Source organism: Indicator indicator, chromosome 9 (assembly GCF_027791375.1).
Source record: "Indicator indicator isolate 239-I01 chromosome 9, UM_Iind_1.1, whole genome shotgun sequence".
In the NCBI taxonomy this organism is placed as follows: Eukaryota; Metazoa; Chordata; class Aves; order Piciformes; family Indicatoridae; genus Indicator; species Indicator indicator.
Window position 1 is genome coordinate 12374427 of NC_072018.1, and position 144179 is coordinate 12518605.

Genomic DNA, 144179 nt, shown 5'->3' on the forward strand with positions numbered 1-144179 from the left:
ATCTTAGAAGTCTTTTCCAACCTTAACAATTCTACAGTTCTGTTTCTATTCTTACCTAATTTATTCATACATGAAACTGTTTCTAGCTGAACTTGTTGGTCTCAGGACTCCTAATTTTACAAAGCTTTCTTTTCAAAATGATGAGGAAGCCATGGGGTAGTGTGGGAAACAGCTCTGTAGTTTAGCGTAACTTCAAAACTTTTCTTATTCCACAAGATAAAATCGTAACTTTTTGAGGATGAGAGAGAGGATATGGGATTAGAGTTCTCCAGAAGGAACCTGAACTGCAAGAGAACCAGACCTCTGACCTTTTAAGGGGCATGGATTTCTGTCATGTTATAACCACCAGGCTATTCTCTTTCCTGTCTCTTTCCCTCATTTTGATCAGAAATTCTATCCTGGAGCAAAGAAACCCTTCTCAACGAAAGTTTCATCTGATCAAGTACACTTCTATGAAAAGTTGCATTTTCAGTACACTGGCATTTTTGGCAGTTGACTTCTGTTACCCATGGTAACACATATATAAAACCCAGTATCCAGAGCAGTAAGTAGCTGACTAATCACACAGTTGTTAGCTGAGCCTTTATTTAATTATATTTTGATGTATTACTTCTTAATGAATTGGAACTTACAAGTGATGTGTTGCTTAATAAAACAAAACCCTGAAATTTAACACATTTACAGGAAACAGGCTGTGGGTGATCCTCAAGCTAAAGCTACTTACATGTGTATTATACTGGATTTACCTTATTTTCCCCCAAAAAGTTATTCTCCCTGCCCAAGCTGTGTTTAGGGGTGAGTTAAGAAAAAATTCTATCATCAATGCAACTACCAACACTGTGCTGGCAGTGTAGGTTTTGTTCCCTTTCTATTTATGTTCTCTATGTAGTGGTCCTTTAATGTTCAGTTCCAAAATTGGAGAGTACAAGGGTGGAAGTCAAGAGGACGGGGCTGGGCTTTTCTCAGTGGTGCCCAGTAATAGGACAAGGGGGAATGGGCACAAACTAGGGCACTTGAACTTAAGGAAATACTTCTTTCCTTTGAGGGTGCTGGAGCGCTGGACCAGGTTGCCCAGAGAGTTTGTGGAGTCTCCTTCGCAAGAGAATTTCAAAACTCTCCTGGACATATTCCTGTGCAACTTGGTCTGGGTGAGTTGGACTAGATGATCACCAGAGCTCCTTTCCAACCCCCCATTCTGTGTGATTGCTATGCTTATTAACCTTAATGCTGACCTTAAAAATTAAAGGTGTCCAGCTATTCATTTATAGACAAACTCACAAAGGTATTACAGTGTTTAATTGTGAAAGCTAAATCTCAGTGAGCTAAATATCAGTGAGATACAGTTGGTTCATTATGACACTAAGTGAAGCCTTTGATGGAATCAAAGGGGAGGGTTTTCATCTCATTTGGGTACATACTTCTGTTGAAATTATGATGGAAGAATCAAGATGTATCTTTTGTTCATGAATACTGTTATTTATATAATTTTAATCCTGGAAAATAGCTTTGAAGATAATTTTGATGAGGGATGATACAAAATCTAAGGAGATGCTGTTCTTTCTTTCCATGTTGTACATATCCAAGTTCAGAGGACGCTCAGGCCAATACTGCAGGAGGCTTTTTGAAAAATAGATGTTCAGAGATTCAATCTGGCTGCAGTCATATGCCAAAAAGAATGTAATACACTCAATTCTTATTTTAACCCTTCTCTTTGTCTTTTATTTTCCCTTTATAATATCAGTCCTGCAAAAGAAATGACATCAAGAAATCCTGTAAGGCTATTATCTGCTTAAAGACATACTGCATGCTACTTAAAAAAGTACATGCAAATGGAGACAGCTGTTTTGAAAGGCAAAGCTTATCTCTCATTGCATACTTCTTTCAGCATTACTGTCATTCCTGTGCAAGGACTGAGCCTGGAAGAGAACTGCAACTTTATGTAAATAGATTTTTTTTTTTTTTTTGGTTCATCATCAAGAGGAATGGAGGTCACTGTGACAAGAAGTGAATGCTTAAGTGTGCTCACATTTCTGTGTTCACAACAAGGGCAAGTGTAGGGTCCTGCACCAGTACAGGTGAGGAACTGACCTGCTGGAAAGCAGCTCTGTGGAAAAAGACATCTTTGTGGACAAGAAGGCCAATGGCATCCTGAGGTGCATCAGGAGTGTGGCAAGCAGGTCAAGGGAGGTTCTTCTCCCTGTCTAACTCTGCCCTGGTCAGGCCACATCTAGAGTGTTGTGTCCAGTTCTGAGCTTCCTGATTCAGGAAGGACAGGGAGATGCTTGAGAGGGTACAGCAAAGGGTTGCAAAGATGGTGAGGGGACTAGAACATCTGTCTCATGAAGAAAGGCTGAGGGGCTTTTCAGCCTGAAGAAGAGAAGACTGAGGGGGGAATCTTCTCAATGCTTATAAATAGTTAAAGGGTGAGTGTCACAAGGATAGGCCCAGTCCTTTTTCAGTGGTGCCCAGCGACAGGAGAAGCGGTAACAGGTGCAAACTTCAACACAGCAATTTCCATCTAAACATGAGGATGGTGAAGCACTGAAACAGTCTGCTTCTTTGGAGACTTTCACAACCTGCCTGAACACGTTGATGTGCAGCCTACCCTAGGTGACCCAGCTCTGCTAGAGGGGTTGAACTAGATGATCTCCTGAGGTTCCTTTCAACCCCTACCATTCTGCAATTCTGTCATAGACCCTGAAAGTCATCCCCAGTGCAATGGTCTTTGCCTAGTGATTGTATATATAGCCATACAGTTTGCTTAATCCTTTAAGTGCATTATAGTAAATAGGTGCATATCCTGCAACCACATTCACAGCAAGCACCAACAACACAAACACATTTCTCACAGCTTTCCCAAAGTACTATTCACCTTTTTGCCTCAGCCACCACCTAAAAAAGCACTCATCTATCTCCACTAAATCCCTCCAACACAGAATCTGTCAACTGAAAGCCCTGGCTGTCAACTCTGCTAAAAGTTGCCTGGTGCCCCAGTTGCAATGGGTGATGGCTTTCAAGGGAAATGTGATCATTTCTTGCCTGTCCTTGTGTTCTCAGCACCATCCAATTAACTGTGGACCCCAACCAGCAAGGCTATCCAGCAGTGAATATTATTGCTAACCCAACCGAGCACCTGCTGGTAAGACTTCTCTGTTTCCCTCTGCGGTCTAAATGCTCTCATTGTTTATTCATGGAGTCAAAGATTAAAGCCAGAAAGGACAACTGTGATCATCTAACCTCTAATCAGAAACTTTTCCAAATATTCAGCCTTCCCATTCTCTTGCCTACATTTGATGTGGCTGCAAACCACTATTCACAGAGACCCACTCAATTTTTCATCATACTTCATCCTTCTGAGTTTGTTCAGGTAACCTAATTAAGTTCAGATGGGTCTGGAGCAGAATATGCAGGACTGGTATCTGCTGTCCAGAGTTTTGAGTTGTGTCTGAGTGCTAACTGAACTGTGTCTTAAAGGTCCCAACACAACAACTCATCTGTTTAAGAGACAGAAATTCTGGTAGCAGAACCCAGAATCAACCAACTCTACTGCCATTTGTCTAAACATTCTCAGGCTTACATCTGAAAACTTACAAAAGCAAGCATCTTGAGTTTTTCAGAGAGCTTTTGGCCTTTCTTTCTCTTCCTCTCCTTTTTGGCTATGGGTTTTTCCAATAGAACAATGTCATAATCAAAAGTGAAATGTATTTCAGAGGAGTCTAGGCTTTCCTAGTGGTAGTGTTTAGAGTAGCTCAAGAGACAGTCTGGGGAGGTGTTAAGGGTTAGGGCTGAACTGACCACAACCCCAACTCTCTCAGCCTGTCTTCACAGGAGAGGTGCTCCAGCACTCTGATAATTTTAGAGGCCCTCCTCTGGACCCTCTTCATCAGATCCATGTCCTTCTGGTTTAGAGGGCTCCAGAGCTGGACACAGTACTCCAGGTGAGGTCTCACCAATGGCAGGATCACCTCTCTCGACCTGCTGTCCACACTTCTTTTCATGCAGCCTGGGGTGCAATTTGCATTTGAGTCAAGTACTCTCTCAGAATACTCAACTAGAATTTTCATTTCAGCAACTATCTAATAAGGTATGTTTTTTCTTTCGCTTTGTATCCCAGTGTATGGATATTTCATTTTGTGCTTTGATAGTTTCACCAAGACTATGTTTTATGCTTTCAAAACTGTTAAAAATGAAGTCTTACTGGGAAGCAGGTAAAGGGCCTAATAAGATCCCATTTTGATACCAAGACATCTTTAAATCTTTTCTCACACTCATATATGTTTTGCTCTTCATGAGCAGGTACTTGAGGTATAAACTGAAGTTGCTACCCTTCTGCCATCTGAGAGTCAGAGGCTGAATAGATCTGAGCCTGGAGCTGCATCTTTCCTTCAGTAAGTCCTGAAGAATGACTTGTCTGCAAAATTGTTTCTCCCTGCCATCGTTTATTCTAGTTACAATGCTATTTCTTTTCTCTCTACAGATCTCACCTTGCTTGTTATGGTAGTGGATCTTTTCATCATGAGCGGATGGATGGCAAAGGAGCTGAGAAAGATAGCTGCTGCAGATAGTATTTGCAGGATTAAGTAGATGTGTATCAAATACCTTTGACTAGCCTCAAAGAGAACTTAAAAGCAGTAAAGGGGTAAATCAAGACATTTATTTTCTACCTCTTGTTGCTTGTTCCTGGAACAATTAATAAAACAAATTAATGTATCAGCACTTGAACTATTTTGTAAGTCAGACACATCAAAAAGCTTCTTATGTACTGGTAGATAACCTGTGTGCAGTGTGCAGTGTGCAGTGGCATTACTGTGGAGAACTCAAGAGGAGTGGTAGGACCTGAGACAAATGTTAGGAGTTTCTTTTGTATAAGGTGGAAATTCACATGTTTTATTTAAAATTGTTGTAGTAAACTATGCAGGTACACATCAATCCATTAGACAAACCCCTCTGACTACCAGCAGCATGGATACATGATTTTAAGCTGTCATTATAACACTGATAAAAGAAGTCTGTAAAAAACAGTTTCAAGACAAGCCTTCAGTGAGCATAGTGCCTTTCAGTGTGTGCTTTTTCAGGCTGATTTCTTGTGGTGCATTTAGATTCATATGCCTATCACATTCTTAATGAGTTTCCTTCTATAAATTGACCCTGACTGCTTCTCTAAAATATGGCTTCAATGTTGTGTGGCTTTGAGACCAGACAGATCACTAAAACTTTAAAGTATATACATTGAAACATACAAAGATGTTTCTTGTTGATATTTCAAGACAAAATACTTTGACAAAATACTTTTTTTTTTTTTTTTTTTTTAAGCTGACCTTTAATGAACAAATCTGTGGTCCATGATGTCCTCATAGGAAGCTCCCTCTGGATCTTACTTTTTCACTGTCTGGCATCTCTTAATCTTTTACACATCTGCAAAATGGATTTAAAATCACACCACTTAACCTTTGGCACTCACTTCACTTAAATACAGGTGAGTGCTTAAGGTGCAAAACAGAGGAAAACTGCATCCATTGTCTACTTTGTGAAACAGAAATATGAGGTGGTGCCAGAAATTAATATATTCTGATTCTTGGTGGGAAAATATTCTGAAAGTGAAATAGGCTTGCTGTATAATCACAAAAAAAAAAAAAAAAAAAGAATGCATCTGGCTAAAGCTTTATGTATGCCAAAGAAACACACACATATAGAGCTGTAGGTTCTTGCAAAGAATATCAGTATCATAGAATCACAGAACAGTTTGAGTTGGAAGGGAACTTAAAGATCCCCTAGTTCCAACCCACCCACTACAGACAGGGACACCTTCCACTAGACCAGGTTGCTCAAGGCTCTGTCCAACATGTCCTTGAACAACTTCAGGGAGGGGGCATCCACAACCTCCCTAGGCAACCTGTTCCAGTGTCTCACCACCTTACTTGTCCAGTCTAAATCTATCCTCCTCCATCTTAAATCCATGCCCTCTTGTCCTGTCATTGCAAACCCTTGTAAAAAGTCCCTCTCCAGCTTTCTTGTAGGACCCCCTCAGGTACTGGAAGGCTGCTATAAGGTCTTCCTGGAGCCTTCTCTTCTCCAGGCTCAACAGCCTCAACTCTCACAGACTGTCCTTGTAGGAGAGGGGCTCCATCCTTCTGATCATCTTTGTGCCCCTCCTCTGGACCTTGTCCAATAGCGCAATGTCCTTGTGTTGGGTGTACCAGAACTGGATGTGGTACTCCAGGTGGGGTTTTACAAGGGCAGAGTAGAGGGGAAGAATCACCTCACCATGCCTGACTGTAGCTGGTCACAGTGCTGCTTGGATTTTACCCTAGGTCTTTTTATTTTTCTCTTACTGATTGTCACTTCAGTACAAGAACAGTAAATGAATTCTTTAATTGCACACTAGTCTAAGTGAACAGCAAGTCAGTTATAAGTATTTCTGTTGATGAGGGAAAATTCTTAATTACTTTTAAATGCATACATGCAGACACACACATTCTGTTTTTTCACACCACAACTCTTGGTAAAGTACTCAGCTACTAAGTACTCTATAAGTTGCTTGAGATATTGTGACCAGATGGTTCACAGGGCTAGTAATGGATTATAGTGCTTTCTAGCTCCAGATTGCCAGTTCAAATCTGGGTCAGGTTGACACTGTCTGAAAATTATTACTGTTTGGTGGCTTATGTGAAATGAGTTGGAGACCTCAATATAGTTCCTAAAGGCTGGGTTAATATAACACAAATGTCACCAGATGATTGTCGGTTTCAAGGCTCAGGCTGAAGCACACAGAAGTCAGTGGAAAAACTTCCATTGATTTTAAAGGGTATTGAATTAGGTCTTAATTATGGAGAATGAATCCTTCTTGCTCTCGGAAATGGTAATTTACAAGGGGTGAAGGACACCAATGAACAGCTCCTGGGAGATGTGTACTGCTGCCTGTAAAGATAAAGCAAAAGGAGATGCTTATCTGTCCTTCACGGAGTATGAGGCTATCAGGATGGGCTGAAATGCACAAACCTTCCTGCATTTAGGTAAGAGTGAGCTCATCTGGCAAAAAGGGGTAGAGGGTCTAAATGCCTCTGCATACAATAACATCTTCTTATAGAATCATAGAACAGTTAAGGTTGGGAAAAACCTTTAAGATCATCAAGTTCAACCATCAACCCACCACCACCACAGCCATTAAGCCCTGTCCTGAAGTGCCATATCTACATGTTTTTTTGAACACCTTCAGGGGCAGTGACTCTACCACCTCTCTCAACAGTTTGTTCCAATGCCTGACCACTCTTTCAGTAAAGAACTTTTTCCTAATAGCCAATCTAAACCTCCCCTGGTGCAACTTGAGGCAGTTTCTTCTTGTTCTATCACTAATTACTTGGGAGAAGAGACCATCCCCCACTTCCCTATGACCTCCTTTCAGGCGGTTGTAGAAAGCAATAAGGTCTACCCTCAGCCTCCTTTTCTCTAGGTGAAACAATCCCAGTTCCTTCAGCTGCTCCTCACAAGACCTCTTTGTCAAACCTGCTGTTAGGCTCATTGCTGGTCAACAGGTCAGATAAATGGCTCCTAAATTTATCACAGATCACCTGTTCTCACCTAAGAATATTTTTTATTTTCTTTGAACAATAGACCTCCTTTGAACTCCAGAGATGATGACCTGGCTTCAGTCTGAGCAGCGTTTTGACACCATTCCAGGCTCCATTAGTGTAGCAATGAATGAGAAGTGACTTGATCCTTGGGGACAAGTGCCATAATAGGGGAGAAATATTAGATATTAAAGAGCCTTTAGTTTAACTGAGTGGAAATTTAAACCAGACAAGTTAAAGTGGGAAATGAGGCACAGTATGATCACAGTAACTGATTAACCAGTGGATCCAACTGGTAGGAAAAATGGAGGAATCACCACTTCTATCTTCACATCAAGTTCATAGACGTGTCTTGAAGATATGCATTAATCAGATGTGCCACTGGACTATGTCCAATAACACTGTTTGCATTGTGATAGTGCTGCAGTTTTACTGCCAAGGGAGCCAAAAAAGGGATAAAACTGAGCTGCTGGTCTAGTGAACTCACATGTGTTTATATGTGCGTTCTGCTTGCTTCTGAGCCAGGTTTCTAGTCCTACCCCAGCAGCACTCCACTACAACAGTGACTGCACACATCTGTACCTCTTAAATGAAATTAGTTCAAATCTGCATGTCTCAGAACTCAATGTTGACTAACCTGATGCCCTTCTATGATAAAGTCACCCATACAGTGAAGGAAAAGAAAGCAGTGGGTGGAGTTTCTTTGGATTTTGTGGCAAGCAGGTCGAAGGAGGTTCTCCTACTCCTCTGTGCAGTCCTGGTCAGACCTCATCTGGAGTACTGTGTCCAGTTCTGAGTTCCCTAGTTGAAGAAAGATAGGGAACTGCTTGAGAGGGTACAGTAAAATCCTACAGGAGAATTAGGAGACTAGAACATCTGTTTTATGAAGAAAGCCTGAGGGCCTCTTTTTTATTTTTTTTTCTTTTTAATCAATGCAAACTTGAACATAGGAAGAAACATGAGGAGAAACTTCTTTAAACTGAGGGTGGTGGAGCACTGAAACAGATTGCCCAGAGAGGAGGTGGAGTCTCCATCTCTGCAGTAATTCAAAGCACACCTGGACATGATCCTGTGCAGCATGCTCTAGGTGACCATGCTCTGGCAGGGGCTTGGACTACATGATCTCCTGAGGTCCCCTCCAATCCATACCATTCTCTGATTCTGTCCCTTCCAACTGTAACTAACTGTAACTGTAACTGTAACTGTAACTGTATCTGTCCTATCCTATCCTATCCTATCCTATCCTATCCTATCCTATCCTATCCTATCCTATCTCCTATCCTATCCTATCTCCTATCCTATTCTTTTGTTTCATCTTTATCAAAACACTTCTGGCACTATATTTGGTCGGATGCTGGTGACTTGGGGTTTTCCATTCTAGGCCCATACTCTAAACAAAGTTGCAGGTTTACTATTGAATTGCTGTATTTTGTTTACCTGTGCACCATTTAGCTTAAAGGAAAAATAACTATCCAGTTTTTGTTGATAAACAGTAATAACTGATACTCCAGTAATACTCATATTGATACTCAGTAATAACTGATACTCCTCTCCAGTAGGAGAACAGAGAAACCAGGTTTTGTCATTGGGAAGTGAACAGAGACAAAGAGGAGAGAGGCAGTATGGGTGTTCAATTTTGTCTTGAGATCAAGAGCAAGATAATCCACAAAGACAGTTGGTATGGAGGAAAAAACCTGAAGGAAAGAAATTAATGACAATTTATGGGCTTTGTCTTTACTTTCTTAAATAGGAAAGTAAAAATATTTAAGATGCAGAGCTCATTGTTACACTGTGCTGCAGGTACACGAAGAGATAAAATCACAAAACAGAAAAGCCACATCTTCATTGGGATGCTGTCAAGCAGATGAAGTGGTGTGAGAGGCAGTTCCAATTTCATTGCCTAACATTTGGATGAAGGATGGTGTTCCTGTTACCAGAAGCCACATCAACCATCAGCTCTGCACTTGAGCTGTGATATAAACTTAGATACACTTTAAAACCTGCTTGCCTTTTTAATTTTATTTGTATTTATTTTGCAATGGTGTTGAATGATAAGATTGCTATGCCTTTTCTGTTAAACATAACGAGGCTTCAATGAAAACATAATTTAGATCACTTCAACTGCCTTTTTTGGGATTTTTTTTTGCATGTTTATAAATATAGTAATGGCCATCAAAAAGTTTAGAATGGCTGAAATGTGTATAAAAGGAATCTGTAAAACAAGTTCAGATTCCCACATGAGCTTAGGGAAGTATATCATTCAGATTCCCCAAATGTTTCAGTGTCATGTATTTAGCTTCAGATGTATTATGTTTGTGGGTGTATATATATATATATATATATATATATATATATATATAAAATGTTCAGTATGAAGTGTTACTGTTTTTGGGAAGCAATTACCTTCTCATTTAGGCATACAATTTAGACTGAATTTACATAAGAAAATAATTTAAATGTGATGTTGTTTTCTGAAATCTCACAGAAATCCTTCCCCTTTTCATTAATTACTATGCTATTTCCCCTCTTCCACTGTCTCAGTATCTCTGAAGTCCATTCAATTGACAGATGTCCTCGGTGAGAACACAGAACCTGTATCGAGTGACCACAAACCCTGGATATTTCACTCAAAGATATGCTTTGTGTTATATGCCTGCTTCATTTGTGTTTACATGGCCAAGACAATGGGTTTGCACTAGAGCAGGGTAGATTGAGATTGGATAATAGGAAAAAGTTCTTTATTAGAAGGGTGGTGAGACATTGGCATGGGTTACTCAGAGAAGTTGTGGGTGCCTCATCCCTGGAAGTGTTGAAGACCAGGCTGGATGAGGTGTTCATTGCCATGGCAGGAAGGCTGGAACTATATGATCTCTAACATCTCCTTCAACTCAAGCCATTCTGTGGTTCTATGATCAGAAGTTGTTTACTGAGAGACACTAAAATAGAATATGCCTGACTTGAAAAGAAGCAGGAGAAGAGATTTCATAATGTTGTCTTCTCAAAGGTGAACTAGTATATTGACCAGAAATGATTTCTAATAAAAAGCTATGTAAGAGAAGTTTAACTGGCTAGTAAGGATAATCTTACATTGCTGTAGGAGTTTTTGCTTATATTATGAGGCCTACAGAACAGCTCAATAATTTACAGACATACATGTTGTGTGTGTGGGAGTAGTAATTATTTTTTACTATTATTATTTACTGAGGCTTGTGTCTAATTATTGATCCACCTTATCTGGCCATCTGTCTTCTTTGCTATCTATCTGTCCATTTATTTTTGTCTGCATTTTCCCCATTGCTTTTTTGTACAATTTCTTTAAATATAGAATTATGGTTAGGTCTATGCAAAATAAGCATATGTGTGGGTAATTTAAAACAGGAAGCTCCTGTGAATCAAAGAATAACCTCTTTTGAATATTATTTTAACTATACTCATGTTTATTCATGCAGACAGTTAAAATCTGATCATATAAAAACTCCCATCAGAGTCAACGTGAAACCTCTTTGAGCAGCAAGTAAGATCAAGCAAAAAGAGAAGATGACTTGAGACAGTATCAGCATGATGTGGGACCAATATTCTGGATAATAATGAAGTGAGACCTTGCTGTCCATTCTGTGTGGTAGATATCTATTGTTCTGGTGCAAAGTGTGTGCAGGAAAAAAGAGCAGCAGCTCAGAATTCTTTTTTTATCCTCATAGAAGGACAAATAGAAAGGCAGTGTCTCATAGACATCTCACACAGAATGTCAGAATGGTGGGAGTTGGAAGGGACCTCTGAAGTTCATCTAGTCCAACACCCTGCTAGAGCAGGATCACCTACAGTAAATCACACAGGAATGTATCACAGGCAGGTTTTGAATTCCTTCAGAGATGGAGGCTCCACAACCTCTCTGGGCAGCCTGGTCCAGTGCTCTGACACCCTCAAAGTGAAGAAGATTTTCCTTATCTCCATGATGATATTGAAACTCCTGCAAACATTATTTTATTATTGTTACACTCTGTCTGGGCTTTCTGTTTCTGTTGAGACATCAGCCTGTGTTACAAGTGAATTACGTTTCAGGTGTTTCATTAAGGCAACACAATTTGGTATGAAAAATTGCCTGTAGGTGGATGTTCATGTTTCCTAACAATCCAAACATATTCAAAATTTTATGTGTTCTGAATTCAGGTAAAGAAAAATTGCTGGCAGGTGTTACTTGGCAGAAAAGTCCCTCATCTAATATAGCCTTCTGCTTATGCAGAAAAACAGGTCCCATCAGTGAACGGCAAAAGATCCTTCTGGTTTTGGTTCCTGATTAAGGAAGATGAGAATTAGAAGAGAAATAGTCACTTGAAGAGTGAAAACAGGAATGAGTAAATGGCCTTGCTGCTACCTAAATGGTCATAGGAAAATCACATGAACATATAATCATATAATGCTAGTGGTTGGAAGGAATCTCCAAATCTCATGTATCCCACTCCCTCTGACAAAGCAGGATCACTTATGGCAGGCCACATGGAAACAGGTCCAGACAGGTCTTGAGAGGCTCTAGAGAAGGAAACTCCACAATCTCTCTGGGCAGTGTGGTCCTGTGCTTCATTACCCTTACACTATAGAAGTTTTAACTCATATTAGGCAGAACTCCCTGTGTTCTAGTTTGTGTCCACTGCCCCTCATTCCGTCACAGGACACCATTACATGATACAGCTATACACAAATTTGCAGGTAAATATTTGGGTTTTCTCCCTGATGCTTGAAAACCATGTAAGTGCAGTTGGCACCATGCTGAGGGCGAGTTGACTGTCTTCATCCTGTTGCTGGTTGTCCGAATCTGGGCAGTGCCATGTTGTGGCGTGCAGACATATACTCAGGCGCTCTCAAGGTCTACCTCTTGGAGAGGCATTTTGGTCACAGCCTCAGATTGCTCACTGAAATCACCTATGTGTGCTTTCAACATCCAGTTTCTGCATTTGATGGTGGAAGAGTCTTGGGTAAACTGACCTTGAAATGAGAACAAGAGAATAGGTTTTATGCGGAGTGGTTGAGGGAACTGGGATTGTTTAATCTGGACAAGGGGAGGCTGAAGGGAGACCTTCTCACTCTCTACAACTACCTACAAGGAGGTTGGAGTGAGGTGGATGTTGATCTCTTCTCCCAGGTAACTGGAGATAGAACAAGAGGAAATTGTCTCAATTCCTCTCCAACCAGTGGAGGTTTAGGTTAGATATTAGGAAAAATTTCTATACTGAAAGAGTGGTCCAGGCATTGGAACAGGCTGCCCAGGGAGGTGGTGGAGTCACTGTCCTTAGAGCTATTTGGAAAATGTGTAGACATGGCACTGTGGGACATGTTTTAGTGGGAATGGTAGTGTTAGGTTGATGGTTGGGCTTGATGACCTTAGAGGTCTTTTCCAATCTTCATGATTCTATGATTCTCTTTTCCATACTAAGCCACCCCAGTTCTCTCAGCCGCTCCTCACCAAACCTGTTCTCCAGACCCTTCGCCAGCTTCGTTGTTCTTCTTTGGACCTGCTTTAGCACCTCAATGTCTTGTAGTGAGGTCCCCAAAACTACAACCAGTATTTGAAGTGTGGCCTCACCAGGCCTCACCAGTGCTGATTAAAGGGATGATAAGACATTTGAAAGGCTGTGTAAAAACCAGGTACATGTCTAACTACAGACTACTCCCCAGATGTTTGGACAGGTCATGAAAGTTTACATTGCTTCACTTGATAACATGAGAAAATATTTGAACTAACCTAAACAAGGTAAGTACCAGAAAAACACAAGGAACCAGATAAAATGTTTTTAGCACAGGAGCATTTTGGTGCTCCCTGAGTTCCATTATGTATTTCCTAAAGTATGGGATCTACATTTCTTGCCCTCATTCAGTGCCTTCAGGAAGCTCTTGGTGATACTTGAGGGATTTCTATGCTTAGTTAACATGAACACTGAACGGAGAATAGAGCCCTTTAGTTCCCTTCTGTCTTCATAAATCTGCAGGTGTTCTGAGCTGCCTCTTGATGCTCTTCAGAAGCATAGCTGAAGCATAGTTGAGAATCTGAATGTGATAATCTCATGTTACTAGTAATATTGTAAATAATGTTGTGTCAAAAGAGAACAAAATAATGACTATTTTTTGCAGTTTTTTTCATTTGGGTCTAGGATTTTTGTTGTTTTGTTTTCATCTTCCATTTTCAGCCAAAGAAATAGAGATTTACAGAGTCATAGAATTGTTTCAGTTGGAAAAGACCTCTCAGACCAAGTCCAACTGTCAACCCAACACCACAATGCCCACTAAACCATGTCCTGAAGTGCCATGTCTACATATTTTTTGAGCTCCTCCATGGATGATGACTCTGCCATCTCCCTAGGCAGCCTAATCAAGTTATTATTCAAAACAGTAGAGTATTTCACCAGCTGTGGTACAAATCTAACTATCATCCATGCTTTGCTTTATGTTTTTTTTTTTTTTTTTTAATGCAGTCAGAATTAGATGATTTGTGCATATTTTATACATACTTCTGGGCAACCAAAGGAAGTAAGTGGTAATCAATCTCATAACATGTGCCTTGACAGAAAATATTATAGGTCACAGCATCCAAATCTCCTGACCACCCACTGTGTTGTATTTATTATTAGGAAAACTCATAGGGAAGCTGCCACTCTCACCAAGTCTGTGCACAGAGACCCAGTAGTAGCTGTCACTCTGGGGAAAAGTTGATTTGTATCGAAATTACTGAAAATACAAATAACAAATAAGTTTCTGGACTGTGAAATAATGGCCTATTTAGGGCACTTTATAAACTATTCTTATCCATACTGAGTTTGAATGAAATTCTGTGATGTGACAAAATGTTGATGAGCCATGTGGGGCTTTTATCTTTCTCTTTTTTTTTTCCCTAATGAATGCAGTCAGGTTTGCACTGGTAGTGGGTGAGACGTTGGAACAAGAGCTAATGCTAGCCAAAAAATTGTCAGCAAGGAGGCCAAGCAATGAGCCAGCAATATGCCCTTGTGGCAAATGAGGCCAACGGCATTCTGGGGTGCGTTAAGAGCCTGGCCAGCAGGTTGAGGGAGGTTCTTCTCCCCTCCTGCTCTGCTCTGGTGTGTCCACATATGGAGTATTGTGTTCAGTTCTGGGGTCTCCAGTTCAGCGAGACAGGTAACTACTGGAGAGAGTCCAACAGAAGGCTGTGAAGATGCTGAGAGGCCTGGAGCATCTCTCTGAGGAGGAGAGGCTGAGAGACATGTGGATCTCAGGAGCCTGGAAAAGAGCAGACTGAGAGGGGATCTTCTCAGTGCTGATCAATATCTAAAGGGTGGAGGTCATGAGGATGGGGCTGGGCTCTTTATTGGTGGCTAGTAATAGGACAAGGGACAATGGGCATAAATGAGAACACAGGAGGTTTCACTTGAAATGAAGGAGAAATTTCTTTCCTGTGAGTGTGTTGGAACCCTGGACTGTTCTGCCCAGTGAGGTCTCCTCTGGAGACTTTCAAAACCTGCCTGGACATGTTCCTGTTCAACCTGCTCCAGGTGACCCTGCTTTAGCTGAGGGGATAGACTAGATGATCTCTGGAATTCCCTTCCAATCCCCACTGTTCTGTTAGGGCTGGATTGAGCTTTGTTCTTTTGGGAAGCATTCGATCTCCTTCTGAATTAAAAATCTATCAAAACCTAGCCAGAGAATAGACAAGGAGCTGGTTAAGAGAGGAAGCTGATGAAATAAAGATCAGACCTTATTTATGTTGTGTCTAGTAGTGAGATCTCAGTTCAGTGTTTTCTTATTTTCTGGTCTACTTTGATATGTAATAAAACCCACGTCTTTTCAGAGCATTGCTAAAAGCATCCTGGCATGGCTTCCTGGTGGATGTTTTTCAGGGCTCTGCAGCCTTCAGTTTGGATACAAATGCAGTAGTAAGATGTAAACTAGAACCAAGCTTCCCTCTTCTATCAAATAGCTTATTGACCAGAAAGTTATTTCAGGATGACCAAAAATCTTTATGAATTCTGTTGGATTTTGCAAACTGCTTTGAATAAACAAACCAAAATAAAACAAAAACTGAAAACAAACAACTCCCCCCAACCAACCAACCAACCAAAAAAAAACAAAACAAAACAAAAAGAGGGAAAAATTTATCTTCAGAAATATCTGCTTCATTTCAGTCTTTTAAAAGGAAAACAGTTTTGCCAAATGACAGCTTTGAAAATTGTCCTTAAAAACAGATTTTTAGAAAGAATTTTGTAAAACCTCACACAAAACACAATATTTTGGCTGACCCATAGTGATTCCTCCCCCTTTCTCCCTCTGGTCTTTTGAGCAGATTGACAGTATTTATTTCAAGCAGACATGAATTTCTTCTTCTTTTTTTTTTTTTTCTTTAAATTTTATTTTTCCCTTTCCCTGTCTTTTTCCTTTTTCCTTTTTTTTCCTTTTTTCATTTTTTTTTTTTTTTTCTCTTTTTCTGGGGGGGGGGGGGGGGAGGGGAGCAGAAATCAACTTTTCAGCTTTGTGTAGTGTTTAGATATATGTAGCCCTGCACTAAGCCATCTCAAAACCACTTTCTGCTCTCTGTGTTTTATAATGGCTTTCTTGTTTTAGTTCTGACATTCTGACCCCTTACAGCTTGCAGTAACAGGGTTAATTTTTTAGTTCAGGGCAAGAGGGAATTGTGTGACACAGCTCAAGCTGTAATCACACCTATAGATGAGGCTTTCAAGCCTGAACATCACATTGTCTAGCACTGAACGGGTGTGAGCTGCAAATATCTAGAGCACAGACATACTGTTACTATGAAGACCCTAACCCAACTCCCAAAGCAGGGCCCTGTTCTTCACTAACACACCACTTTTTGCTATTTAACCCCAATACTCTCTAGATGCTTATCTCCTGTTTTCAGCTGCTGTATCCAGTCACCTCAAGTGGCTGCAGAGATTCATTTAGCCATTTCATACTGGTATTGTCAACAAATTTAATATGTGCTTTCAGGGTTAATGAAGTGTGGCAGCACTGTTGGCTTTGCTTGCTGAGCATGTGGGTGTCAGGACTGTGGAAAGAGGCTGGCTAGCAGGAGCTTCGGGACTGGAAGCTACAGGGAGGCTGGTGGAGGTATTCATGCTTGGGGCTGCTGTCAATAAATGGTCAGAGCTGCACAGAGGTTGGAAGGGTAAAAATGAGATCAAAGTAATGAATGAGCAGCAATATAAATCACTCCAGAATCTGACAGCCTAGCCCACCCAAGCCAGAGAAAATCTTACCTGGTGTTTGACCATATTTCTTTATTATATTAAGAGGGGTTTGAACTTCCTAGTAACTTTACATGAAGTTTTCCTTATGTTACTGGACTATCTGGCAAATCCTGTCTGGGAAACTGAGGCACAATAACTGCAGCATTGTATTCTGCTAATGGAGGTTACCCTGACAGGTATCACTTTAAAATGGTTAAGCTGGTGTATACTATGGCTTGCTTTTTGCTAGAGATTTCCAGTACTGCAACAGATATGTTTAATTCTGTATACACTCTATACATTCACTTGGTAAGGACAAAAGTGTCTCTCCATATATTGAAAAATGCTTCTTACATAAGGAAGATGATAGAATCGTAGCATCATGAAGGTTGGAAAAGGCTTCTAATATCAGGTCCAGCTATCAACCCAACACCACCATGCCCACTAAACCATTTCCCAAAGTACTATGTCTACACGTTCTGTAACACCTGCAGGGATGGTGATTCCATCACCTCCCTGGGCAGCCTGTTCCAATGCCTGACCTTCAGTAAAGATTTTTTTTCCTAATATCCAACCTAAACATCCTTTGGTGCAACTTGAGGCCATTTCCTGTTGTCCTGTTGCTAGTTACTTGGGAGAAGAGACCTAAATCTCCCTACAGCCTCATTTCAGATAGTTGTAGAGGGTGAGAAGCTCTGTCCTCATCCTTCTCTATTCCATTTGAGATATCTGTACGTGGACAGTCTTCCAATACAGAGCTGGCTTTGGTGTCTCTTCACGCTGGTGACCATTGCTAGGTACAACTATGAATGGGGAATCAATGTTTTAGCAATCCTACCACATTGTCTGCCGGGACTGAATTTGAGTGCCTGAGGATATTTACCTCTTTTGGTATGGTCACAGATGCAGGCAGGGTGTTTACTAAGAATGTAAAATACATAGTGAAAGTAACTCAGCAGAGATGATTTGTGCAATAACTCTCTCCTCAATTAATGTTGCACATCTTGTATAATGAATCTCCTCCTCTCCTTTTCTCTGCAACTAAGTGATGGATTTCTTGAATTTCTAGAAAGAAAAATAAAAATCCCTGGTCAACCCTACAGAGTTCTTTGTTTCCTAAGAAAAGCTTTCTTTATACTTTAAGCTATCAAATTCCAGCTGTTCTCAGAGTTCACTGTTGTGTCAGGAAGGAATTACTTTAGCACTTCCACAAAAGAATATTTGGTATTTAATATTTGGACTGTTTAGGTTTGGCTGTTGTTCAGGGGATGTTGTCTCTTTGCCACCACTGGCTGTTTCTCTCCTCTTCAGTAGCTGAGTTTCGTGCCCATCATCCTCTCCCAGCCAACATGACCATGTGTGATTTTCACATTCAGTACCCTGTCAGTGTTAGATCATAACCTCATGACCCATATAATGTCTGTTATTAATTTTCTCTTGCTATGAAATATAAATTATTAACAGACCTTAAGCCTCTCTTACACTATTTAATGATTTTTTTTCTTTAAACAGAGGAAGCAAAGACATTACAGCAATTATTTTTTTGTTCTGCAACATAAGTGGATTAGATTTATCACTGTTGGCTCAGGTCTCACAGTAAAGTAGGTTTATTTATGGTTAGCTTGGGTAACGAATGGAAGGAGGTGTCCAAAATCCCTCCACATATGTCTGTTAGATTTGAACACAGGAGCTCTTGTGCTTGCTTTTACTCATTTGCCTGCTTCATTGCTCTCAGTCTGGAGAGTCAGAGTAGTGCTGGTGGGAGAGGACAGCCACACGGAGTGAGTCATGTCAGGCAAGCACATGACTGAATGTTCATTTGTGTCTTAACATAAAAATGAATGTGGGTATAGATGTTACAGAGACATTTGCCTTTTTTTTTTTTTTTTTACCTGTTTCTCAACAGTTTAACTAAAATGTACCTTTTTCTACTTTTAGTTTGGCTCAGATGTCAGCTGCCATGAGCAAATGAGAGGTAAGGGGATGTGACTGATCTGGGATGCTCAAAGTTACTGGAGGATAAAACTTGCCATCCCCTGTGGCTGTCAGACAGTTCAGGGCAAAAACTAGTGGAGTTTCTGGTCTTCTCCTTGTAGCAAGCTCATACCCTGAGTCTTCCCCAGGAACATCAGTGTAATCTGTCTTGCTGCTCTGGGGTCTGGCCCAGGCAACAGAAAGAATCATAGAATCATTAAAGTTGGAAAAGGCATCTAAATCCATCAAGTCCAGCTGTCAACCCAAAACCACCATGGCCATTAGACCATGTCCCAAAGAGCCATGTCTACACATTTTCCAAACACTTTCAGATACAGTGACTCCACCACCTCTGTGGGCAGCCATTTCCAATGCCTGACCACTCTTTCAGTAAAGACATTTTTCCTAATATCCACCTGAAATCTCCCCTGGTGCAACTTGAGGCAAGAGAGTCCTGGGCTCCTCTGCTGCCCCAGTAATTCCCTATGCCTTGAGCTGCTAAATGGCAAACTGTTCAGAAAGCTTCAGGGGTGTCTGATGGGTACACCCAGGTTCAGAAAGGCTGGGGAGGCTGTGACTAGGAGCAGTCAGATGAGGTGTTTCTACCTCTTTGCTACTCTGCTACAAATTGATGCAGGTCTTGGAGACACTTAGCTGTGGATCCTGCAGGAGCTGAGTAGCTTACCTATAATTGGGTGTCTGCATTTTACTTTGTTAATTCAACACTTTGGGTTTTTTTTTAATTCAAAAGAAATGGGGTGGTTTTTTCCCCCCCGAAAGCCAGACCAAAGCCTGTTTGAGTAGTGTTTGTATTACGTTTAACGAGTTATCCTTAGCAGCCTCATAGAGTGTATTTTTAATTTCCTATCCAAACTGTGTGATGTTGTGGCATGTTTTTAAGCAGAAGATATTTTCACAGAAAATGCATTGCTGCTTCTACATCTGATTTGCCAAATACCTTGAGATCTTCCATATTCCTCATGGGAAGTACTGCCTCTGACTTGTATTTCTCTAAGGTTGGTGGAGTCATTAAAAATCCTGGCAAGTTCTACATAATGATTTTGTAGCAATGACTGCTGGTTTTCATAACTTCTTAGTATGTCAGTTAATTCTTGCCTCATGACAGGCCAGGTCTTTCACAACAGAGTTCTCCATCATTGTCTTGACGTCCAAGCATCAATAGTCTGCAATTGAAAAGCAACCGGTGTCTACGACACCATACATAGTTATTTTCAAAGTCATACGGTCATTTTTTTCCTGCAGTCAAGAGACCCTACAAATTTCACTTATCACAGGCACAAGAAATAATGCTCAGGATAAAATTTCTGGGGTTTTGTATAATGAAGTGCTTTTTTTTTTTTTTTTTTTTTTTGTGGCTGCAGGAGAACTCCGCAGATTGAGTGATCAGGCCAACATCAGCTAATAAAAAAATCCACTTTCAGCTATGAATTATAATTCATGGATCAACAGTAACATAATGTTATGGTGAGGTATTTAAAAGTGTTATTGTGTATTTAGCTGTGTATTTAACTGTATTTAACTCTAATTCGATTTAACACTACAGCTAATTTTTTTAACACCATAGATGATCTTTTTTTTAACACTATAGATGATTTTTTTTTTTAATTCGAAAGAAAAACCTTCACGTTTTTCAACTTCTGTGTGAAGCACTTTAATCTGAAGTGCAGCAAACACTTTATAAACCATCTAAGGTCCACAGCAATTTTACTGGGTAAGTTTGCACAGAGACAGTGACACACACCCAAATTGAAACCTGGATATGAGAGTCTCTGATGGAGCTCATAACAAAGTCCCCAAAACCTCATTCACCACAGACAATACGAAATATTGGACTAAAATCAGTTTTGCTGTCTTTAGTATGCATTCCTCGTTCTCAGGATGGCATGGCATCTCTGATGCAAGAGCTTAAATCTTCCAAGCAAATATTTATGTAAGAAACATCAGCAATTTAACTGTGATCCTGCAAGGAAGAGTAGTTTGGGTTTCTATTTCCTGAGGAAAAAAAGACCAAGGACCAAACTCTTACCAGATTAAATAAAACCCCCCACTTCTTTGGTTTTATGTTGCTGTCTGGGAAGAATTCATAGAGGGATTTGGCCGTTTTCTGAATCATGAACCTCTTTGAGGTTTACATATTGCTCCCATTCCACCCTCCTTTCAGCTACTTGGAGGCTGGATTTCCATGATACCTTTCATCTTCATGAACAAATAGCAGTCTCTTCTGTTGTCTATAGTTTTCCCACCTGATTTGTCTCTGTCTTGAGCAGCTGAGAAAACTAGATATGCTATTTCTGATTCAGCAAGGGTCTCATCTATAATGTGTTCACCCCTTTCCCTTGGTTGTCTTCCTTCGTTCCTGGATATCTCTATTAAAGACTTTAATTTTTCTTTCATATGCAATAGCACAAACTTATCTTTCACAGGACAATATTGTCTGTTAATCTGAAAGAGCTCATACACTTCATGTTGGTGGTGAATTCAGAGTTTCCACAATACCTAGGGGACATCTTCAATGCAAGCTTTGAGGCTGGCACATCCCTTTGCTGTGCTGTGTTTTAAGTTTTTGTTGTTGGCTGGGACATGCAGAGGCCTCTTCCTGCCATCTCCCCATTTTCACACCCTTCTTTTTGTGACTTTGCAGAAAGAATCCCCATTTATTCTACTAGGAGACCACAATGAAGATTGTGGTCCACCACCCTTTCAGCCCCAAACTCCAGCCAGACACATGAGAAAAGTGGTTTGATAGATCCATAGAATTGTGTTGGTTGGAAAAAAACTCTAAGATCATCAAGTCCAACAATCAACCCAACACCAGCATGCCCACTAGACCATGCCCCAAAGTGCCATGCCTGCATATCTTTTGAACACCTCTGGGGATGGTGACCCCACTACCTCCCTGGGAAGCCTGTTCCAATGCCTGACCAAAGCATTTGACTTATGTCTATGCCCAACAAGTACCACACTTGAAGATGCAAATAATGAAAAGTAGTGTCGAAGTGCCTAAGGCTTTTCAGAGATGGATGTTTACTAGTGCTGGAGCTCCCCAACCCAGGCTGCAGACCTGCTGCCTGCTGTGTTTCCTTCCTTGTCTACCATGTTCTCTGCAATGAAGCTAGATGCACTCCAAGGGCCAGTGCTAGTGTATATGGCATTATCTATCTTGCTTTGGGGCTACTGAGACTGTGCAATTAGTTTAGCCTCTCTTGACTAAGCTTAACCTCCAAACTCACAAACCAATTCTGTCAGAAAACTAACAGGGTGTTTGCTCCATTTATGATGGTCATTCTGGCCTGTGGGTTCTGTTCTCTCTTCCACCTTCTGATTTAGAAAGCAAGCTCCCCAGGGGAAAACTTCCAGGTATCCAGAAGAGTAGCAAGGGGAGAGGAAAAGAGTCCTAATTCCATCTGGTCCTTTGACAGCACCAAAACAACCATGTAATCATAGTTTTTGTATCACTCCTTGACCATGAAAGAGTCCAAAGCTTTTCAAGGTAATTGTTCTGCAAGAGTCCCTTGTTTTCTGCTTAAAGATCTGATCATCCTCAAAATCATTACAACTTCTAATTTCCCTGTTACATTCTTGGGGTTGTTAATAGAATAAAATTTAAACATAGTGTAACTTCCTTCACCTTCTAGGGGTGCCACAAGCTCTACAAACAACATACAGGAATTGCTTTGGTCTGGGCAGAGTTGCAGCCACCTCCAGACTGAAAGCCAAGAATGATTTAGCATTACTGTGTGCATTTTTAGAGTGAATATGACAAGAAATGTCACTGGCAGTAGAACTAAAAGGGGGATTGTGGTCTGCAAGGTGTAAATTTCTGGTTGGAGTCTGACAAGGATAACAGAGCAGTGTCATAAAGCAGGAGTGTGGAATTGTTCCTTGACATAATGCTACATGCCCTTGTGAACAGTCCCTGCCCAGCTCTCTTGTAGGCATCCTCCTTCAGGTACTGGAAGGCCAGGTCTCCCTGGAGCCTTCATAGGACATGTGCTCCAGCCCTCTGATCATTTTTATGGCTTCTAGTCACAATGTCCTCCAGCATTTTGAGTGCTATATCTGCTCAGCTCTGACTCAGAATGGAGAATGTCATCAAATGAGTCACCAGTGTCCTTGGTCATCTTGGGTTTTACCAGAACTTTTTAATGCACATGGAGATATTGGAGTCAGTCACAATTGCTTTGTGAATGAGTCTAATGAGACATTTCCTAGGCAGAAGCAGGACTTGATCATAGAATCATAGAATGGTCTGGGTTGGAAGCGACCTCTGAAAGCCACCAGAGCTAAGTGTCAGAATTATCTCTCTGGATCATGTCTGCAAAGCTCCCCTTCTGAAGCAGACCTCTTCATCCTGAACCAGTCTCCTCTCGCCCTTCAGACAATTTTTCTTTTATGAATCTCACCTGAGCTACTCTCTTTAGTTTAGTTGGTGTGGAACATGTCTTGCTCAGCAGCCTGCTGAAGGCTGTGATCTACTATCATTATTTTGTTTCAGTGCCTCATCAGCTCCTGATGTGCTGGTTGAAACATAAGTAATGTTTTTTTCACATACATCTATCACCCCCCAGGTGTCACACAAATGTGATGGGCACTGCAGCTGGTTTTCAAACCAGGCAGCAGGGCTGAGACTAAACTTCTCAAGTGGACATCATTGCAAAGTAGGATCTAATCTTAGCAAGAGGCTGCAGCCACAGCTCTTAGGTTAGATGTCAGAAAGGTCAATGCTTTTGAGATTGAGGCTGTGGCCAAAAGAATAGTGGAGCAGGGAACTACTGGAGAGAGTCCAGTGGAAGGCCATGAGGATCATGAGGTGTCTGGAGTATCTCTCTTATGAGGAGAAGATGAGAGACGTGGGGCTTTTTAGCCTGGAAAAGAGCAGACTGAGAAGGGATCTCATCAATGCACATAAGTAAAAGGTAGAGGTCATGAGGATTCTGTGATTCTATGTTTTTATGAAGGATCCTAGCAAAATTAGGGACTTGTATATCTTGGGTGCTTAAATCCAAGGTCACTATTGATCATGTAAATTCACTTATAATATAGCTTTGCAGAGAAAGTCTTGTTTTCTAGATTCCTAAATTCTAGTCATTTGGCCTAACATCTCTCTCACTCTCAATGAATGCTAGATTCAGTGGATAATTGCACTAATTTATTTCCAATAAATTTCAAATTAAAATGATACACTGTGGAGAGTCCTGATTGAAAATCGTGCTGCTCTCTTCCTCATTTGAAAACTCGTTTGCAATCAGTCAAGCTGTCAGATACCCAGGGCATGTGCTTATTTATTTATTTTTACTGAGGGGGTGGGGAAAGGGGCAAAAAGAAAAGCTAGCTCTGCAACCATGTAGGGAGGTCCCTGGTAATCCTTTTTGTGCAGGAAATATTTCAGAATACAGGCATAACAGAATCATTTAGGTGAGAAAAGATGGAGTCTAACCATTAAACCGAACACTTAGGTTACTATGGAACAGCTCTTATATTTTGCTTTAGTACATTGCTTTCCAGTAGGTACTGGTGTTAATCACAGGCTATTTGGTAGGTGCAAGACCTACCAAAAAAACAAACAAACAAACAAACAAACAAAAAATCAGATGCCTGAAATTAGATATAGGATGTAATCTTTAAAGCCTTTCTCTCCTCCTTACCTGCCCATTGCCGTGAACATGGATTTTACTTCTTCAGCTCTGGCTGACACAGAGCAAATGGTTTGTGTTGTACCAGCAGAGCAGCAGAGGAAGCTGATATGCTGCATTCCTTGCCTATAACCTGTTGGCCACAACATTTATTCAGAAAGTTAAAAACTAAGGTTCACTTTTCTTTCTTTTTTTTTTTTCTTTTTTCCCCCCCAAGAAAGTATTCCAGCTGCCTGGTGAGTGTTTCCTGCAGGAAGGAAGCACTCTCCTTGCTCATCAGGGCTGCAGTGACTACAGGGGGATATTCTAAGCGTGAACAAGAATTTTTTACCTTGTGAGCAAGAAACCTGGTCAGCAGGCAGAAGGAGCCACTCTTCATTTCATTGCCAGTTGATACATAACTTCAAATGAAGGAAAAACTTTTCTGTGAGAATGATGGAGCACTGGACCAGGCTACCCAGAGAGGTTGTGGAGTTTCCTTCTCTGGAGACTTTCAAAACCCACCTGGAAAAATTCCTGTGTAACCTTTCCTAAGTGGTCCTGCTTTGGCAGGGGGTTGGACTCAATGATCTCCAAAGGTCCCTTCCAACACCCACTATTCTGTGATTCTGTGATTCTTTAATTCTTTCATGCAAAAATACAGGGGCAGTTCTGGGAACTGGGACAGAATTCTGCCACAGAATTCCCTCCCCCCAACAAGTGCCTTAACCACAGAGGTACTGAACTGGTTTTCTCTCCCCCATCCCTTTCCTTGTACTGAATATTTTTTGCCTCCCCTTTATCCCTGTTCCTTCTCAAACTGTATTTTTGTACCTGGTGTTGTTAAGGGATCATTTAATAGAACACCTTTACATAGCAGCCTTGTGTAAAATTCAAGCTTTTCAAGTACAAGAAGCAGAGGGATATCTTAGACCATAGCTAAAATGTAATTGCCCTGTGATATCTACTGCTGCCCCTAAAAGTTAGAAAAGGCAGGGTATAGGCTTCCCAGTTCATTTGGAGCCAGCATGATTAACTGAAACCAGTAACACAAACCGTTGTAGCATGTAGAAGCTTCGTCAGGTCAGGATTGCTTTCTAGAGCACCAGATCTTGTAAGAAGTTAGGGAAAGGGAGATAATATAATACAAAAAGCTTCTTTTCTGGAAATGAAATTAAAGCATATAAATAAGTAGATGTAGCAATTCAAGACATGGTTTAATGGCTATGGTGGTGTTAGGCTGATACCTGGGCTTGATGATCTTTTCCAACTGAGACAATTCTATGATTCTATAAACCAACATAAAAATTAAAAAGAAAAGAGGAGAGAAGACGGACTGACAAGCTGCAGAATTCTCATTGTACAACAGACTAGAAAGCAGCAAATGGCAGAGAAGTTGTGGGATTTCACTGTCCTGATAGCATTAATGAGGAAATGCTGATAACAGTTGCAATTATTTTAAATTTGTGCCAATGTGGCCAAATATTTTTTGGTATTTAAGAAGTGACCTATGTAAGCTTGCTTAGTCTTAGGAAATTACCTTTCCCTGCTCCCTACGAACAGAAAAAGAGCTATGGATATATTCCCTGGCAAAATCCCCCCTCAGAAGATAAGATGTCTTTCTGAATTGCAGAATGATCGCCTTAAAGTAAATGGGCCATAAGTGATTGAATTCAATCACCCAGGTGATAACTCTGGCTGGCTTTGGGGCCAAGTGTAGGATGACAGATTTTACTCTGTGTCCTGGGCAGTCATCAAGAGCTCTCCAGAGACAGAGTTAAAAAAGAAGGTACTTGATGGGTCAACCTGAGAGATGGCTGTGTCTGGCATAGGCGAGTGTTAGACAGCCTGCCTCTCTGCACATCACAGCTGCTACGTGGGACCTGCACACAAAAGGCTGGTGGGGAGAAGAGGGAGAAGCACTCACCCTTATTGTTGTGTTTTTGCTCTTATCTCAGCTTTCTCAGAACCAGCCACCTCCTCATGGGAAAGTAACTGCACTACTGGTGCTGGGGTCACCATGACCTGAGCTCTTCCTTCATGTCCTTGGTGTTTGGTCAATGTGCTTACAGCGTTGCCTAGAGCAGAAACACCTGTCTAGCTTAGTGACCTCTCTCAGAGACAGCTGCCCTCTTATTTGTCTCTGTCTGCACAGTTTTGATTTCATTGACTCAGGTGAAAACCCCTCAAAACTCACCTTTTCAAAGTATGTATATTAGACTGGGTGACCTTTAAAGGTCCCTTCCACCCAATGCACTCTGTGATTGTCAGAGAATCATAGAACTGTTTCAGCTGGTAAAGGCCTATAAAATAATCGAGTCCAATCATCAACCTAAGAACACCATGGCCACTAAACTGTGCCCTGAAATGCCATGTCCACACGTTTCTTGAACACCTTCGGGGACAGTGACCCCACCACCTCTCTGGACAACTTATTCCAACACCTGTCCAATTCCATGTTTGTTTTTGTTTTATGCCAGAGCACCTTCCACAGCTTCTTAGCCCGTGCAGACAGGCAGCCTTGGAAGGACAGGAGGTTCTGAGAGGGGAGCAGCAATCAGGTGGGCCGGTGGGGAAACAAAGCAGCTGCAGGCAGCATCTGACAGGTTATTTCATCTACCCAGAGACATGGATTGATGTGTCTAGGGGGATGTGCTGAAGGAGGGGAGAAGTTTGAGCTTATTTACCTCTTGGGCTGTTTGTGTGATAATGTGCTGCAGAATCAGGGTGGTGCCTGATTAAAAAACATGATAATGCCAGAGATCTGCTTGGACAGCTGCAAAATTTCTGTGTCTGAAGAGGGGCAGCTAACTTGACAAGGAGAGAATCAAATTAAAAACTGCTGGGAACCAACCCCACCTGCTACCTACACAGCAGACACACAGACACGTGCAGACACTTGTTCTGCCTAAAGGGTAAACACAAGGCTCTCAGCTCTCAAAGGTGAGAATCTTAAAAGGAGTAAGTTAGTGGAGGAGGCATTGGAAAACCAACATGAAACTAGTGCTGGCAGCATCCTAAATGTACAGTTTAAAGCCATTGACATAGGTAGGCTACAAACATTCAGAGCCTAAATTGTCCTGTTAACGGTTTGATGTTTTGTTTTCTTTTGTTTGAACACACAGGGCAACTGACCTTTCCAGTCCACTTCCCTGTCTTTTATAATTTGACTGGAAAATGGTTCAATTAATAAAAAAATATGATTCCATGTAAACCATATTGGTTTACCTCAATTGCTTGACAGCCTCCACTTAGATATCCAGAGGCAATTGAGTCCAGCAGATTTGCATAAGAAGCTTGTGTAGGGAAAAGAATGAGGTGACCATAAAAAGCTACAATTCCACTACAAAAAACGTCAGGTTTTCTTCACAAGCAACAAATTTACCTGTGTGGACAATAACTGCTCCACAGATGTAGCTCTGCATTGTCCCCCATACACAGCCTCCCTTCACAGGCTTTGTGACTGTGGGATAACATCCTGCAATAAAGTCTGGTTTGGACTCCCAGGTCTTTGATTATTGCAGAGTCATAGAACTATTGAGGATGGAAGAAACCTTTGAGATCATCAAGTCCAACTGCTCTCCTAGAGTTCCCAATGCTGCCACTACTGCTAAAGCACTACCACTAAACCATGTCCCACATCCATGATGTACCTGTAGGGATGGTGACTCCACCACTTCCTGGGCAGCCTGTTAAAATACTTGATTACCCTACCTGTGAAGAAATTTTTCATAATGTGCACCTGAACCTCCCTTGCACACCTTGAGGCCATTTTTTGTTCTCTCACTTGCTGTATGTGAGAAGAGACCAACCCCCACCTTGCTCCTACCTCCTTTCAGGGAGTTGTAGAGCATGATGATGTCTCCCCTCATTGTTCTCTTCTGTGGAATAAACAACCTCAGTTCACTCAGCTGCTCCTCATAAGACTTGTGTTCAATTCTTCAACAGTTTTGTTGCTCTTCTTTGAACATGCTCCAGCACCTCAATATCCCTCTTGTAGTGAGGAACCCAAGAGGAACTTAGAAGGATTGATCTGGATTAGCAGAATCATTTTTAATTAGGATGTAATAGTCCATGTCAAAAGCAGCCAGACTCTGACTCAAGCAGAAGAAGAAAGGATCAGGAGCCAACCCTAAAGGTGCGTGAAAGAGCGAGGCTATAGAAGAGCGGGATTTTGAGAACATCACTGGTAAGATTTAGAAAAAAACAAACAGCGGGAAAGTAGGCAGCATAAGAATTGGGATCTTGGTACAAAAATGGCAATAAGTGTTTTTCCTAGAGTTGTTCTGTGATATGGTACTGCCAATGCAATCAGTTGCACCTCAGCCTGGATCCTTTTCTTGCTGCAGAGTGACTGCCTTCACGTTATATTCATCTAAGAAGACAGAAACATTAGAGGGTGCTAAAACATGAACTGCATTTTGATAAGCATTTGCTTCTAAAAGGTTGTACAGAATTTGATTGCAATCAGCAGCTCAGGGTATGTTAGTCATTTCCAGACACCTTCCATATGCTTTGATATTTGGCTGTAGGTACATTCACAGTCAGAATTTTCCTAAGTAATTTAGATGTTCGTATACAACTTTCCAGAGCCTGATTTCAGTCCATCCTCTTGATTAGAGCCTGTGTATTTCACTGTTCATTAACTCAGTTCTATAGTAATGCCAAAGCTTTGCCTTTTGGCATATTTCTCTCCTTATCATGTGGTTTTTCTGACAGAAAATTCATGCAGCACTTTTAGGAAAATATATGTTGAAATATTAACTCATGTTTCAGTTTTGTCCTGTCAGATCAGAATATGTCACATATCTATGCAAAATATTATTTCTTCTAACAAATAGGTTTTGGTTCTTCTAAACGATAAAGCTAGTATTCTACATAGCAGTATAGGGACATTATGTACTTAATGTTCTGTATCTTTTAAACTTCTGCTGGAACAAAGCTACAGCTTTATTTGTTATTATAAGTAAATATTTAACAAAATAGATCAGAATTTGGGTGCTTACCCATGATAAGAAAATAAATAAGTGATTATTATAATTAAGCAAAAAGCAAATGCCTTGAAAAAGCTGGGAATTCTGTTATCTTTCTTTACAAAACAGAAAGAGAAATCAAGCAGCCTGATGGGCTCCCAGCCAAATGGTTATCATATTATAACCACATGGGTCAAATTGTTTGCCTAATCACTTTATATTCAAACATACACAGAGAGATAAAAATGTTCCAGTTTAGAGGAAAATGTAGTATCTTAAATGTCTCAGAATAGTCCATATTTATTCCTTTCGACGTGCTAGATGTTTAATGATATATTTTGATACTTGGCTGTGGACATACATCTTCCCATAGTAGCAGCTATGTCTTCTTGAAGTTCTTGCCCTTTAGTTTATTCTCAAGTACTTATCACTGCCACCCTTTTGGAGAAGGCAACTTCCAACCTGCTTGTGGAGCTACTTGTGAACCTCTACCCATTTCAGTCAAGATAAGGTTAACAAAGACAAAATTTTAACTGAGACAAGTCTAATGAGTTAAATTAGCTGGAAGGAAAGAAGCAAGGGATTTGTGTTGCAAATATCCATATGTCTGTGTCTCGCCAACAATTTTTGAATTCTTCAAGCAGACCTGACAAAGAGCCTGAAGAGTCATGGTTTGTGTAATTTTTTTGCTAGATATAAATTGGTGCATAGTCTCTCTTTTTTTTCTCTGCTGTTTTGCAAGAAAAATAAAAGTTTGAGAGTTTAAGTGAAATAGGAAGAACCTTTTAAGAGCAATTTTTTTTACATCTAGGCAAAGCCGAGGAAAGGTGGTGGAGTGAATAGCAGAAACACAGCAAACGCAAAAGGCTCAACGTAAGTTTAATTCGGTCACGTTGTTGTCTGGTGCTGACACTAAGAGACAGCAGTAAAATAGGTATAAGGTCAAAATGATCACAAGAATGATGGAATCTGACTAACAGAAGGAGAAGGGGAATTATTGTCCCTTCTTGCACAAGGTGATAGGTTTTCTTCCCAGGAAAGGGAGAAAAAAGAAAAAAAGCAAAGGAAAAGTCTATAGAAGGAAAAGTAGCATCACTGTGAAAGCCTGAAGCTTTAAAATCAGGCAGTTAAGAAGGTGCAATGCTTGGTACCACACGCTTAAACTTTACAGAGAGCCTCCAGAAGCCTGCCTATGGGAGCTCACCACTGCATGAGGCCCTGGGGTCCTTTCCAGGGATAATATCTTTCTGAGTTCTTCCTCTCATTTTTCAAACAATAAACATAGAGGACAAAAAGGCAGCAAACAGCTGGTGCAGCATGGCAGATGATATTTATGTGTTTTTGATTCTGAATGATAATGGCAAAGGGCTAAATCCTGACCTTTTTCACACCAGGGTCTAGATCCCATCAGAGTTGTCTCAGCATTAGGAATAAAACTTAATTATTGCCTTCCAAGTTAGCAGAATTTGTTTTGGGGTGTTAGCAAAACAAAGCAGAATTTTAGGAGAGGAAGGGAAGAGGAAGATGGGAAAACACAGGGCATGGACTGGCTGAGTTTCAGAGAGAAAGCTAAGAAGAAAGAATTGAAGTTTGGCGTCTTTATCCTTTCTTACTTTCTCCTCATCACACAGACCTAGAAATATGTTTATATGGTTCAAGCATGCCAGAAGCAGTGCCTTGGCTTGGGGCATTTAAAGCAACCAAAGCAGTTGGACTTGATCTCAAAGATTTCTTCCAACTTCAGGGTTTATATGATTCTATGAAAGGAGCAACAGTAACTTCAATAGTATTCAAACTGGGGACTAAGAAGATGGGCAAAGCAGAAGAAATCCAGTGCTCTTTTACAGGCTACTTAACTCATTAATTACAATGCACTTTAGGCTAGTTCCTTGCAATTATAATATCACTATATGGAACTATAACTTTGATACTGCATTAAGTGTTTTATATGATATTATATCATTATTGCAATGTGTGTGTGTGTTTTATAAAGATTATTACCTTCAGCAAGCCCTCACATGCATGAGAGGCTAGGAGGGAGGTGTGGGCCAGATAGCTCAGGATTTGGAGCCAGGTTGGGAGTTCTGAAGCCTGTCAGTAAGGAAGGAACAATGGTAAGGTGAAATCTGGGCTTGTCCAGCGAAGGTGATTGTGGAACTGAAGAACTGTAAGCACAGAGAGACTAAAAAGAACAGGAGGTTGTGGAGTCTCCTCTGCAGACTTTTGAAGCCTGCCTGCATGTGTTCCTGTGCAACCTGCTCTAAGTGACCCTGCTCTAGCAGGGGGCTTGGAGTAGCTGATCTCCATAGGTCCCTTCCAACCCCCACCATTCCCTGATGCTCTGAAATTTATGTACAAACAGCTGTGGTGGAGCACACCACCGCAGGACTCTATGGATGAAATTGTGGTCCTTTTGAAATCAGCATGAAATATGCCCTTGAATCCAGTGTAGCAAAAATATCCTACTTTCTTATCAATCTTACTTTGTTTGCCTGCCAAAGAAGAAAAAATGCCTTTAGGTTTTCCTAAGCTTTATATTTTTTAGTTTTCAAATCTTCAGTACGCTATAAAACCAAACAACAAAAATGTTAATTGAAAGCCCATGAAGCTGCTGAGTGACTGGCTATGCATCTATCACACCCTTTACAAAACCTAAGACCTGGAAAACAAAGAAATGAGTAGACCATATGATAAATCCTTACACTTTGCCCATCATAAATAAATGCATTACTTCTATCAAGTGCAAAGCCATTAATTCTCCACCACAAAACAACTATTTGGTCTCATGAACAGCAAGTTTCTAAGATACAATTTTCATTTTACCATCTGATATTTTTAAGTGACAGCATTGATAAGGGCACCTCCATTAATAACTTTTGTTTAAATAATTTCATTATTTCAAAATTATTTTGAGTTCATAATTGATAGGAAGACCTTGATAACTGGATGGCAAGGAGAGGGAGAAACCAGATGTTTCAACCAAGAAACATTTTTTGTCACTTGCACTTTCCTCTTTTAACTAGAAGTTTTGCAGGAATAAAATAAGATAATTTTGAATATTTGATGCTTTATTTTAAGAGATTATTGAAATTTGCTCTGTTTTTCCTTTTGTCTGAGCTAAGAATTTCAAAACCCAAGGTTGTATCAAAACATAGCTGTTTTAACTACAAGTATATGTCTGTAGTGCTGTGATTACCTGTAAGACCCCCCACATTTTTGTCGTAGTTGACTGACAAATTTCTCTCCCAACACAGGAGAAAGAAAATTATGCAAAATCTTAACTGTCACTTAAATCTAAATTTCTCATTTTTGTGGTTACTTACGGGAACAGAATGTTGTGTTGTTTGAACAAGTCCCTAGAGACCGAGATAAAATAATTCCAAAAGGATATGAATTGTTCCTATTAATCTCAATGGCGTGTTAACTGTGATATAAAGTAAATTGTGTATTGCTATTTAGCCTTTCTTACATAAGAACAAAGTTAAAAAAGTGTCCATCAACTAAACTGATAGACATAAAATGAAAAATGAACAAACAAAGGACACAATTATGCCACTACATGTGGAATTCATCTACACAGGGTTTCAGCATAAAAAAGGAGACTAAAGAATAAAAGAGGATTAAAAAAAAAGAGGTGTATTTATATAAAAATAAAGAGGAAAGTCACCATTGACATAAATGTGAGACAGGAAAAAAAAAAAAAAAGAAAAAAAGATCACATCATTACCCAGCAGGAGGAAACTGGAATTATTTGGCCTGGAGAGGAGGGAACTGGGGGGAGACCTTCTCACTCTCTACAACTAGCTGAAAGGAGACAGGTAGATGTTGGTCTCTTCTCCTTAGTAACAAGGATGAAAGGATGAGAAGAAATGGCCTGAAGGTGCACCAGGGGAAGTTTAGGTTGGATATTGGAGAAGAATTCCTCCTTGGAGGCATTGTTGACGTTGAGGCAGGCTTCCCAGGGATGTGCTCGGGTACCAGTCCCTGGAGGTGTTCCAGGGACATGGAGTTGTGGCACTAGGGAACATGGGTTGGCATTGGATCAGATGGTCAATGGACTTGATGATCTGAAAGGTATTTTCCAACTGAAACGATTCTATGGTTCCATGATTCTAAAGGTTTGAGATTAAGTTTTCAAGTTGTTCTGATTCTTGAAGTATTGACAGAATCAATACCAGCTGCATAGTTGTGAACACCTATATAGAAAAATCCAAGATATGTTTTTTAAAAGTAAGAGACCTAAAGGAAATGGAGGTTAACCTGTCCACAAGACTCTGATGACAGCCTGTAACTACCAAAATTGTTCAAATGAAGGATCAACAACTGTTGTCACAGAACCAAAGAAACTACTCTGGTTTTAAGGCATAGTTTGCCCTGTTGGCTTGGCTACATCAATGTTGTCCAGAAAAATTTCTAATTTTTAATGCTTGTCAAGAGGTGTTGGGGTTTTCATGTTTGGTTTGTTTTTTTTTTTTTTAATTGAAAGCTTGTTGGCCTTATCAGCAAGAGAATATTATATCAGCTTTTGCAGTATAGGAACATTATCAAACTTTTGTGGAAACTAATGGAAAAACTTTCCAGGTTAAAAAGAAAGTCTTCATCTGCATAAATGATTCATTCAAATCTGATGACAATACAAGCACATCAAGGCAATGATGGTTTTCTGCAACTGAGAACTCAAGATCTGAAGCTGGATGCTTAGGTAACAATCTATTAAACCATGCTTTAGAAAAATTAAAGTTAACAATGTAATGAAGTAATTCAGTGAAATATTCTCACACACTCCACTCCCCTCCATAATGCTACAGTCACAAATAAGTCTTTTTAGATGATAGACCTATGTGTGTCACATAAAAAGATATAACAAGGTGAATAAAGCCATTCAAGAGACTAGAGAAAGCCTGTGATATCTCCTGCTTTCTAGAGCATATGGAAGTTGTAAATCTTTGTCCTTTACCTCCACCCTTGTGACTGATATTTCATTAATGCAACAGGACTTGTATAGTGGTGTATTTTATCTTACAGAGGTATAATTTTGTGTAATTTTAAATGACAGCATAGCATTACATCTTTGCACTGAAATTTAAAGGACTTCATCTTGTGAAGACTTCAGAGATAATGCTGAAGAAGAGAGATGGATGACAACACTGAGCTTCCTCACAGATAAGTCTTGAGCACTTCTAACCATGAAATGCAACAGGCTGAATTAAGCGTCCACTTCCCCAAGATTGAGACAACTTTGATTCCTGGGAGGTGATAGACCACAGCTGAACACCTCTCACTACAAGAATGACGTTGATGTGCTGGAGTGGATCTACAGCAGGGCAAAGAAGCTGCTGAAGGCTTTGGAGACCAAGTCTTGTGAGGAGTCACTGAGGGAACTCTTTAGTCTGGCGAAAAATAAGCTGAGAGGAGACCTTCTTGTTTTCTACATCTCCCTCAATGAACATTGGAGCAGGGTGGAGGTTGGTCTCCTCCATACTAACAAGTAACAGAATGAGAGGAAATGGCCTGAAGTTACACCAGGGAGGTTTAGGTTGGATATTAGGAAAAATGCCTTTACTGAAAGAGTGGCCAGGCATTGGAACAGGCTGCCCAGGGAAGTGGTGGAGTCACCATCCCTGGAGGTGTTCAAAAAACATGTAGACATGGCACTTCAAGACATTGTTTATTGGGCATGGTGGTGTTGGGTTGATGAGTCTTAAAGTAGTTTTTGAATGTGAGCATCCATAATGCACCATAGACCTCGTTTGTCCCATCTTCTCGTTACCACAAGTCGAAAAGCAGAAACTCCAGTTACATTGTATTATTGCATATGAGTTGAGAAGCAGTCTCAGAACCTGCAGTATTCAAGGTGACTATGTAAGCCTGAAACTATTTATAAAGGAAGAAACAATTGGTTTTGGTGGTGTGCTACAGAAGCAAAACATTTCACTCCACAGGTCTATATCCTGCATACAGTGCCTTGTATTTCAAGTTGGTAATTTTCCCAGATGCTTTAACAACCCCCAGAATGTTAATAATTCCACCCTATGCTTCAAAGCATTGGGATGAGTTTTAATACTCCACTTTGAAATTGTTATTCTGCTATTTCCAAGATTTGGTTGCATTTTCTTTTCCTCATTACCTCTCGGTCTGTGCTGAAGTCTATTACTGGCATTGGCAATTCAGTGCCAAAGGATTCCCCACTGGCAAAACTACTCATCTAAAGTAAATTCTCCTCACGCAGGATGTCTTTAAAAGTAGAGAGATTGATTATTGTGCTTTCAAGATCAATAGAATAAGACAAAAGAACAGGGAGTCACAGAAAATACAGGGAAAATAAGCACTTAGTGCTCTATATTTGTTTTCAAAATATTCTGAGAGCCCCAGATATATCAGGGGATAGGATGTTAGAAGGAACTTCTTCATTTAAAGGGTTCTCAAAGTCTGGAACAGGCTCCCCAGGTAGGTGGTTGAATCCCCATCTGTGGAAGTGTTTCAAAGAGGCAGAGATGTGGTGCTGAGTGACATGGTTTAACCTCAGACTTGGTAGAGTTAGAGAATGGTTGGACCTGATGATCTTATAGGTCATATGCAACCAAAAGTAGAGAGAAGGGGATGGAGGAGAAGAGAAGGGGAGGGAAGGGAAGGAGAAGAGAAAAAAAAAAAAGACAATAAAAATAAAAATAAAAAATAAAGAGAAAAATAAAAAAAAAGAAAAATAAAAATGAAAAAGAAAAATAATATATTTGCCTTTTTTCACGCCTGTGGCTCTCAGCCAGACAGGCAGTGTGGCAGTGCAGGCACCACCGGGTGCGGGTGCTGGGGCGGGTGAGGATGTGCTGGAGCATGCTCTGGGGCATGCAGGCAGCAGGATGGGGCTCTGCCCTCTAGCTTCGGGCTACCTGTCACTTCTAATGACTTCTTCCTCAGCTCTTTCTGTGTCTGAGCAGGATGGCCTGCAGGTGGCCCAGTAGCTAGCTGTCTCCCAAGCTGCCGGGGAGCTGCCTGTGTGTGTGACCTGAATCGCAGCGCTCGGGCTGTGGGTCCTGCTTGACATGCAGTGTGCGTAAGCAAGAGGCACAGAGCAGTCCTGCTGATGTGGCTGTTGTATAGCAGTTATTGCTTCAACACATTTAGACACAGCACCTCTGTAATTTGTCTCGACGTGATATCATCTTTTGTCTCAGCAAACTGACCCTTTTATCTGTCTTCGTTCTGCTTTCTCTAGCACTTGCTGTTTGGTGCCAGTGGTGACAACGGGCAATGGCACAGGAGAGAGAAATAGAATATTCAGATGCAATAGCAGCAATCATCAGTGACTTCAAAGTTAGGCACTGTTCTGAGGTGTTTGTGGATTTCTTGTTGTGTTTTGTTTTTGTTTTTGTTTTTGTTTTTTTTTTTAAACACATTGAAGCATGTGCCTGTGTGAGAGAAAATGCTGACAGCACAGCACAATCCTTCTCCTTCACTAGAGTGAACCTCACAGATGGAATTGCATTAAGGGCTGGGTTACAGCTCCTTATTCAAAGCAGCACTTTGCATAATAGGTGCACTTTAAAATATTTGGGTTTATTCTCACAAGTACGTATTTCTCCATGTAGAGGCATGTAAAATGGGGCACTGGAGTAGATATCAGTTTTAATGGTCCTAATTGTCAGCTAATTGTTCTTTTATACTTGTAGCTAAAATACTGGGGCTGATGTAGGCGATGTTTTCCTGAAGGGGGTTTTCTATCCCTTGCTGCTCTTTTCTATCCCATCCTACTCTTTGCCAGTAGAGGAGTCACTGGAGAGCAGCTGAGGAATTTCACTTTTGCAGCACAGACAGTTTGTTGTGGCCATGACAATGCAAACATTGCAAAATGAGAGAACTTTGGTCGTCTCTGCTTCCCTCTCCTGTTGAACCTGAGACATTAGGTATGAAATGAGAGGACTCCAGGAAACCAGGAGTAAGGCTTTCACAACAATCCAAGAGAGTTTTATTTCACAACTAAATCACTAACATGGTGGTGCAATATAGATTTAATATGGGAAATTAATATACAATGGTGATACAAAATCTATACCAATAATGAAAATGTGCATATAGAAGAGAGGAAAAAAAAAAAGAAAAAGAAAAAGAAAAAGAAAAAGAACAAGAAAATGAAAAAGAAAAAGAAAAAGAAAAAGAAAAAGAAAAAGAAAAAGAAAAAGGAAAAGGAAAAGGAAAAGAAAAAGAAAAAGAAAAAGAAAAAGAAAAAGAAAAAGAAAAAGAAAAAGAAAAAGAAAAAGAAAAAGAAAAAGGAAAAGGAAAAGGAAAAGAAAAAGAAAAAGAAAAAGGAAAAGAAAAAGAAAAAGAAAAAGAAAAAGAAAAAGAAAAAGAAAAAGAAAAAGAAAAAGAAAAAGAAAAAGAAAAAGAAAAAGAAAAAAAAGAAGAAAAAGAAAAAGGAAAAGGAAAAGGAAAAGGAAAAGGAAAAGGAAAAGGAAAAGGAAAAGGAAAAGGAAAAGAAAACAACAAACTGAAACCCAAAACAAAACCTGTGATGAAGATACCGAAGACTAAAATTCAGGTTATTTCAAAGAAACTAAGGAATTGATCAGCTGAATTTTCACCTAGTGTGTTCAGCCACTAAATTTCAATGAAAGGTTGAGAAAGAAAAGCTGAACTCCTTTATGGATCTTGATCAATAAAGAGAACTTTTCAGTTCCATTTAAATTAATTGGATATCATCAATCCACTTTATCTCAGCCAAGAAAAAAATATCTTTGTTGGGTATTTGCCAGCCAAGCTGCTTCTTTTTACCTTAAAAAGTCCCACCTCATCCTTGTCTTGCACCTCTGATGTTTCCTAATCCTATAACTTTCACTTAGCCTAATGCTAAATTGACATACACTGTCTTTAATTGTAACTCACAGATGTTAAATTATTATTTGTATTCTTACCTTGTTATATTTCATGTTTATCAGGGGTGGCATCCTATATTATCATAAATTAAATACTATGCCTAGATCAACTAGAAGAGTTAGGATGAAATGATAAGTCTATATTGTTCCACAAAGAAGATTTTGGGATTTAGATTGGTAGGCATATAATAATAACAATAATAATGATAATATGAATATCATCACAGATTTTGCCATCTTTTTTGATTTTGATTTTTTTCCTCCTCATTGTAAATTAGTAGTTGGCAGGTAGCATTTTTAAAGTGACACCATGGGGTTCCATGGTACATTCTTGCTCCTTTTTTATTGAGGGTTTATGAGACGTATCAGCAGGTTACAATACTGTTAAGGGGACTGCCTTGAATAGTTTCTATGGACCTTTTTTTTCCCTTTCCAACCATTCTCCAATAAGGTAGGGGCTGAAAAGAATATGGAAGTGGCTCAAATAAACAAAATGACTGTGATAAAAAGGGTTATGGCTTTTATATTGCATATGACACTGTTAAGGACTAATCATTCCAAATATTCATTTTAGGAGATTAGAGGGGGAGCTGTTTCCCCATCACCTCCCACACCTCTGTCTCTATCTGTTGCTTTCTGTTGTATCAGAAGAATTTGAATTTCCATAGTTAAGGTTAAGTAGTGTTTTTTTCAGCCTGTTTTCTGATGAGGGAATGAAATTCTGATTGTCTCTAAGCAATGCTGTGCTGGGTCATATGACTACTAGAGTCTAAAGCCAAACTGTTGTGCAAATCATGGAACAATATTACAAACTGGATTAAAAAAAACCCCAACAACAATAAACAAAGAACCTTAATTCCTATCCCCAAAGTTCTGCATAGTCACTGGAAAAAAAAATTAACATTTGCAGATTAAAACATCACAATTTTATGTATTAATGATGTTAAAAGATTTTAAATATTGCATGTGGAAAACTGATGGACGAAAATCTCATGCCTGTGTTTTGAGCTGAGAAAGCCTGTCTGAGAGGCAGAAGCAAGTGGGTCACAGGCAGAGAGAGTTCAATAAACAGAAGCATATGTGCCCTGCAGTGCCTCTTGCCTTTCCCTCCAGCAGAGTCTGGCTGGCAAATCTTAGTAGCACAGCCCCAGAGTCAGCTCTTCTGACCTTTATCAGAGCAAAATGCTGCTGACACCGGGGACCTGGGAGGCTGTGAGGTGCCCTCTTGCACCTACTCCTGGCAGTGCTGGAAGGGGAAGGTTATGGGGACCAAGCATGCCATCACAGCTCGTGCTCTGCAGGATGATGTGGAGGGAATTGCAGTTTTCCCCTTTCTCCAGGTCTGCTTCTGTTTTTTGGCGCCTATAGAAAGGATTTGGTGGAAATTGTTTCAACAGTGGCTCTCCTGAGGGAACCCCATCTGGAGAGGGTGAGGGTACCAGCATCAGCTGTCTTCAGGCTCCTGTCCTAGCTGCGACAGGCATTTCTATGCATCTCCCATGGCTACACTACTTAAAGTTTTAAGACTGTGCTTCTCCACCCTGCATGTGTACAGACACAGATTTGTAATGTGCACAGTATCGTGGTGGAGATGATTTAATGAACAAACAGCATGGGTAAAGTACATGATAAAAGCAGTTCCTTCTGGAACTGCAATTTTTCACACAACTGTGTGAGCATATCCATGCCTATACATTTAGTTAAACCAGCATTGACGCTTTAAGGGCATATTTAAATGAGTTTGTGACTACTTCATTTAAAAAAAAAATATTTTTAGTTCAATTATGAGTCAACATGAATTTTTGAAGGCAGAAAAATCACTGGATCATCCAGTTTTCTGTACAGTGTAAGTACACACATACATTATACACACACACACACACACACACACATTTACATACATATGCACATACACACACATATATACACACATACAGGTTTCTGTGTATATGTTTTGTGGACTTCAGCAAAAAAAATCCCATATCCTGGCTGAAACTTGAACTTACCTTTGAGGAAGACAGCTTATTCCAAATCTTCAGGTGATGTAGATCACAACATCACACGATCACAGAATGGTAGGGTTTGGAAGGGACCTCTGAAGATTGTCTAGTCCCATCCTCTGCCAGAGCAGGGTTACCTAGATTAAATCACACAGGGACCTGGCCAGGTGGGTTTTGAATGTCTCCAGAGAAGGAGACTCCACAACTTCTCAGGGCAGCCTGTTCCAGCTCTCTGCCACCTTCAGAGCAAAGAATTTTTTCCTTATGTTTATGTGGAACCTTCTGTGTTCCAGTTTGTGTCCACTACCCCTTGTCCATTCTGTCCCTTGCTTACTTTTACTGGTACTGGAGGAGCTGTGCTTCCATTCTGGAATGACGCAGTTTGACGCTCTCATTATGGCAAGCAAGGTAGAAAAATCTCCTTTGCCTCAGTCTCTCATAGGTTTCAATTAAATCTCTGTAAACTGTGTACAAACCAGTTTAATTTAATTTGGCACCAGTGTTTCAGTGAAATTGCACTAATGGGTCTAGCTGATGGGTGTAGCTGAGTCCAAGCAGCCTAAATTTCCAGGTTTGCTGTGGTGATGTTTTTTTGGTGGTTAGCAATACCTATGCCCTCCTGGGCTGCCTACCTTAATGTGGCCCAGCTGCATAGGGGTTTCACCAAGGGTTAAGGAAAGGCTTTTGTCTTCCCCTGGGAGCAGGTAGAGAATGGGCAAAGGAAGACTTACTAGAGCTGAATCCCTGTAACTCATTACTGCCATAATTCAATTTACTGTCTGAATTCTATTGAAGTCTCCCCTGGGAAAAGGTGTGTTTTTAACCCTGGTACCATCCTTTTGTAATTTAATACCCATCAATTGCCTGCTGTTTGGTTCCTCACAATTACTTAGGCTGGATGAAGTGTGTCCAAATGAATAGTGCCCCTGTCTGTATTGAGATTGTAATACATGAAAAATAAGTCTCATCTTGGCAAGGCAAAGGTTAACTTTAATATATGAAATATTTTTTGTCAGCAAAATGCATGTATAGCAAAGACCTGTGCAGAGAAGCTCCTTGCTGATGCAGACAGAGTGTTTTTGTCAGACCTGCAGACAGCAAGAGTGGAATGTTATTGCTGGAATGGTAACCTGGACAGGCTGGAGAGCTAGACAGAGAGTAACCTTATAAAGTTCAACAAGGGAAAGTGTAGAGTCCTGCATCTAGGGAGGAATAACCTCCTGCAACCAGTACAGGTGAGAGGTTGACCTACTGGAAAGCAGCTCGGTAGAAAAAGACCTGGGAGCGCTGGTGGACAACAGGATGACCATGAGCCAGAAATGGGCCCTCATGGACAAAAAGGCAAGTGGCCTTCTGGGGCTCATCAAGAAGAGTGTGACAAGCAGGTTGAGGGAGCTTCTCTTTCCCCTCTACTCTAGATGCAATACTCTCATTTGGAGTATTGTGGTCATTTCTGGGCTCCCCAGTTCAAGAAGAACACAGAACTGTTTGAGAAGGCACAGAAAAGGGCTATGAAGATGATTAGGGAGCTAGAAACCTCTCTTATAATGAAAGGCTGAGGGACTTGGGGGTTTTTTAGCTTGGAGAAGATGGGGAGGGAATCTTATCAATGCTTTGAGGGTGGCGCCAGACTTCTTTCAGTGGTGCTCAGCAACAGGACAAGAGGTAATGGGCACAGACTTGAGCACAGGAAGTTCAGTCTAAACATTAGGAGGAAATTCTTTATGTTGAGGGTAGCAGAGCACTGGAACAGGTTGCCCAGAGAGGTTGTGGATTCTCCTTCTCTGAAGTAATTTAGAATCTGCTTGGACACCATCCTGTGCAACCTGCTCTAGGTGGCCCTGCTCTGGCAGAGGGGTTGGACTAGATGATCTCCAGACATCACTCCCAGCTCACCATTCCATGATTCTGGGTGAATATTTTTTTTATTCATATGAAAATAATGATACCCAAAATGAAATGAAACCTACAAATGAACGAGCGAGCAATTGCTAAGAACAAATCCCCATGAACTGGAGAGTCTTTTACAGCTTGTACTAGATGATATCCAGAGGTTCCATCCAACCCTACCATTCTATGCTTCTATGATTCTGTGATTCCGTCCCCAACTATTTTTAATTTTCTTCCTCCTGGAGATGACATCCCTGTAACAGAGCTGGCAGAAGGGATTGTGTATCAACATTTTGGCTGCTGCAGGTGGGGTCTGATATGGGAGCTGAGATACCTCTCCTCTCCCCATTGCAAGCCAGGCTGTTTGCACTGGGCTGGCTGAGGAGCTGACGTGTTCATCTTTACTGCTTGTTCTGTTGCAGGAGAGGTAACATCTGCAAAAGGTGGGACATCTGGGGTAGCAACTGCAGGAGCCACCAGAGTTCATCTATGGAAACCTTTCTTCCCTATGTGCTGAAAAGGGTTTTCAGCATGGAAAGGGTATTTTTTTCCACTGTGTATTCGCATTTGATATTTTCCCAACATATAAAGCTAGCAAAATTACTAAATTGATTAACAAAATTTGGACTATTAGCAAGGGGATCTACTTTCTGAACTCAAAACACTTCAAAAATATTGTCAGTATTTTAGGTGATGTTTTGGTGACAGCAATCTTCCTTAAAGGTTCACCTAAGGCAAAGCTTTAAAAATAGAGCTCAGAGATCAGGTAAGTCCTCCGTGCCTCTATCATCATTCAAATAAATCTGCTTTTTGCAATTTGGACTCAATTAAACACCATCATCTTACATGTAATGATTAATGGTCAGATATTCATCCTCTTCATTCTTTGAAGGAGGAGATGGATATCTTTTAATTCCTGGCTGTTTCTGGTATTTTTCTTCAAACTTTATCAACTGCTTCATTTTAACCCTCTATAGAAAACTCCAGTCTCACCTCAGAGCTCACCTCAGATCATTCAGACCATGATATCTGGACTACAACAGAAACTTGTTTTTATCCTCCCATATTCCCTCTGATACTTCCTTCCTCCCTCCTCCACCTTAGCCCTGAACCACTTCATCCCCCTGTCCTGCTCCAGATCCCTGAGCTTTTCTGGTCTTGGTGCTAGTATTTCTCTCATACTTTTGAATCCTCTTGATGCGTGGTCCTTAAAATTCAACTCATCCCATGGTCAGTGTCTTCCATATTATACCAAACCCTGGTCTTCTTCTCCCCTGGGGAGAACAGCATGATCCAAGAAGGCTTTAAGGATATGTGGTGGGGAGGGAGGAGGGCAGTTTGCTCTCTGATAGATGTGATATGCTTTCAGAATATCGATAAGCTTTTCTCGAGATTTTCTGCTATTATTTTGATAATAACTGGACATCTGTATATTTTTGGTCTTCCAGTTCATATGCAGATGTATGTATAGGTAAGAGGTTGAATGCTGATAAAATCTTCAAAACTAGAGTACTTTTGGTTTGATTGTTTCGTTCATTGTCAAATGTTTGTTAATCATCAAGATATTTGTTAATGGTGTCAGCACTTCGACAATTTTCTCTTTACAGGGTGTTGATTCCCATTTTAATATATAAGTAGGGATGTGGCAGGTCATGGAGGGATGGTGAATGTATCCCATCTCAGGGTTTTCAGGCTGCATTCTGTGGGGCTGGATTTTTCAAATGTGCTGAGCACTCTTGTGAAAATTGTAACCCTCTTCAGATGTTTCAAAGTGAAAGGGCCACTGAAGGAACTATAGGCTATTAATTTACCTAGCTTTTTAATTAGGTGAAATTACACTCTAGCCTTTTCCAGCCTGTGAGACTTCTGACTGCTTCCTTTGTATGTCTCTCAGTCTAAATGGCAAGTGTCTGGTGTCGCTGCTACCAACTGGAATGAGAACGACTTCTGGCAGTAATTTGCCAGTCCCTGAGGACTCGCGACATTTCCATGTCATCCTCCTCATCAGAGGAGAATGGCAGTAATGGCATGCATCTTCCTTCTGAACCAGTCAGTGGCTGCCACTTGTTAATACAGGGGAAGCTATCAAAGTCACCTGCTGGAATAATTTATTCAAAAAGAAAATGTCTTCTTCACTCCTGTCAGTACGCCTGAAGTGGTGGCACCTGTATCCCTTTGTGACTGAGGGACACTGAGTGGTGGCCTGTGTGCCTGCTCTGCAGCAGGGGAGGTCCCCCTTTTCCCTCCACAGTTGTCCTTGTCTTCTGTGGGAAGCCTGGATGCTTCTGGGGATAGGGTGGCCTCCAGGCCTCCATACAGACTCAAACTGAATCACAGTGAGGACCGCTGTGACTCCTCTCCTCGAGACAACTGTAAATAATGTTGGATGCAGTGAATCCCTTCAGTCTGATGATGATTGCCTGAGGCCAATTGTATGAGATTCAAGGAGGTCAAATGCTGGGTCACATCACAGCATGCTTGGGTCACAACAACCCCATGAATGATGCAGGCTTGGGGAACAGTGGCTGGAAAGTTGCCCAGCAGAGAAAGACCTGGGGTTGTTGGTGAACAACTAGCTGAAGATGAGCCAGCATTGTGTCCAGGTGACCAAGAAGGCGAACAGCATCCTGGCCTGGATCAGGAATAGTGTGAGCAGCAGGATCAGGGAAATGATTGTCCCCCTGTACTCAGCAGAGGTGAGGCCACCCCTTGAGTCCTGGGTTTGGTTTTGGAGCCCTAAATACAAGAAATTCATTGAAATGCTTGAGTGAGTCCAGAGAAGGGCAGCAAAGCTGGTGAAGAGTCTGGAGAACAGGTCTTGGAGAAGTGGCTGAGGTAACTGGAGTGGTTTAGTCTGGAGAAAGGGATGCTGAGAGGAGACCTTCTTGCTCTGTACAACTCCCTAACAGGAGGTTGTAGTGAGGTGAGTGTTCGTCTCTTCCCCTTAGTAACAAGTGATAGGATGAGAGGAAATGGTCTGAAGCTGCACCACTGGAAGTTTAGGTTGGATATTAGAAGAAACTTAGTGACTGAAAGGGTTCTCAAAAGACTGGAAGAGGCTCCCCAGGGAGATGGTTGAATACCCAACCCTGGAGGTGATTAAAATACACAGAGATATGGTGCCGAAGCACATGGTTTGGCACCAAACTTGGTAGAGCTAGGTAACATTTGGACTTGATCAACTTAAATGTCTGTTCCAACTGAAAAAAAATCTATGATTCTATGATTTTGGGATAGTGAGTTCCACAAATTCATCTGTGATGCATGAGAGCAGGGAGAGTAAATGTTGTTTGTAACCAATTTTAACTTAGTTTTCAGGTTAGGTGGTCTGTATCCATGCTCTTCACCATCATCTGGGCAATGTAGACTGCTGGTTTGCCACTCGTCTTCAGATGCTTTTCTTTTTTTTAATGTTTTCCTAGCTGTACTTAGTACCCACTTTTTCACACAGATAATTTTTAACATCTTTCAACACTATTTTCCTAACTGCAAAGAAAGCCTGTGCTACTCTGTGCTTTGGCTTAACCACTGCAGTCCTATTTTCACCCAGTTGTTGGTGGACCTTTTGTATCCAGTGTGTTACTGGGCTCTTGATCAATTCCTTGTGACCAGTGTACTACCCAGTTTGTAGTGCCATACTTCTGTCAGTGCCAGATTTTATCTGCTGTTTGTCTGCTGCTGGGGGCTTTTTTACAGGCACTTCCAGCCTCTATTATCCTCAGAGCTTTGTGTCATACGCAAATATTGTCGTTAATTGCTATTTGCATTACAAGAGCGATTACATCTTGCTGTTCTTTAATTCCTGATTTATTTATGAATATTTCCAACACTGACTTAGCACAGAGGCTTTGCCAAGGTGAAAACTGACTATTTGTTTTGTTACTTTCCCGGTGTCTAATCTGCAGCAGTTTCTCACTTACCCAGTGACTACAGTTTTCTTATTAGTTTCTCCAAGGGATTTGTTAAGGGCTTGAAATTCCCAGTAGAAGGGAAGAAACTACATCATTCAGTCTCCTGTTGATGTGAACAGGAATTTGATCTGTGGAGGGCACAAAGGCTCTGCAGAGAGATCTGGACTGTATTGATGGGCGTGAGCCAAGGATATGAGATTCCACAAGTGCTGCAATAACCCCATGGACTTTGCAGGCTTGGGGAGTAGTGGCTGGAAACTGCCCGGAAGAGAAAGACCTGTGGCTGTTGATGGACAGCTGGCTGAACATGAGCCACTGTGTGCCCAGGTGGCCAAGAAGTCCAATGGCATCCTGGTCTGGATCACTAATGGTGTGACCAGCAGGACCAGGGGTGGAACTGTCCCCCTGGACTCAGCACAGGTGGCAACACCTGGGTTCAGTTCTGGGACCCTCAATACAAGAAAGATATTGAGGTGCTGGTGCATGTCCAAAGAAGAGCAACTTAACTGGCGAAGGACCTTGAACACAAGTATTATGAGGAATGGCTGAGAGAACTAGAGGTGTTTGGTCCTCAGAAGAGGAGGCTGAGGAGAGACCTACAACTACCTGAAAGAAGTTTGGAGCAAGGTAGATGTTGGCTTCTTCTCACATGAAACAAGTGACAGGACAAGAAGAAATGGCCTCAAGCTGTGCAAGGGGAGGTTCAAGTTGAACATTAGGAAAAATTCCTTTACTCTAAGAGTGGTTATCACGCATTGAAACAGGCTGCCTAGGGAAGTGGTGGAGTCACCATCCTTGGAGGTATTTAGGTGATGTGTGGATGTGGTACTTAGGGACATGGTTTAGTGGCAGTAGTGGTGAAATTGTGAGCTCTAGATGAGCAGTTTGGATTAATGATCTCAAAGGTCTCTTCCAACCTCAACAGTTCTATGGCTTATTTTAGCTAGCCTAATTCCTACACTTTGGCCACAATAACCCCATGTAGCACTATGGACTGAGGGATGAGTGGCTGGAGAGCAGCCTGGCAGAGAGGGACCTGGGACTACTGGTTGACAGCCAGCTGAACATGCCAGCAGTGTGCCCAGGTGGCACGGGAGGCCAATGGCATCTTGGCTTGTATCAGGAATAGTGTGGCCAGCAGGACTGGGGATGTAATTCTGCCTCTGTATGCAGCACTGGTGAGGCCTCACCTTGAGTACTGTATGCAGTTCTGGGCCCCCCACTTCAAGAAAGGCATTGAAGTGCTGGAGTTGGTCCAGAGGAGGGTGATGAAACTGATGAAGGGACTGAAGAGAAAGTCTTATGAGGAGAGGCTGAGGAAGCTGGAGTTGTTTAGCCTGGAGAAAAGGAGACTCAGGGAAGACCTTATCACACTCTTATCACTTCCCTGGAGGGAAGTTGTAGTAAGGTGGGGGTCAGGCTCTTCTCCCAGGCAACTTGTGACAAGATGAGAGGGCATGGCCTGACGCTGTGCCAGGGGAGGTTTAGGTTGGATGTTAGGAAGCACTTCCTCACAGAAAGGGCACTGAAATGGACTGCCCAGAGAGGTGGTGGAGTTGCCATCCCTGGAGGTGCTCAAGGAAAGATTGGATTTTGCACTCAGTGACATGGTCTCGTCCGTGTGTGGGTGTTAGGTCATAGGCCGGACTGGACGATCTCGGAGGTCTATTCCAGCCTCAATAATTCTGTGGATCTGGGATTTCATCATATGCTGGTCACTGGGGTGAACAATGCACACTTATGTTTGCTATTATCTCTTCCTTGGAACCACAGTCCATAACACGTTACTGCTTACATTAACTGTGAAAGGGTAAAGTATTTACAAGTGTCTGTATATATCTACACTTGTGTATCAAGTAAAATTTCTATTCTGGTCTAAATACTCAAGTGGACACTTTTAGCATTTAAGAATAATTGCACTCAAGTAAGTATTATGGAATAGACTTTAAAGTGTTTGTCCCAGGAGCTTTTCTGTATGAGAAAATCATATAGGTAGGATACGACTTTAAAATTAGTTTATTCTATGGGCACAGGGCTACCTCCAATCACTTCAGTTTGCCACTTGGGAAGCAATTTTCAAGTTATCTGAAAAGGTTTAAAACACTCATATTCCAGGTTACTGTGCCTGTGCAGGAGAGTTGGAGTAAGAAGAGCTAATGGTTAACTGCATTGGTATAATTAACTATCCTGGCACTGAAAAAACCCTTCCTGTAAGAACAAATCTTAAATTTCATGCCACTAAAAGAAAATAGTCATGACATACATGTGTCAAGGATAGTATTGTTAACTGGTATTTAAGATCACAGAAACATAGAATCGAGAATTGTTTTAGTTGGAAAAAACCTCTATGATCATCAAGTCCAACTGTCAAGCCCACAGCATCCTGGCCATCATGCCCAACCATGTCCCAAACAACCATGTCTAGATGGTTTTTGGACACCTCAAGGGATGGGGACTCCATAACTTCCCTGGGCAGCCTGTTCCAATGCCTGACCACTCTTTCAGTAAAGAATGTTTTCTAATATCCAACCTAAACCTCCCTTGGTGCAGCTTGAGGCAATTTCCTCTCATTCTATTGCTATCTACTTGTGAAAAGAGACCAACAGCCACCTCACTACAACCTCCTTTCAGGTAGATGGAAGCAATAAGGTAGTTGGAAGCAATAAGGTAGTCTGATAAGGTAAAAGACATGTTGAGACTAAGACCTCCAGGTATTTTAAAGGAAGCATTCTGTCAAAACAAGCTTGTCTTTGTGTTTGGTTGAAGGCTGACACCCACTTTTGGCTCCTGTACCTATGATTTCCTCAAGCTGGTGAAGGCTACTAAAATGGGAATGTTGTGCACCCATTTCTTTTCCAGGATTAAACAACACTTCTGACATTTGTAGTTTATTGACCTGTTGCTTTATGGCTTTTCTACATTGCTATTGTCAGGTTCTAAAAGCTGGGTGCATACAGGGTGAGAGAACAAAAAGTCTGCGTTATGCGTTTGCCTGTGCTGGATTAGATCTTGGGTATCCAGAAACAGGCAGAAATTCTAGCTGTTGCATGTCTGGGTTGATACTGTGTGGTTTATTCAAAACCCACTGACAGAAATAGTAATGATGTGCTTTGAGTTTGTTAGGGGTGTTTCCAAGTTTTCTATGGTATTTCCAGCCAGGGTGTCATGGCAAAGCCACTTTACCAGCTTCTTCTGTAGAGTTGCAACAGCAACTGCGAGTGCTCTGCACTTCATCAAACAGAAGCCAACAGCAGAACACAGAGATTCACTTTGCAATGGCTTTCATGGTTGTGAAACTGAAGGAATTTGTATTTGAATATTCTGTGAATAATTTTCCCAGAGGTACTGTATTCCAGTAAAATCCACTGCTCTGTTTTTTTTCATAAGATATGCAATCAAATATTATGGGATTGATGATAACCTAAAAGTTCTGATGTGCTCAAAAAGGCAGAGGAAACATGTTGGAACTTCTCAACATGTCAGTGAACGACTTCACCACCAACCCTGGAGAAGCCATGTTCTCCATGTGCTCCAATAGTAGTTTAATCCCACTCTGGTGAAGATGTGTGATATCCCACCTACTCCCACTATTTTAATCCTTATATTAGATCCCATATGCACTTGTTCATGTAATCCTAAATATGAGGGAGAAGACAGACCACACATCACCCTCCGGCCTAATGATCTTCCTTATTGTCAGTTTCCTTCCATTCTTACTTCTCCCTCAAGGGTTTAGTGATATTACACATTTTTCTTGTACTCTGAGCCCTTTCTGAGCACCACCCTCCCTGTTGTGAAATTTACTTTTGTCATTGCTCTCTAAGACCAACAAGGGACTTGGCCTATCTTGTCTCAAACAACTCGAGCTGAAACTGTTGTAAGAGGGGAATTAAGGAGAGAGGTGGATCAATCCCTGTGGAGGCAGAGTAGCAGCTGCTTTTCTCTACACCCCGCATAGGCCTGGACCCCCTCATACGCACAGGCTGACAGGTCAAACTTTGGTCTGCTGTCACTCCCCCCAAATTTTCTTGCCCAATTTTGATTCCCAGAGACAGAGGACCCAGTTCCAGTTCCCAGCTATTGCACTATTGCTCCCCTAAACTCTCTAGAACACTACAATGTTGTTCCTAGACCAACTAAGATATAGTTGCACCAGGGGAGGTTTAGATGGGATATTAGGAAAAAAATTCTTTACTGAAAGAGTGGGCAAGCATTGGAACAGGCTGCCCAGGGAAGTAGTGGAGCCACTTTCCCTGGAGGTGTTCAAAAACTGTGTAGACATGGCACTTCGAGACATGGTTTAGTGGGCATGGTGGTGTTGGGTTGAGTTAGACTTGATGATCTTAAGAAGTCTTTTCCAACCTTAATGATTCTATGATTCTATACAAGGGTGAGAACATGCTTTCACCTTTGTCAAGCCATGAACTACTGATCAAGACAGACACCAACATGCTCCCCTGGCCTTTTCTTAATTTTCCTCTACTTATTTTATTTCTTGATAGACATCACCTAGTTTGTACTAACAGAGTTGATAAGGGAAGATTGCCTGTGTCAAAGTGCCTTTATCCATAACACTTGTTGATAGTTGTTAGAAAAAAACAATAAACTGCTTTGTGTTTTCCTTTAAGGTCATTGTCATTCTAGTGCTGCTGTGCCCTTGCTGTGCAGGGATAGCCCTCATTCTCCACTGGGTGAGACAAGGTATTTAATTTTTTATTGCTCCTCAGAGTCATTGTCGTGACTCTTACTGCCACTGAGCAGAGATAGCCCTCTTCAGGGGATTACAAAGATTCACCTCCCTTGCTGTACACCAAATGGGCCAAAACAATTGCATAGGCTTTCAGCTGTCTAATATTGCTGGGAACAACAGCTTCTGCTACTGTATAAAAGAAAAAAAACGTGGTACTCTGGCAGCTCACCTGTCATTATGACTTTGACCAAGAAAACCACAAATCAAAGAGTTTTAGTGTTTGGATTGGCCGTGTTAGGGATTAAGTAGTTGTTGAGGCTCCAAGGATGATGAAAAGAACATCTGTCTTATGAATAAAGGCTGAGAGACCTGGGGCTGTTCAACCTAGAGAAAAGAAGGTAGGAAGGAGATCTGATCAATATATACAAATACCTTAAAGTGGGTGTCAGGAAGATGGGGCCAGTCTCTTTTCACTGGTGCCTAGTGATCATAGAATCATAGAATCATAGAATTGTTAGGGTTGGAAGGGACCTCAAGGATCATCTAGTTCCAACCCCCCTGCCATGGGCAGAGACACCTCACACTAGATCAGGTTGCTCAGAGCCACATCCAGCCTGGCCTTAAAAACCTCGAGAGATGGGAATTCTACCACCTCCCTGGGCAACCTGTTCCACTGTCTCACCACCCTCATGGTGTAAAACTTCTTCCTAACATCCAATCTGAATCTACCCACTTCTAGTTTTGTTCCATTCCCCCTAGTCCTATCACTACCTGACATCCTAAAAAGTCCCTCCCCAGCTTTCTTGTAGGCCCCCTTAAGATACTGGAAGGCCACAATAAAGTCACCTCAGAGCCTTCTCTTCTCGACTGAGTAGCCCCAACTCTTTCAGTCTGTCCTCACAGGAGAGGTGCTCCAGCCCTCTGATCATCCTTGTGGCCCTCGGCCCTTCTCTGGACACATTCCAGCACCTCCAGATCCTTCTTGTAACAGGGGCTCCAGAACTGGACGCAGTACTCCAGGTGTGGTCTCACCAGAGTGGAGTAGAGGGGGAGAATCACCTCCCTTGACCTGATGGCTATGCTTCTCTTGATGCAGCCCAGGATATGATTTGCTTTCTGGGCTGCAAGTGCACACTGGTGGCTCAGGTTGAGCTTCTCATCCACCAGCACCCCGAAGTCCCTTTCTTCAGGGCTGTTCTCATTGCCCAGCCTATATTGGTGCTTGGGATTGCCTCGACCCAGATGTAGGACCTTGCATTTGGTCTTGTTGAACCTCATGAGGTTGTCATGGGCCCACCTCTCCAGCCTGTCAAGGTCTCTCTGGATGGCATCTTTTCCCTCCAGCATGCCTGCTGCACCACACAGCCTTGTGTTGTCAGCAGACTTGCTGAGGGTGCACTCAATGCCACTGTCCATGTTGCCAACAAAGATATTGAACAAGAATGATCCCAGCACTGATCCCTGAGTTACTCCACTTGTCACTGGCCTCCACTTGGACATGGAGCCATTGACAGCCACTCTTTGGGTGCAGCCACCAAGCCAGTTCTTTATCCACTGAATGGTCCATCCATCAAACCCAGACTGCACCAGCTTGGAGACCAGGATGTGGTGCTGCTCTCTAGGACAAGGGGCAATGAACACAAACTGGAACACAGGAAATTCTGCCTCAACATGGTGAAAAACTTCTGTCCTGTGAGGGTGCTGGAGCACTGGACCAGGCTGCCCAAGAGAGGGTACAGCATCTCCTCTGCAGACTTTCAAACTGCCCTAGATGGTCCTGCTTTGGCAAGAGGGTTGGATTAGATCTCCAGAGGTCCCTTCCAACCTCCACCATTCTGTGATTCTATTGTATTGGGGGAGAAATTTGGACTTCCTGCTTTTTGTTACAAATATAGTGAAGGAAAAGCATGAAACTATGCATGTTTGTTCACCTGCTTGTCTACCTGCACAGCACACATTTGCCAAAACAGGGAAAAATGGTACCATTCCATTTCTTAAGATGTGGGTGACTGTGGAACTACAGCTACTGAAGAACTTCTTGCAGAGCAGATAGTGCTTATTCCACAAAGCTGTAAGGTTTCACAAGGACCAAGCCAGTCTCACAGGATGTTAATAAAAAAATGTTTGGGTTTAAAAGGTCAGTGCATTCTGCATTTGACATAATTTATAATATAAAATCATAAAGCTGAAGCAAATATTCTTATCTTTTTACAGAATCACAGAATGTTAGGAGTTGGAAGGGACCTCGAGAGATCATCCAGTCCAACGTCCCTGCCAGGCAGGATCACCTATACCAGATCACACAGGAACGGATCCAGGTGGATTTTGAACATTTCCAGAGAGGGAGACTCCATAACCACAGTGAAAAAAGTTTTCCTCATGTTTACATGGAACTTCCTATGCCTCAACTTCTACCCATTGCCCCTTGTCCTGTCCTTGGGCATCACCGAGAAGAGCCTGACTCCATCCTCTTGGTACTCACCCTTTAGATATCTATAAACATTAATGAGGTCACCCCTTTGTGCAAAAGTGTTTTTAAGTTTATTTATGTATTATTTTTTTGTCCACGCCCAGACAGGTTATTTTCAGCAAGCTCTTTTGGTGGCACTATCCAGCCATCCAACTTCTGTACAAGTTTCTCTGTCTTTCTGAGAGTAAGGGAAAGATAATAGCAAGAAAATATGCATATACATATGTACACTTGTGTACACTAAGACATTTTGTGTGTCATTAACTCTACTTTTGGAAAGATTACTCTAATTCAATTTATAAAACTTGTTCTTTTACAATTTTCTTTACCTCCATGAGTACATACCTTCATTGTAAGTGGTGTCTTTCTTATCCACAAGCTCTTCCCATTCTTTATTTTTAAAAACCTTTTCAAGATGTTAAGTCTGATACTAATATTTGTCACAAAAAGTTGCAAACCAAACTGTTCTGATATATTAAAATGCACTAAAACCTGACAAGATTTCCATCACAGCTTGCAAGATTGAGTAACTATGGAGAAAATTCTCAAGTGATATCATTTTATTTGAACCAAATTGTGTTTTACTAGACCAAAAAAAAAAAAAAAAGTCTTGTAAACATGCAGCTAAAAGAAAAAAGAGATAGATTGCATTAATTGTCTTAGACAAAAGCACTCAAGTAAATGGAATTTATTGAAATTGTTGACACTAAAGAAAGAACTTTTACAGTGATAATTTCTTTAATGCTTCCTTTGAGCCACTTGCAGAATATAGTGGCTGCAGACACATGTTTCTGCCTGGTTTCATCCAAGTTGTTGTTATTAATGAAGTGGGAGCTATTTTCTAAATAAAGTCCATATTATCTGTGTATCACAGGTCCTTCTAGAGGTTCTGAGCTGTTATCCTTGTCCTGCAATGTGACAGATTAACTTCCACAGCTGTGTGATATGCCCATACTGCTCATCTGCTGTCCTGAGCAGCTCCATTACTTCCTTCCACTAAAAGGACTTCAGATGCAAATTGGGAATGACATTGGGCTGTGTTACTAATTTTGTAGTCTTATTTCCAAGCAGTCTTCTCCCAAGAGTGCATGGCCTGTTCTCCCATGCCATGGGGAGACCTGTATCAGTCACTTGAGCAGGGGCATGGACTGGTGGGTATGGGCAGTGTGTGACCAGTGTCTGCCTGTGTACTGGGTCATGTGGCTGGAGCTGATATCTGTGTCTGTTCTATAGAATCACAGAGTCATGGAACAGTTTCAGTTGGAAAAGACCTCTATGATCCAACCACAGACTTAACACCACCATGCCCAATAAACCATGTCCCAAAGTGCCATGTCTGCGTGTTTTTTGAACACCTCCAGAAACAGTGTCTACACTACCTCCCCAAGCAGCCTGTTCCAATGCCTGATCACTCTTTCAGTCAGAAAAAGTTTCCTAATATCCACCCTAAAACTCCCCTGGAGCAACCTGAGGCCATTGCTTCTCATTCGATCACTTGATACTAGGGAGAAAGAGACCAACACCCACCTTGCTCCAACCTCCTCCCAGGGAGCTGTAAAGAGTAAGAAGATCCCTTCAGTCTCCTTTTCCTCCAGACTAAAGAATCACAGTTCCTTCAACCACTCCTCACAACACCTGTTCTTCAGACCCTTCACCAGCTTTGTTGCCCTTTTCTGGACACATTCCAGCACCTCAATGTCTTTCTTGTAGTGAGGAGCCCAACTGACTTGATAAACAGGCAGTTAAAAAGGAAGTTTGTGAATCTTAGCATTGGTAAATCATCCAGATTTGGCCATTCATCTTTTACCAGACTTTATCATTCTGTAGAAAAACTCTGTCAGACAATAGAAACTTTCACCCAAGAAAAGCAGCCTGATGTAAATTTTCTTTATCCTTGTAATTCAGTTGGTATTCAATAGCAATGTACTTTTATTTCTCTACTTTTATTTCTTTGTTTCCAGTTCTTGAAAGCGTCTTTACATAGCAAACTACTTGAGAAAAGGCCTCTTCCAACCGTTTATTAGGACAAAGATGCTGGTGGATGTGGATTTGGATGTATGTACCTTGTACAATTAGCAAAATCACATCCTAGAAAGAAATCAGTTACACCAGTGGAAAGGAGGGATAATGATGTCAATACCAGGAGCAACTGCCAGAATAGCTGTTCCAGTCAAATGCTCCAACTCTGCCAGCACAGATGTCTCAGTGGAGATTTGCAGCAGACTCTTCTCACTGACTGCCATCAGTCATGAAAGGCACGTTGTGAAAGGCCTTCCCTCTTTCCCAGTAGAAATGGCTTTAAGAATACGTACAGTGCTTTTCTGAATGGTGGTCTCTGCTTTTAAATACCTATAAATGAGCAGTTTAACAAGGGAATTTGCATCCCACAGCCCTCAACTGGAGCCCTGCCTTTAAATTCAAGATGCTTTCCCTAGAACAACAACATTTTTCCTCCTTGATTGTGTCTACCTGATGTTCCTGCAGGCAGGTTTCTGAAAGCTAGACATGGTGATTTGCATATCTATTTTAACTCTTTGAAAATGTGACTTTAAAACAATACAGTGACAGAATTTGTCATCCCAAGTGGCATTCTGCTTCTGGGGAATAGGGGAATTGGTTCTTTGTGGGGGTTTATTTGAAGTAGCACAAGAGTTACAGTCAAGGGTGGGAGATGAAAAATGACTGGGTGTTTTACAATCAGCATCAGGAGCCTCCACAATGGAACAACAGCAACGACAGCAAAGATGTTCATCTGTGAACTTCATAGGATATCATTAAACAGTCCTTTCTGTGTCTTTAAATAAATAGTTTTCACTTGGGCAAACCCAGGATTTAGGAATCACTCTGCTACGCTGGATCGTTATAAGTTTGTCTAATAGATTATTCTGTCCCTGACAGCAGCCAATACTGGCTGTTTCAGAAGAAGGTACAAGAAAACACATTAATGATCAATTATGGAAGAATCTGCCTTTTAGGCAGCAATTGACAATTTTTATATGCCAGTCTCTTTTAGCAAAAATTATACTGGGTGTACTATAGCACCATGTGCAGCTATGAATAATGGGATTGCTGCCTTCCTTTGTGAGTGTACACAGAGCAGCCTAATGGCTTAGAAGTCAAGGTGGCTCATAATTAGACAAATGACTATCAATTGTTTGTTTCTTGTGATTTTTAGGGGTGTGGTAAGGTGAAAGGGGCTTCATGGCTATGAAGTAAATGATCCTTCAGAGTTCCCTTCCTCTAAATGTCCACAGAAGGGGAACAAAGCTGGCGAAGGGTCTGAAGAGCAGAAGCAGCTAAGAAAACCGAGGATGTTTAGTCCAGAGAAAAAGAGGCTGCGGAGAGACTTTCTTGCTCTCTACAACTACCTAAAGAGAGGTTGTAGTCAGGTGGGTGTTGGTCTCTTCTCCCTAGTAAAAAAGTGATGCATCTTCACCAGCCTCTGTTCATTTGCATGGCTTTTGCAGCAAAAGGCTGCACTCTTCACTTTCAAATGCCTTGCAGGATGAGATGCTCCATCCAGACCCTAAGTTCCATGTTTTGTGGCTTTCAATCCCTGCCTTTTATGTCACTACACACAGATCTTGTAAATGCTAAAGTAGGAGATCATGTTCCTTGATGATTTCTGTTTGGAACAGTGGTATTTGTCTGAGCCTCTGCAAACACTTGTATCATCCTTAACTTCTGACCATCCTAAGATCAGGGCACTTTTATTATGTACTGAATAAGAGCCCATGCCTAGTTTTCTTTTGCAAGGTTTTTAAAATTTTATATTTTTAGATATTTTGAGTTGACTCAGATTGATTTTGTGGGAATGGTAAAGAGATCATGTAGTAAATTTTTCAGATTTAAAGAAATTTTAAAATGGGAAGGATGCAGACAAAATAGTGTTTTTAAATGGTTTTCATGTGTCCCTTGCTGGAGTATCTTGCTGAAAGATAAGTTGGAGCTCAGTTGCTCTGAGAGGTTTTCACATCTGAAAAACCTTGAGCTCTGACAGGGAAGGGAGAGAAGAAGAATAGAGGTTGGCATTACAGCTTAGTGACTTTCCATCCTCTAGGGATAGTGTCTGACATGAGTTAGATCTACTTAAGTTTTATATCAAATAACCTTTACTCATTTGCTTCTGGTTTTGGAACATTTTTTATTGTTATATGCTCTAAGTACTGCACTTTTATCTTAAAAAAGCTCTTCTGAGTCATTGCATCCCCTACTGGAAGCTAAACTAACAAAAAAGTTCCTTTCAAGCACTAAATTCAGTGGGATTTCTGTGGAGACACAATTGTCCAGGTAGTCCGCTGCAGCTGGGGATGTGTCCGGGAGTTTGGGATCTGCAGGATTTAACCTCAGTGGGGATGGAACAGCTCACCTGCTATTCAGGAAAGCAGATGTGAGATGGGGAGGTACTAAGGAGGGACCTGATGTGCACCCAGTAATGGTGACAGAATTTAAAAAGAAAATATGATTATTATAATCTTTGTGTCTCTTCTGAACCCTACCTAAGTTGCTAGTCTACATCTAAAGAAGTGAAATGCCAAGCAAGTCCCCTGTGTATTGTTCTTTTCCCTATTGTGCTTAATGACTGATCAGTTATATAAAATAGGTACAACTCTTTGATAATGCTTATGTAAGTGTCTGTTTAGTAATCGTTCTCTGAACATTGTATTTTAACTGGTGGAATTTATTAACATTTATATTACTGTGGAGCTGAGAGGCATCAGCTGGTTTATAGCTATAGCTAGGTTGTGCTAGGTATTGTAAAAAGAGAGACTATGAGCCTGACACATGAATCCTTGCTCCTTATATTTATTTTATGAAATATATCTTCTATATTTGCATTATTGGGAGGTGACAAAAAATTTCAAAATTGACCTCAATTTACAGCCTCTTTGTGGTTTTTTTTTTTTTTTAATTAAAAACATAAATATGCTTCTATGGAGGAAAAGAGAAGTTTGCTAAAATGAATTCAGAGTTACTTCAGAACATGCTTCTTCTTTCCACCCACAGCTGTAAAGGATTTTCCCATGAAAATAACAAATAATTTGGCTTTTAAAAAAATGAAATCAAGGAATGAATCACAGAATCACATAATGTTAGGTGTTGGAAAGGACCTCCAGAGATCATTGAGTCCAATTTCCTTGCCAAAACATGATCCTAGGGCAGGCTGCACAGGAATGCCTCCAGATGGGTTTTGAAAGTCTCTAAAGGGAGACTCCACAACCCCTCTGGGCAGCCTATTCCAGTGCACCATCACCCTCACCATAAAGAAGTGTCTCCTTGTTTTCACAGAATCATAGAATGGTCTGGGTTGGATGGGAGCTGTGAAGGTCATCTAGTCCAACCCCCTCTGCTGTCATTATAGCATATTAGTACTTGGCATTTCCAGGTGGTGTGTTTAAGTACTTCTGTTTTAACCTATCCTTAACCCAAGGATGGGCACATAAATAACCAAGAGTGGGTGGAAAGGCTACAGAGGAAATAAAGTAAAAATTTCTAATAATTACACTTATTTCTTTATGGTAAACCAGTTTTCTAGGAGGTCTTGGAAACACATACTTTAAACCTATAAAGAGTTAAGTATTAGACAGTTTGATATAGATTTCACATGAAAAAGAGACATTTTCTCACCAACTAAAATGTTTTATAAAATTTAGCATTTCTTCTTTTAATTTAATATGATAATGACCCTAATGCTTGATCAGATGTATATGCAAGACAGAAATCTTCAATTTTTGTCTTAAGTTAGAAAACTTTTATAAAACTAACCCTTTGAGACATCCCAGGTTATAATTCTAGGAATGATAAACTTCAGCCTTTACAAGTTTGCCACTTCAGTGTTAGTATTAATGAAACACAAATAGTTCTTCTGTAATCTTAAAAAACACCAGCTTGTAATGATAGAAGAGATTCTTGGTGACAGTAGTCAAAACTGGATTCTGAATTTACAAAAAAAAAAAAAAAATCCAACCCCCCAAAAAAAACCAAAAAACAAAACCCCAAATCCCAAACAACTAAATCACAGACTCATAGAATCCTTAAGGTTGGAAAAGACCTCTATGATTATCAAGTACAACTCAACTCAACATCACCATGGCCATTAAACCGTGTCCCAAAGTACCACGTCTACACAGTTTTTAACACCTCCAGGAATGGTGTCTCCACCAACCCCCTGAGCAGCCTGTCTCAATGCTTAACTACTCTTACAGTCAAGATTTTTTTCCTGATATTAAATCTAGACCTCCCCAGGTGCAGCCATTTCCTCTTATCACTGCCTACAACCTCCTATAAGGTGGTTGTAGAGTTCAACAAGGTCTCCCCTCAGTGGGAGAATGTTGCAGTCTCTAGGTTCTGTGCTTCACTCCAGATGTCCATGAGACAGCTTTTGAACCCATCATCCAATTTCAGCCACAGAGTAAAACTGGCAAAGATAATAGATGACTGAATAAAATTAAACAGCCCTACTGTGTCTCCCAATCTGGAATATAAGTCCAGCACCTATTAAACATCAGAAAATGAGGTGTTTAAAAGATGCATAGACATGCTGCTAAGGGACTTGGTTTAGCATCAGACTTTATGGTTGAGTTAGTTAACAGCTGGTCTCAATGATCTTAAAGATCTTTTCCTACCAAAACAATTCTAGTATTCTACAGTTCTGTGATCATTGGATCTTAACATTGGGCCCTGCAAAGTGATAGGAGACCAGGATTCAGTATTCTGCTTCTGTTCAAACTAGTTATCAATAAATCATATAATCTTAAAATAATTTTGCTTGGAAAAGACCTATAAGATCATCAAGTCCAAGGTTAATATATATGTGGTGGGAGTAAAATTCATCAGGCTCAATTTCTTCTGTTTCCTGAAAGAGCTGATGCAGTCAGGAGTGGGATTGTCAGCCTGTAAAAGATTTTAAAGCAGTGTATGATTGTGTGAGGGATCTGAAGAATAGTCAATATAGCCCTTACATTTAGGCAGGCACAAAAAGTGATCTACCAAAGACAGGCACTTTTGTCTGAGTGCAAGAAAGGAGAAACTGAAGAGATGGAGGTAAGTGGAAGGTAACGAGGCAAAAAGATTTACTAAAGATAAATTTGTCCATACCAGTCTGCTATCTGCCCCTGGCAAAGCACTTTATTTTTAAACACAAAACCCACAGTTGATCTAATCTACCATACTTCATCTGAAGGACTCCATCATACAGGATGTTGTTGATGCTTATTCATAAAATAATCAGAAAAATTCATTGAAGTTCCCCCAAGGCTATTACATATATTAATACCTATTCCAATTAGTATGTCTCTGAGCCATTTTAAACTCATGACTTTATTAAGGTAAGGAGACACTTTGGGGGAAGTAAAGTCATATATTCACTCCAGATGCAGAGTCCAGCTCAAAAGCCAAGGAGTGAATTCAGAGGAAAGGGATGGAGATCCACCTTCTTCCAATTGGATTCTTTCACATGCTTATTTTCAAATGCAGGAATTATGCAAAATAAATGCATAGCCTGTCCCTTAGGGCTTCTTTTGAAGCACTGTGGGGATGGTGTATACTGGAAATCGTAGCCTATAACCAGGTGAGAAGTGGTATATTTGTTTCTCAGAACCCCTGAGAAGGGTGCAGATATGCTGCCACCAGGGTATGTCACCACTAGCCCAGTGGCAATGCTTCTGGGGATGCTTCTCTCTGGGAGAAGGTAATCCCAAGCAGAAGAGACCAGCACAGACCCTTATCTCAGTATTCAAGCAGCCTTTTGGGTGGGTTTGAACTTTGACAGTACCTAAATGGAGTTGCTATTTTGATTGACATGTTGGTTGTATGTCCTTAGGCTGGCTGCCTCTGAAATTGATAGTCCAACAAATGATTCCCTGGAGAGCAGAGTATTTATTACCTTTCCTCAGTGTGAAAATAGTTACATGTGAATTGTTCTTTAAGTGGGAAAGTTGGGAAGAATTCAACTATTTCAAGTAGTCTACTTGTTGAGAATGTACACTGAATGTATTGTGGCTAAATTTTGCTCTTTGGTGAATAGTGAAACATGGCTTTGCATGGGTGAATTGTGACTGAACAATTCTGAGGAAAATGTTTAGTAGAAATATATTTTTCTGATCCATTTCTGAACTAATTCACAATAGTAGACACCAGTATTTTCATAGGAATCAGAATCTTGGCTCTGTTCCACAGGGGTAGAAAAGAGGTTTTAGTTGATGGAAAATATGTTACTTAGCATGCACAGATAAGCTGCCCTCTAGTTGTTTAAGATCTTATCACATTAATAATCATTTTTGTCAAAGAAGACACGTGGGCAGTTGAAGTCTATATTTACAGAGACCAGCATTGAATTCTCATATTTAATCTAGGGAAAGGTGATAGCCATAAATTGTCCCAAGAGACAAATCCTGGCACTGAAGCAAATACAAATGGATTTTAAAAGGAGACTGTCAACCCAGAGGCTGATCTTGATGACTAGTGGCCTCAGTGTTATTATACTGAGGTTTCTTTGTGGGGCATTACTCAGCACAAGGCCCAGAGACTCCTCCAAGAGAAGAAAGATATGGGAAGAGGCTGGTTTGACTTGGCTTAGCAGGATGTAAGGATCAATGTGAAGCAGTTTCAGCAGCTTGAATGTTCTTAGGAATAAAAAGAGGAAGGAGCTGGAGAAAAAGCCAGTGGAGATCTTGAGAGTGGCTGTGGGAACAGCAGGGTACAGCCAGACTGGGACTCGGTCATTGTTGCCCTGCTTCCAACTGTAGATGGTATCAAGTGATAGAACCAGAGGAAATGGCCTTAAGTTGCACCACAGGAGGTTTAGGTTGGATATTAGGAAAAATTTATTGACTGAAAGAGCATTCAAGCATTCAAGCATTCAAAAGGCTGCTCAGAGAAGTGGTGGAGCTACCATATCTGGAGATGTTAAAAAAAACATTCAGACATGACACTCTGGGACATGGTTTTGTAGCCATGCTGGTATTGGGTTGATGGTTGGACTCAATGGACTCAGAGTTCTTTTGTAACTGAAATGATTCTATAATTCTACAGTTGTTGGGGTGCTGAACTCCAAGGTGTCAGTGGAAGTGGGTGAATGAGTTTAAAACTTGCACTGCTGATCCATGTGGAACTTGCAACCTTTTTGAACTGGGGGGTTGGAGTAGAAGCTGGCAGTACAGTCCTTCACATGGCACTTTAAGCAATTGTGCCCATGACAGTATGACTGCCTGAGCATGGAAAGCATCATGTGTATCTGTCAAGATATGGCTGTTTCTAGGAGCCCACAGAGGGCTCAAACTGAGAGAGGTTGGTGTTCAGGGATACATTTTGCACATGCCTCTGACTTTGTGTTATCTCTGCACATGTCTGCACATCAGTGTGCCACAGGTTCATGCTGACAGCCCGAAGAGGGATCAGTTGCATTATTATCTAAATCCCAACAGTGTGCTTGGATCTGATGATGACACTAATATACCCTATTTCTGTACAGAGAAAACTGCACTGAGAAAAGGAAGAAGGATGGCAGATGGGAACTGTGGCTTACCAGGTGTGGGGGTTTATAGGGACTGCTTGTCAAGAGTTTTTACTCATTATCTTTTCATATGGTACTGGCTCAGAAAAAGCCAATGTAGTTCTGGTCTCTCAATTATCTGTTTGTGAGCTTGTACACAAGTACATAACTATCTGTAATCTTTCTCTGTAATACTGCCAGCATGATGTTGGTTTTTTTCTTTTTTTTTTTTTTTTTATAATCAGAAGAGTTGCCAGTAGCTCTGCCTCTGCCTGTTCCCTATTTCGATAAAGATGCGATTACACAGAGTGCATCTAACTGTGCTTATTTCCCAGAACCTCCCAAAGTTTGATCTTTTTAAAAGGAAAGATAGGAAAGGCACCTTGAGTCTTATTGCTACTGCTGCTTCCCTTTAATGGTTATATGGTGACACTGCTTCGCACAGGATTACTGTCACCGGCGTGGAGGGGATAGGAGATTGGCTGCCTCGAGGAATGAGATGAGACGATAAAGGAAAGAGGATGTTACCTCTGCAGCATCTGGCTCTCTTGATTTTCATTCCATGTGTTCTGTGTTGAGCCAAGGTGGAGTCTGAAGCAGTTTTCTTGCCGTTGCACACCTGCCGTTGTGCAGCAACAGCAAAGAGAGGGAGAGAATGGTGACAAATCTGTTTTACTTAAAATAACTCAACTGTGTAATTGTTTGAGAAGGCTTAGCAGCCAAATATGATCAACCCAGAAGTTATGCAGATCACCAAAAGTCCAGGGTACAGTGACAGAGTGATGCAGAAAACTGGCTTGTGTTATATTATTCTTTGGTAGACATTGACATAATTGTTTTAATTAAGTGCTCACATTGCAGTGAACATGGTGCTGCACTTCTGCTTAACTGGAATGAAACCTCCTAAGTTTCTTCACTATGTTTTGCTTTGTGCAGCACAGGCTGAAGATTTCTCAGCAGAAATAATTTTCTAGCATATTCCATTTGGACTACAACAGTTAGAGGAAATAAGGGCCATTTTAGAATCGATAATAGAATCACAGAACCATAGAACTGTTGAGGTTGGAAGAAGCCTTTGACATCATCATACCCAACCACTCTCCTAGAGCTTGCAATCCTACCACTACCACTATAACACTACCATTAACCATGTCCCTAAGCACCACATCCATGCATCTTTTAAATACTTCCAGGGACAATGACTCCACCACCTCCTTGGACAGCTTGTTCCAACACTTGATAACCCTTTCTGTGAAGAAATTTTTTCTAATATTCATCCTGAACCTCCCTTGCCACAACTTAACACCATTTCCTCTTGTCCTGTCATTTGTTGCATGTGAGAAGAGACTGACCCTCACCTTGCTCCAGTCTCCTTTGTGTTAGTTGTAGAGGGCAATGAGATCATAGAATCATAGAATCAACCAGGTTGGAAGAGACCTCCAAGATCATCCAGTCCAACCGATCTTCCCTCAGCCTCCTCTTCTGAAGACTAAACAACCCCATTTGCCTAAGCTGCTCCTTATAAGACTTGTGTTCAAGGCCCTTCACCAGCCTTGTTGCTCTTCTTTGGACATGCTTCAGCACCTTGATGTCCTTCTTGTATTGAGGGGCCCAAAACTGCATTCAAGGTGTGGCCTCACCAGTGCTGAGTAAAGAGGGACAATCACATCCCTAGCTGGCAACACCGTTTGCTTCATATGTATCAAAAGTGTCATAATTAAGACTGTTTGTCATGAATAGAAAAATTGTGAAAGGAGTGAAGGAACCAACACTGGGTTAAGAAGAGAAAACATTTTAATTGACCTCAACTTGTTAGAATTAATTTTCTTTTGAGGGCAGGGGCATGGGTGTGACTCTCAAGATTGTGCTCATCATCAGACATGCAGCTGCCTTGCCAGTGGTTTTACCTTTGCACTCTCCAAAGCTGTGCTTATCCCAGATAATTTAAGTAAAAATGCTTTTTCCTTAAAAATCTCAGTAATGAGAGATTTCAGGTTTCTGTTGAAAGTTTCCTGTGATAGTCTTTCTATTATTTGATGTCTGTTCCTTTCAGGGAGGGGTAATTAAGAGCCAGAAGAGCAAGGAAGGAAAAAAATGTGTCTCACTTTTCTGGCATACTTTCAAAGGATTCAATTAGGGACCACAACACAAAATTCTTTCTAAACACATGATTGATGTGGGAGCTTAAACTAGGTGCTGTCATTTGATATGGAGGCTTTTTATTAATGCATATTGCAGGATAGAAATGTGTGGGACAGGATGCCAGGCTGTTGACAGTGTTGGTGTGTGGTGTACATGTTACATGAATAGATGGGCTGTGTAGAGGTGCAATTTGCTTCTTCTTTCACTCATTCTTTTCTTTAATCTGATCTGAAACTGAAAGATCTTACTGTGAGAGAAGGAGTTTTGAGTGAAAAGGCCTGTTAAGAAAATCTAGCTTGAAGGGGAATATTTTATGTACAGAATGCTATTTTCTCAAGACTGGAGGTACTTAAAAGCTGGTGGTTGTACCCTATATTATACATAATGCAGAGTGCTGGGAAACCATTCATGACCATTTTTTGTTCCTGATTTTCCTCATATATATGCTCACATGTATACATACATGTTTTGTGTCCATATATTCATCTAGAATCAGAGAATCAGAGAACTGTTTTGGTTGGAAAAGATCTTTAAGATCATTGAGTCCAACCATTATCTCACTCTACCATGTCTGGTGTTAAACCACGTCCCTCAGCACCACATCTCTGTGTCTTTGAAGCACCTCCAGGTATGCGGATTTGACCAGCTCCCTGGGGAGCCTGTTCTAGTCTTTGTAGAAAGGAAAGTAGGTCTCTTGTACTAATGTTTCTAATGTGTAGCCATTATATCCTATTCTGAATATTTATGATAACTAATCTACTAATCATTCCTTGGACATGGTCAGGTCTTTCAGTCAAGAAGTTTCTTCTAATATCTACAACCTAAACCTCTCCTGGCATAACTTGAGGCCATTTCTTCTCATCTTATCACTTGTTACTATGGAGTAGAGACCAATATCTACCTCACTACAAACTCCTTTCAGGTAGTTGCATACATTTAGGTGATATGTCAATATGTATATATGGTCTATATGGTATATATATGGGAGCTCATTCACTGAGAATTGTAAAAGGCTGTTAGCACTGCCTATCAACAGCCTTTAGAGTTAGGAGTTGCTTCTGCTGGAAGGCAGGCTCTTTGCCTCCTCTAGTGAAGGACAATAATATGTGAAACATTTATAGAATTATTTCGGTAGAAAAAGACCTTTAAGATCCTCAGATCGAACCACTAAATTGCTATTATTATTGAAAAAGATCAGAAAGTGAGTAGTCTTTTTGTTTTGTTTTGTTGTGGATATTTGATTTGTCTATAAATAAGCTATTCTTCTCTCTCTGGGGAAACCTAAGGTGGTCTTCTATCACCTTGGAAGAAATTAAAATGTACACACTATTCAAACATATTCTGGAAGTTAGTTTAAAAAAGGTGTAAAAACATATTCTGGAAATATATACAATGATGTCATTCACCAGCTTTCTAAGGAAGGTTCAGATGGTAGTTTAAGGGTTACAAAACCAATGAGAAATGTTGCTCATGAAACAGGTAAGAAAATAGTTTAATAAATTATTTAATGATTATTTGTTTTTAAGACACAGATAAGTTTGTGTATTTTTTTTTTTCTTAAGATCTTTGAGATATTTCCCCAGAACTGCAGATCACCATGGTAAACGCAGTCACTAAGAATGGGACTCAAAACTGCAAACACTTACATTCATGAATAACTTTACTGAGATTTGTGCTTGACCAAGTAGGTACATGTGACTGCTCATGATGCACCACCACTTAACCTTTTGCTTGGGTCAGAGAGTTGAGAGCTGGAACTCCAGCATTATTTGCAGTGGTTTCTTGCAGGCCTTAACTCAGAAACCTTTCTTTGGGATGCTTTTGCAAACAGCATTGAGCAGAGTCTGAGCAACAAGTCCATTCACAGAAGAATTGCACCAAGGCAATAAACCTTTCAAAAATGCTTGCGAGATTGCTCTGCTACAGCATTGGCTACTTAAAGCACTGAAGGATTTTCTAGTAAATAAAAGGCACTGTTAGAAACTGCTAATAAAGTTTAGAGAACCACCTGGTGACAAATTTCAAAAGAGCAGTCTTTTGATGGAAATGACAGTACTTTAGCACAAGTAGGAAATATATCCAACGGGTAGAAGATGAAAGGCTCAGAAAATCTAACTTTTTATATAGTGCCACACTAGGATCCATTTCCTGTGTGTCTAAAATGAAAATTGCCATTTAGGAATAGAGATTTTGTACAAATGGCAGAGTTGGCAGAAGGAGCTGCAGGACCTTGGGTTTTGGAGAAAATATGTTAACATGAATAGAGTGTGTAGATATTGCCAGGAGTAAGGAGAAAAGGGCAATAAGGTAAAGCATTTTTCTGAATATGTGTCTCAAGACTTGGTTCAGACAATGGATTTTTTCATCCATTTTATCAGAGCCACTAGATGAGTTCAGTAAATTCACTGTTTGAAGACACCTGGGTAAAATGCAACAGTTTTTTTTCAATGGAGTAGCTATTCAGATTAGAACCATTGTAGGGCAGGAAAAATCAACTGTTGAGGACAAAACAACCAAAACTGAAGAGAGTGGGTAACATTGTTAGGAAACAACACATTTTCTGTTGAAGAATATCCTTAAATTGGACAAATGCCTTTGCAGCAGATAATGAGCTATATTTCCTGAATACTGAGACTGAGAAACTCTTAATTGCTCATAAATACATGTACTGGAAAGTTTGGATCATTTAATGAGTTGGCAACAGACTTCAAAGAAAAGGATTTCATACAGACTGAATTAGTAGAAACGAATGGACAATGGATACGTAAGAAGGACTGCAGCTGAAAGCGGGGACTTAGAACAAATCAACCCATATGTTTTTGAGATGAAATCTTTCCTTCGTGGTCATGGATATTTGTCTTATTCTATAATGATGATGGTTTCTATATAGAGTTTAAGGCATAAGGTTCAAGCAATAATACATATCTAAGAATCACAGAATTATTTTGGTTGGGAAAGACCTTTCGGCTCATTGAGTCCAATCATTCTCTAAGTCTACCGAGTCTGGTGCTAAACCATGTCCCTCAGCACCAGATTATGTGTCTTTGAAACACCTCCAGGGACAGGGATTCAACCACCTCCCTGGGGAGCCTCTTCCAGTCTTTGAGAAGTAACAATTCTGCCAAAAGAACTGGATAGTATATTTGAGACCGTAGCAGTAGAGAGATGTCAGGTCATGGCTCAGCATTTCTGTTTGATTTCCCAGTGCTTAAAGGACACCCTACACCAGACCTGCTTTTAGTATAGTCTTTTTCCTCTTTTATAGAACTGTAGAATCATTAAGGTTGGAAAAGACCTCTAAGATCATCGAGTATGACTGTCAACACCACACCACTCAACCATGTCCCAAAGTGCCATGTCTACACATTTTTTGAACACCTCAGGGACGGTGACTCCGCCACCTCCCTGGGCAGCTCATTTTGTGGAGGTACAGGCCTGCCTAACAGGAGAAGGAACTAGACCTAAAGCTCTCCCAGTTCCTCATTATTGTTCTCTCCTCTTCTTTGCCATGGAGCAAGGGTGTTTAGGGTGTTGCTCCTTGGCACAAAAGGGCTTGCTTGTTAGGCAATATCTTTGCAGAAACTTTACTCTTTTTAACACATTGATCACAAATGAAAAAATCATGAAAAAGTAAAGCTTCTTCCAAACTGTCTTCCCACAACCCTATCCAATGCGCTCCATCAGTCTCAAATTTTTGTCTCCCTTCTTGGAGGACTCTGACAAGACACATTTACAAAGCAAAAGGTGACACCTGCTGTGAAAACAATGAAGATTATTAGTGTGTCCAACCTCAAATACTTTTCAATCTTGCGGTGATTATGGATACTTCCTATCAAAACTGTCCAAGATGTTGTAACTTCTATACGGATTTCTGCAAAAAGATAAACCTTGAAAGTTGCTGGACTGTAAAATAGCAGTACACTATGACACTGGAAAACCTTTAAGAGATAAATCTTGGCAGCTACTGGCCTGTACAGTATTAGAACACTCTGACACCATTGGATCTCTGAAACTCCAGAGAAGGATCCTAGATGTGATTTTTCTCATGTAACAGAATGAAGAAGACTGTCTAACCTTAGAAATCCATCTGGCTTAATTTAATTTACAGCTATCTTGTGTAAGGACATATATCTTTAGCGAGCTCCTTCTAGAAAAGGAACCGTGGCAATTACTTACTTCGTTTATATTGGCTTGTACACTGTAATGAAGGCTGTGAAACAAAGCCTGGCAATTCCAGTTCTCAGGAAAATGGCTTATTTGTAAGAAATAAGCTTCTAAAATGATAAAAAAAACTTAACAACAATGTCATTCTGTTACATCCAAGCTTATGAAAACAATGAGCTTGAGCCTCCATATTTGTGGCTGACTAAAATCATTAGAGGTTTCTTATTTAATGTCTATTTCAAACTTCCTTTGTCCCTTTTCCCTCTTGTTTTTAGCACTAGTGAGAACCTCCTGTTTCCTTCTTTCACCCATTGTCCCTTCCTTGTCTGTGGAATTTTTTCTGGTTTTAAGCTTATCCTGAAAGCTCTCAGGTCACTGATCCAAGAGACTCTTACTAGGAACACCCAAGATTCAGAATTTTCTGCCCCTGCTGAGGGAGCAGCTACTTGCTTGAATTTTCTTTGCATGTTTTTCTATAGCCCCTATGCCATAGCATGGCATACTTTCTCCTACTCTCACAGTTTCCAGCTTGGTGTTTTCCTCCACTCTGTTACAGCATGTTCACCTGCACTCTGACACCACATCTTCATCTTCATGCTTGTCTGTCCCTCCTCTGCATCCCTCCTGGTCCCTACATTAGTCTCACTCAATTTATTGTCCTGTTTCCAAATGCATTTTCCTTCCCTGCTGCTCCCACCACCTCTAACATGTCCATACTCTCCTGTCTCCTGCCTAGCCCTCACAGAGTATCTTCCCTGATGTCATCCCGTCTTCTGCTCAACAACAAATAACAAGGACTGGCATCCATCTCCACCAATTTACCCTCACTTTCACCCAGAAACTTTAAAAGGATCTGGCAACAAACCATCTGAGATAACACTTGGCCTGGTCCTGATGTTAGTAATGGAAGTTGAAAACATTTTACTTACAGATCAAATTTCTAAATTTTGTAAAAAAAAAGTTACTAATAATTGATCATTGATAAGGGTATTAAAGAGATCTGATCCCAATACTGAGGACGTTCTGTGATTTATGTGACAGCTGTCTGTGAAAAAATGGAAATGATGGCACTTCATTTATCTCTTACTGCACACTACACAAAAGTGATCATGACCAAAAACTAACCATGAACTAAAACTAACCATGACCTAAAACTCATGACTGGACCTAATAAACTACCTTGCCTTCTATGACTTCAGAAGCTATATTTTATTTCTAAACTTAAACTACCCTTAATGTATGGGAAGGGAGGACGATAGACCAAGTATGTCTTTTCAGCACAGGCTGGGATTCTCAGACACAGTGTGGTTTTGACAGCTTTGAATAGCAATCCTTCACTTAACAGACCAATAGAGGCTATGGTCTCTTTGCAGCAGCTCTTTTTCAGCACTAGAATGACATCTGTGCCTTCTGGATTCTACGGTGTTGTCCTCAGAGAGGGATAAGTTTCAAATAGAGGTGGTCTTGAATAGGCTAGCTATATAATTATGTCACAGGCAAAGTAGTTCCATAGGCATATACCAAACTCCATCTGAAAGCAGGGCTGATGCAGTGTGTGCAACAGAGGATTACGTAACGATGTCTTCTGATGTTGGTTTCTCTGATGAAAGTTTTGAAAATAGGAATAAATATTTGCAAAGACTTGCCTAGGGCAAATTGCGTGAATTATATAAAATATAAAGTGAATTTGCCCAGAGTCAATACAGCAAGAATAATTTCAAGCTGGTTGTTCAGTTCAACATTTTGTCCCAATGTAGTCCTTCAAACTAGAAGAGTAGAAGACTTTATTGTAAAATGTAGTGTATGTTTAATCATCAATACCATCTTCTCATAAAGAATCATCAGAAGTAAACTAGCTAATCTATATTTTCTGAACTATTTCATTCTTTTGCTATGCAGTGTTTTTCTGAATCATTGAATCATTTTGGTTGGAAAAGACTTTTAAGACCATCAAGACCAACCATCAACCCAACACCATCATGGCAAACAAACTACATCCCAAAGTGTCATGTCAACATAGTTTTTTACAAACACCTCCAGGGATGGTGATCCACTACCTCCCTGGGCAGCTTGTTCCAATGCCTGACCACTCTTTCAGGAAAGAAATTTTTTCTAATATGCAGTCCAAATCTCCCCTGGTGTAACTTCATGCCGTTTCCACTCACTTGTTATGACAGAGAAGAGACCAAAACCCACCTGACTCCAGTCTCCTTTCTGTCTGTTTCTGGGTCAGAACGAGGTGGTCTCCTCTCACCCTCCTCTTCTCCAGACTCTAAACAATCCCAGTTCTGACCCTTTCAGAAGTCTGGCACTGTCCAAGTGATTAGGTGTCATACTTTCCTGTAAAATTATTTAAGGTGTTTTACTTGTAGAGAGGACTACAGAACTTTTATTTTATTTATATGGGCTAATAAAGAGTAGGATTATGCATCCAGGTATATACTTCACTTTTTTTTTACAATGGATGTGTTTGTTGAGTGAAGTTGACATGGATTTAATCTAGCATGGAGTAGATTTAACACATTTTTAATACTAACATTTAACAAGCAGACTTATTTATTAAGAACAATGACCCCCAGAATAGTGTGTTGTAATAAGAAAGTAGTGTAATGATCCAAGGACTCTTTCCTGCTTTGTAAATATTTTCCTGATGCATTTTTGGTATGTACACTGATGGAGGAGAACACAGTAATTGCATAAATGATTCCTATTGATATGTACAGTTCAGTGCCTTCGGTCACTCACCCTGTGGCCTTGCAGAAGTCATTTGGCAGCTCCATAGATTTTTCAGCCATCAGGGACCATTAGATCATCTGGCCTAATCTTTCTGCATAGAACAGGTCAGAGAATTTTATCTAGTTGATCTTGTACTGAGTGGTGCGGTTGATATTTGACCAAAGTTTGTCTTTATAGAATCACAGAATTGTTTTGGTTGGAAAACACCTCTAAGATCATAGAGTCCAACAGTCAACCTAGGACCACCAATAACATTAAACCGTGCCCCAGAGTGCCATGGTTCTTGAACACCTCCAGGGACAGTAGTTGTGTTGTTTTATTTGTATTTAGTACCTAAGCAGTGAAGATTCATTAATATTTCAGAATAGTGTGAGATACTGGGATTTAATGTGCTCTAAAAGTGAACACCAGAAATGTTTCCAGTGATGGTCTAAACAGGATTTTTTAATCAATGTGATGAATTAGACACTGGAAAAAAATTAATCAGCGGTGTCTCCAGCAGCAAGGCGTTTTGCCAATTCAGTCCAAGATTTCTTTTTATTATAATAGTTGCTAATAATTGAAGAAGGAAAGATATACAGTACAAAAATGACATCTTTTGAAAATGTTAAAAATACAATGTTAAACAGAAAATATAAATATTTCATGTCATTACATCTAATTAATTAAATTTTCTCTAGGTTTCAGATTAAACATTCAAAGAGATTCTCATTTCTTTTATCTTCATTAATCCATGCATATGTTATTAATTATTTGTTAGGTATTTCCATAAACATTTGATGATATTAGTGGTGTGAATATCAAACCAAAATTCTTTCACTGTAACATCCCTAGGACAATAGATTGATGCTGACCCTTCACCATGTGCATGTCTAAGAGTCTCCCTTTGAAGGTGTTCAGTTATGTAACAGCTATTACCCAGCCTCTCTCAAGATGTGAACTGCTTCCCACCTCCATGCCTGCTCCATCACCTTTACCTTTGCATCGGGCAAAAATAATTTACACACAAAGTGTGGAAACCCTCTCTGATCTTCTACAATGAGAGAACATGTTCAGTGTTTGGGTTCACTGATCTTGACATGTCTCCCATCTTCAGTGAAAGTGACTTGAGCATCACTTAACCAGACTCTACCAATTGCTTTCAGGATACCTCCAGCAATAGCAAAGCTTTGGAAAAACACTTTCTTTCACAGTATGACAGAATCACAAAATGATAGGGGTTGCAAGGCACCTCTGGGGATTATCCAGTCCAACCCCCCTGCCAGAGCATGTTCACGTAGAGCAAGTTGTACAGGACAACGTCCAGCTGGGTTTTGAATGACTCTGGGGATGGAGACTCCATCGCCTCTCTGGGTATCCCAGTCCAGTTCTCTACCACCCAAAAAGTAAAGCTCCTTCTCATGTTTAGATGGAACCTCCTATGTACAAGTTTGTGTCCATTTCCTTTTGTCCTGTCACTGGGCATCACTGAGAAAAGACTGGCCTCATCCTCCTGTCCCCCACCCTTTAAGTATTTGTAAGCATTGATAAGATCCCGCCTCACTGTGCCTCTTGTGTTTGTGTTTGCCCTTTTAGTAGCACCATCTCTCAATCTGCCACTCTGAGCAGTATTGCCTTTGCTGCTATCTGTCTTCTCTGGGTCCTTCTGGTTGTTTAAGAAGTTCTTTTTCAAGCGATTTTGTGAAGTTTCTTGATGGTCAGAATTTCAATTTACAGCAAATCTCCTTCAGAAGAATGTGTAGTCAAGACCATTCTGATCTACTATGTATACTGTTTATCTATATTTGCCCTCAATCTATGGATATTTAATCTGTGTGAAAAATGCACAGAGATGTATTTGCTGATAAAATAGCAGCTGCTATTTTGCTATCCCAAAGATACATTTAGAGCAGACAAAGTAGAACTTCTAAGACACATAAGGGGAAATACTACACAGGAGACACTAAAACCAGCAATAATGATTTTAAATTTCTCTGTCCCATCCAAACCTTCTTCTAAAAAATAAATGTAAGTACTTTTGTTCAGAGATATTAAAACTTCAGTGTGGTTGTTTTCCCTCTGAATAGTTAATATGGCAATAAATACTAACAAAATTTTAAGAATTAAGAGGAAGTTCATTCAATCCATAGATGATTTACAGATGTTGTAATTTCAGAGTGTAGGGACCAGTAAAACAGCTGTCACTGCTGCAAGATCCTGCAGATTCTTGTAGGACCAGTTTGACTCTGATTACCAGCAGTAGGCAACAACTTCCTGTCCTCCAGTTATTGCTTCATTTCTTCCTTAATATTTGAGAAGCCACATCCTTTCTTCATGGTTTATTTAAAAGTGGAAAAGAAGATGTGTCCAGCAGGGCTGTTGGGGCCCAGAGAGACAATCCCATGGAAAGAGAGTCTCAGGAAGGAGACAGAACAGGAAAGAAGAGGGCTCGACATGTGAGGCAGGGAGCTGCATAGTGCCAAGCTAACGTTGCTGGTCAAGTCCTTTTCCACACAAACTAGTTGAAACTGTGGGAAGACAGACCTTCTAGTCCACTTAACTACTACTACTACTTCTAGTCTACTTATCTACTTCTACTTTTGGTATACTTAACTACTAACTTAGAGTTGGGATTGTTCAGCCTGGAGAAGAGAAGGCACCAGAGCGACCTTATAGCAGCCTTCCAGTACCTGAAGAGAGCCTGCAAGAAAGGTGAGGAGGGACTATTTACAAAGGCAGGTAGCACTAGGACAAAGGGCAATGGTTTTAAATTACAGCAGGGTAGATTTAGATTGGACATTAGGAAGAAGTTCTTTACTATGAGGGTGGTGGAAGACTGGAAGAGGTGGCCCAGGGAGGTGGTGGAGGCCTCATCTCTGGAGACATTCAAAGTCAGGCTTGATGAAGCCCTGAGCACCCTGATCTAGGTGTGGGTGTCCCTGCTTACTGCAGGGGGGGTTGGACTAGATGGCCTCTAGATGTCCCTTCCAACCCAGTGCATTCTATGATTCAATCACTCAGTAATTATACCAGAAGAATAATAACTTCTTAAAAAATTACTGCTTTGAAAGGAAACGTGGATAGCACAATCACTACCATCCCTTCAAAGATGCAACTACATTTGGCATAACTGGCAGCTAATCCAAGGGTTGCTGTTATTATTCCTTCAGGACTTGTAACTCCTCCTATGCACATAGCAAGCACTTGATCCTTTAAAAAAAAAAACACCTACGTGAAAAGACCTTGAAAAGACTTCAGTGATAAACAGAAGAATAGAATTAGAAGAATGGAAAGGAAGTGCGTTGGGTTTGTGCCTGGGGTTTTGGTAGTGGAGGAGGGGGCTACTAGCATGGATTCTGTAAGGAGATTTGAGAAGCTCCCTCAAGCTCCAAGCTGGACCTGCTTCTGGCTAAGGCTACCCATAATAACTAGAGAGATTCATGGAGGGCTGTCTCCTGTGTCAGGGATGCCATGATGCTGCAGAGAACTGTGAGAAGGTTTACCCCTGAGGAGGAATGAGCTGCAGAAAAAATGTGACAGACTAGGACTGACCACAAACCCCATTGCCTGCTCCCTGTGCTGCTGTGGGGGAGGAGGCAGCAGAGTTGGGCCTGAGAACAAGGGAGGAGTCAGGGGAAGGTTTGTATTTAAGATTTGGTTGTATTCCTCACTGTCCTACCCTGAGTCAAGTGATCAGTTGGTGATGGTTTTGTTTAAATTAAATAGATTTTTTTTCCAAGTCAAGTCTGTCTTTTGCTCATGACCATAACTGGTGTGAGCCCTCACTGTTCTTTGTCCTGACCCTCAAGCCTTTTGATGCATTTTCTCCTCCCCATCCCACCAAAGGTGAGTAGGTTTGTGGTGCTTTGTCACTGGCTGGATAGGTTCAAACTGCCACACTAAGGACATTACTTAGAGTTCTTTCAAATATTGAAGCTTCTTGGCACAAAAACTTCCATGTTCTTCTTACCAAGAGAAAGAAAATACATACTTCATCATAACAGCTTTAACTTTGACCTGTGCATTGTGGCCTTTATGTATTATTTGTAATATATTGATTCAGAGTAGAATTCATCTTTACCACATTTAGCCATCTGAAGTTAGGGGTTTCATTTAAGCTGTTTTTCCAGGATCCGTTTATAGTAAATGGCGAAGGAGAGGTTCCTCCAAATGGCAATTCATCCCATTTCAAGATAGGTGTCTGAGACAGAGTGGATGAATTGCTCTCTATCACAGTCTCTCTCCATCGCTTGTAGAGGAACTTAAGTGACTAGCTAAGACTAAGCACCCAACTTGTAGATGGCTAAAATTTAGGTGAAATGAATCCCTCCCAGTAATTATTTTTAAGGGCTATGTTTAACTGAGAAATAAAACTGGTAGTCAATTTGCCATGTGTTGCTTCACTAAAATTTGTTAAGTGATATTTCTTTGGAACCACATATGTGATAGTTAATGAATAACCATGATAACAAATAATAGTAAAATTACTCATGTCTAGGTGGTTGATCAACTCATGACATCAATGTGCACATAAATTATTCTCACATTCGCTTTCAAAGATGTGCATTCATTTAGGCTGTTGTTTGTTTCTTTGTTTTTACCTTCTTTTATTTTGTAATGCACCAATCATGAAGAATTCCTTGTAAAATAGCTTCAGGAACTAAGTTCTTCTGAAAAATGAGGCTGATAATTTTGATTTAGGGTGGGAGAAGGGGAGTTGTAGTGTGTTTATTTCTATTTGTTAGGAGTTGTCTCTTCAGATTTTATTATGTGGGAGTATGAGAACTTAAAAACTCTCATCTATTGATTTTCTTGAGTTTAAGTGTCTGATTTTGGATATGATGCAATAGATAACAACACTATTGTTATATGTCTCTTAGCAACATCAATTAGTAGTTGAAACAAAGGAGGGTTTGCAAGCTTGGACTTCTACCCACATTTTTTTCATAATCTAAAGACATTTATGAAAAAATCAGTTATTAGCAGCTCATGAAATGGGGGAGACAATCCACCAGATTATTAAATTATAGAAATGAATGGTGCAGGGCAGAGAAAGAATGCCCTTTTGGAGTCTTGCCTTTGTCACTGAGCACTTGAAATGATATACAACATCCCACAGGTGTTTAAGTTAGACATGCATGTATGCACATCACAGCATGCCTTCCTTCTCAATGCTGGTAGAAAGGGATAAAAAATCATTGCAAATCACGTATCATACCCAATGGTAGCGTAGGCAGCAAGTTGCTACCAGAACTCCTATTCCTTTTGTGTCAATGAATTGCCCTCTGACCTGGAAGAATATGTCTAGAGTGAGAAATTATAGCCCTAGATCCAAACTGGTTCTATGTCCTGTTCAATTTAAATCAGGTTTGAATGGATTTAAGTACTTTCAGCTCAGTGCCAAACCAGGTCCTTTAGCATCACATCTACATAGCTTTTAAACACCTCCAGGGATATGGTCCTATCATTTATTACTAGGGAGAAGAGACAACACCCACCTGGCTCCAACCTTCTCTTAGGGAGTTGCAGAGAGTGAGAAGGTCTTCCCTCAAGCCTCCTCTGCTCCTAGTTCCCTCAGCTGATCCTCAGAAGTTTCTCCAGACCTTTGCAAAATTTTCAGTTCTTAGGCCTATGCTTGCAGCTTGTGGAAGTCCAAGTTTCCTTCTGACTGATTGGAGGATTTCGCCAACATAAAATCCATTTTAGTTTCCTTTCTTTTCCCTCAGCAATTATAGCTATATTCTCTGACCATATTTTGTGCAATATCTTTTCCATCTCTAAAGTTTGGCACTTGCATATTCAAAAATAAATCACATTCTTCCTTCACAAGAACTTGGTATGAATAAATTTGCATTTAGAATGAGGTGGTAAGGACAGAAGAGTGAGCCTGGCATTGTAATGACAGAACTGTTTTACTTAAATTCATTTCATGGCACTTCATGTTGTTATAACCACATCGATCCTCAATACCTCTCAGTTTACTACAGTCATGGAAGATTATGCAGATTCTCTCTCACACCTTGCCTTGCTTTTCCCCTCCTGAACCTTCTGCTGAGCCAACACTTTTTGAGAAAAATGTAGAGGAAACCTGTGTTCATGTCACCATGGCTGATCTCTGACATCTGGCTCTTTTTACAGGACTCTCCTCTTTTTGCTGCAGCATACTTAGCAGACCAAGAAGCAGAAGCTGCTTTCGAAGTGCACATCTCAAAACACTCATGTATAATACCATAGTTTCATAGGACTGGGGTAAAAGGTCACCTGCAGGTCTTTTGCTGCATTTATGATGTTCCCTTCTGCCATTTAAATCTTTCCAGTTCAAAAGGCAGAAGTAACAGTTTCCATCTAATAAGAATAAATGAACACAGGATTTCTTAAGGAAAACTTAAGGAGAACCTCCTTTACTTTGAGGGTGCTGGAGCACTGGAACAGACTGCCCAGAGTGCTTGTGGAGCCTCCTCTGAGACTTTGAAAACCCACCTGAACACATTCCTGTGGAACCTCATCTAGCTAAACTTGTGTTAGCAAGGGAGTCGGACTAGATGATCTCCAGAGGTCCCTTCAAACCCCTATGATTCTATGATTCTGTGATGATGATTCTTTTTTCCTATAAAACAGGGAGAAAACTCCTTCAAAAGCAAAAATCAAAAGCTGATCATGACTTTCTCTGAAGCCCTGGTAAAGAAGTGTATGGTTCTAATAAATGAAGATCCACAAATCCTTAAATTGATTATTTATTCAAATATTTTCACACAGTTTAATTTCTGTAGGAAAGAAGAACTTAAAAAAAATCTCTAAAAATAAATTATTTAATCCTCAAATTGGCACATATTTATCACTCCTGTATTGAAAACAGTAAAATAATGAAAAATTACCAGAGGAATATGTACTTCTGTGTTAATATTTATGCTGTTTTTTTTTTCCTTTGAAGTGAATTCAGCAATTGTCTGGTTATAACATCTGAATGGAAATATACAATAGCTGTAGATAGATAGGTTGATATTCACAAACTGAATGTTGGAAAGACCAAGCACAGAAGTAGCAACAATTCCCAAAGAGAAGAACTAAAAAGTCTGCCAAGAGTGCTACAGCCATGACAAGAAGAAACTTCAAGATCTGGATCTGTTGTAACAGAAATATGATTTCTTCTTAGTCTGATCCATGTGAAAGTATCTGGTGTGCACTTCATTTTGCCTTCTCAAAGGGATGACCTTTAAGCATGGTCTAGCTAGAGGCATCCCTAGAGATCATGGGTGAGGGTCTACTTCATGGTGGTGGGACAGCTTCCTGCTGGTGGAACTGAAAGGCTGGCCATGACAATGACAATCCAAATTGCACCTTAGTGCAGCCTAATTCCCCTCTGATTTTGCAGACTCCAGCTATGCTGAGGTTGTCAAAGCCAACACTTCGGATTTGAGGTTGTGAGGCTTTTGAGCCTTGGCTTTGAGGTTTGCTGAAGCCAAGACAGGCCATCTAGAAGAGCTACAGGGTTGCTTGCCCATGACTTCTGTCCCTATAGCCTCAATTCAGCAGGAACAAGAAGCGTTTAGTCACTTAGAAGGAGGTGACAAACCTCAAGCCTCATATGAGCCACAGCTGCAAACAGCACACTTACTGCTGTGACAGATGACTGGGAACAGAAGAACTTGCCAGAAGAACCTGCCCTATCCAACAACCCACATCTGATGTCAGTGCATGCCCAATTCAGTTCTCTAGAAACTCCGTCTGCTTGCATAGAGTTCCCAGGAGCTCATTGTCTGGAAATCTGGGACAGTATCACCCAAAGCAATAAGATGGTAGAACTGGAAGTTCCCATATTAAAAAAAAAAAAAAACCAAACAAAAACCAACAAAGCAACAGCAGAGAAATGTATGAGAGGGCAGATCCCAATGCATTATGATAAGAGACACAACTTTGCACGTGGTCACAGAATCACAGTCACAGAATGGTGGGGGTTGGAAGGGACCTCTGACGATCATCTAGTCCAACGTTGCTGCTAGAACAGGATCAACCAGGGTAAATCACACAGGAACATGTCCAGATAGGTTTTGAATGCTTCTATAGAAGGAGACTCCAAGACCTCTCTGGGCAACCTCTTCCAGTGCTCCGCCACCCTCAAAGTGAAAAAGTTTTTCCTTATGTTCACGTGAAATCTCCTGGGTTCCATTTTGTGTCCATTGCCCCTTGTCCTATCAATGGGCATCACTGAGAAGAGTCTGGCTCCATCCTCCTGGCACTCACCCTTTAGATATTGATCAGCATTAATAAGGTCCCCCCTCAGTTTCCTCTTTTCCAGGCTAAACAGTCCCAGATTTCTCAGACTTTCCTCATAAGATAGAAGTCCCCTCATCATTTTAGTGGTGCTCTGCTGAACTCTGCAGCAGTTCCCTGTCTCTTTTGAACTGGGGAGCCAGAACTGGATGCAATACTTCAGATGAAGCTTGGGGCAGAGTAGAGTGAGAGGACAACCTCCTTCAACCTGCTGGTTGCAGTGTTTTTAATGCACCCCAGGAGACTAGTGGCCTTCTTGGCCATGAGTGCACATTGCTGGCTCGTGGTCATCCTTTTGTCCACCAGGATTTCCAGGTTGTTTTCCCCAAAGCTGCTCTCCAGCAGATCATCAACATGGAAACCTCTGCATACAAACTGTCACATCCAATCTTCAGGTCTGATGACAAATGGGAAGAGGAAGGACAAGGGGACATTAGCAGGAAGGACTTTACTCAGTAGGCCCTGACTGGATATGCTTCGTAACTCTGAAATCAGCAGCAGCTGGGCAAGAACTTTCCCATTTGGGTCTGAAGTTTTAAGTGCTCTGAAGCTTTAAGTTGTTTGTAGTTCCTTCGGTGATTTCCTTGTTTCTTTCCTTTGGCAAATATGGATGTCATTAGAGGGCTAAAAAGTTTCCCTATGGATCTGATGTAATCTTTATTTACTGGAGCTCTTTAAACCTCAACAAAAGCTTTTAAACGAACTGAAGGAAAGAATTCAACAATTGAAGGCCTGTGATGACCTAATGGACTTATATATATTTTTTCTTTTTGCCTTTTTGTTTTCATCACTAACTTCTGTGACTGTTAATGTTTCAAGTGAGATTTCCAAGTGCCAGTGAAACAGCTTCATGTTAGGGGGTTATTTTTGTGATTCAGTGCATCCAAAATTCACGAAAAATATGCAAATCATCTTCATTATAACCATATCTTGTCGCAACATGCAGCATACGTAGTGCCAAAAATGAATGCATTCATGGCATCTTTTGGGTCCTAAGATCCAATTATGTCTTTTGTTGTTCCTTTTTGGCTTTCTGTGTCAGCTGCATGCTCTGTAAAGTTACTGATTACTGACCTGTTGGCAACTTTACAAACCAGCTTTGAAATGCAAGCTGTCAATAGCTCTTGAGTACCCCAGTCCCAGGTTACCAAGGCCATGAAATGCTGTGTTGAATTTTTAATCACTTTTCCCTCTGCTGCTGCCTAGCTTTTTCCAGGTTAAGGTCAATTTTGAAACCAACTGAATTCTTTAATAATCACTGCCTTTGCAGTCCTCACCGGGTTCAAAAGGAAGAACAATTTTTTATCAATGCATTAATATTAATTTTTTTTTTTTTTTTTTACTGTGGAGGCTTATTACAGTGCTGTATTTTCTACTTAAGTATTCATTGTTAGATCACAAAGTGCACTGCAGCCTAGTCAAAATATTGTCTCATGAAGATAGGAGTGAACAGACGCTAACCTGAAATTTTACTGCCCCCACTTTTAAAATGATGCAAGGCTGCTGCTGGAACCCATTCTACATTTTTTCCCTTCAGCCATGCTATTCAGAGGACAAAGCTTGCCACCTCAGATACATGTCATTTGGCTCACCTTTCTGAATGTAACAAGTGCAGTTTATTTAGTAATTCTTTCACCAAGTTTTGATCTTTGCTTTGAAAAGTTTGCAGCTTTTTCTAGGCAGGACTAGAATAAGTCTTAATTAGAATGCTGGAAATTCAGACCTAATGCTGAAAATAGTAATCTTTATTTCCTCTTCATTTTACTCTCAGAAGCATTTCTCATTTAGGGTTTTGCTTTGATTTAGTGAGGAGGTGCTTTTTTGATGACAGTGGTGAAGAACCCAGAAATGCTTCATTTTCCAAGTACCTAGGGATTCTTTATGGCACTATGAATCTGCGAGATTTGTAAAGCTCAAGTGTCAAGTGCTGTACGTGGGCCACAACAACCCCATGCAACATTACAGGCTTAGGGAGGAGTTGCTGGAGAACTACTCAGCAGAAAAAGACCTGGGAGTTTTGATTGATAGCTGACTGTATGTGGGCAAGCAGTGTGCTCAGGTGGCCAAGAGGATCCTGGCCTCTATCAAGAATGGTGTGGCCAGCAGGTCTAGTGATGTGATTGTCCCCCTCTACTCAGCACTGCTGAGACCACACCTCAAATACTGTGTTCAGTTTTTGGTCCCTCACTACAAGGATATTGAGGTGATGGAGTGTGTCAAAAGAAGAGCAACAAAGCTGTGAATCACCTTGAACACAAGTCTTATGAGGAATAGTTTGTGGAACTGGGGTTTTTCAATCTTCAGAAGAGGAGGCCGGGGGGAGGTCTCATCACCCTCTACAACTCCCTGACAGTAGGTTGGAATGGGGTTGGGGTTGGTCTCTTCTCACATGCAACAAGTGAGAGGACATAACGAAATGCCCTCAAGTTGTGCCAGGGGAGGTTCAGACTGGATATTAGGAAAAATTTCTGCACAGAAAGGCTTATCAAGCATTGGAACAGGCTTCCCAGGGAGGTGGTGGAGTCACAATCTCTGCAGAGGATATTGTAATTACCCTTTACTACCAAGGAAATCAGGTCAGTAAGAGGTATTGTTATAGCATTACTGGTTCAACAATCAATAACTTGTCATAAAAGAAGATGCTGATATTTGATCATCTCTTCACAGAATCATAGGATGGTGGGGTTGGGAAGGGACCACTGAAAATCATGTAGTCCAAACCCTCTGCAGAGTAAATCACACAGGAACATGTACAGGTGAGTTTGGAATGCCTCCAGAGACGAAGACTCTACAACCTGTCTGGGCAGCCTATTCCAGTGCTCTGCCACCCTCAAAGTGAAGATTTTTTTTCTCTATGTTTATGTGGAATCTCCAGTGTTCCATTTTGTGTCCATTGCCCCTTGTCCTGTTGCTGGACACCACTGGGAAGGGAATGGCTGAGCCAGTTTCTCTACAGCCTTCTCTGAAAGAAAAGGTCCTACCACAGTCTCCAGTTCAAGCAGTATAGGCAGGGGATGAGTTTAGAGCAGAAAACATGCATCAGGAAGTCATAGAATCGTAGAATCACAGAATCAACCAGGTTGGAAAGGACCTCCAAGAACATCCAGTCCAACCTATCACCCAGTCCTAAGCAATCAACTAGACCATGGCACTAAGTGCCCCATCCAGTCTTCTCTTGAATGTCTCCAGTGATGGTGACTCCACCACCTCCCTGGGCAGTCCATTCCAGTGGGCAATCACTCTCTCTGTGAAGAACTTCCTCCTAACATCCAGCCTATACCTCCCCCGGCACAACTTGGGTAACAAGTCTTGGGAGTATGTTAAGCTTCTTATTTTATTTTCTGATACTACATGACACAATTGGGAACATATCTTCCTGACGTGAGTGTGATCAGGTATATAAAGCAGAATTTTAAGCCCTAACACTACATACTACTTTGGGACACGGTTTAACGGCCATGGTGGTCTTAGGCTGATGGTTGGGCTCAATGATCTTACATGTCTTTTCCAACTGAAACAATTCTGGGATTCTATGATATTATACCCTGCACTCTGGATAACCAGAAATTTAGCCTTAGTTTTTTTTTTCCCCTTCAGCTGTGTATGAGGCAACAAAAGAGATCACAGGAAACCCCATCTCTTTGCTCATTATGCTTCCTGCTGTTTGGTGTGCAGCTACTCACATGGGGTATGTATTTGCAAGCAGCTTTCTCCTTGCTTTGCTGTGACTAACCAGAGAGAGAGGAACTCCGAAGAGACTCATTAAACCTATGAAAGCTGTCACAGTCTGTCACATGTGGCTCTGCACACGTAAGCAGAGCATTGCTTTTATAGTATACTGCAGGTCTCTCCTGCAACAATAGTAGCTCATGTCACTGCTTTAGTCTCAGGAGAAGCTGCTATTAAATGGTAGATGTTAGTTTAATATTAATAATTGTCTTAACTTCATACATCTATAGGTTTTCATCTGGTAAAAGGGAGCTATTCATTTTTCCTCATAAAAACAACATTCCTCTGAAGGGAATTTAACAGCTGTAACAGGGTTGATGGCAGGTGCAGCATAATGAAAGCAAGACACTTTGAACTGTCAGTGGTTCTCTAACTGCTCTTTGTATTACCCTGGCAGAGGTGTGCCTGCTCCAGTTCAAAACAGCTGCTCTCTCACAAGTGTTCTCCTGGCTCCCATTCATCCCCCTGTAAGGAAAATCAGGGCTGCAGAAGGAGAAAAGAAAATGTAGGAAAAAAATATCTGGACCGGCAGAAAAACAACTGCCTGCACATCAGTACAGTTTAGAGCAGTCAAGAGAGCCCATAATGTTTTATAGAACTTGCATATTGTCATTTTTAAGGGGGAAGACTCAGAAAATGAAGATTCATTAAAGCCGTAGCACTGACTGTCAGGCGAACACTTCTTTCATCATCCAGCACACCACCGTGGGGAGCGCTGCTCTTCTGCAGAACGTTCTCCCTTTTCCTCCAGTTAGTTTTAAATTGATGCTAGGGCTTCTGCCACTTCCCTAGGAAAAGATATTAATAGGTCTTCACAATAAGAGATGCCTCTTGGTAGTTAAACTACAGATAGCCTTTCTCCCATTTTCTCTCATTATGATTATTTTGCTAGCTTGTAATGCCTTAAGATTTCCTCTTTGTTCTTGTTCTTTACATTCTTCACCTTCTTGTCATTTGAATGGCATACAGTTGACTATTTTCATCTTTCTCCACATATTAGTCTTTTGACCATTTAAGCAAAAAAAATTTTTTTCCTAATAATTCCCTCATCTCTGGCCATAGCTTTCTGGCTGAGACTCTCAGAACTGTCTGCAGTGTTAATAAAGAATGCATGATGCTATAGTAAAAAGGTTTCTTGGCATGGCTTTGGGATGACCTGTGAAACCCTTGTGGTAAAGTCATAAAGTAAGCTGTGCAGCTCACCTGAAATTGCTATTAAAACTTCATACAAAGGTTGCAAGATATATGATTTTAAGACTGGTGCAGAGCTGGTTTTCTGAAGCTATTGGTTCAGGCTTATTTTCCTATTTTTAGTTCCTCTAAGTCACTCAGCATAGTTGTTTGTTGGTGGGTTTTTTTTATTGTTTGTTTGTTTTTTCCTGGAGGGATTGATATCTTTTGACTCTGTGTATAGAAGTCTGTTCTGCCATACTCTTCTTTAGGTGTCTGAATACACACTGAATGGGACTCTCTTTCCCAAGCAGTCACTGGGGATTCTGGACCATAGTCAGGACAAACAGGAACTGTTGAAGACAAAACTATAATCACTTTGTGCCATTTTGTGTATGGAATAGTCTAACTTTGTCTCCTTCTAGGTGCAATGGGAATATCTGGGATGATGAAATTGCATTTTACTATAGGTTGAGACTTAAAAGCATAACAAAATCTTGGAGGTTGGAGATTAGAAGAAATTTCTTCAATGAAAGGGTTCTCAAATACAGGAACAGGCTCCCCAAGGAAGGTGGTTGAATCCCCATGTCTGGAGGTGTTTAAAAGAGGCAGATGTAGTGCTGACAGACATGGTTTAGTCCCAGACTTGAGAGAGTTAAACAATGGTTGGACTGGATGATCTTAGAGGTCTTTTCCAACCAAAAAAGTTCTATGATTCTATAATTTTGGGATACACACTGTGTCTTTAATAATTAATTAAAAAAAAACATTGCCAACACATATTATTCTCAAATTATTAGCATGTAATTAGAGATCTGTTCCTCAACTACCTGTTTTACAGTTGCAGATGTAGTGAATTTCTGAGATCTTAATTGAGAAAGGGGCATCTGCCATCAAGCATGCTGATTTAAAGCAATTGCCAATTTCTAATATCTTGCAAAACAGTGTTTTGCTCTGTTTTGCATTGTGAGTAGTTGGAAATATGTATTCCACTATGATTTGTATGAAGTCATAGACTGTATTACATTCTTATTGATTTCCTTCATTCAGACATGGTGGCCCAAACACAATAAAGCACTTAAGCATGTGTTTAAAATTAAATGTGCTTTAGTATATTACTAACAATCAGCCTGTGGAAGGGTTTTTCTGAAAAAAAAAAAAAAAAAAAAAAAGCTGGCTTTAGGCATATGTCTGAGTACTCTGCTGAATTGCAGCTCGTGAGTCCTATTATATTGAGAACTGAGTGGAATCACTCAAAGTGTATAAAATTAAGCACATTTGTGACATGTTTATGATTTTGCAGGATTAGTGCTTAATTCATATCTTGGACCACATATTCACAGGAGGAGATCTTTATTAATGAAGGGATTCAGAAGTGGTCTTTTTCAAGTGCCAGTTTTAATAAGAAAACCTTAATAAAAGGTGTAAACTAGAGAGTAATGATGTTAACTCAGTTCCCTAAGGCAAGCCTTACATCATCATATTTGCACGCAGTAAATAAGCTTACAAAGAAAAAAAAACCCAGACCAATAAATGGATTATAGAAATTAGTTTGGCAATGAAACTTTATACATTGACAGGTTTGCCAGTGGAGACAAAACACGTGTGGCTGAAACACTGTTAACAATAAAGGTTTTTCCAGCTGCCAAATATTTCCTTGGCTTTTGAAATGTTAATTTACATAAATATATGTTTTCTTACGACTCTCTTGAAGGAGGGTTCTATTATTTGTATGCTGAAGATGCATGTTGGCACTCTTCTTACAAAAGTCTTTTCCATGAGTTGGGAAGCAACTCAGGAAATCAAGTCATGAGCAAAATAATAAGACAAGTCAGAGTGAGCTGAATAGTCACACTTTGTCTTAAGGCATGAAAAGGCTGACAGCTCTACCTTGAAGTTTCTGTGTTTAGAATCTTGAGGTTCCAATCATACAATGACTTCCACTCATATGAAGCTTGCTCCAAGATCAGGGCTTGAACTAATACAATGCACTGTCAAATTAATCATCTGCTTTTATCAATCTTACCCTTATCTTTTTCTAACTGTAAAGTGAATTTAATTTTATGAAACAAAATTCAGTGCATATAGCAGAGCAGAAGACATGTAGATAAAATTTCTTTTTACCAACAACTTACATATCAAATAAAAATGCTCCTATTACCAGCCACATGCTTTGACTCACATATCTGTACTACCCTGGGTTGTTTTCTAAGCAGTCAGTGCTCTGCTGTGAAGAACAAGCAGCACACAGTGGCAAAGGTGAAGTCTCAAGCAGCTGCTGTACTAGCCAACAAACTACTCAGCCAGGCATTTAGGAAACATCCACACAGACAAGGAAACTGTGCTGCAGTTTTCAGGCCTGAGGTCAAAGAGGCATCATTAGAGACATCATTTCCTGATATTAGAGGCTCCAAATCATTAGTCTTTTAATACATAATATCAATAACTGTGATGAAAAATGTGAAGAGGATGTAGAGAATCCCCTGAATCTTAATGTACTCTCTGCCATTGGAAGTATAATGCAGCATCTATGTCAGCTGAGCTGAAGAAAAACAATGGGTCAAATGGAGAAAATGAAGAGGAAGGCATCAGCTAAACCTCTGCTTGCCTGTAATCCTGGGGTCAGCACAAGCTGAGCCTCTGGAAATGAACCGCAATGGAGCGAGAGTGGGATTTCTGCAGAGCACATCACTGCTCTGGCTCCTGCACAACGAGACGGTTCACACTGTGCACAGCAGATGGGAGCTGGGAAGTTCAGCCCAAGCACTGAAGTTTGCATACATATGCATATATATAGATATGTGTGTGTGATAGACCCTGGCATTGCCGTTGCTGGTAGCTTCTCATTGGGTCCATGTGCACTTAAGAATCCTTGCATGCTCCTGGCACACTGGCCTACCTGACTGGCTCATGGCCAAGTGACGTCAGGGCTGGAGAGGTGGGCAGGGGGAAATTTAATGAAATTCAACAAGGGCAAGTGTAGAGTCCTGCACCAGTATAGGCTGGGGACTGACCTGCTGAAAAGCAGTGAAGGGGAAAAGGACCTGGGGCTCCTAGTGGATGGAAGGTTGACCATGAGCCAGCAACGTGCTCTTGTGGCCAAGAAGGCCAATGGTATCCTGGGTTGTATTAGAAGGGGTGTGGTCAGTAGGTCAAGAGAGGTTCTCCTCCCTCTCTAATCTGCCCTGGTGAGGCCCCATCTGGAATATTGTGTCCATTTCTGGGCCCCTCAGTTCAGGAAGGACAGGGAACTGCTTGAGAGAGTTCAGTGCAGAGCCATAAAAATGATTGAGTGGAACATCTACCTTATGAGGAAATGCTGAGGGAGCTGGAGCTAAATAGCTTGGAGAAGAGGAGACTGAGGGGTGACCTCATTAATATTTATAAATATGCAAAGGGTGAGTGCCTAGAGGATGGAGCCAGGTTTTTGTCAGCAATGCCCAATGAGAGGACAAGGGGCAATGGGTGGAAGTTGAGGCACAGGAAGTTCCATGGAAACAGGAGGAAGAATTATTTCACTGTGAGGGTGACAGAACACTGGAACAGACACCCAGGGGGGTTGTGGATTCTCCCTCTCTGGAGATATTCAAGACCCACCTGGACGAGTTCCTGTGTGATCTGGTATAGATGATCCTGCTCTGGCAGGGGGGTTGGACTAGATGATCTCTCAAGGTCCCTTCCAACCCCTGACATTCTGTGATTCTGTGATCAAGTCTTCAGGAATATTTCTGCATCCTTTCTTTGCAGATTACCTGTCAGTGTAACCTATCCATTTCCCAGAGCATAGATATGGTGGGCACACCAAATCGAAAAGTAATTTGCTAAGGAGCCCCAGTCATTAAAAAGAATCATAAACTTTATCTGAGTGCAAAAAACAGTTACCTCTTAAAATTTTAGCACCTGAGGTAGCTGTGAGTAACAACAGCATAATAAAACCCCATACCCCTTTTTCTGCTTCAGCTTCTTGTCTGCTTTTAGAAGTTCTCAACAGAGTATGTGTTGAACATACCCTATTCACAAAGGTAAGTGTAGAGCTGATGTACCAGTAAAGATTAGGGGCTGACCTGCTGGACAACATCTCCATGGCAAAGGGCCTTGCAGTCTTGGTGGACATTAAGTTATCCATCAGCCAGCAATATGCCCTTGTGGCCAAGAAGGCCAGAGGTATCCTGTGGTGCATTGAGTGTGGCCAGCAGGTTGAGAGGGGGTTTTTCCCCACCTCTACTCTGCCCTGGTGAGATCTCATTTTGGAGTACTGTGTCCACTTCTGGGCTCTCCAGCTCAAGAGAGACAGGGAACTATTGGAGAGAGTCCAAAGGAGAGCTACGAGGATAATTAAGGAAATGGAGCATCTGCCTTCTGAGGAAAGTCTGAGAGAACTGGGGTTGTTTAGTCTGGAGGAGAGCAGCCTGAGAGGGGATCTTATTAATGTCTACAAATATCTGAAGAGTGGGTGTCAAGAAGAAGAGGTCAGACTCTTTCAAGTGGTGACCTGTGATAGGGTGAAGGGCAACAGACACAAACTGGCACACAGGACGTTCCACCACAATATGAGGAAAAACTTCACTGTGAAGGTGGCAGAACACTGGACCAGACTGCCCAGAAAGGTTGTGGAGTCTCTTTCTCTAGAGACTTGTAAAAGCTGCCTGGACTACTTCCTCTGCAATCTGATCTAGGTGAGCCTGCCATAGCAAGGGTGTTGGTCTGGATGATCTCCAGAGGTCCCTTCCAACCCCTACCATTCTATGATTCTATGTAGATGAGTCTTCAAGCAAGAATGGGAGTGTCTTCCTCTCTTGGGTTTTCTGAATCACAAATCCATGACTTTCAAAGACACATCAATAACACCATCTTAGCTTCTGCACCCATTTGAGCTTACATATTACCCAATCCAGAGGCCTGGAAAAGCTGGTTATGCAGAGGATAAGGCAGCCTCAGTTAAACCTAGCAAAGCTTAACCACCTCTCCATTATCCACGATCAAGAATAATGTTTCCTCAACATGTTTCAACTGCAAGGTGCACCGCACCTTTTCTGAACAAAAATCTACTGATTACATTGCACAGCATCTCTGCAATGATTTCCATCAAAATAAAATAAAAGGCTCAATCAAATTTCATTTAGTATTTTTATTTCCTTCTCTCTTTTCTCCATTGCAGTTTATTTGCTCAAGTGTTGAATATGTGTAATTTTTTTACTGTAAATCAGTAAAAGTCAGAATCTCTAAATTATAAACAAAGAAAAGCCCCAATTACGTACATGCAGACAAGAAATAAATATTAATTTTCATTGAGAGGGCAGTTTCTGGAAAGTTAGCCATGAAGACACAGATAAAAAGTGCTTTTTGAACAGATCTCTTTAAAAGTTATTTCTACCCAGATGCCCATGAGCATATGTGTTTTCTTCAGCTCTTGCCTTTCTATGAAGCTAGTGCTAGGAATGTTGGAGTTCCAGGGAAGGCTTTAAATATTGCTATTTTTCACTGCAAGAAGCATCGCTACAGATCCATTGCATGAGCTGAGATTTCTCAACTCTTTTCTAGCCCACTTTAGCTTGCAGATGATGTTTGGGTAACTGGGACACATTCTGGACTGTTTTCTCAATTAAACATTAATCACCCAAGCCATGAGTGGTAGAATCATAGAACCATAGAATCATGCTTGTTGGAAAAGACTTCTAAGATCATTGAGTCCAACTGTCAACCCAATACCATCATGTGTATTAAACCATGTCCTGAAGTGCCGTGTCTACATGTTCTTTGAACACTTCCAGGGATGGTGACTCTACCACCTCCCTGGGTAGCTTGTTCCAATGCCTGACTACTCCTTCAGTAAAGAAATTTTTCCTAACACCCAATCTAAACCTCCCCTGGTGAAACTTGAGGCCATTTCTTCCCATCCTATCACTTGTTGCTAGGGAGAAGAGAGCAATCTTCATCACACTCCAATCTCCTTTCAGGAAGTTGTAGAAAGCAATAAGTTCTCCCCTTAGGTGTCTCCATCATGACAGTGATTATCTCAGCTTCAACCCTGGTCAGGGAACTGCATCCCAGCATTTAGGTGTTGCTCTCAGGTGTTTGAAGCATAATTTAGCATTAGGCCTTTGAAGTGAGGATAAGGAAGGTTTGGAGGAGAAGGTAAGAGATTCCGAAATTAAGGCTTTTCATTTACTTCCTGAGAAATGAAGAGGGGGACCACTACCACTAGAAGGCAATTCAGACTCAAGAGGCTAGAAGCATCCCCTGGAAGTGTTACCCCTACTTCCCATTCACTGCAGAAAATCCCAAGGTGATGAAGATCCTATTTGGGTGTCTGAGACATGTGCTTAAAATTAGGTAGGCTGATCCTTATCCTTTCAGTATGTTTTGTTTTGGCCTTTGGTCCATCTAACAAAGGGCTGTGCATTAATGCAACACTGATGTTCTGTGACAAGTTAAAAGCCCAGTAAGAGTGATGCTCAGTGTGAGTTGGAATGGGCTGCCCGAGAAGGTTGTGGAGTCAACATCCCTGGAGATGTTAAAAAATAAAAGGGTAGACATGGCATTTGGGACATGGTTTAGTGTTAGCCATGGTGGTGTTGGCTTGATGTTTGAACTCAATGATCTTAGAGGTCTTTTCCAACCTTAATGATTGTATGATTCTATCTAGTAATTATTTCACCTCTTTGATACCTGCTTTCTCCTTCACTCTCTTACTGGTGCAGTGTGTTTTCCTACTCCAGTGACATTCATGTGCCTGTATGATTAATTTTTGCTTTGTAGCTTGTATCCATATTATGGTTTGCACGTCTCCAAAGTGGTATCAGCTGCCTGAAATCTTGATTCCTCAGCGTTGTGAGGCTTGCATAAATGTCAGCTGGTCCAAGGGAGAGGTTTTAAAAGAACCAGAGCTGATCTGACACTCTTCAAAGGGAAGCCTAGGAGACTCAGCTCTGCACCTGGGTTCGTTATATGCACTGAGCAACGGGAACAGTGCTATGAATGCTGTCACTCGAGCAGTGAAGAGGGACAGGCAGCCATGTCAAAAATGACAACGTTTCTTTTACTAGTCTTGCAAAAGATGTCTGCAGTGATGTGACTGCAGATGACATCAAACAACATAAGTGGCTGGTTTCTGCAGTAGATTGAAATTCATCCAGTTCCCTGTGTTCACTGTGATGACTTTCAATGCTAATTCTCAGTGAGTGAGGCATGAAATATATTCACAGGCTATACAGAGTTCCTATACTTTTAAGTGGTTTGAGGTACCTGTGATGTAAACATCTGTGCCTCTTGCTTTTCTGCATTTTTTCCTGCATTTCAATTACACAGTCAAAGAAACACTGGAAAAGGGGAGAATAAGTTTGCTGATCTAGTTGTTTGTTTGTTTAGTTTTTTTGAAAGGAATGAGTGCCTCATTGTCTGAGTAGAGGGAAATATAAGAGAGAAGCACACTTTCATCTTCTCCAGCAAGGAAGAGATCAGCTGAATTGATGCAAATGAGGTGTTTCTGAAAGCTATCCCCAAAGCTCACTGTATTCACTGAGCAAAACTGTGGGTCGCTTAAACTTTCATGTGGAAATCTAAAAAATAGGAGATGGTATAAAAGATGAAAAAGTTTTAGCATCAGTTTTACTGCATAGCTGTAATGCTCGTTGAATCTGAAGCTAAATCCAGCATTCAGCATGCAGCTGCAGCAGCAGCATGTGTGCTTCACTGGATTCTGAGAGAATGCTCCTCAGTACTGACTTCAGATGACAGCCTCTGCTTTTTTTTTTTTTTTTTTTTTTTAGGATTATATGGAAGAATGCAGAAGGAAAGAAGGTACAGTCCTCCTGTGCATGCACAGAAGGTCATGGGAATCTGGTGACAGTAACTGCTTCCTGAAATCTGCAGAATAGGAGATCTGGGTGAACAGTCTAATTGTCAGTGCATGAGATCTAACTAATCCAAGGTAAGTGGGGTTATGGTGGCACAAGTAAGAGATTTCTTGTTCAGTATAAACTGATACTAAACCTTCTTTTTTATTTACTTTTTTTTAAGAAGAGATAACTTGTTCCTTTTTTTGTACGTGACACTCATTTTGTGTTAACTCCTTCTCTATATACTCTGTGCTTTTACAGCCAGCCAGGAAGACACATATTGCTGTCATGATTTTTGGATTTCAGTCTCTGTTCTAATGGTTTTTTCACATAAAAGACATAAATAGCCATGGGAGCATGGGGCTGGCACTCTCCCTTTTTCCCAAGGAGGAGGCCAGAGAGTAACGCACAGCCTCTCTTCCTGACCTTGAATTCTGGGTTTTGTACAATGAATAGCTTTTATGGCATAGGGTGAGAATGTCTTCACCCTGAAATAGATTACTGGATGGCTGTAAAGATGAGAAAAACTAATTGAAATAAAGGAGAAGTAAACCCAAGACTCTCAAGCTGTCCGTCTGTGCCTCCTAGCCTCAGGAGCTTTGTAGTGCCCATTGGAAGTTACCATAGCCAGCAGTTTACCCTATCCTGTCAACAGAGACTGCAGATAGGGTGACAGTCAGCTTCTTCCCAAAGTATTTTGTTAGACTGGTGACAGTTTGTCTTTGCATCCTGGGCTGCAACCTGTGGCACCCAAGCAGCACACACCCAGCTAGATACCTCCAGGGTGTGAGCAGGGAGGTTTGGTGGGGAGGACCCAAGGAACCTGTCACGGCTGATGAAGCAGTGTTGGACTGCTGAACCTTCTGATGTCTTGAGCTTCTCTATTGTAACAGTGTAGCATGGTGATGCAGGTTGAGATTCTGCAAAGATGCTGGTTTGCTGGGAGGGCTTCAGCAAACCCTGACAGATGGAGCATCTTATGGAATAGTGATGGGTTAATAGTTTCTGGATCCTGCTTGGGTGCAAACACACAAGAGATGTTTTCCTTCATCAAGGCCAAGACACCTCAGGGTATAGAAGGTACAGAAAGAAGCAGAATTGCAGACACTGAGTTGAGATTTATCTCATCTTTAGACGTTTCTTCTGTGAGCTGTTTATACCAGGCTCCCACTGATGAAAAAAGGCCCTGTTGGGATGTGATTCATCAGACTGATGAGTTCAGCATCTTATCAGCTCTTCAAAATTTTACTGAGGCTTCTCTATGTTGGCGTGCTTATTGGTGATACCTAATTATTGTTATCTTCAGATAAAGCTGCAGTAGAACGTTGTCCCCCTTTTTAAGCAATGAATTTCTCCAGGCATCTGTTCCATAGAAGAATCATAAGGAGAAAAAAGATTCTCATAAGTGCCAGGAAATACGGAAGGGAAATAGAGAAATGTATTTGTGACCTGACACAGTAGCCATTTGCTGATTATACTATACCTCTTCAGCATTTAATAAAGCAGAATAAAGACTTTTATTTTATTAAATATTAATCATCTTTTCATATTTTAGGGGAAGGTTGTAGGAATAAAGCATTGATGGAGGAAGATAACTGAGGGATTATTGTAAATGAGGCACAATTTCCCTGATTTCTAGCGAAAGCTCTCCTGGCTTTCTGTTACTGCTTTATCTAATTATATCTGATTTTTAAAACAACAAAAAAGAGAGAGAAGAAGAGAAGAAGAAGAGAAGAAAGCATAAACAGCTTGGCTCTTTGGAAAGAAAAAAAATTGTCACTGAAAGCAATTTTTTCCCCTTCTTTGTTTATTGGTGAAGGTGTAGCACTAACTCAACATGCAGGTACAGACGTGATAATTTACTTGTCAGTTATGTGGTGGAAAAATCACTTTTAATGATAATTGTTGTATTAAGTTATGGTGTGGTTGTTTTTTTTTTTTTTTTAAATCATGAATGCAGCTGACTATTCTTTTTCAACACTGCACTCTACTGTTTTTTATTCTTGTCCTCTATCATCCTACATGCATTTTTTTCATCCATCAGAGAAGAATCTATTGTGTTTTATCATTCAGGACAAAGGCTGGTTTAATATCCATGGTTGAAGGTTGCACTTGATGACCTTAGAGGTCTTTTCCAATCAAAACAATTGGATGATTCTATAGTCTTAAGTGGTAACTTTATGTGTATTTTTTAGCACATCTGTTGAACTAGTGTATATAGTGCCTTTAGATGATTTTAAAATGGGGTTTTAGTGTTCATAATGGCAGCAAATGAGATGGTGATTCTTTATCCTTAGAGTGCAAGACCTATCAATCCCCATGTGTAAGAAATCAGGAAAGGAAGGGAAGAGACTGGCATGGCTGAATAGAGACCTGCTGGTCAAAATAAAGAGCAGATGATCAAGCAAAAATGATATGAGGTCTAACATAGCCATCCCAAGTGGGAATAAAAAGAAATGGAATGGACTAGCATGCAGGCAATGACTGTATCTGTCATAGCTAGTAGCTGCATGTAATAAAATTATACTTTCTTCAAAAGAAGCACCCAGTTATGAGGATGAATTTTTCTTTACTTCTAATTAACCAAACAAACTAAATGAGAGAGGGGAATCCTATCACATGCTGGTGCATGCAGGAGGCAAGGTGAAAAAGATGCTGGCCTCATGCCTTGCCTTATTCTCAGAACCTTGACCAATAAAGCATATGTCCATGAAGAGTTCAAGTCCCAAACAAACTTTCTCTTGTCAAATTTTAATGGTGCACATTTAATAAAGTTGGATTTTCCTGTTTAGTCCTGTCTTCCTTCTGATGCAACAGAGCCCTTTGGAATGTTGGCCTGCTATGAGGGCTACCTCACAGCAAGACCCTCACAGCAAGAAAGGAAAAAAAAAATGGTTGTCAAAAATTGGCAGTACTTGAAATAATTTCTGTATTAAATATACCGTTAGAATTCCTTTTCCTCTTTACAGGTTCTATTTATCATCTCTGCTTCTCCCCAAATGCATTTTATATAAAGATTTGTTGCAAAAAGAAGTACAGATAAAGTGGATTAAGACGCTTTTAATATAATTTGTCCTTTTCCACCAACAGAGGGAGTGAAGTTACTCTTCTCCTCCAGAGCTTTGGGACATAAGGCTTAGTTACGTGAGACAACTAACGTAACAGTGGGTTTTGCACGTGTTAGGGCAGCAGGTCAACTAGGTCTCAGTTTGCAATCTTTAGAAAACGATGGTGCAGTCTAAACCAGCACAGGCTGTGTGAGACTAAATCAGAATAGCTGATGGCTTGTGGACTGCATAGACGTTGCACCAATTATGAGAGGCGTGTGGCAGTTCTGCAGTGTGGTGCACTCCCTTAAGGACCGGTGATGAGACCTGTTAATTGCATTATATTATCCACTGCTAAGTGCACCATTAATGCATGTCAGCACCACTCCTGACAGGGCTGGCTTCAGGGCTTTTTACTGCCGTAGGCAAACTGGAAAGTGTGTGCCACTCTTAGCCACAGTTACTTCCACAGTAAACAGTCAAAACAGTCAGTTGTATCCAAATCTCAATTTTAAATTATACACCAGTGACTTACTTAAGCAATTAGGACCATATTAACCACCCCAATAAAAAAACAAACCAAACCAAAACCCAATCAAATGAAAAGTTTTATCATGAGGGGATCTTCATAAGAGTAATTACATTTCCATCCTGATTCCTCCTGAACCATGAAGAGCTTGTGAGTTTGCTCATTCAGGACTTGGCAAAGGCAAAAAAAGCAAGGCTGGGAACGACAGATATTTGTTGCCCAAGGCCATGCACTCTCTGTGGCCACAAACCCTGTCTGACCTGCAGGGAAATTCCTGAAAATATTAACGCTGGTTATATCAGTGCTGCCTATCCCACATTCTTCTCTGTGTCATTTTGTGTCTTGTCTCACTCCCAATTGCTATTAGATCTCTCCAAATTCTAATCAAAATTATGCTTCTATTGTAGCTTTCATCACAAATTTACAGTCTTTTTGATTTGAAACCATAATGTCCCCTAAAGAACCAGCCTCTCCTTTCCTGCACAAAGCTATCTTGTGATGCTAACTCACCAATGGACATGAGGTCAGCACTCATATTGGCTGGGCAGTTTTGGTCTTGCTGTTACACTTATGGCTCTAGCCTTAGAATCATAGAATCATTTTCATTGGAAAAGACCTCTAAGATCATCAAGTCCAACCATTATCTAACTCTACCAAAAGTGGGGCTAACTCATGTCCCTCAGCACCACATCTCTGCAGCTTTGAAACACCTCCAGGGATGGGGATTCAACCACCTCCCTGGGGGGCCTGTTCCAGGCTTTGAGAACCCTTTCAGTCAAGAAGTTTTTTCTAATCTTCAACCTAACCCTCCCCTGGAGCAACTTGAGACCATTTGCTCTTGTCCTATCCCTTTTTATTAGCTAGAAGAGACCAACACTGCCACCTGACTCCAACCTCCTCTCAGGGAGTTGTAGAGAGGAAGAACCTCTTCCCTCATCCTCTTTTTCTCCCAACTAAACAACTCCAGTTCCCTCAGCTTCTCCTCACAAGACCTGTTCTCCAGGCCCTTCTGACTGCATAGGATGTGTTTTCTGAATTCCTATGAGCTGAAGTTCACTGTAAAGTTCTTTTGGTTACTATGTGTAAATAAACAGAGATTTCTTGTCTCTGTGCAGGTAAGATTAACATCCTGCCAAATTCCCCTCTGCATGCCAAGCTGTGTGTGAGAGGAGGTGGGCATTCCTTTGTCTTCTGTCCTGTCCTCAGTCCTATTGCTTGATACATCAGTGGGGTGAGGGAGTATAGGAGGAGAAAATGTCTTATGGTAGATTAAAAATCAGAATATATGCGCTCGTAGTGATAATGATCTTCTAATCAGGATCATTCTTTGTCATATCTGAGTAAAAATTAGATTATTTAATACAGGTAAAAAATCCCATGAATGTCTAGCCTATTTTTCCTCATCAAAATATCTGAATTTATTGTGAATCAGAAAGCTTAAACTATCAATTTGCAAATAATGTAATACATTCTGTAGCATTTTAATTGATATTAATTATTTCTGCAATCCCAGGTTGCAATATTTCATCTCAGCACACTGAATCAGGTTGAAATATTTGATGCTCAGCTGATGCATAATAACTCTTCCATTTACAAAGAAGAGCTTTTTGGCACTGTACTTTGTTTGCATTGTTTTGACCTGCCTTACAAGAAGGGCTAATTAGCAGTAGTATATTTGCCATTAACCTTGCAAGCCATGTGACTCAGAGTACCCAACATGATTGAGTCAAAGGGGAAGATACAGAGCATCACTGAATATATTGCCAGCCCAGGAAGTCCATGAGAAATCATGGATTTATGTAGTATCTGCAATCACAGTTCCAGTGGGACTCCCATGAGGTGCTGAGCAGCTGTAACTTGATATTAGTGTGATTCAAATGAAACATTTCTGATCAGTAAACCAGAGCATTTTGATTTGGTGGGACCACCCTGGAACATACAACTCTGCCTTTTGTTGTTTTTTGTTTGTTTGTTTGTTGCTGTTATGCTTTGTTTTGTGGTTTTTTTTTTATTTATTTGTTTTGTTTTGTTTTGGCAGAATGATTTTTTCCTAGGCACTTAGTGTAAATCATTTAACAAATCTTTCCCTGAAAATTCTAATATTTGCATTGCAAAAGTGTGTGCACTTACGCGTGTGTGCATATACAAGTACATATGCATGTGTACAAAGGTTCTCCTTCCCCTCTACTCTGCCCTGGTGTGGCCACACCTGGAGTATTGTGTCTAGTGTTGGGGTCTCCAGTTCAAGACAGACAGGGAACTACTGGAGAGAGTTCAATAGAGAGCTACAAGAATGATGAAGGGACTGGAGCACCTCCCTTACCACGAGAGGCTGAGAGACCTGAGGTCATTTAGTCTGGAGAAAAGCAGACTGAAGAGGCATGTCATTAATGCTGATCAATATCTAGAAGGTAGAGGTTGAGAGGATGGGGCTGGTCTCTTTTCAGTGGGGGACAGTTATAGGCTAAGGGGCAAGATGTACAAATGAGAGCAAAAGATGTTTCACTTAAATATAAGGAAACAATTTGTCACTCTGAGGGTGACAACAGTGGACCAGGGTGCCCAGAGAGTCTCCTTCTCTGGAGACTTTTGACTAACCTGCACACATTCCTGTGCCATCTGATCTAGGTGAACCTTCTTTAGCAGGGGTTTGGACTAGATGATCTCTGAAGGTCCCTTCCAACCTCCACCATTCTGTGATTTTGTGTTATACATGTATATAATCCGAACAAAGCCTGTATATATTCCTCCTTGTTTTTGTTTACCTGTAAAGGTTAGCTTCATTTTAGAAATGAGGGACAGACATGATGAGAAATGAGACAAAAGGGTTACTGTAGCTATAAGTATTGACTTTTTTTTTATTTTTTTATTTTTGATATTGCAACTATGTCACCTTGAAAAGTGAGTTGATTATGTGGTGCAACATATGCATTAGAAAGTGCTTGGACAGAGGACTGGCTGGCCCAAGGGGTCAGTAATCTGATGTGGAACCTTCACCCCTTCACGAAGATGATTCCAGGATAGGTGAGTAATAAAATACAAACATCTCTGCATCTGCCAGCCACTTGGATGAATAAATAAACTGAGATGATAATATCAAAAAATTTGGTGGGGAAAAAAAAATCCCACAGTGCAATAATTAGCATCCTTTTTGGGTCTCTTGGCAAAGAGAGCAAAACCTGGAAGGGCGTGGGGTTTGAAAACATCAGTGGTTTGTGTTTCTACAATACTTCCCATCCTGAATTGCCATAAAGCTTTCTATACCTTATTAATTTAAGTCATATTCCAGTGTGTATCTCCCTGCAAATACCAGAAACCAGCATCTGCTTAAATCCAGTCAACTGCTCTACTTACTAAGGGCATCATGACGACTAAAAAGGTTTGTATTTAAAATTTCCTAAAGAGGGAGTTCTGGGGCTCTGCTTAAAAAACAGGTATGCAGGAAAACAAGGCACTGACCTGCCTCCAGGACTCTCTTCCCACAGGTACTTGGCAACTTGGCCCTGACTCTCCCTCCTCGCTTCAGTCCCCAGAACCTGCTTTTGGTTGGGGTTAATTAGATGTTGCTTAGTGCAGTCCCTGGCCAACCTTAAAGTCTTCTGGGAGCTTTCTTGTGGCCTAAGGCTGAACTCACAATGCTATGCTAATGAATTAATGGGAACAAGCAGAAAAAGGGTAGGTTACAGAAAACGATCTATGTTTTTAACCCCTGAGTGAGCTGGTGTTAATGCAGGGTTGACAAAGTCCAAGGGCTTGCTGGACATGAGCTGGCTTCCTGTGGAGCCACTTGGATGTATCTGCACTGCACTCCCTGGAATGCTGGTTCCAGCAACAGGATGCGGAGGCTCTGGAAGCAGTACAGAGCTATTTATGCAGAGCTTAAGCTAATAAGCTCTGCCAGACCTGGGCTAGCCTGCACAGAGCCAGTATGGATGTCTCTACATTTGTGGCACCATTTATCAGCAAACTGGATAATCTGCCAAGGGGATAATGGAGAGCTGATTGTGTATTGGATGTTTGTTTGCAATGAAAATTACGTGTTAGGGTTTTGACTCTAAAGCATCAGTGGATTAGAGTCAGACAGCTGAAAAGATTTCTGCTCCTATCTGTCTGCTGGCCTCCGTCTCAGAGGTTGCTGCCTCTCTGACAGGGGTGGCTTAAAAGCTCATGAAACAGCTTCTGAGTAGTTTATAACATGTTGTGGTGGGTGGATTTTTTTCTGAAATGATGGAATTGATAAATAGTACTTTTGGTAGAAGTTTCAATAATCCAAGAGACTGATCTGGCACCTTGGATCCTTTCCATTCTGTTTTCTGCAGGCATGTCAGGTTTTTTGATTGAATTGCTGGAAAGGGAAACATTGTCTTGCTTCTGGCTGCATTCAGTCATTAAATGACTAACGTGGTTGCAGAAAGGAAGATGAAGATCCTCCTACAACCACCTCAAACTCTGGCTGTTTCAGAGCTCTCTGAATGAATGTGTTGTAGGCTTGACATTCGTGATCCAGCATGCCAAGTAGAGCAACCATCCAAATATGATACAAGGACAGAGCTTTGGGAGTCATAATCCAGCCACAACAAAGATATAATAGCTGCAAAGATAAGAGAGGAAAGTAGGGAGATAAGCTTCCAATGTTCTGTCTTGGATGTCTTAAAATGTGACATGACAGAGCAAGTGCACATGTTCATATATATGTGGTTGCATAAGCATCTATAGAAAAGTTGGAAAAAAGTAATATTTCAATTTAGTAACAAAATAAACATGGTGGAATTACAATCTATCCTGAAATTCCGTGTTAGTATAGGGTGGCAATCAGAGAAGAACAGATATTTGAATACAGGAAGACAAATTAGTGGACAGCAAGTACAAAAATTAATCAATTATAATTTTATTCCATTTGATGTTATACACATATATGGAGTTAGTTTCTCACAACAGAAAGAGCAAAACCAAAACAAGAGCATCCAAAGTTTATCACATCAGTTGTCAGGCCCTTCATGCTTTTAAGAAGAAGGTGGAATAGTTGTTGCACAGTCTTTGCTGGGTGATACCTCTTTGTCTGAGACTGCCAGTCATGAGAAAAATATTAGGTCGAGAATTTTATTGCGGATTTTTTTTGTGCCGCAATCTGTCTCCATGCTATATGAATGCAAGGTTTTACACCTATTTTTCAGCAGAGATGCATATTAAGCTGTAATGTTTTATTCCTTCATATATTGAGAGAAATGCAGACTTTAGCTTTAAGGTGGCAAATACTGATGCTTGTAGTAGGGTCCCAGATGATACTGCTGTCTGTTTGTCCTCTTCAGTCTTCCTGAGGTAAGCAGGAATCGCTGCACCCCTCTGGCATGCAGATGTTCCTTACTGCGAAAGTCATGGTGTCTTTCTCTCTACCTCTGCATGAATTACACTGCACAATTAACTTTGTAGGTATTTGCCATTTCCCTTTCAGGTAATCCAGTCTGTGAAAGGAGGCATCAGGATGGAAATTGCCTTTAGAAAATGTTTTAGTATGTATGCCGTGTGTATCACGTGACTGCAGGTTTTGTCTGCAGTTTTCACACTCCTGAGAAATTTCAACATGATGGAATCACAGAATCATTGCAGATGGAAAATACCTTCAAGATTATTGAGTCCAACCACTATCAAACTCTACCAAGTCTGGTACTAAACTGTGTCCGTCAGCACCACATCTAATCATGGACCCAATTCTTGCATACGTGAATGTCCTTTTGGAATTCCCTGATGCTCACCCATTTTACAATCCCTTCACAATGAGGAAAGTAGCCTCATAATAAATAAAATATGGCTCATGTATAGGTATCTGAGTCATCAAAGAGGAGACAAAGAACTTGTTCAATAGCCACATTCTCTTCCAGGCAGCAACACAGGACATATTGAGATCTGGTTTTGAGGACCTGTTGAGATCTGAGGTACAGCACAGTTCATATATTTCCCTTTAACTGACGTTTTAAGCCTGGTAGGTGTTTGACAGGCTATCACAGACAAGGTTTCCTTAATACTTGCTTTAACTGCAGACTCTGAAGCTATGGATGCTCTCACAGCAGTGAAGTACACATCAGACTCAAACCCTCCTCATGTCATGCTATATGCAAACATTGGGTTGTCCTCAAGGGTGTGTTTCCTTGAACTAATGATTGAGATGCTGGAGCTTAAACATTTATCTTTGGCAGATGTGAGTTTTCACAGTTATGAGCCTGTTAAGATCCTTACAGCCAAAATATTAAGGAAGATGATCTCCACATGAAAAACTATGTTAATAATTACATTTATATTGCACCTGATGTCAACATTTTCAGGATGCAGAAGAACCACCTCTAAAAACCTTAATTAATTATGAACATCAAATTCTCAAGAAAATTACTTGAAGGTGTATAAAACGAGATCTCATCTAGAGTACTGGGTCCAGTTCTGGGTTCCACAGTTTAAGAAGAACAGAGAACTGCTTGAGAGAATGTAGTAAAGGGCTATAAAATGATTAGGGAACTAGAACATCTCTCTTATGACAGAAGGCTGAGTGATTTAGGGCTTTTTAACCTAGAGAGAAAACTAAAGGTGAATCTTCTCAATGCTTATAAATATTTAAAGGGTTGGTGTCAGGAGGATGGGGCCAGTCTCTTTTCAGTGGTGCCCAGCAACAGTACAAAAGGTAATAGGCACAAACTTGAACACAGGAAATTCCATCCAAACATGAGGAGGAACTTCTTTACATTGAGGGCGGCAGAACACTGGAACAGGATGCCTGGGGAGGTAGGGGAGTCTGTTTCTGGAGGCATTTAAACCTCGCCTGGTCTCCATCCTGTGGAACTTGCTTTAGGTGAACCTGCTGTGGCAGGGAGGTTAAACTAGATGATCTCCAGAGGTCCCTTTCAACTGCTATTATTCTGTGATTCTGCATGGTGGAATTGATGGAGCTGGATTTCATGTATTTTATGACAGCCACAGCAAGAGTTTGGTAACCAATGCTCTACTCTATAGCAGTCTGGGTTCATCTACACTACAGAAGTATCCTCTACAAGGTGCATTAAGGGATTACATCAGGCTTCTATACAGAAACAAGCTTTGTCTTGGTCTTAGGCCAACCCAACAGACTGTCTTTCTGGTGTTTAACAAAGATAGATAGTTTCTTCGGACTCCGTATAGTAACATAGATAAAGTCAGTATGTTTTACAGGATCTGACCATTTATTAAGTGCTTTTGTGGCTCAAATATGGTTCTAATGGAACAGTTAAACAAACCAATGTAAACAGTACTATTGGCTTCAGTGAAGATCACTTCAGTCTCCTGAGGTTTGATTGTAAATGAGATGTGTTCAGACCTATTGCTGTGAAGCGAAAGAGTCTGTACATTACTCAGCTGAGGCAATCTATGGATGCTCTTGACATTGTTTCTCTGAAGAACCTTGTCTTCAGTGCTGAGTATGAGAAACTAATGCTGCTAAACTCCTCACTGAGTAAATGGAATAATGTGCCCACAATTTTTTTTTGCTCGTGTTTCCTTACAAAAGTCACAAAACGGTGTCCTTCTTTTTGGCATGCTATAATAACACATTCTGTGCTACCAAATCAAGTTTTAGATTTTCAAAAGGTATGTGTTTGGCTCAAATGAAGAACCATGAGTTCTGCACAGGAAAAAGGTGTATGAAGTGAGGCAATCCCCTGTGGCAGCTACAGGGGAAGCACAAACCCTCCAGTTCCAATATCTTTGGTATCTGGAAAACAAACACTGAGATTCAAGTTCAAAATTATTAACTCAAAAAAAGTGAAAATGCCCTCAATTTTTCTAAATTTTTTTTTTAGTCAATTTTGTAATTTAATATTCTTGGATAAGAAAGGTACATATACAATATTTGAGCCTATCAGATTTATCTTAGAAAGTCCATACTGGCTAATTACTGTTTGATTTTAAGCAAGTACTTTGACACATATATTGATCAAACCTTTAGTGGTTTTCTTTGTGGTCCAAGTGTTCAAAGATGCCAAATACTAAACTGTTGCCCCACATGTCATTCTAGGTGTTCTAGGACTCAATGAATGCAAAATACAGATCCATTAGACTGAAGGTGTAATGTTTAAAACCAGTCAGAAAAATATTGTCCAATAATGGCTAAAGTTCAATTTTGCTTCTCTATGAAACAGGAATACTGGTGGGAAAGTCCACATCTGTGTCCAGCTGTCAGGTGGACGTTTTACATTGAAGTCACAACCATGTGGTTGCACACAAAAGCAACATTTGTACTTAGGTAAGAAAATATCAAGAACCCACTGTGAGAATATAAGTGAATGAAATGGAGAAATGATCCTTCCTTTTCTCTTTTAAGAGTTATTTCTTAATATTTTCAAACTATTCTAGGCTGTGGTTAATGAAGAAAACTCGAAATAAGAAAGGAATGCTGCTATTGCAACACCAGCAGAACAAACCCCTCTGTGATAGTTTGTCTGTTTAGTCAAATTTATAAAAATGTCTGCAAATTTGCACCCCCAGTGTTTTGTGGTTTGCTGTACTGCAAGGAATGTTTCAGGCTCTGCAGCTACCCAAACTGACAACTCTCACTGACTTTTGTTGTGGTGGAATTCAAACACATCTTGCAACTGACTGTGGAATCTGAAACAAAAGAGAGCAAGCAAAGGTGAAGTAATATTCTCCAGGAATTTAAAATGGCAGAACTATCCTTCTTTTTTTTTTTTTTTTTTTTTTTTCTGGTTCTTTATATGACAAAAAAAACCCAAAAATCTCTTTACTCATTTTGCAGTTTTTTGTGTCCACACAGTTAGGTGTGTAATTATCTGTTTACCAGGGAACAGCCTAGACATTCAGCAGTCAATAAATTGGTGATTGCGTTCAGATGAAATTCAGGAGAATTATTACCACTCTAAATAATACTTACAGTTGTTGCAAATCTTAAATGACCCTGTTTAAAAATTGTCAGTCTCTAAAGTACATCCTTTCCCCTAAAGGACACAATAAATAGCTTAAGCACCCCTGCAGTTCTTCTGAAGAGGTGTCTGATTAACAATCTTTTTCTAATAAAGGTAAGAACCTGGGAGGGTCAGAAACAAAATCTAAATGTCTCTTTTCACAGCTATTTGGGAAAGAAATCTGTGTAGTAGTTTGATCTGTATCTGCACTTGGATTGAGCAATTGTGTTCAGCCAGAGAATTGCCTGGCATTATCTTATGACTCACTTGACAGAGCTTACCCCTACTTTTCATTACCTGAGAAGAGATCATTACAAAACATACAAGTAGTATAATTTTATAGCAATCTATTTTGAACTAGCAAATTAAATGGGAAGAAAAGAGGAAATGGAATGCAGCAAGCACAATGCTTTTTAAATGTTTTTAAAGAAATAGGAGCCTAGCAGAAGTCTGAAAGTCCCTTTCATTGCCATTGTGCATCAGGAAAGATGTGATACAGCAACCATTACAGAAAAATTGTGGGATGTCTCACATGGCTGGAGTGCTGCAATCACAGAGTCACAGAATGCTAGGGCTTGGAAGTGACCTCTGGAGATCACCTAGTCTGGTTCCCCTTCTAACACAGGTTCACCTAGATCAAGTTGCATAGGAATGTGTCCAGGTGGGTTTTGAGAGTCTCCAGATCGCCTTCTACTACAAGGTGACTCACTTTAGTGGATGAGGGAAAGGCTGTGGATGTTGTTTACCTTGATTTTAGTAAAGCATTTGACACTGTCTTCCACAGTATCCTCCTGGACAAACTGGCTGCTTATGGCTTGGATGGCTGGATGCTTCTCTGGGTTAAAAACAGGCTGGATGCCTGGAGTGTTGGTTAATGGAGCTAAATCCAGTTGGCAACGGGTCACAAATGCTGTTCTCCAGGGCTCAGTACTGGGGCCAATTCTCTTTAAAATCTTTATCAGTGATCTGGATGAGGGGATCGAAGTCTTGATCTGCTGGGCGGTATGAAGGCTTTTACAGAGGGACCTGGACAGGCTGAACTGATGGACTGAGGCCGGTTGCATGAGATTCAGCAATGACAAGTGCTGGGTCCTGCACTTGGGTCACAACAATCCAATGAAAGCTCCAGGTTTGGGACAGTGTGGCATCTGCACACAGTAAATTGTTCTAAAGTGTGAAAGGAGAATGTTGAATCCATGGAAGTAAATGCTTGTTTTGGAAACTTTTTTTTTTCATCTTACCCAAAGATCTATTTCTGACCTAAAGAAGACAAAATCACAGATGAAAAGAACTGTAAATTTCTCCTACCACTAAGCTTGGTACAAACTTGGACAAGCATTTAACCTCTCTAAGATTCAGTTTTCCCTTTTAAAATGGTGCATTAGTCTGGTTAGCTGTGAGTAATGGGTCTTAAACTTGGATCACTTTTAATTGACCTGAGTTCTTAAGACTGGAGATGTTAAACATAACTGAGCAGATAGAATCATAGAATTGTTTTGCTTGGAATCCAACTGTCAACCCAACACCACCATGACCAATAAACAATGTCCCAGAGTGCCATGATTACAAGTTTTTTTACACCTCCAGAGATGGCGACTCCATCACCAAACTGGATGGCCTGTTTCAATGCTAATCACTCTTTCTCTGTCAGTAAACAAATGTTAACTAATATCCAAGCTAAACCTTCCATGGTGCAACTTGAGGCCATTTGCTCTTGTTCTATCACTTGATATTAGGGAGAAGAGACCAACACCCACCTCTCTACAACCTCTTTTCAAGGAGTTGTAGAGAGCCAAAAGGTCTCCTGTCAGCCTCCTTTTTTCTAGACTAAACAACCACAGTTCCCTCAGCCACTTCTCACAAAACCTGTTCTCCAGGTCTTTCAACTGCTTTGTTGCCCTTCTCTGGACATGCTCCAGCAACTTTGTGTCCTTCTTGTAGTGAAGGCTCCAAAACTGAGCCCAGTATTCTTGGAGCAGATATCTTAGTTAGATGGATCTTATCCATTTGAGCTAGAGATACCAATAGCATTCTTTTTCGGTTCTTTTCATCACGCTTTGTCCGTTCTTTTTTATTAATGTCAATTAGAAAATCTTCTAACTGAAACATATTATCTCTCCTGTAATTACTGGTAAGGCTTGAATACCAGTCATGTGAATGCTAATGAAAATCTTCTCTGTTTCTTAAGTTAGCTATCTTCATACTTTCTGCAGTAAATTTTCTTTTTTATTTTCCAAATCAGGTTTATAGAAGCACAATAGAACAGAATAGTAATGGGACAGGGGTGCTATAAAAAAAAACCTTAGTGAGCAGAGTAATTGTAGCACTTACAACAGATGAGAAGTTTGCAAATAATTTTACAGTTGCTACTCAAGACTGTATTTTTGGAAATAAAATATTTTCCTGAATGTACTGATGTTTGCAGAAATGTTATGTTGGAAAACATGTCAAATTTTGCTCTATTGTTTCTCTCAGATGACTAAAAGATGTGTGTTACTGCCACCTTCTTACATGGATTTAAGGTCTGTCATTTTACCTCCAGTATTTTCCTAAACTTGTGTTTATATTTTTAAATAAAGTTAGAGGTTAAGTTGAAGGAATTGAATGCTTACTACATGAAAGTTTTATCTGTACAGATGTACCAGAATATCACAATATCTCATGCTTTCAGCATATGTCCCAAGCTTTGTGTTATAAACCTGTAGAAAAGGAAAGAGAAAAGAAAAGAAGAGAAAAGAGGAGAAAAGAAAAAAGAAAAGAAAAGAAAAGAAAAGAAAAGAAAAGACAAGAAAAGACAAGAAAAGAAAAGAAAAGAAAAGAAAAGAAAAGAAAAGAAAAGAAAAGAAAAGAAAAGAAAAGAAAAGAAAAGAAAAGAAAAGAAAAGAAAAGAAAAGAAAAGAAAAAAGAAAAGAAAAGAAAAGAAAAGAAAAGAAAAGAAAAAGAGAAAAGAAAAGAAAAGAAAAAGAGAAAAGGAAAGAAAAGAAAAGAAAAGAAAAGAAAAGAAAAGAAAAGAAAAGAAAAGAAAAGAAAAGAAAAGAAAAGAAAAGAAAAGAAAAAGAAAAGAAAAGAAAAGAAAAGAAAAGAAAAGAAAAGAAAAAGAAAAGAAAAGAAAAGAAAAGAAAAGAAAAGAAAAGAAAAGAAAAGAAAAGAAAAGAAAAGAAAAGAAAAGAAAAGAAAAGAAAAGAAAAGAAAAGAAAAGAAAAGAAAAGAAAAGAAAAGAAAAGAAAAGAAAAGAAAAGAAAAGAAAAGAAAAGAAAAAAGAAAAGAAAAGAAAAGAAAAAGAAAAGAAAAGAAAAAGAAAAGAAAAGAAAAAGAAAAGAAAAGAAAAGAAAAGAAAAGAAAAGAAAAGAAAAGAAAAGAAAAGAAAAGAAAAGAAAAGAAAAGAAAAGAAAAGAAAAGAAAAGAAAAGAAAAGAAAAAAGAAAAGAAAAAAGACAAGACTCTTACAGGCAGACAAAAAGGCTCCATGCACATGGATGTGGTTATACAACATAGGCTGCAGTGGGGAGGCTCACACAGTGCTACTTAAGAAGTTGAGAGTGAAGGAAATGAGGAGTCTGTTCCACAGAGCTGGCATCAGGTTGAAGATGCAAGCATGTTAGAGGTCTTAGTTCATGACATTCAGTTTTTAAAAATCAAATCCCTGAAATCCCTTGCCAGGACACAGAAGCATCTCATGAACTTGATTATTTCCTGCAGTTTGTGGACCTACCCTTGTCCTCCAGACTCCTGCAGCTCCCAAACCAGCTGCATAGAAGCAGTCGCAGCAGCTATTTATTTCCTCTGTTCTGGAACTGAATGATATCAGAGTATTCCCAGTTCTGTGAAAAATCAGATGACTAGAACGGTCAAATTAATGTTACCTGTGACAATGGACAACTAACAAATTCTATGTTTTTCCTAATGATCTCTGAAGGAAACCCATCATATTGTAATTTTACCAGGTATGATTTTAAATTTTGTTCCTATCTATCAAAAGTTAGAAGCACTGAAAGCCAAGCTTCACTACCTAAGTATTAGGTATGGGGACTGCAGTCCTATTTGGATTGTATTTTCAAGGAGTGAAGCTGGTAGAGGCTGCTGCCTAAAGCAATCCCATCAGGCTTTCTACTGAAGGTGTATCTTCTACTTAGAAACCACTAGATGTGCTTTCTGCTCTGTAGCAGTGCTTTTCATTTAAATCTAGCTGTAGTTGTTCCTGTGCCTTTTTATTCCAAGCAAAGAAAAATGAGCTCTTAGCAATTGGGGAATAAATTTCTTAATGCCCTGTAGCAAAAACCTTTGGGGTTTTTTGAGTGATAAAGGCTAGTGCAGAGGGGAGAAAAAAATCCTTTATGTACTAAGGAAAGGCAAGCCAAAAATGGGAAAATGCAGAGGGTGTTTTCTGACCAAAAAATAATTACAGTGAATAGGAATATTTTCTGTTCACAGAGCAGGTAAGCCTAACTCCTCTCTTCTTCAGGTTTGATCTAAAGCAGGATGTGCAGCATGTGGTTTCCATGGAACTGAAGTGCTAGGTCACTCGCTGACCTGCCCCTAAGAATAAACCAGCTCTTGAAACTTGTTTACTGACCCACTCTTTGTGTGGGACATAGATAATTTTTAATGGCTCCCTGTAGAAATGTGCCTCAGCAGAGTGCATACTACAGTTATAGTAGCAGCAAGCAAATCTTTGTCAGAATATTGTAGGTTGTAGCACTAGCATAAATCCTGCAAGCACAGCCACTAATGTGAAAGCTTACATTAACAATAATGGAGTTTTATGTGTCTGAGAAGGTGGCATCCACAACTGGCACGAGGTGATTATTGTTCTTCTACTTCTTAGTCTAATGCACTGAATATAAAACACAACGTGCCATAGGTCTAGAGGGTGGGAATGGGCAATGTGCTGCCTTGAATAGCCATTTCTGGTAGAATCATGGAATTGCTTCTGTTGGGAAAAAAACTTTGAGATTATCGAGTCCAACTGTCCGCCCAACACCATCACGACCTTTAAATCATGTCCTGAAGTGCCATGTCTACATGTTTTTTGAACACCTTCAGGGACGGTGACTCCATCACTTTCCCAGGCAGCTTGTTTCAATGCCTGGCCACTCTTTTAGTAAAGAAATTTTTCCTGATATCCACTCCTCTGGTGCAACTTCAGGACGTTTCCACTTGTTCTATCACTTGATACTGGTGAGAAGAGACCAACACTTAACTCTCTACAATCTCCTTTCAAGAAGTTGCAGAGAGGAATAAGGTCTACAGCTTATTGCTTCCTCTTCTCCAGAATAAATCCCAGTTCCTCCAGCTGTTCCTCAGAAGACTTGTTCTCCAAACCCTACTTGTTTATTGTCAAATTAATGCTCCTTCCCAGGCCACATCACTCTGACCAGTGCACCAAGTATGGCTGTAGGAAGACTCCTAGATCCTAGAAAGGATTTCCAGTGCTTCAGGATAGGAACTGCAACACCTTTTGGACACCACTGCAGTGTTCAGAACAGGCTGCTTGTAAGCAGGCACATGGCCTCGGCGTGTACATCAGGTCAGTCACACTGCGCTATTTTTGCAGGAGCTTTGCCTTTGAGGAGCAATTCAGAGTGCCCTCAGTAAGCTTTATTTTTAGATAAGTGAAGAACACAATCTCAGTCTCTCATATTACAGTTCAGTGGCTGGAACATCTGCCCAGGAGGTGGAAAACTCCTTTGGAGCCCAATGCCTTTGAGTTAAAATGACTGAAACCCAGTTCCCTGCCCAAACCACAGCAGCCTCCAGCACAGACGGAGGAGATGAGGGCTTTCCTCCCTGCTCCTTGCTGTGGCTGTGTCACTGCAGAAAAGTCACAGAAGCTCAGAAATTTGTAGCAGAAATCAGAAAGGGACTTTGAGGTTCAGCAAGAAGTCCACCAGCAGAGTAGGAAGTCTTGGCTCTTCCATTCTGTGTCCTTCACAACCCACAGACAAAGCAGGTCCATCAGCCCCATGGACTCCAGAAAATGAAGTAATTTCATTTAAATCTTAGTCACAACCTACTGTATATTAGGTTCAGCACCGTTTGCAGCACAGAGTAGAAAACAGCTTGGGGAAGTGGTTGCTCCCATCTCTTGCTGGTGTGTTCATGTTTTGACCCTGTCTGACTGTATGGTCTTTATAGCAGAGCCACCCCCTCTAACCATACTCCTTACAAGAAATGCTTCATTTAGACAAAGAGCCTTATCTGACTTGTCCTGGAGCACTGGGAGAAACTGTAAACTTCTAGATATTAGGCTCATGCTTTATGTAATTGCTTAAAGACATCTAGACAAAGGAGAAAAAAATATATTTGTTTTCTTTTGCTTAAAGGTGTATAAAAGCCCTTGGACTTCACAAATAAAGAACTTCTGATTATTATCTAGAGCCCTACTGTTCCATTACCTTGTGTTACTTTACTAATGCATGGGACTAAGTAATAATAAAACCATAGAATTGCTAGGATTGGAAAAGACCTCTATGATCATCAAATCCAACCATCAACCAAACACCACCATGGCCACTAAACCATGTCTTAAAGTGTCATGCCTACACATTTTCTGAACACCTCCAGGGATGGTGACTCCACTACTTCTCAGGGCAGCCTTCTTCAATGCCTGACCACTCTTACATTAAAGAAATGTTTCCTAATGTCCAATCTAAACCTCCCCTGGCACAGTTTGAGGCCATTTCCTCTTGTTGTGTTGCTCTTTACTAGGGAGAAGAGACCAACACCCACCTCACTACAATCTCCTTCCAGGTAGCTGCGGAAGACAGTGCAGTCTCCCCTCAGCCTCTTCTTCTCCAGACTAAACAACCTCATTTTTTTCAGCTGCTTCTCATAAGAGCTGTCCTCCAGACCCTTCATCAGCTTCATTGCCCTTCCCTGGACCTGCTCCAGCAAGTCAATGTTGTTCTTGGAGTGAGGGTCTCAAAAGCAAACAGAGGACTCCAGACGTGGTCCCACCAGTGCTGAGTGCATGGGGAGATCACTTCCCTGTTCCTGCTGCTCACACTCCTCCTGATCCAGGCCAGGATGCTGTTTGCCTTCTTGGCCACCTGGGCACACATGTGCAACCAGCTGTAGACCAGCCCCCCAGGACTCTGCCGCATTCCTGGAGTGCTCGTGGTGTTATTTTGATCCAAGTGTAGCACCTTGCACTTGGCCTTGTTGAATCTCATACATCTGGCTGCGACACATCAATCCAGCCTGTCCAGGTCCCTCTGCAGAGCTTTCCTACCCTCCAGCAGATCAGCACTCCCTCCCATCCTAATGTCGTCTGACAACAAACTGTTCTTTAACAAATGGTGGTGCTGATCTGCCTCTGTCAGATTTCAAACATTCGCTGTGTACTGATGGGGCATGGCACAATTTCAGTGTTTGATTGAAACGAACAGATCTGTTTTACCTCCTGAATTTCTAGTACCTGATAAATATGTACTACTCTTGTATTACCAGAAGGATACTCGTTGTTTGCACAAAATTTGGGCAGGAAAGGAATTCATTTACAGAAAGTTGAGGGTGCAGTTAACAAGGCTTTCCTTTCCTTCCACTGATGTCAGTAATTTTAAGTTTTATTTATTTTTGCTTTAAAATGTTTATTGTATTCACTTTTTAGTAAAGGTTTCTATTGCTGTTTTCCTTTCTGTAATGACAGTTCAATTAAATAAAGAGGACATAAAATGTGATAAAACAACAGTCAGTCATTTTCTGATAATTTGTTTGGACACTAGAGAACCTGACCTATATTATTTATGTGTCAGGTAAGATGCAGTGGAATTTAACTGCTCTCCAGGATGGTGGAGACAATGGTGACAGTCATGCTACTGACCATGGTTGTACAATTCTTTATGTGCTGAAGCATTTGGTTCATTTCTCCATTCCTCTCTTGATCTGGGCATAAGTAAATGTGGACTATTTTTGCTCATTCATACAAATCTAGCAAATCTTCACTGGCAAGTGGATTTAAATAATTTAGATTGAAGTTCTACTTTAGGAAGACCTGTGCCTTTTGGGTTTGAGGAGAGCCATGTCCAGCCTGTTGCAGTGTTTGCTGTCATGTCTCTCCACTGTTCCATCATCTCCCTCAGCTATGCCTTTTAAAAGCTTTTACACTATTTATGTCTTAAGTTGCATGTACTGAAGCTATGCAAAGATGCATTTCAAAATGGATAGCTTTGGTTCTGTTTTGTTGACTGCTAACTGCTCAAAATTCTGGCTAAAGCAGAATCATCTCTTTTTTATGGATGGTACATCCATTCAAACTTTTTTTTAAAATTTAAATTTTTAAAAAAATTTTATTCTGCAACTAGTTAATTTTCTCTGAAATTATATATAGCACAAGAAATATCTGATTAAAAACCACTCTTAATTACCTTTTCTGTTTTTTTCTCTGACTTGATAAGTGTTAAGCATTTTAGCCAAAAATCTGCATTTATATTGCACTTCCAGCTCACAGCTGAGTTGAATTTGTATAGAGAACTTGCAGTCCCATCTTTGTCAACATGCTGTGGTTTTGCTTATTGAGCGTGAAGGATTTTGTATTTCTGGAGTCCCCTGTTTGCTATATATACTGTTCTTTGTCATGGATTCATATCATTTTTGTTGTTGGCCATTACCTCTAGAGACATACTCTGATAATTGTGCCATTGATTATACCATATACATCAGATTTCCACTGAGCTAAGAAATACATTAATAAAAGCATTCTTCTTAAAAGGAGAACAATTATTGAGAGCATAAAAATCAGCTATAAACTAGAGGTTCTGTAAATTAAAGGTTCAGCTTTGAATGATGGCTCTGGGTGCAAATAAATATTTATGAGGTTGTTCTCTTTCAAAGCCTGGCTGGGGTAAAATCTGAGATTTTAATTAGCACTAGTATACATTTATACTAGTCAAGGCAGTGTAAGATCTGTGGTGCATGCATCATCATCAGCTTCCTAAGAAGTTACACTTTTCTGAGGCAGGAGTTCAGGACTCATGGCTTACAGGACTGTCATGGTTTTGCACCAGACTTGGTAGAGTTAGATAATGATTGAACTCAATGATCTTAAAGGTCTTTTCCAACCAAAATGATTCTGTGATTCTATGTCTGAGACAGTCCTAGCTGCCTCTTGCGTTTCTGGTATGAAGTAGGAACATGAGGAGCTCAGTGGGCTGTCTACAGAAACCCCAGGGTGGGTCACCTAAATGATGATATTGTCATATTGTAGCATGCAGCATTTTGAAAGGGAAAACCAGTTGATTCCTTCTATCTTCAGCACTAGTGGAATTTTACAATTGAAAATTTTCAGTGAAGAAAACACAGTAAGCTCAAAATTACAACTTGTTTGAAGCATACTTATAGGATTTGCAAGTCTGAAATAACTGCAATGCTGTAGTTGCTGGTACAAGCAGGATTAGAGTCAGCTCTACTACAGGTGGTAATTATTACATACTAAATGCCTATCTGGTACCTAGGATGCATGGTTGAACTTCAGGATTGAGCTGGGAGAGCACCCAAGGGGGAGGTATGAGGTAGAATCTCCTGTGATTCTAGCAGGTGGCTTTGTTGAATTTGATAGTATAACCTCTATCATATTCCTGCATAAAACCTCAGGGATGATGTTGTTATAGCTGGCCATTTCTTACATATGTTTTCTTAAATTATAAACAAATCCACATGTCCTAAAGTTTCCCTGCGACTGTGATGTCGGTGGTAGCTGTGCTACCATCTGAGACAGTATTGTGTTAGCACTGTCAGTATAGTTTGTGTTATTTCAATGCAAGGAGAACTAGGTGTGACAATTACAGAAGAATATCCTGATACCTTGCTGTCATCACGTTGGCTCTTCTGGATCCATATCTACAGCAGAAATTAAATGTATTCATACTTTAAATATGCCCTCATGCTGGATACACGAGCTACAGCAACAACTTGCTGGAAATCAAGCAAATACATGAGTTATCTAGCTGAAAATCTGAAAATCTGAAGCTTTGTGCAGTGGTAATAGAGTCTGGGTGTCTTCCACAGAGAGTTGATGGCCAGTGACGTCCCTCAGATCCCATGGAAGCTCTGACACTTGTTGGTGCGAGTCACAGAATCACAGGGGTTGAAAAGAACCTCTGGAGATCATCTAATTCAATTGCCAGCCAGAGAAGGTTCATCTAGAGTGAGCTACACAGGATGGCATCCAAGCAAGTTTTGAATGACTCCAGAGATGGAGACTCCACTACCTCTCTGGGCAGCAGTCATGGTGTTACAACTCTTGAACTACACACCAGTTTTTAACATGCCTAGTCCTCCTTGTAACATACAAAGCGTGAAATGAAACTGTTGCTGTTTAGTATAATGTCCAATTTCAAACCAGCATTTCCTGCCAAGTACCTGCTGGGATTTTTACCCTGGTGGTGCATCAAAGTTGGCTTCCTGAAAGTGAAATATGATGCAGGTGGTGTGCTATTGATTACATAGCTCTTCTCAAGCAGTACAGCCTTTTGCTAGGCAACAATTAAAGTGTTCTTAAATACTCTGCTGCTGTGGTTAACTCTACATTTTCTCGAAGGCAAACATTTAGGTCATTTCTGTGTTGTTTGAGTCAGTCCCCTCCAGAGTTACACAGCCTTTCCAAGGTCAAGTAAAGTTTGCTGATACAAATCTCCAGAGGCCTCTGGTTTGGCTTTAGGATGGAGAAAAAAGAGTGTACAAGGCACAATGTTTGGCTCAAATGTCGCTTTGACTTTGCCTCTGGAGAGTAGGACCCCAGCAGATTCAAACACAACTGAGTGTGTACTAAACCAACTGAAACCCATTCCAGGCCTATTTCTTTAAAACAGAAGAGTAAATCCAGCTCTGAAGAAGTCCCGCAGGATGCTCTCCCTTGTAGCAAACATCATCTTCAACCTCCTATTGATTCTTCCCCAGAGGAACTGCATACACATACAGTCCCCAGCACAAAAAAGAGAGGTTGGATACAGGATCCCTGGAGATCAGTAAGCTAAGACTGAGATGAGGAACCACCCTGAAGATACAGGACTGTTATAGACCATTACAATGTTTTTAAGCAAGATGTATCTTTTATTTCAGTGCAATGTCCTTGATACTGTGTCGAGGTTACCTGTTAGTTTCAAACAGGAAGAGTGGGTTAGAAAATTCATGCATGTAGCCCTGTGTTAGTAATAAGATTTGTTCTTGCACATTATTAAACTTCTTTTGACAGCTGATTCTCAAGTAAAGCTAAAATGTTATCAGGCAGAGCCTCCAAAGTGCCAAAGAAATCGGATAAAAATGTGAAATATTTTGGGTTTGCGTATTTTATTTGATAACGTGTGTCTTGAGATTTAAGCTGTTACTATATATGTGCACACAGACATGCACATTTATGTGTGTGTTCACCTGAGCTTTGGGTTTGGCACCCTCACTACAAGAATAAGACAACAGAGAAGAGCAACCAGATTGGCGAAGAGTCTGAAGAACAGGTCTTGTGAGGAGTGACTGAGGAAAGTGGGGTTGTTTAGTCTGGAGAAAAAGAGAATGGAGGGAGACCTTATTGATCAGCACAACTCCCTGGAAGGAGATTGGAGAGAGGTGGGTGTTGGTTTCTTCACCCTAGCAACAAGACACAGGATAAGAGAGAATGGTCTCAAGTTGCACCGGGGGATGTTTAGGTTGGATATTAGAAGAAAATTCTTGACTGAAAGGGTTCTCAAAGACTGGAACAGGCTCCCCAGGGAGGTGATTGAATCCCCACAGAGGTGATTGAATCTCCATCCCCTGGAGGTGTTTCAAAGAGGCAGAGATGTGGTGCTGATGGACATGGGTTAGCACCACCCTTGGTAGAGTCAGATAATGATTGGACTTGATAATCTCAAAGGACTTTTCCAACCAAAATGATTCTATGATTCCATGATTCTATTTATGAAGTAGATTATGTGTTGGCTTACTGAAAACCAGTCAGTTGATAAAACTGCATTAGTGGAATCAAATAGCCTCTCTGATACCATTCAGAGGCAAGGCAGAATCCTTGTGGTATGATGTACAGTGTGCTAAGGTCCGCTGATGTGTCAAAGTGCTGTCTTCTGTCACACTCATGCTTCATGAATTATACAATATCTAGTATGAAGTATTCACACAACATAATTTTAAGTGCCTTGATGCCCTATGCTACCTATTTTTTTTTTCTCTTGGTTGCAAGGCACAACTCTGCAGCGTATATTATAGACCTGATCTCAGGTCCTAATCTTGAAATGACAAATACTGATATGAATACAGTGCTTCTGTATTTGCTGCTCACCACATATCCCAAGGGAACACAGATGTATAGGCATATTCTTTATATGTAAGTCTGTTCCCAAGTCTGGAAGTGATCAGGATATACATGGGGACCAAGACCATACAGTGTACTGTAGTCTGCAGCTCCAGTGCAATGAAATGAGTTACTGGACAGAGGGGAGGTACCTCTACAGGCACTTGTGATTCAGGCCATCACAACAGCAGATAATTCCCAGCTTAAGCGCACTTAGTATTCACCAAAATGTTTTACTTGTCAGTTGTATAAGAATCTACACTCCTAACCTAGGCATTTTCATTTAGATAACCAACCATCTCTTCTCCATCCAGTAAGGAAGGAAAGCAGAAACTGGTTGAAATTCACTGAGTCCAGTGTTAGCAGTATTAGAACAGAAGCAATCTCAAGCATTTGTCTTGCTGGCATTTATATCGAAGTTCGTTTGCCATTTGCATTTCTTTGTATTTCTCTGAGAGTCTAGGATTAAAATGCATGCTGAAACTGAGCTGAATCCATAAAGCATCAACTATAAAAATTCATGCTCAGTCAGGAACTTTGCAAAATTTTAATGAAGCCATAACTAAGTTCAAAGTTGTGTTAGCTGAGTTTTGTCATTTTGTAATGGAAGTTCTGTGCAGCACTTCTCAAGCGGAGAGAGCTGCAACTGCTCCTGTGATTAGTAAACATGGGAGACACACTGAGCCAGATGCCTCCCTCTGGAATTCTCACTGAAGTCACAGTCACTCTAGGGATGAATTTGACCTCTTGAACTCAGTGTTTTCAGAATTAATAGCATAATTTCACAAACATATAACTGGATGGAAAAAGACTTGTGACTTGAAGGCTGAGCTGTATGAATTCAGTTTAACAGCAGAGAGAAAAGGACAGGAAGATAACCCTGACCTAAATTAGATTAAATTTTGATTTTCTGAACTGTAGGCTGAAAAAACCTCACTCTGAACTAGACTCAGAAGTCAAAGACAAGTAAGTCAGTGTATCTATGGATCTGCAGATCATCCCTCAAGACTTTCATGAATCAGAGTCACAGGATTCCAGGATCCCAGAATGGTGGGGGTTGGAAGGGACCTCCAGAGGTTATCTAGTCCAGTTCCCTTGCTAACAGAGGTTCACCTAGATCAGGCTGGAGAGGAACATGTGCAGGTGGGTTTTAAAAGTCTCCAGAGAAGGAGACTCTGCAACCTCTCAGAGCAACCTGCTTCAGTGCTCCAGCCCCCTCAAAGTAAAAAAGTTTTTCTTTATATTGAAGTGAAACCTCCTGTGTTCTAGTTTGTACCCATCACACCTTGTTCTATCACTGGGCACCACTGAGGTGGGCCCAGCCCCATCCTCATGATCCCCAATCTTTAGATATCATATCCTAAATTTTCTCTTCTTTTTTTTTGATTCCTTCAAGGTCCCAAAAATCAAATGATTTCAAGCCTGTGAAATATTTTTCTTACAGAAAATTATGTATTTGTCTTGCTGACAAAAAAAAATGTTTCTGTGTTTTTATATCACTTTAAGTGATTCACTCATTCTTCTCACAATCTTAATTTTTCAGTTTAGCAAATAAACATAATTAATGATTTACATAATGGATAAGCTATTCAGCACTGGGGGTTTTGTCAATGCAAATGACCATACTTTGAACTGCATCCCACTTTGAACTATTATCATCAGGGTTTTTTATTTGATATATCAAAAGTAGTTGTCCTGTGGATTTTCTTCCACAGCAGAACTTTGGAATTTGTAGTCCTAGCACCTGCCAGTCTTTTAAATACCTGGATAGCAAAGGAATTTGGAGGCTTTTCTTTTGAAGAAAAGTTTCACCCAATCCAAATGAGATGTGCATTTGGACTATCTGACAGGGGAGTTCTTTGAAAATACTATCCCTGAAATGCAAATACTGCCTTGAAAAAAAGATCAGTTGTTAAAAAATGTTAATAAAAAAGATAAACTCAACCAGAAAGCCAGAAAGACCTAGAAAGATCACATTTCTGTGTATTTCAGATATTTACCTCTTCCATCAAGGTAACTTAAAGGCCATCCACCAACACTTTCTAGTTTTCACCTTTTGAGTGACATAACTAGGTACAAATGGTCTGATTTTCCAGAGGTGTTAACACCACAAATAGTCACAGAAAACAGGTGTTTTTCTTGAGGTGTCAGTCATGAGAGAGTAAAGCCAGAGAAGACTGGAAATGCTATACAAAGATGTCTCTTTTAGGCTTGTACACCATATGCATTTTTCAAAAGTGTCTCTAAACAACCCTCCTGGAAGGTGTCAGAACTTAAAATTGTTAGTGCTGAGTAAGAAAATCTGACCTGACTAAGGGAAAGTAGATAAAGCTGCTCAGTAAATACTTGTATCTGGAGACAAAGAGAATCAAAAGCAATTAAAACAGGCATGACTGAGCAAGCATCCTTGACAGGATGACCTTGGATTTCCTTTGCACATTCACTGGAAATTATTGGCCAGGCAGAGAGAAAGAACAAACCAGTGTGTGTTATTTTGCTGGATTCCATGGCATCCTGGAGGAAAAGCAGATGTGATCCACTGTACACATCTGGCAAGAACAGAATGACTGCTTATTGTTGATGTGCAGGATGATCAAACGGGCTGAAGAGCCCCTGACCCTATTTATAGAACCAAAGAATTGTTTTGGTGTGAAAAGACCTTTCAGAACATTGAATCCAAACATTACCTAACTCCGTTTACAGATGTTACCCCTTTAGTATATATGGGATCACCTTATCAACATCTTCTTTCTTGATTTAATTAATTGTTTGTGCTGCATCTTTTCTGGAGCTGAACTCCATTGATCTGCAGGTATCCATCAAGTCACACAAGTGCTATTTGCCAGTTCATGTACTGGATATTGAATGCAGCCCAACTCTCAAGGTTAGTTCAGGCAGTTTGAATGTGTCATTTTTATAAAACACAATCCATGGATATATCAGTAGTGTGAGACTTGCTGATGACTGTGTATGATAAAATGGAAATAAAATATAACATATTTGGTTTCTATGTATATAGTCATAATAGTTTAGAAAATACAATACATTCATTTTCAGAAGCAAATTAATGATGGTGGCAGACTTGGCAGGTTTTTTTTAGGACCTTTATAGCATATTTGCAATGCTTTTAAACCACAAAAATGGTGGATTTCTACAGAAGATTAACAAAACCGATGTGATTTTACAAAGGGACATACAACCATAGAGTTATTTTATGAAACTGTTACATTGCAATCAACTGGAAGAGCTAGCAGGCTTTAAGGCTGAGTGTGTTTTCTTATGATAAACACTTGTCAATATAACACTATCTTGTGCCTGCTATATCTTGTTTCCACCATGACCTTTCCAAACACATGCATGTTCTTTTCTCTCCCTCTGAGAAAACCGAAACAACATTCTAATCATCATGAAGAGCAATTAACTGTCTTCAACCAGCTGTGCTACTCAGCTCATCTGGGAATGGGATAAAACCTGCTCTTTAGTGCAGATCCGGCTACCCAGGCATGGCAAACAAGGCTTGAGCAGAACAGGTTTTAAATATGAGAAATTGGCACTTTCACAAAGTTTGGAAGCTTTGGGTGAAGCACAATGGTATCTCTTCTAGGAAAGAGGAGCCTCACTCCTTGCTCGCCCCGCAGTCTCTGTAAGATAATCTATTAGTTTTAATAACATGCTTTTTAAAGGTCAGCACTTGAAGAACAGCACTTATTTGTTGACATCATTGCAAAAAGCAGTGCCCTCACTGAGCAAAACTTTGTGGCAATGGTATTCTCTGATTGCTCAAGGAAGAGAAATAGCTCCTTGAATGTGCAGTTGCTGAAAGGGCACTGCAGAGACTTGCAGAAACAGTAGCTGGAAATTAATTGTATGAAGTAGTATTTGGTTTCATTGTTTTTAGAAATCATTGGCTAAACTCTCTTATGTTTCAATCCATCTAACAGAGCTCTTTCAGCTTTTTATCTGTTACCAGACAGAACAACAGTAAACGTGAAGCAAGTAAAAATAATCTGTATTCAGAATGTTTTAATAAATAAAAAGATTGTGATGAAAATTAATAGAACAGTTAACATCTGAGAATGGGGCTTTGATCTGAAAAAAAAAAAAAAAAAAAGGAGCTGAGGGTGTGCTTTTTTTCCTGACATCACCAGGGTTTTGGTACGTATAAATGGAAGTATTCATAAAAGACATGCACCTTCATTTTTATCATAGGTGTAATTTGAACAACTAAAATATTTTTTAATTTTGATTCCATGTGATCATTTTATTAGTTGCTCCAACCTGCCTTGCAGAGACTTCAGAAATGTAAACCAACTGAACAAAAATATCTGCAATACATATCATAGAAATCATAGAATTATTAAGGGCAGCTTTGTTGCCCTTCTCTGGTCCAACTCCAGGACCTCAATGTCCTTTTTGTAGTGAGAACCCCAAAACTGGACCTAGTGTGGCTTCACCAGTGCTGAGTCCAAGGGGTCAATCACTTCCCTGGTCCTGCTGGTTGCACTGTTCCTGCTCCAGGCCAAAATGATGTTTGCCTTCTTGTCCACCTGGACACACACTGGCTCATATTCAGCTTTCTGTTCACCAGGTCCTTTTCTGTTGGACAGCTTCTGAACCACTCTACCCAAGCCTGTGCTGTTGCATGTGGTTTTTGTGATCCAAGTGCAGGACTGGGCATTTGGCTTTGTTGAATTTTATGCAACTGATCTCAGCAAATATAATCAGGTTATGGCAGGGCTGACCCTGCAGTAAGTTTTTTGGAGTTCTGAAAAAATACAGTCTTATTTAGATATTTCCATATAAATTGTCTGAAAAAAATGCTGTGATGAACACAATTTAAACAAATATATGAATTTTAGTTTTGTGAACCAAAATTAACCAGGTGATGGGAAGTACTGACTTCTTTTTCTCAAGTTTGGACCTTGGTCAAATTGCTGATTTTTTCCCCCAGATCTTTGTTGAGTCTCATGCTGTATGTTTTCTATACATTGCTCATTTCCACTGACATGGTCTAAGAAATAAATGACACATTATGATCTATGCTAATATGCAAGTTTTGGTGTCTATAATTTAGTCCTTGAAAACTTGAAGTCACATTTCTTTAACAGTCTAACCATGGGTTTAAACATTGGCACATAAATTCATCGAATCACAGAATGGTTTGAACAGGAAAATATCTTAAAGGTCATGTAGTTTCAACCCCCCTGCCTTGACCAGGCTGGTCAAGGCCCCATCCAACCTGCCTTTGAACAATTCCAGGCTTGGAGCCTCCACAGCTTCTGTGAGTAACCTGTTCCAGTGCCTCACAGGACTCACAATGAAGAATTTCTCCCTTATATCTAATCTAAATTGAGGTTCTTCCAGTTTGAAGCCATTACCCCTTGGTCTGTCACTACATACCTTTGTGAAAAGTCCCTCTTTGGCCCTTCTGTATGGCCTCCTTCAAACACTGGAAGGCTGTTCTAATTATTAGACAGAAATTCTTTACAGTGACACACTGGAACAGGTTGCCCAGGGAGGTTACGGATGCCTCCTCCTTGAAGGTGTTCAAGGTCAGGTTGGATGAAGCTTTGAGCAACCTGGTCTAGTGGGATGTGTCTCTGCCTATGGCAGGGGTTTGGAAATAGATGATCTTTAACATCCCTTCCAATCCAAAACATTCTATGGAACTCACTCAGCTTGTCCCCATAGGAGAGGTAGTCCACCCCTGTGATGATCTTTGTGGCCCTCCTTTGCACCTGCTCTAACAGTTCCATGTCCTTCTTGTGCTGGGGGCTGCAGAGCCAGACACGCTACTACAGGTGGGGTCTCACAAGAGAGGAGTAGAGGAGGAGAATCTCCTCCCTCATCTTGCTGCCCACAATTCTTTTGATGCAGCCCAGGACAAAGTTGTCTTTCTGGGTTGCAAGTGCACATTGCTGACTCATGTTGAGCTTTTCATCAACTAGCATGCCAAAGTCTTTCTCCTGGGTTTTGAGTTCACCTGATCCTTTGTGTGCATATATTACAGTAGGAAGCCAGGTGCAAAGTATTCACCAAGTGGCAGAAGTATACCACGTTACACAGTCTGCTTTCCATTAACTACTGAAGCTCAAACTCCATGTGAATTAAATTAAGAATAAGGTTAGCACTAGGTAAGATTTAAAAAAAAGAGAAATTGTAATTTAGGAGATCTCCAAAGAAAAGAACTGGGGTAAAAACAGATTAGAAAAATGAATGAGATATAACTTCAGTACAAAGGAGCAGAAAGATCCACAGCATATTATATGTGGTGCAGGGAGGAAATCTGGTTTTATTGCAGAGGGAACTAAGATTAATTGTTACTATCAAAGCTCTTCAACTGCTTAACAGGGAGGTGGTGGGGTGTCAGTTGCTTGTAATTTTGCCAAATTAAAATAATTGCTGGGGCACATATGTATGTGTATTTGATATCTTTTGTTGAGGATATTTTTAGTGAAAAGAGTAGAGCTCCTTCTGAAACAAATCAGCCTGCTGCAGGATCTGCTAGGATATTTGAACTGTACAGTCAACAGTATGAAGGATCCACTGATAGCCAGAGGACAAGTTCTCTGTCTCCTTGAACAAATGCTTAGCAAGATTTAGGAGGCTTGAGCAGAAAACAACGTATCCCCTGCATGCTGTGGGGAACAGCTCTGCATCTCAGTGAATAAAGTGTAGCAGCCATCTGCTTGGCCAATGGAGCTGATGGCCTGTAGAATAAATTGCTCAAGTTATAAAGTCACAGCTATATGCCTGTGAGCTAAAACAACTCATATCCTGTGTGGGGTGAGGGCATGCTTGCTGCTGTGCTATATGAGGATAGCTGGAGATGAGATGGAGTCCATGGACAGACAGCTACACAAAATTTACTGGCTATTGCTTCTCTTTTCTGTAAGATGCTGCTGGAAATAAAGGGCTTCTTAGGTGTACATATCTGACATGCCCACACCAAGAATGTGGCAGATAAAACTCTGAGACTCCTGTCTTTTTTGAGACCCCTGTGTGTAAGAGACTGTATCTTTTTTTCCCTCATGGACAGACAAATCTCAGTCTGCTTTTCAAGTTGCTGAGGAAATGAGATTTCACTGCATGAAGGAGGCTTCACTAGATCACCTGGGTGTGATCAGAAACATGCCTTGTTGATGCTTCTGCAATTCCTTATCACACTTCTGTAAGTCATTCTAAATATCAACCCATCACATTAAGGCAAAGTCAAACAGTGCCTGCTTTCTCTGCAGCCCTGTGCACTAAGCTGCTGCCTTTACCACAATAGTGCCTCAGTGTGACTTGAAATAGCAACAGGTCTGCAAACTCCAGACCTGAGACAAGCAACACGTTTTGACTGAAGTACCCGTGCCAGAGCTTGCCAAGTGGCATTGTGCTTCTCCCTTCAGGGAGCCTGGGTAATATAGTCTTTGGACTCAGGATAATAGAGGAATCTGTAAAATAAAGTTGGAATAAGTTGCTTTGCTGTCATATCTTTCACGGAAGTACAGAATATATTTGGTTGGAAGAGACCATCACGATCATCTAGTTGAACCTTCAACCCAGCACAGCAGAGTCAATACTAAAATGCCAGGTCCACATGCCTCCAGGGATGGTGACTCCATCACTTCCCTAGGCAGGAACTTCGGAAAAGTGGAAGGACCAATTCCAGAGTTACACAACACCTCACAAAACAATACTGGAAAGTCCCTGGATGAAAACCTGTTCTGCTTACAAATGATTCTTTTCAGGGATTGCATTCTGGCACAGGGTGTTAGTCCACGCACCTCCTTAGACAAGGATGCAACCAAAACCTAAAATGATGAGCATCACTTATAGTGGGGGTGAGCATAGAACTGCTGTTTATGAAGCCCCCTTCTCTCTATCAACATGATGAATGCCTTGTCCTCTTTTGAGAGGTATCCCTTTTCTGACTCAGTTGCTGACTTATCTCATTGTGCAATCCTGGGAACAAAAAGGCAGGCAGTTTTCTTTCTTTGTGTGGAATTGTGAGACTAGTTTAGATAGATTGTTTGAAGTGTTTCCACTTTCGCTACCTTGCCAACAAACTTCAGGATTAGAATCCTGAAGAATAGTTTAAAGAGTGGCCTAAGCATAAACTTTTGGGATGTTCAAAGAGAAACTATGTTCACCTCTAACATGGTGAGGTGTTCAAATAGCCATACATAAAACAGAAAAGTCAGAAATATTAATAAGCAGCATTCATGCTGATGGGAAGAATACTTAACATTTAATTGTTGCAGCATGAGGAGAAAATATTCAGCCATTGAGAAAGCCTATGAGGAAAATGGCCTATTTGGTTAGTGAAATGCAAGTAGCATCTACTGAATGATTACTTTGTTCATTCATCGTGGCATTTAATTCCAGTCCAACTATACAATATCTGCAATACAGGAAAACAACATTAAATTTTAAATGAGGAGGATTCCAACAGGTTTTCTTGGCTTTATGGATGTTTCCCTGGAGATATTTAAAAGACGTTTGGATGAGGTACTCAGGGACATGGTCTAACAGGTGTGTACAGGGAGATGTTAGGTTATAGTTCGACACAAAAATCTTAAGGTCTTTTCCAACCAGGTGATTCTATGATCATGCATTGTTTTAGTGAATTTATTCAGCAGAGGGCACATAAGGCAGATTTCTGAAATGCAACCTATTGTCATGAAGATATATCTCAGCATGATGTGCAAATGAACCTTAAATTCTCACAGCCTCAGGCTCATCACTTGGACAAAAAGATGTCCACAAGGAAGGGGTTACTGCCTGTGAGAAGTTTCCCTGAAGGCAGAGAAGGCCCTTGCTCTAGATAAAATTTTAGTCTGTGGCTCCCCAGCTCGCTGAAAAAATGTGTAAGTATGGCCCTTCAGGAACATGATTTAATGGCCATGGGGGTGTTAGTCCGAGGGTTGGACTTGATGATCATAGGGGCCTTCTCCAACTGAAACAATTCTATGATTCTATGCAAACAAACAGAATAACAAACCTCTATTTTCTGGACTGCAGTATTCCACAGTCCTGTTTTGGTACCTCTAGGGTGGACAAATATCTGCAAGCAGGAATGGGAAGAAACATATTCTTGAAGCAAAACTGAGCATGTATGAGAGCAAATCTAACTGGATGCAAACAGCAGAAGCCTTGTTTTTCACTTGAAAAGCAGTCACCTCTCTAGGGTAATTGCATGAATTAGCTTATATTTAAGAAACTAAGGATGCAGATGATCTGGGTTTATTTTATGCATTTTTGGAAGGTACCTGGTTTGTATCACCTTGGGGTTTTGCTCATTGATTAGTAAGATTTGCTTAAAGTGAATAAAGATCTAGAATAATTCAAGCACAACATTGTAGATTGTTCACAGAAGAATAGCATGGCTGCGTAAGAACAACAGAAAAGGCATAGGAAAAAGAAATTTGCTGAGAATGGTGTTATTTGGTTGTAGCTGAGAGAGTAAGGGTTTTTCCAGCTTGGCAGTTGAGGTAGGATCATGAATATGACTCATGAGACAAGTCCATGTTGTGCATAAATAAACGTACAGAGACAATTTGTAATAGAATCTGTGTATGCAAAAGCATGTTGGGGCTTTGCTGCAGTTGAGATCTAACAAAAGATTTATATGGGATAATTTAACCAATGTTTTCTTCAAGCTGACAGCTGGCTTACTTTCCCTTGAGGATATGATACACTAGTTTTTTGCTCCTCTTGAGTTTTGTCAAAACCAAAACAAAACAAACCCAAGCCTAGACCTTACGTTGCTTGTATTCTCACTGAAGTAAGCCTTTTCTTTGTCATTCTTTTCTTGTCTCTAGTGGGAAATTACAAGCAACAGTACCCTTTCGTAGGAATAAAAAAAAAAAGATCAAGATTATGAATCAACAAAATCTGCTAAATAAACTCATTTCTTACTTGAATAGTGACTTATCTTTGTTGATATAATTCTAAAATTCTGTGAGAAAGATATAGTTGATCTGTTTCTGAAGCAACATTAGTCCAGGAACATCTGTCTTAATATACAGGAGACTAAGCGGAAACTAGGCTGACTTGATTATCAACTTCATCAGTAGTGCAAGCCAAGTGGGCACAGTGTGTTTCAAATGAGTACAAGCTCAGTTAGGTCTCTTAAACCATGGACTGGAAGCACAAGTAGTTACTGTGAGTAACTAACTCAGAGTTTTCTCTGTGAGAGTATAGAACCACTTAGGAGAATGTCCTTCCAGGAAGTGTCATATCAAAAGAAATTATTTATCTATTGGCCCTTGGCTCTGAAAGCCACAACCTAAAGCTACAACTTGCCATGGCAAGAAAGCTTGACTGAGTGAAATGAAGGGAAAGTAAGGCTCCAGGCCAAACAGACACTTTGCCATATGCAGAACAGCGCACACTCCAGCATCCCAATCTGTTTAGCTTTGCATACCAAGCATGGTTTTGATATCTCACCTTGGGTCAAGTAGTCTCAAGGAGTGAGGAAGGCTTTTCTCCTTGTCTGAGAGCACCTAAGCATTGGGAACATAGAGATGAGCAGAGAGTTTGGGAGACCAGGACATTCATGAGTAGCAGACACAAGCATGGACAGCCTAAATTATTGCAAAAGCCTCTTGTGTATTTGAAGCATGTGGGTTAATACAGTTGCCATTGATGCTATCTTATGTAGTGCCAGAATTTCAGTCTAGAAGTCTATAATTTGCTGTTTCTGCACTTGATACATACTTGATGAGACATTAGGAAGGAGTTCTTTATGATAAGGGCAGTGGGACACTGGAATGGGTTGCTGAGGAAGTTGTGGACACCTCGTCCTTGGAAGTGTTTAAGGCCAGGCAGGATGAGGCTTTGTGTAACCTGGTCTAGCGGGAGGTGTTGCTGCCACCCCCATGACATGAGGGTTTGGGCCTGGATGATCTTTAAGGTCCCTAACCCCAACTAAAGCCATTCTACGATTCTATGATGGCTGCTGTTGGTATGGTTTTGTCCTGAGCATTAAGATCAACCCTATGCAGGGAAAATCAGATTTTTCACAGAATGTGACCCTGATAGAAATCATTAGTTTTCACAGCAGTTCCAATAGTTCATCAATAATAGAAATTAGTTTGCTTTTTGCACTGCCTTGTTAATATACAAACATCCCTTTAGCCATTATTTTATTCCACTGAAATGTCACTTCTTTATTTCACCACAAATTTTTTACAAATTTTTTCCCCCAAAAAGCTACATTTCGCTGGCAGATATCTTTATTGTTACATTCTATTTCAGTTCAAATTCCTTAAGATACTGCAAGACCGATTCTTTAATGAGTACACAGACCTTTTCAGGGTATATGGCTTGGGAATTCTTAAAACATCATCATAAAATTGAGTTACATAGCCAATAAGGTTCCTGTAAAACCAAAACACATTATACTCCTGGTCTGGATTGAATGTGACACTAATTGCAGACACTATTGCTTCTGGCCCATTGCCTCAGGGTGCCATTGTTTTAAAAGTGATCTCAAAAGACAATAGTGTCTTCAGACTAGGGAAACTGGGATTTGAATTCCTGGTAGAAGAGTGACTATCCTTTGGCTTTCTTATTCTAAAGAGGAACAGAAGATGCCTCTAAGTAAGCCTAAAAGCAGACCACAGTTATTAGTGTCTCACCAATCTCAAAAGAAATTGAAAAAAAATTAGTCACAAAAATGTCAGAAATTCTCAGAGTTGTCACAAAAAAAGTAAAACTGACAATGAATGATTTGTTAGAGAAACCAGAATCTTGATTTTAACATAAAACTGACAGCAACGTATTTAAAAAATAATTAAAAAAAACCCCTCTATCATCTTTTCAGACTTTGTAATAATCCTATTGACTTACACTAAGCTTTCCAGGGAAGAGTTTCTAATTGTTTCACAGCCATAACTCATTTTTATTTATAGACCTTTGTGTGACATGACTTGTGTACCTGTAGATACATACATATATACAGTCATACAGTTATGTGGATATGTGCAAAAACTCAAGCATACAGTTTCCAAACACTCTGGGCCTACAAGCCACTCTTAACCCTCTGAATTATCAGGCACCACTGGCACCTCTATTTTATACTTTGAATCAAATGTATCACAAATATTACTCTTTAATGAGGAATCACAGACCAACTGTAGACTGCTAACAAGGGTCCTATGCTCTGGATTTGACAGCATTGCAATATTACTGAGTCAGAGTTAAGAATTTCATTGCAATAGCGAGAAAAAACAGAAAGTTGCTGTCATTTAGTGGATGACTGGTGGGCTAAATTTGGATAACACATGCTCTGTTCTGTGCGAAAGGCAGAGTTTGGACAAATCTCTTTCTTGTCTTTTCTAATGATTTTCATGCCTTTTGCAGTGTTTTGGAATAGTAATAATATTAAACACGGAATAAGCATTATTTAGAGATAAACTGGGACAAAAATGTTTTATAAAATCACTCAGAAATTGTATTACCTAACTATGACTGCTTTTTTCTTCTTTCCAAGTCTTCCCTTTTAAGCATGTGTTTTTTCCCTCAAAAGCTCAGAGAAAGAGTCTTAATTTGCCAGACCAAGTTTTATGAGAAGCCAGTGTTTATAATTAAGTAGATAAAACAAGTTCCACAAAGTTGAATTAATTCAAAATGAGTTTCTGAACTTCTCCCTGTAACATTGACTGTAGCTGAATAAGACTACTTCAGAACTGTTGTTTGGGTGTTGTATTGTATAGACTCACAGATTGCATCAGTTTGGAAGGGAGCCTCAAAGGTCATCATGTCCAAACCCCCTACAATGCTCAGGGACACCTCCAACTGAATCAGGTTGCCCAGGGCCACATCAAGTCTGATCTTGAACATCTTCAGGGATGGAACCTCGACCACGTCCTTGGGCAAACTGTTGCAGCATCTCATTGCTCTCACTGCAAAGAACTTTCTCCTAATGTCCAACCTAAATCTACCCTGATCTAGTTTAAAACCATTGCCCCTTGTCTTATCCCTACAAGCCCTTCTAAGCAGTCCTTCTCCAGCCTTCCTGTAGGTTCCTTCAGATATTGAAATGTAGTTACAAGGCCTCTTGAGAGTCTTTTCTTCTTCAGGCTGAACAACTTCAATTCTTCCAGCCTGTCTTCACAGGAGAGGTGCTCTAGCCTCTCTCTAGCCTCTAGCCATCTTTTTGGTGGCCCTCCTCTGGAACTCAGCAAGCTTTTGATGGCAGAGGTGTTACAGGGACGGCTTCTGTGAAAAGCTGCTAGAAACTTCCCTTGTGTCCAACAGAGCCAATGCCAGCCAGCTCCAAAATGGACCTGCCATTGGCCAAGGTTGAGCCAATGTATGATGGTGGTAACATCTCTGTGAAAATATATTTAAGAAGAGGAATATATTTAAGCACAGCTGCAGCTGGAGAAAGGAGTGAGTGTATATGAGAGGAACAACTGAAGTCTGTTAAAAAGGAGGGAGAGAAGGTGTTCCAGAGCACCAGAATGGAAACTTCCGTGCAGCCCACGATGAAGACCATGGTAAGGCCTCCTGTCCCCTTGCAGCCCCTGGAGGACCCCACAATGGAGTGTGTGGATGTGTATTAGTCTGGGGTTAAATTAACAAGGCAGGAATTATAAAATATAGTTATTTTTATTTTCCCAAAAACCCCACCCCAAAACTGTACAAAACTGATACAATTATCTACAGGTTCTATTTAGTCGTGAATTCTTCCAGGATGCTTAATGGCAATTTTGACGCAATTTAGAGAGTTCAGAGACTGGAAAAAGTTATGACACAAATAGCTTCACCCACTTGTAAACCAAAGGCCAACCAATAACCCTTAGGAAGATATGAGCAGGCTGGGTTTACTCACAAGGATTAGAGTGGGAATTTGGAGATGGTCCCTAGCTCTTTCTCTCTGCTGACAGGCTGCAGAAGCTGTCAGTTTGTGATCCAGTTCGAGGCTCAGGCTTTATCCCAGGGCTCTGGACCAGGCACTGGAAGCAAGGCAGGACACTCGAGACGACAAGGCTTGAAATGAGGTGAGGCTTCAGCAGGTGTGAGCAAGACTTGAAGTGAGGCGAGGCTTCAGCAGGTGTGAGCAAGACTTGAAGTGAGGCGAGGTTTCAGCAGGTGTGAGCAAGGCTTGAAGTGAGGCGAGGCTTCAGCAGGTGTGAGCAAGACTGGAAGTGAGGCGAGGCTTCAGCAGGTGTGAGCAAGACTTGAAGTGAGGCGAGGTTTCAGCAGGTGTGAGCAAGGCTTGAAGTGAGGCGAGGCTTCAGCAGGTGTGAGCAAGACTGGAAGTGAGGCGAGGCTTCAGCAGGTGTGAGCAAGACTTGAAGTGAGGCGAGGCTTCAACAGGTGTGAGCAAGGCTTGAAGCGAGGCGAGGCTTCAGCAGGTGTGAGCAAGGCTTGAAGTGAGGCGAGGCTTCAGCAGGTGTGAGCAAGACTGGAAGTGAGGCGAGGCTTCAGCAGGTGTGAGCAAGACTTGAAGTGAGGCGAGGTTTCAGCAGGTGTGAGCAAGGCTTGAAGTGAGGCGAGGCTTCAGCAGGTGTGAGCAAGACTGGAAGTGAGGCGAGGCTTCAGCAGGTGTGAGCAAGACTTGAAGTGAGGCGAGGCTTCAACAGGTGTGAGCAAGGCTTGAAGCGAGGCGAGGCTTCAGCAGGTGTGAGCAAGGCTTGAGCACGGCAGATTTGAGCAAGGCTTCAGCAAGCAACAGCAAGGCAGATTTGAGCAAGCCCCCAGGCTCCCCAGCCACTTCCGTATATGCAAAATGCCAGAGGTCACTTGGTCCAACGGGGCACTAAAGCTAACATGTAGCCACCCAATGCAGCCTTCTGCCAGGCTATGACCATCAAAGGCAGAGGCCAGGACCTTCTATCTGGGGGAGCTTACGTGCTCTGACCCCAGCTGGCATCTTGTTTACCAGACAGGCAAGGTCCTGTCCCCTTTGTTCCTTTTCCTGCCTTGCCCTGTTTTCTGTGGCGGGAAGGAGGGGAGAGAAAGGACCTGTCTAGAGATCTTGTGGCCTGTCTGGATTTGTACTGGGCCATGTGTCATGGCCTTACCACCACAGGATGCTCAAAGGAGGCTGTGACCCTGCAGGAAGCCTGTGCTGGAGCAGGCCCCTGGCATGACCTGTAGGTCTGTGGAGAGGAGACCACACTGGAGATTTGCTGACAGGACTTGTGACCTCATGAGAGACCCATGCTAGATCGGTCTATTTCTGAAGGACTACACACTGCAGAAGGGAGCCACGCTGAAGTGGTTTGTGAAGAACTGCAGCCCCTGGAAAGGACTCGTGTTGGTGAATTTTGTGGAGGCCTGTATCCCATGAAAGGGACCCCAGAGGGGAGCAGGAGAAGAGTGTGAGGAGTCTTCTGGTGAGGAAGGATGAACTGACCACAAGCCACATTCCCCATCCTTCTATGCTGCTCAGAGGACGAGGCAGAGAAAATCAGGAGTAAAGTGAAGCCAGTAAGAAGGGAGAGGTGGGGGGAAAAGTTGTTTAAATGTTGGGTTTATTCCTTATTATCCTACTCTGACTTGATTCACAATAAAAACCCACAAGCTTTTAGTGAAATTTTATCTTCCCAGTCCAGCTGAGGAGGCGACTGAGAGAGCAGCTTTGGGTCCAGCCAGTGTCAACCTACCACAATTCACAATTACAAATGCATGAATTATTTGGGAGACTAAGCCTCTCTGAAATCTGAAAAAAACCCCAAAAACAAACCACAAACCCAAACCAATCCAAAGCCCACATCTTTTCAGTTATATTTGATGTGATAAAATAATTTTTAAACAGAGTTATTTCTTTGAAAAGCACTTGTATATTTGCTGCATTTGTCAATGACATCTCTTCTTCCTGCAAAGTATAGACACTCATCTTCAAAAATGGGCAAGAATTATAATTACACAAGCTACAATTTCCTGAAAGGAGGTTGGAGACAGGTGGGTATTGGTCTCTTCTCACTTAGTAACAAACGATATAATGAGAGAAAATGGCCTCAAGTTCCACCAGGGGAGGTTTATGTTGGAGATTAGAAGAAATTTCTTGACTAAAATGTTTCTCAAAGACTGATATAGGCTCCCCAGGGAGGTAGTTGAATCACCACCCCTGGAGGTATTTCAAAGAGTCAGAGATGTGTGGTGAGGGACATGGTTTAGCATGTTAGGCTGCTGACTGGACTCTATGATCTTACAGGTCTTAGAGGTTAGGTAGTGTTAGGCTGATGATTGGACTCTATGATTTTACAGGTCTTTTCTAACCAAAATGATTCTTTGATTCTATGAGAATCATCTCATGAGCTTCATGCAGCAGGTGAACAGGAACTTACAGACCTTCACCATATCACAGACTCACAGAACTGCTTACATTGGGGAAAATCTTTAAGCACATCGAGTTCCAGTCATTGGCCTAATACTGACAAGTCCTTGATTAAATCATATCCCTAAGCACTATGTCTACAGGACACTTAAATACCTCCAGGGATAGTGACTCCACCACTTTCCTGGACAAGTCTTAGGAACATCTTTTTGAAGATGTGGAGTCCTAAGCCCTTTAACTGAGCTTAGGCTGCGTTACTGGGGGAGTGTGCTATCACAGTGTGGAAAGCACAGGAACACAACCACTATGTTCTGTGAAAGGTGATGTGTCTTCCTCACTTATGTGCTACTTGTCTTTTCCTGCTTGGCATCCTAAGCAGTGCTTAATGAATAAGTACATCATCTTCCACTCTTGTTTAAGAAAGCCTTTGAGAGTGATTTTTGTATAAAAGGAATTGCAGTTAAGGAATTGCAGTTTTGTGCCTCTTGTCTCTTGTGACCTCATTTTCTCTGCACCTCTGGCGATATATGAAAATTGTAATGATAATAAATCTTCTCTCCTCAATAGGCTCCCAAGTTGCATTTCCAGCCTGATCTCAGTATTTGACTGCTTCCGGTTGACACCTCAGAGTTCTCTTCTCTGAGTATAACGTCTTCATATAGCTTCTGCTTCCACATCGCCAAGTCCTTCATACCTGGAATGTTAAGGTTTTAATGTGATCTAATTTGCATTCAGAGCTCAGATATTTCAGCTGTATCCATTTTTAAAAGCTTGGGGCTCCAAAGAGTAAGAAACAGTGTTTGTGATACAAGATAAATCAGGGCCAGTGTGCTCTTATTTTTCTTCCATAGCGTTTCATAACTGTTGTGGTGCATCACTACTCTTGCTGAGTTGTGCTGAACAAACTCATTAACACTTACAACTTGAGTTCTTTCCAAACCCTTTAAAATTAAAGAACAGAAGTCGGAGGTTGGGTGATTTGTGCCTGGAATCCTCATCTATTGGTGTAGTCCTCAGGGATCTTGCATTTTCCTCTGACAGTGATAGAATAAAATTATTCAGTCTCTCTTTTTTTTTTCTTTTGTAAGAAAGGCTGAAATGAGCATCTTCCTTCCAAGTATAAATTTACAGCTAGGCTTCTGCTGAAGAGCTTATACATCTTTTTGCATGGAGTTACACATTTAAATCATAAATTAACCTGTTTGTGCGAAGGTTGCTGGCTGAAGTGATTTGAATTTGATCCTCTGGAGGAATAATATTAAAAGTTTAGGTGAAGACACATTAACATTGATTTTCACTTAGTTTTGCTGAGACATACACCGGTAATTAACATCCATTCATCAACTCTGGCCCCTGCCACATGAGTATGAAGAAAAAAAAAAAAATTCTGTAATATAAAGTCAGCATTAAAGGATGGGGGGTGAGGGAGGGGGGGGTGTTGGTCTGCACCTCTTTCTTTTTTCCATGAAGATATAGGATTTAAATTTTTTAATAACTTACCAAATATCTCAAAGCTGGCTGGGTAAAAGGCTTTAAACAAAATATTACAAAACCTCACAGCTTGCATGTAAATACCATTTAATCACGCCAGCGAAACAAAAAGAGCTTTAGAATAGTATTCATAATTTTGGAGAAAAACATGTAAATATAAAACAAGAAGATTTGCTTTCATATTATGATGCTAGGTTTGACACATTTTAGTCAATGGCTTTCTGGCATTTCAGCAGGAAGCATGACCAGAGAATCATAGAATGTTTCAGTTGGAAAAGATGTCTAAGATCATTGAGTCCAATCGTCAACCTAACACCACCATGGCCATTAAACCACGCTTCTGAGTGCCATACCTGCACTTTTCTTGAACACCTCCAGGGACAGTGACTTTACCACCTCCCTGAGCAACTTGTTCAATTGCCTGACCACTCTTTCAGTAAAGAACTTTTTCCTAATATCCAACCTAAACCTCGTCTGGCACAATTTGAGGCCATTTCCTCTTGTTCTATCATCTGGTCCTAGGGAGAAGAGACTGACCCTCATCTCGCTACAACCTCCTTTCAGGGAGTTACAGAGAGCCATTTCTCCCCTCAGCCTCCTCTTCTCCAGACTGAACAACCACAGTTCCCTCAGCCACTCCTCACGAGACCTGTTCTCTGGGCCCCTCACCAGCTTTGTTGCCCTTCTTTGGACATGCTCCAGCATCTGAATGTCTTTCCTGGAGTGAGAGTCCTAAAATAAACACAGTATTCAAGATGCAGACTCACCAGTGCTGAGTCCAAAGGGGGAAATGATTTCCCTGGTCCTGCTGGCCACATTATTCTTGTTCCAGGCCAGGAGACTGTTTGCCTTCTTGGCCACCTGAGCACACTGCTGGCTGTGTTCAGATGGCTGTCAACCACCTTCAGACCCTTTTCTGCTGGGTAGCTTTCCAGCTACTCTTTTCCAAGCCTGGAGTGTTCCTGGGGTGGACCCAGCACTTGGTTTTGTTAAACCTCATACAACTGACCTGGACCCATTGACCCATCCTGTCCAAATCCCTTTGCAGAGCTTTCCTACCCTCAAGCAGATCAACGCTCCCACCAAATTAGTGTCACCATTTATTGTGTCTTTCCAAGAATTTGATTCCTCCATATGCCATAAGAAATTTCTTAAATGATGGCTTACATCTTCTCTGAGGAAGTGCAAAGTGGTTATGGTGTAGTTTGCTGGAGCTGGAGACAAATGTCCAGCATCTGAGGGACTCAGATGATAATTGAAGAGAAAAAAAATCTAGAAAAACAGTGCTGTGCCACTAAGGTGGATGTGAGAAATAAATGAGAGCAGGTGGACTACCATGCAATTTCAAAGTATTCTCCTATGGATAGGAGATTTATGGGTGTCACAGCATCAGGACACAATTGTTTTGATTTGATTGGAGTATATCGATGTAAAGGATTAGAAATAAGTTTGCTCCTGATAAGAAGGAATATAGGCATTGTGGTTGCCTAGAATAGTTTAGCTTGCTGATGGCCTGCAGGCTTGGTATAGACCCTTAACTTGTTCAGCTGTAACAAGTGACTTTCCACTATCTGTCTGTCTTTATAAATACACAGAACCATATAACCATAGAATCATTTTGGTTGGAAAAGGCATGTAAGATTATCAAGTCCAACCACCCTCCTCCTCTGCCAAGTCTGGTGCTAAACCATGTCCCTCAGCACCATGTCTCAGCTTCTTTGAAACACTTCCAGAGATGGAGATTCAACTGTCTCCCTGTGGGCAGCCTGTTCCAGTCCTTGAGAACCTTATAGTCAAGAAGTTTCTTTTAATGTCCACTCTAAACCTGCTCTGGCACAACTTGAAGTCATTTCCTCTCATCCTATCACTTGTTACTAGGGAGAAGAGACCGATGCCCACCTGGCACTAAACTCCTGTCAGGAAGTTGTAGAGAGCAAGAAGGTCTCCCCTCAGCCTCTTCTCCAGACTAAACAACCCAAATTCCGTTAGCTGCTCCTCATAAGACTTGTTCCCCAGATTCTTCAACGGCTTCCTTTCCCTTCTCTAGACCCATTCCAGCATACATATGTATTTATGCTAATTTGCTATGACTTCATTAAACATGGCACCAGAAAACTAGCTGTGACCCAATAGAGGCTGAATAGAACTGAAGCAATGAAAATAGCAAATCAATAACAGACTAAATCATGGGTTTTAAATAGTTATCAAATTGATGCTTAGTGAAGTAGAATGAATACAAGAAATTGCAAACAAGAATGGCCACAGGAGATAAACATTACTTACTTATAGGACAAATGGAAGGCCAAAGCCCAGCTGGAGTTCATATTGCCTAGAGACACAAGGAGTAACACGGAGAGATTCTGTCAGTCTGCTGAGAGCAAGTAGTTCAGAGCAAGAAGTTCAGAGAAGATGTGGCACTATTGATGAAAGGGTGGAGACAGCCCAGTCGTAACTGACATGGATAAAGTTGAACTACTTGATGCCTTTCCCAGTTCCCTATCTCGGTCCCTATAGGGGTCAGATTACTGCTGAAGCAGTCAAGCTTGGGAAGGAGAGGAGCAGTCAAGAGTGAAATTGTTGCAAGCTAGGGGCTACTTGAAGGATCTTGATGTATTCAAATCCCTGGGCCTGTATGAAATTCATCTGAAAGTCTTGAAGCACACAGCTGAAGTGACTGTGAAGCTGCTGCTTATCTGTGGTCAGAAATTGAGGCAATCTGGGAAAGTCCTTTAAAAATGGAAGAAAAAAAAAAAAGAATTTGCAGGAGTTATTCCTGTCCAGGAGTAACAGGCTAGTCAGATTCACCTCAGTCCCTGCAAAGAGATTCTAAAAGGATTTTTTTTTAATGTTTGTGCTGATTTTGCTGGGATGGAGTTAATTTTCCTCATGGTAGCTGATGTGGCTGTGTTCTGGGAGCAATGTTGATAGCACAGGGATGAGCAGCTTACACAGCTCCAAGGACTCAAGGACTTTTCCAAGGCCAGCAAGACAGCTATGGGTGCACAAGAAGATGGAATGGGACCAGGTGGGACAGCTGACCTGAATGGATATTCCATACTATAAGATATCATGCTCAGCAATAAAACTAGCAGAGGGGACTGTGGGAAGGCTGTTGCTCAGGGACTGGCTGGACATCAGTCAATGGATGGTGAGCAATTGCTTTCATATGCTTCACTTCTCTTTCCTGGGTTTTATTTGTTATTGTTATGTTTTTCCTTTTCCTTATAAATTATTATTATTATTAACAATAATTTTTAAAACATATATTTATTTGTTGATGTTCTTAAACTTTTTTATCTCAGCCCATGAGTATTCTCACTTTCACACTTTTGAATCTCTTCCCCCAAACCCACCAAGAGCAGGAGACTGGGAGTGAGTGAGTGGCTGAGTGGTGCTGATTTGCTGGCTGGAGTTAAACTACATCAGCACTGAAGGACAATAAAGCAACAAAGGCTTACTAAGGACTGATCATCTTATTAACTAAAATGCCTTTCAGAGATGAAGTGACCAGCAACATGGATGAAGTGACAACAGTGGATACAATATACCTTAACTTTACTGAGGCTTTGGCAGCCTCTCAGAATACTGCAACCTGAAAGCTGGAGAAGGATGGGTTGTATGAACGGCCTTCCAGGCAGCTTTAATATTGGGTAAACTTCTGTGCTCAGAGGATAGAAATTACTGATAAAATGTCCAGTGAAAGCTGGTAATGAGCACAAGACCCAGTGAGTGGAGTGATAAAGCCTCCACAATTGTTTGGCATCTCGGACAGCAATGTCGACGATGAGACAAGAATTCTCAGTAAACCTGTGGGATACATTAAGTCAAAGTAAGTGGGTGACACAATAAGTGTGAGAGTTTCCATTCAAACAAATCTTAAGCTCCTGGGGGACTGGGACAAAAGAAAATCCATGAACCTTACCCAGGACTTCAGCGTTCTGTTTTCAGAGTGGAATAAGTCAGAGTGGAAGCTGAGTGGCCGTGGGTGTATAGCTGAGTATGAAGCCCCAGCGTGCTCTCACCCTGAATATGAGGCAAACCACATACTGACCTAAGTCAGAAGAATTTTCACTAATGGATCAAAAGAGCTTATTATTCACTTCTGAAGTGTGAAGCCACATCTGAACTATTGTATCCAGCTTTTCATCAAAGGTCATGTGGAGAAACTGGAGATAATCTGGCAGAGGGCAATCGAGATAATCATCAACCTACAGCATATTGTTTACAAGGAGAAGCTGACAGGCAACAGCCACAAGCTGCAACTAGGAAAGTTCAAGCAGGGTGTTATGAATACCTTTTTTGTCACTGAAATGCTGCAAAATGGTAGTTCTGCACTAAGATTACACAGAGGAGTTGTGGATTCTCCACTCATGGAGGCTTTCAGGATATGACAAATCCAATCTGATTTAGCTTTAGCAGTACTCCTGCTTTGAGTAGGAGGCTGCATCAAATAATCCAAAACTCCTTCCAATGATCCCCTTGTTCTGATTCTGATTTCCTACTTCATAAAGCACTGGAGTTTTACCTGTTTCCATGTTCTTAAGCATTAAGGAAATATACTTTGATTTGTGTCTAAGCAGGCAGTTGGCTAGGATTGTGGAAGCCTACACTTATTTCAAGGGAACAAGAAAAAGTGATGCAGAAGTCAGAGCTGATTTGCTATTTATTATCTAGGTAAGGTGGTATCTATAAAGATTTTGGGTAAGAAACTAAGGGATTTTTTGTGTCTGCTTCTTTCAGTTAAGGGATCACGATCACCTTGGCACAATTACCTCCTAGCTTTAAGAGCTATGGAAGTTCTCATCAGTAAGATCTCAGTAAGTAGAAACTGTCAAATAGTAGACTACTGAGAAGTGTTCTGTATTACCAGCTACTACAAGAACACTTTGAGTTATAAATATCCATAAGCTTTAATGGAGAAGTGAACTGTGCCTGTCAGCAGAAAAAAAATACTATCAACCTGTGATGCCCTACACAAATAATGTCAAACCTGGGGCACGATGCAGATTAAGGCGCACTTTAAGCCATCTCCTAAATGGAGTATTAGCTGGAAACTGGATCTTGCCATCAATGAACCATAATTTAATATATCTGAAGGCTAGTTATGGGTTCACCTATCTCAGCTGCAGTTGCAGTGGAGGCAAGAGTCCTTTTTGACTGTAGGAAAGTACTCCCTTTTCTATTACTGATCTCAACAGTGAGTTTTGTTTCTGATGGCATTCCATGGCAGCAGCCTGAAAGGAAAATATTTTTAGCCTTGAGCACAAGAATGTCCCCTACTCTATTATACTTCCCTGGGTATAATATCACTGTATCTCAATGGAGAATTAGCAACAATTTCATAACTTGTTATATTAGAGTACAAAGGAACTTAATTAGTGCAACAAGAGCAACCAACAGGAAATATTAATCTGGGGTTGTCTACCCAGGTAGACAATCTGGGTTTATGATATAACTCTGTATTCTACTCCAATATTGATCATCTGACCTTTGTCAAGATATAGGATCTTGCTTTACTGTACTGGTACTGTAAAAAACACTGTAAATATAGGCTAACAATGCCTGCCTACCTTTTATAAAACCTCAAGAACTTCAGGAATCAAAAAAGCTAAGCATTTTAACTGGGCAGAAAAACAAAATGAAGTGTGACAATCTTTGAAAATTCAATCTAAGTTTTTGAGAGGTTTCCATGAGTTGTAAAATTTTCTTTGATTGCAAATTCTTTCACTCTTGGTTTGTATGTTTGCCCTTAACTCAAACATTCAAAGATTCCCCAAAACTGGAGGCCTAAAACAAGAATGAAAGAAGAAACTGAAGGGCACATCACTTAGAGAAGACAAGGAGAGAGCTGAGAAACTGCAGACAAAATTGCTAAGAGCAAGAGTGGAGTTATGCAGAATTTGGAAGTCAGGAATGAGGATAATGAAGATAATGAGAGGTTAATGAATAGATCATAATAGAGGCTGTCCATAATGTAGATGATTACTAGACAGGCATTTTTGAAATTAATAAAGGTAAAGGAAGAAAGGCCAGTGCATTCTGTAACCACACACACAAAAAGAATAAAAATGAAGAGAGAGTTTGGGAGAACCACTAAAGTCAGATTTTAGCCTGAGCAGCCAGATGGAAGGTCTTATTGTCACTAGGCTCTTGTTGTCTAACCAAGTATGTACTGTTTGTTGATTGCATTCTGAAAAAAACTTCAAGTTTACACAACAAATCTTGGTTCATTACTTGGAGAACATTTACAGAAATACTGCCAATGGCAAGTCAGTCCTGTGCTTACAGAGCATCTTCCCAGTTGTCCCACCAAACTCTTAAGATAACTATATTATATTTAATAAAAATAATATTTAATAAAAATATAATTAAAAATAAATGTTTAATAAATGTATAATAATAATATGTAATCTATTAAATTACACATATATACTAAAAATATAATTTAGATAACTCTCAGACTTATTTGATTATTCCATTAGAGAAACATAAAATTAAGGGAAAAACACAGTCTTTCTATATGTAATATTAACATATACATATTTATACTTTAATTTTTACATATAGTTGAGTATACATTATATTATCTATAATTTATATTATATTAAATTATATATACATGGAAAAAATTATTTTCAAAGTGTATGAACACATCTCAGTCATACAGAACACTGAATTCTCTGTCAGTCTAAGTTAGACTGCATCTATAAAACACATTTAAATTAAATACAGAATCTTCCTTTAGACATGACATTTTAACTGATGTGTCTTTGACTTTAGATGATAGGTGAGGCTTATCAGGTCCATTAAGGCCTAGTAGTTCTAGCAAGGAAGGTGCTACTTGGATACTTCTATGAGAACCCTTTAAGGAACATGAGTTTTATAACTGCAGTCACAGCTCTTGGTACTCCATATGAAAGCAGTTCCTTTCAATACCCCCAAGAACAGTCCCAAAGAAATGCATGATTCAGATCATATGTTAAACATTTTGGAAACTGTGAAACCAGTCAAAACAAGGTAACCTTGATCTTCAAATCATGGCATGAGAAATTATAGCTCTCTTTGAGATGTAAGAATTCAGAAAATAAGAACTGGCAATGTGACTTTCAATACAGTACAAGAAACGTAAAAAAAAAACCAACAACCAACAACAAAAACCCACCAACCAGAAACCAAATAGGTAAGCACAAAATCTGCTTGAAGGGAGAAATTAAAGAGAGCAAGAAGGTCTTCTGTTTTCTTTAATGTCATTGCTGTGGCTCCTGATAATTTCCATAAATATGGAAGTTCTCTTTTTTCTTTCTGTTTCATCTAATGAGAAATTTTGGGGTGATGCCCCCAGCTTCAAGATAAACATGGTGAGAGTCCATCTACACAGACAGAAGTCTATTGAACAAAATCTCTATGAGATTTTGGCAACTAGTACCATAATTATCCAAGCGATTACCTCATCATTCAGCAGTTCTGTTGTTCAGTTGGCCTCTCTGTTGTTCAAGATTCAGGGGTTACAGTATTCCTGTTTTGTAGGCTCCTTTTTATTGCAATTTAAGCAAATTCAGAGATTTTGTCTTGGTTTTATTTATATCCCTGTATGAAGCTAGAAACATGCATGGTTTCTTTAGCCATCTAATTGATAAGCTTATTTGTTAATTTTATAAGATAAATATATGGTTAGAGATAACCTGTGGTAATCTAACCATTAAACTCAAATAATTAAACAGAAGAAAATATTGTGACTATTTCTTATCTTGCACACAAATTACAGAAGTAGCATTTATAACCACTTTTTAAATTTTGCAGATCTGCATTTCTTTGAACACTTTTTAAACTCAGATTTCATACAAGTTTGGGTCTATATTTCCATTGGAAAGGTTATGTCCAAGCTGAGATATTTTTTGTTGGCAGTAAATTAAGTTAATTTCCCCAAGCTGAGTCTCTTTTGCTCATTAGAGTGATCTCAATGTCCTTATCTTGACCCACAATATTTTTGCCATATTTTCTTCTCTCCTGTCCAGTTAAGGAGGAGCAATAGAGCAGCTTGGTGAGCACCTTGCACCTAGTCAAGGTCAACCCACCACAGATACCAAGTTTATTAATCTATTTTGAGTAAAGAAAGGGTATCAGGTCCATTGTAAAGTATTTTCTTCTTTCCATCTCATACTGTAGAGTATAAAAGAAAACCACTTCAGCTCCAGGCTTACAGTACTCTCTGCTCTTTCTAATGCTTCTCTCATCTTCTTAGGGAAGTAGGTAGTGTGGTCAAAGGCAGGTAATCATAGATAATCATAGAATCATCGAATGCATGGCGTTGGAAGACCCATCAAGCCTGACCTTGAATGTCTGCAGGAATGGGGCCTCTACCACCTGCCTAGGCAACCTGTTCCAGTATTTCACTACCCTCAGAGTAAGGAACTTCTTCCTAATGCCCAATCTAAACCTACCCTGATCCAGTTTAAAACCATTGTCCCTCATAATGACATCCTCTCTGAGTTTTACATAAGATCATAGGAATTTTTTGCTCGTTCAGGCTATCTGCCCCTGTCCAAGGCAGGGAGGTAGGAACTAGATGATCCTTTCCAACCCAAACTATTCTATGATACTGTGATCTGGGGTCGCCTTTCAGAATCTGAGGGCTAGCAATGAACTTCCCACAGGAAGACGTGGGAAGTAAAACATGGAAAAAAATGCTCTGTTAAATACCTCATCCCTATTCTTTACATCTGTGAATTGCTTAGTGCCTGAAATGTGCATTGTGATCTCCCTTCCAAAAATCCTATTGTTGTTCATAAATATTCTGATATTAGATTTTTATTTTCTACTAGGCAAATAAATATCTAACTACCCTCTAAAACTTGCTCAGCTATAAACTTCAACAGCATTCTGTGACATTGACGAAAATTAAAGTCCT